This window comes from Rhizophagus irregularis, chromosome 20 (assembly GCF_026210795.1).
Source record: "Rhizophagus irregularis chromosome 20, complete sequence".
In the NCBI taxonomy this organism is placed as follows: domain Eukaryota; kingdom Fungi; phylum Glomeromycota; class Glomeromycetes; order Glomerales; family Glomeraceae; genus Rhizophagus; species Rhizophagus irregularis.
Genome location: NC_089448.1, coordinates 1,697,142 through 1,841,320, shown reverse-complemented (window position 1 = coordinate 1,841,320; position 144,179 = coordinate 1,697,142). Strand labels below are relative to the sequence as shown.

The window sequence follows — 144,179 nt, the reverse complement described above, 5'->3', positions numbered from 1 at the left end:
AAGTTACTTGTTTCTGCGATACTTTGATTATTAAACGAATTCGCAAAATTAATAATATATATTATTAATAATTTATTTATGACACTAGATTTAATTACTAAGCTTGCTTGATTTTTAGTGCATTATTTACTAATTCAAGAGAAAATTTTTTACTTGATTTAGAAAATTTTGAGCTTAATAAATTCTAATTACCTTAAAAACATTAAGCTCTTGAGAATATATATAAAAAGTTTTATTTTGATTTTACATATTGAAAATGGCTTTATATGTTTATATTTTTGATTATCTATATTTAATAATTGGATAAGCTGCAAAAACATCAACAAATGTAAATAATGCTTAATTATTAAATTGTTAATGGACCTACAAAAAAAAAACGAAAACGTTTGATATAAAAAAATATATATAGGGTTTACCACAAAATCTCGACAACCATAAAATCAACAGTCTACAATCTCGACACCAAGATCCCGACATAAAATTTGTCATATAAATAATTTGGTATCCAAATCCCGTTGTCCATTTTTTTTTTTTATAAATATAATTTTTAAAATGCAGTGACGCAGTAACGGGTTAATTTATTGTAAATTTTATTAATACCAATGTACTGTAAATTGTTTGCAAATTTATTAATATTAATGCAAATTAATTAATGTTACTATATTATTAATGAAAATTAAAAGAAAAAAAATTTTTATCTTAGTTAAAAGGATTATATACAGTATATTACTAGTTTACTAAACTATTCCTTTATATCTTCTAAAATTAGAAACAATTGCATTAAAAAATTAACTAGTCTCAAATTCATCTGATCGAATCTCAGCCAGGATTTTGGCCGTCAAGATTTTAGATTCATCGGATTCTGTGATTTTGATGTCGGGATTATTGACTGTCGATATTATGGGTGACAGGATTTTTGTGTGATCCCGTTATGTAGTGCCTTTGTTATCCAATGTGATTGATTGACAATCCAGATAAGATCAGCGTAAAAAACGGGGCAAAATTCCTAATTACTTTTAAAAAAAATTTCATAAATCACTACTCAAGAACCTAAAAAAACAGAAAATTTTAAAAAAACTATTTAGAAATTATTTTAGATTTTTTATCATTGTCGACGCTGGATTTAATTTCAAAGAGTTGGCTTTTTTTCAACAAAAAAAAAAATTGGGGGAAAGAAAAAGGATAAAGAATTCGGTTTAAAAAAAAAGGAAATTTCCGAAAAAAAAGGAATCTGAAAAAAAAATAAATACCAAAAAAATTCTGAAATAATTCGGTCCAAAAAAGAGTAAAAAAAAAATTTTTTTAGAAAAGTAACGATATGGTCTAAAAAAAAAAGATCGAAAAAAAATTAATATAAAAAAAATTGGTCTTAAAAGACCGAAACAATAGGATAATTTTTTCAAAAAAAGATGAAAAATTTAAAAAAAAGGAACCAAAAAAAAGCTAAAAATATTTGAAAAAAAAAATCAGACAAAAAAAATTAAAAAATTCTGATAAGATTTCAATTAACTGAAATTGGATTAGTGAATAGAAAATGAAAAAAATATCATTAGTATACAAATGTAAAGTGATAACTTATGCGATATTTCCGAAGTCTAAAGTTCACACTCACAAAAGACATTCAAAATTAATTTTGTTTCATGACATTAAATTATAACACAAATATTGAAATTTTGAAAATTTCTATAAAATATATACAGTAGGTGATTTTATAATTATATAATAACAAATAGTCTTAATAAGTAACAAAAATAAAATGAAACAAATGAGTATAACCAGCATATTGTATTGTTATTTTTACAGTACTTAATTATTTATTCATTTTTATTGCCAGCTAAATAAGAAACATATTTTAAACATAAATTAAAATTTATTATTTCTAAGGAAAAAAAACTTGAAACAAACATCAATTAAATTATTCATCAAAACTAGGTGATTTTTTGAATGTAGTCATTTTGTTAAATAATAATATTAGGGTAAAGTTATTCCTCACCCCTAAATGTTTATGTTTTTGATTAAGAAAAAAAAAAGCTTAATGAACAATCAAGAGCAAACTTTTTTCTTTTCTTTTATTTCATAAATAAATTACAATCAGTTGTAGGTTTTTAACTTTAACAACAGACTTTATTTCATAAGTATTTAAGAAATACCGATCAAAATCAAGAAATATACATTTTTTTTATAGCAAAGAAGTAATTGATGTTTATTTATTTACTAAATATATAACAAAACAAGTCAAAGACAAGAGCGCTACATACGAGTAACTTTTATTATGCTAGTTTGAATATTTATCATTTATGAAGTAATTGGTATTTTTTTACATGTATTTAAACATTGAAAATAATGTTTGTTTATTTGCTTATTAAAATTGATTTTATTGTAATAAAGTGTTTTTAGATGCGCTTTTATTAAAAGTAATAAATAATTTATTTATATAATATTAATATTTTTTAAGAAAGAAAAATTTTTTTTTGGTAAATGTTACCTGCGAACTAAATCAAATAAATATTTTATGTGGCATATATAAGTGGAGTATCGTAATTATGCGATTTTTCACGTACCTTACGTTAATGCGTTATGCTCACTTATTACCTACCGCTGTAAAAAATATGCACGAGACCCCGAATTAATAAAATTATATCTTGTTATCGATATAAATCTAAAATAAAAATAAGTTTGTTTAGTTAAGTTTGTTTAAATAATTCAAATTTGTATACATCTTACCATTTATCATTATTGCACGATAATTTTTTCATTTTTTCTTCGACTTTTTTTTTTTTTTTACAAAAAATAAATGGATATTATTAAATATGTTTTACTTTTTTATTAGTAATAAAGATTACTTACTATCATTTGAAATCGTAAAGTCATATGGCTTACTATGATATGCTTATAAAAATATATATATTATTGTATGTACAATAATTTATATTTTAAAATTTTTGATTAATTAATAAATTTAATAAACAGTTGTAATTGCTAATTATTACCTTCTTGGCTATCTATTAATTAAAAAAAAAATAATTCAAATAATTATCGTTATAAATAGGCAATATTAATAATTAACTTTAACTACAAATATCAGATATACAGTAAATACTCAATGATTTATTTACCTTCAATAATATTTCTTTGTTCGGAGGATAAATCTTCGAATGTATGAATTTCACTAAATCTTTCAACTGATAAATTGATGGTGCTAGGACTTATATTATTCAATTGTGAATTAATAATAATATCATTGCTATTAGTATTTTCTTCGTAACAAGCTTTATTCATTTTATGTATTTTACTCCAAAGTGTATCAGTGTCAGGCCTCTTTTTTGGATCAACATCCCAACATTGTTCCATTAATTCTTGATATAACAAAGGAGTTCCCGACTTTATCTTTGGTCTCATACCATTAATAATATTCATTGCAAGAGAATAATCTCTTTCTTGATCAGCAAAAGGTAGTTGTCCAGTTGAGATCTCCCACATAAGAATACCTATACTATAAATATCTGATGCACGAGAATATTCTTTTTCGATAATGACTTCAGGAGCTACATAAGGTAGATTTCCATATATACTTTTCAATGATTTATTGACTGGTCCACAAAGTCCAAGATCACTAATATACCAGTGATTAGTTTTTTGTAAATATAGTATGTTTCTTGAATGCAGATCTCTATGAATTACGTTCTCTTTATGGATTCTAATAAGGGCACGTACTATATAGTAAATGATTTGAATCTTAATTTTCCATGTGAGTTTATCATAGTATTGTCGTAAATATTTTTCTAAATTGATGTCTAAACGGTGCATTACAAGCATGTAATTTCCGTCTGATGGATCTTGAGTTACACCGTAGCATTTAACAACTACGAACCACTTATTACTTAAGGTTAAGTGTGATTTTATCTGTATATAATTGAAATATGCTTAAAAAAAGATTGCTGTAACAAAATTTTTTAATTTAAAGTACACATACCTCGTCAAACCAATTAATACTACCAGTAACCTCTAACCTTTTGAGTACAACTTTATGATAAGTACTTTTTACTTTTAGTATTTGTTCTTTAGAATCCCATTTATTATAACTTCCATCAATCCAATCTGCTAAATAAATTTCAGAAAATCCACCACTTGTTAAATATTCAACATTTATTAAATTATTATATGGGATCCATTTAATTACAATATTTGGAGCAATTGTTTCCATTTGACATTTTCGTATCAAATTATCAACATCAATATTTCCAGTTGTCCAATTTGAAAATTCTGCTTTTAAATAATTTCGAATACAATTTTCACAATATAATGTACCCAAACATTCTAATTGACAATTTTCACATTTTCTTTTTGTCCCAATATTATAAATTATTTTATGTTGATCATACTCTTTATTTATTATTCTTATTGCATCTAATTTTTCATCTTCATTAAGAGATTTATCATCAAGAATTATATGTTGTTCAAATTCAATTCTTTTAATTAAGTCATCATAAATGTTAAAATCTACTAATGCTTCAGCTCTTTTTAATGCTACATGAACTAATTCCTTACAAATGGAATTCATAATTCTAAATATTAGTTGTACTCGAAAAAAATGAAGATACGAGTATTCAAATGTAAATTTTCTTTTAGGATGTAAAATGTGTTTATTTTTTTTATTATTTATAATTTTTTTTTTGTTAATTCTTTATTAATAACCACATTGTAACCAATAGTATTTATACATGATGAATAATTCTAGGTATATTACAAAGTCTAACGGCAGCCTATCTATCTATTAACTAACTATCTATAAACTTAACTAATCTAAAAAGAGAAATTTCAAGTAAACATTAAACAGAAAGCTTTAAACAGGTTTGTTTGAATAATTTGATAAGCCTTAAATTTGTAGCAGATGGATAAAAAATTGGGCTGATTGATAATAATGTTCCTTATATGGTTAGAAATGAAGTTACAGAAAAGCCGGGCTGGTAGATCTTACTAATACTATTAAGTAATAGTTGATTTACCTTAAAAATTTATTGCCGAAAAACGCCACCTAGATAAAAAAAAATTATTTGGATGTACCATTTCTTTTTTTGATTAATAAAAATTAATTTAGGAGTGGCTTCTCAGATCTTTTTTTTTTTTATTATTAATTTGATTTTTTTTCTTGGCGTAAAAAAAAACTTGATGTAAGAAAAAAATGTTCTTTTTTTGGCGTAAAGAAAAGTGTTTTTTCCTTTGTGTAAGAAAAAATTTTCTTTCTTGGCTTAGTGATAAATGAAATTAATTTTGTAGGTTTTACGATGTGAAATTTTTTAAGAAAAAAAGATTATTTGCGTTACATAAGTTGATCATGCATATAAATGTTTAAGACAATCACAAAGAACATTTAGAAAATTAATATTTTTTTGAAATCAGCAAATAAATAATATTTTTTTTAAATTTATATCTAATCATTACACTTGGCAAATAAATTCCCATTTTCTTTAATGATTGGAATTAAAAATTGGGGTATTTTACTATTCTAAATCTGTTGCATAATGTGATTTTTTCAGGGCCGATATTTTGATAATTTTGGTCAATATCCAAAAAAAGTAATAGCTTCTACCTGGAATTATCTAAAAAAGGAAAGGTTTTCATTATTCTTTTAGCACGTGCCGATCTTTTTGTGTACTATCACTCGGTGCTGCCAAAAAAGTCAATCTATACAATGAGAAATTATTACAAAATTATTTTTGGTTGGATGGGATCTTACCAAATAAAAACTAGTAATATACAATGATTTTCTATAAGAAAATTCTAAATATGTTGCAAATTTCCTTTATTCTTTCATAATATTCCGTGTCACATTCTCAAATTCTTTTAGAATTTTCTAAACGTTCCACAGAATTTCTTTTTATTCGAAATAACAAACTAAATATACCGTCAAAATTTCGATCTTAAAAATAAAACAATATGGAACTTATAAATAAAAATAATGACTCATTTGATCCAACACCAAGATTAAAAACTAGTCCTGTACCTGCTTTTTTTATTCCTTTTAAGATTAACGAGGAAAAATGTAATTATTGTGAAAATAAGTATTCCGAGACGCTTGAATTCAAACAAAAATATTGTAAAAATTGTTTTTTTCAATATATTAAATGTACAACGGATAATAATACATACTTGGATGTATGTATAAATACAAATAAAACTAATAAATGTATTAAACATGAAGTAATTAGTACAAAAAACATTCAAGAATGGTGTGAATATTGCTCTGAAGTTTTATATTTTAGACAAATAGTTTCAAATGATTTATTATTCAAATTTAATAGAAAAACATATTGTGACTATTGTAACTATTGTAACTTATGTGGAAAATTGATTACAGATTTAATATTAAATTATGTATGTCCAGATTGTTATCTAGTTTCTTATGAACTGGTAGAACCAAATTTGACCATCATATCATCCCAGAATTTTTTGAATATTTCGATTATTCATTTACCATGGTGGGATAATTATGATAAATGTAGAATTTGTTATCTAGAATTAAAATATTTAACAGATTGTCAAAAAATGTGTTTATATTGTCATATAACTTATAATGGATGTAGATATTGTTTAACGACAAATCTCATTTTTACAAACACAGATCAATCTCAATGTAGGAAATGTAAAAGAATATCATTTATTACTATTGATATTACAAATATCAATGAACAAACTAATATATTTTTTAATCATTTGAATAAATATAATGAAATTTCTCATTCTTTAAATATTTATGAATTTATTAGAAAAGAAAGGGTGAGATGGGTTCCATATTCTCAAATTAAAAGTTTAGAAAAAATAGCAGAAGGAGGATTTGGTACTGTATATAAAGCAACTGTTTATCATAGTGAAATTGTTGCTATAAAAAGATTTTTCAATTCACAAAATATCAGTAAATATTTTTTAAATGAGGTAAGTAAATGTAATGTAAGATTTAATTCGTGATCCGCCAGTGAACCATAAAATTTGACTATTAAAAGGCGGTGATAAGTTCATATATATTTTTATCAATAATTTAGAATCTGCGATTCTGGAGAAAAAATATGGGATAACTCGCCTTCTATTGGTCATAAAGACATAAAATCATTACCATTAGATGCGTCTCAATGAGACGAATCCGATAAACCAAATTTTATTTTCATACGACCACTAGATGATGAGTTATCTTTAAAATTTTAAAATACTAAATTTTTCTTTTTTTTCAAATTCAAATTTTCAGCTCTTATGAAAGTGTCTTTTGGTGCTTAAAATTTTTACCGGTCTTTTATTATTAAGATAGCCAAATGGCATATTTTTATGCCTATAATATTAGTTTTCATATAATATTTTAGTAATTTGTACCTTGCATTGGCGGAACTGTAGATTCCGTGCTATTAGTAAATATATATATAACTTTCACCGGAATTTAATAGCCAAGTTTTATGGTTCACTGGCGGATCACGAATTAACTATTAATGTTTTCTAATTATTTTATTCATATTTAGATAAAATCACTTTGTCATACTTCAAAATTTTTCGTTATTGGTTGTCGTGGCATTACACAAGATCCTGTAACAGAAGATTATATGATAATAATGACATATGCAAATGGTGGAAATTTACATGGTTATTTGCAAAAGAACTTCGTTAATATTACATGGCCGAACAAAGTAAAAATATTATTGGATATTTCATTAGGGTATTTATTTTCAATATTAATTTGTTATTATTTATGTTTAAGTTCGCTAATTACCATTTCCTACTATAGACTTCAAAATATTCATGAAAATAACTATATACATCGAGATCTTCATAGTGGAAATATATTATTGTTATATAAACGTTGGAGGATTGGGGACTTGGGATTATCACAACCTGCAGAAAATACATCATTAAATAATGAAATATATGGAGTAATACCTTATATTGCACCAGAAATATTTAAAGGGGGTAAATTTTCAAAAGAATCTGATATATACAGTTTGGGTATGATTATGTGGGAACTTACAACGGGCTGTAAACCTTTTGCTGATGTTGAACATAACATTGATCTTATTTATGAAATTATTGATGGAAAACGACCTGAAATTACGAATGATACTCCTGAATGTTTTGCTAATTTAATGAGACAATGTTGGAATTCTGATCCTTCAAAAAGACCTATTATTAATGAATTTTTGATTCCTATTTTTAAATGGTACAATACTACTTTTGAAATTTCACCTAGTTTTCGTAAAGAATTTACAGAAATATTTGAACAAGCTGAAAAAAAAAGATTAGAATTAATACAATTAAAGAAACTCGGTCCTGAATTTAGTCAAAAATCTCACCCAAAAGCGATTTTTACAAGTAGAGCATTAAATTCTTGGATATCTAAATCTTCAACTATAAATTCATCCACAATAATGCATAGTATTAAACAAGGTACTGTTACGTTATATTACTTAGAGAATTAACCCATTTTTATTTAATTATTTTCGATGGCAGTCCATAATATAATAGTAATTTGAATAACTAAATTCCTTTTGCTTTATTTTAGAACATTATATTACAAAAGAAAATGATTTTGATATAGATATAAATACACAAAGGTAATGTAAAATCATCAAATAAAAAAATCCATAAAATATAGTAAAATATATTGGATTCATTAATTTTTTTAGGTTATCTTCATCAAACATTCAAGAATCTTCGTTGAATAATCAACATTCAAACGCAATTTATACTATTAGCAAGCCGATCTCAACTGTGAATTCTTCAAGGAAACGTAACTTTGAAGAATTAAAAATTGAAACTCAAAATATTGGTAAGTGAACTTGTATTATTTATTAAATTGCTTATTTATCATTAATAACTTTTTTTAATTAAATTAGGAAAACACGTCAAAATCGATAATTGAAATTTATAATTTACAATTACATATTAATCTTGATTTTTAAACTTTATAACATCCTTCTTCTAAACTTTTACAATTAATAAATATATTGGAATAAAATTGAATCATGTTATTACTTAATGCCATGTATGAAATAACACTCGGTACTCCTTACGTCCAATGGTCCGAGTAATTATATAACCAACTTTTGTGTATATAAGTTGAATATTTAAATAACCCAAACTCGTCTTGAGCTTAACTCGAATAATTGGATTAAACTCAAATCTTTTATAAACCGAATGATCGTATGATCATACTTTGCACGTTGACATTGAAATTGTTTTGGTCGTTCAATAAAATTTTCGCATGAAAAAAATGTCAAACATATAACGAAAACGTTTGTACAGTACTATCCCAAGCAATACCGCAATTTATATTCCACAAATTATTTATAGCTAACTTTATTGTTTATTTATACAATTCTTATATTCATATCGTTATAAATATAAAGTACATATTTCATATATTACATAAAATAAAAGTTTAAATAATATAAAAAATATCACAATAAAATTGAAGAAAAAAGCTGGTGAAAAAAAATATGTAAAACAAATCGAAATACATAAAAAATAAATATTATTGTTTTTTTACGATTTTCGTTTGAAATTCGTCGACTTTATCATGAAATGTTTTAAATTGGTAAAAAATGAATGGAATTTCTGAGTCGGTCAACTTAAACATCATCTACATATTTTTTGTACTACGTTCAAGAATTCTTGTGGACCTTTGATAGTTTTTTGAACTTCATTATGTTCACCAATAAATTTCTGAAGTCTTTTTATATTGATAATTTTATGTAACGCCGTACCACCAAATACTCTACTAGAAATAGCACTAGCAAATTTCTGAAATATAAAATTGTTTGTTTGTTTAAATAAATTATTCGAATCTCATTTGTCAAATTGTTACTATACATACCTTCAAATTACCTAAATTAAATGTTGCAATCGCAATAATGGAAGATACATCGCTGGAGAAAAGAAATTTTTAAGAAATTGGCCAATCAATTTTGAATCCATATAATAAAAAATAATCAAATGCCTACCCAATTGCAATATCCGGCGGCTTTAAACGTTTCATTATCTTACTTATTATTTAATTCTTCTAATTGAGTTTCTAATAAATCATGTATTTCCTACAAATATATTACAAAATTTTCTAAGTGACCTTGGAGAAACTCGATGTTAGCTAATCTATAATGTTAATATTGTTTAAACAAAAACATTTTTATTTTTGTTGAAACCCCAAAGAATTTTTTTTTTTTACCAATGAAGTCTTTTGTTGTTTTTTCTTCGAAATTTCACGTAATTGTCCAAGATATGTCTCAAATCTATTTGGAAATTATTATATTCGACTTGTGTATATCGATATGTTTTTTCCAAATAATAAAAAGTACAAAAAAGTCAATAGAGACACTGCGATCGGCCAATATTTAGAAACATAACTCGTAAAAAAAGAAACAATTTGGAATTAGTTAATAGAATGGTAACTTATACAAATGAATTGTTTATCGTACCGGCGATATCACATTCTTTCTGTACTCTATTAAATTGTTGAGCATATTAGTAAGTCCACGAATCCAATTATTATCTATTTTGTCTTCGGTATGCGCACGAAAATGACGAAATTAAATATTAGGATTGCCCTTTATATCAAATTCGCGATAATCCATATCAAAAAATAAGTTGCAACGTATCAAGAATTATTGAAGGTATATTGCTTGCATATTCTGCCAAACATTTCAACGCATCATTGAGAGCCGTGATAAAAGATGTTGCTACCAGTTTTGTATATTTAGATTGACACTTTTCTGAATAAATAAAACTGTCAGGGATATTTAAAGAATGAATACTAATGACAATATTAAAAGTTAGTTATGTTAATTATTAATAATTGTTTTTCTTTTTTTTTTGCAAAGAGATAAATACCGAATATAATTGTTTGACTTTTTTGAATATTGAAATTGACCATCAAACAAGACAAAAAAATCCATTATCCATTGTGAGAAAAAAGAAAAAGAAATACACGTACGATAATTATTAATTTTTTTTAAAAAAATCATTCACTGATATTTTCAGAATTTCGTATGACGATCTTCTGGTTTATATAATTATATAAACAAGAAGTTTATTTATGAATAGGATATGACGCAGTAATTTTAAAAATTTTTTTACTTAGAATTTATTTTTTATCATTCTTTCATTTCAAAAAGTACTTTATTAGTATTTTATATTACAGTATATTATAATTTCATGTTACATTATATCTACGACATAAAAGTACGTAAAAGTTAAACCAGGAACAAAATTTAACCTGCTTATGTCATATGATATAGACAAGATTTGTTGAAAAAAAAATATTATCGTAATAAAAATTATTAAACAAATAAATAAAATAATAAAAAGGAATTTTATAATATCATTTGCACATAATATTATCATGAGTTAACAAAAGACAAATTACAAAGATAAAAGAATCCATTTATTAATGTGCAACCCTGATAGCAATATGTACTCCCTTCATAATCAAGAGTTAAAAGTACAATGAGCAATATATCTATTGCCACAGTGACTTTTTCCTCCCGGAGGGGGAATCTTGAATTATCAAAATTGTCGGTACGCGTGTAATCAATTGCTCCTTGTAGTAATGATTGTATCCGGATTCATCATATCCGGTTAAGCTAAAGGATATCCGATAAAAATGGATATCCCGGATAGATTTTTTTTTAGTTGACGATCCGGATGAGTATCATGAGTATCACGTGACTCCGGTTCACCGTTTACCAATTAAATTTTTTGGATTACATTAATTTAATTCTTACTTATACTCAAACTTTATTAAACTCGTGTTTAAGCCCGTGACTGATTTCTTTTTTGATTTTATTTAACTCTTACAGTCTTACTAAACAGTAATATTAATTACTATGTATTAGCATAATAATAAAATTATTGGATAGTAACGGGAGTTTATTATAAAAATTGCATGAACGGTCCCGTCAAACCGATAATATATAATTAAATTACTTGGATTTAAAATTTATACAATTGATACATGATATTGACGGATTATTTTCAGATATCTGCTAAGAAACCATTAAAAAATCCTTTAGCTATCCGCGAAATTAACGGGTTTATCCGGATGCTATCCGGATGTTATCCGGTTTATTTAAACAGATATCCAGATATGAAAATCCTTAACGGTGACGAATTTTTTTATCCGGATACTTACCGGATACAATCACTACCTTGTAATAAATAATAATATATTAGTAACCAGTATGTGTCCTTATCCAAAATTTGTTATAAATTTCATATTGAAGTAAAAAAAATATTCCAAATCCTTCCCATTAAATAATTACTCGAAGATTAAATTTTTCATAATTACGATTTTAATAGTTGACAATGCAATTTCATGCAGGTCAAGAGAAAAAAAAGTTATACAAAAGAGATATAAATTTTCTTATTTTGTGTGTCTCTATTTTTTGTTGAGGTTTTTATCAGGAAGTAAAAAGATATCGAAAAAAGAAGTGCTACAAAAATAGTTGAAAAAAATTCGACTAAAGTGTCGTACATCAATATAATAGTGTTCTTTTAAAGTTTTTTTTTAACAAAGTAAGAAGACACCCTATAAGAAATATGTATACGGAAAGGATACGTTTTGTATACATTTTTTGTACGTTTCTATAGATTCCGTATACAAATTCCGTATATTTAATAAGCAATTCATTTTTGAACATTTTTTAAAAAAACTAATGTATAAGAAATGTATACAGAAAAAATTAATCATACGGAATGTATACGGAATTTTTAAACTTTAAAATATTTTTAGAAGATAATTTTACAAAAATCCGTATCATAACATATAACCCAACAGCACCCAGAAAAATTCTTAGATCACGTGATCTGTTTTTATTTATCACATCGTCACACCCTGTCCGAGTTTCACTGTTTATATTTATCTGAGGGACTTAGATTTTTCAAGTAGATGAAATTCTATTTGTCACGTTTTATTCATCACATTCTAAATTCTTCGATCACGTGTCAGTGCATAACGCCGGCCGAGTTCGAAGAATTTTCTGGGTGCCGTTGGGGTAGTTGGTGATAATCCATTCGGCACATGACGATGTACAACAATAAAATCTTAAAACCAGATATTTGGGCGTAATATTAATATTACGAAAAATAATTGGCCACAACGTGTCAGGCGTAGATCGTCGTGGAATTCCAGAGGGTTTTCTGCGATTAAACCGGGTCCGGATGATCGCCAATCAGGAATTCGGTCCCGTTTTTCGGCTAACTACACCATTATCGTAATATATATGTTTATTTATTAATGTTGTAAATCATTGATCAAAATGACATAATGTATGTGATAATCCTATGCCCTATGGTACACAGAATAACCCAATTTGGACAAATTGACGGAATTCGATTCCGGTATTTTATTACATAAATGGAAAAAATTTTTTTTTTGATATTTAAAAATTCTTTTACAACTTAAACGCTTTATTTATTTATTTATTTATTTTTGAATAAAAAAATGTCCTTTCTTAATAAAGATGTTCTTTTGCTAATATTTGAAGAATTACAAGATGATTCAAAATCCCTCTTTTCATGCCTAATGGTTAATAGACTTTGGTGTGAAGTTGCAGTTCCAGTTTTATGGAGGAACCCCTGGTCCTATAGTGGTATTAATTATAGAAAAAAAAGTTATCTATACATCATTATTTCTCACTATATATTTGATAATATTAAAAAATTCGTAACAGAACAAAGAATTCAATTACCTCCAGTTTTAGACAAATCACTCTTATTTGATTATTTATCCTTTTGCAGAAGTATCAATGTAAACACTATAAATAGTATAATTTCTATTGGATCATCTTCAACTTATAATCAATTTTTTATACAGCAAGAGTTTTACTATCTTTTTATGAAAAAATGTCCAGAATTGAAGTATTTAGATATGAAATCAATTAAACATCAAATATTTTATTTTCCGGAATCTAAGATTCGCCTTGAATCGCTTTGTGAATTAAGATGTGATACGTCTATTGATTCATCATACTTTTATGGACTATCACAATTCTGTCAATATATACAAAGATTTATCATTGATAATATAGAAACACGACCTAATAATGGAATTGCTAAATTGATTGAAGTTCAGAAAAATTTAAAGCATTTTGAATGGGTAGATGATCTTTATGATGATTATCTTGATGAAGATCCTTATGAAGAAATTCTTCTTGCTCTAGAAAAGAAGGCATACAGTCTCAATTATTTAAGAATATTCATCAAATATGTAGATGATATTGGACACACATTATTACAAGAGATACTTTCAAAATTCTATAAATTAAAAACATTAATAATTGAAGATTTTCTTTATTTTACTCTAGAAAATTTAAAGCAATTGAAAATTCAGGCTTTTCATGAATTAGAAATCCTTAATATAGAATATAATAGTTTAAATATATTTTCTAATATAATTGAAAATGGTGGAGGACGTCTTAAAAAAATTTTATTTAGACCTTATGATTCTATCGAGTGTAATTATCCTGAAAATTCTCTAAATTTTATTCGTGCAATTTATAAAAATTGTCCTTTAATTGAATATTTGTCTATTATTTTTTTGTCATCAAAGGAACATTTCGCTGAATTTGAAGAATTACTAAAAGTTTGTAAAAATTTGAAGTCATTATTAGTAGTTACGTTTGAAACAGAAATTAGTAATGAGAAAATTTTAAAAAATGGAGAAGAATTATTAAAAGTATTAGTTAAATCAGCACCAACTAATTTAAAAGAATTTAGATTTGGTGATGAATTTAGATTTTCTTTAAAAAATTTGGAGGAATTCTTTAAAAAATGGAGATGTAGACCTGCACTTTCTATACTTACTATTGATTCTATTTACATAGGAGAGGATTATACAAGATTGATTGATAAATATAAAAGTAATGGAGTAATTAAAGATTTTAAATATGTACCTAATATAGATCAAATTAACTATTAACTTTATTATATTTGAAATTTAATGTAAGTATTGAAATATTTTTTTGTATACAAATATTTTTAAATATTATTAACATTTAAAGATTATTAATTTCAATCCAATTTCTTTAAATTCTCAGTAAGTTATTAAGAAGTAATAATTATGTTTATAATTTCGACTGAAATTGTCTTTCTGATCGACTAGCACGTGTACTGTAAGTAGCATCGCATATATAATGATAATTTTAAGAAAAGTTGGTTATATAAGGCTTTGAATACCATCACATTTCGCAATACACTGTACTTTTTAAATTATAAATATTTTGTAAACAGCAATGTCGAATTATTAAATATCAATATATAAATAAAACCTAATTATATAAAGGGGAATATCATTTATTTCGTGAGTAGTGATAATTATGACGAGATGATTAATAATTTAACTCTGGATGGAGAGTTGTTATAGTAAATATCGGTATTACAAATATCGCAAGTATCGCAAATATTACATTTAATAAGTTTATAAAATAAGAATATTATCAAATATAAAATAACAATTATCTATGCATAAAAAAAAATATCTTATAAAATCACTCAAAATCTTCAGAAATGCCAATGAAATATTTTTTTTAATTCTTTTGCTTTTATATTGGGCTAAATCTTTTAATAATTGTTGCTTTATTGTCTCGTTACAATAACTTTCGTTGTTTAAACCTAGTAATATAGGTTTCCTTGATTCTCTTGATTCTTCTGATAAATGTAAAAGTATTACATTGAATAATATTTTCATTGACTTATTGAAATTACTAACAGAAGGAGGAAAATTCCTTCATAAATTTGCACCGTAACACACGGAGCGATGCATAATCATTCTTTTATCTATATAATAAAAATGGGGTAGTAAATTTGCAAAACAATATAGTCTTGGATGAAGTTATTTAACAATTCAATAAATGCTCATCCTCATCTTTGATAGTATATTTCTAACAATTATTTATATTACTATAATACGTTTTTTCATCAAAACTCCTCAAGAATAGAAGGAATCATGAATGTACAGATTAGAATCAAAATTAGTATAGTAAATTTTGTTGCTTATTATGATTTAAAACAAGTTGCATCTTTTTTAGAGATACCTTTAAGAATTGTCTGAGCAGGTGAAAAGAGCTTTATCAATTACACTTTATTATTATATATTTGATTCAAGGAACTTTTTGTTAGAATACTAAGTGATTATGAGTAATTCTTTATATAATTACTAAAACTTTTTAAACTTATAATATTTAATACTAATTTCTTACAGAAAACATAATAATATTCAATACATAACAATTTTATGTATAAAAATTTTTTAATTCCAATTAAAATCTTCATTAATATTTATTTTACTATGACCAATGGAATATTTTTTAATTACTCCTCTTACTTTATATTCTTTGACTAAATCTTCTAATTGCTGCTTTATTTCCTTGTCTCTTATATTTAATTTTAATAACATAGGGTTTCTATCTTTCCAATTGTCAAGAAATAATTTTATATATTTCAAATTAACCCAATAAGTAAAAAATTCAAACTTGAACAAAGTAATTGGCGATGATTTAGTCAATAATATAAATAGTTCGTCCATATAAGAATTATCAATTACTAATCCATTTAAAAATTTACAATTAATTAATAAATTTTCCAATTCTGAGATAAGTAATTCAATATTATATGATAATTTAAAATATTTAAGATTTGGACAATTTTGATATATATTGCTTGTATAATTTTTTTAATTCCATAATCATAAATATAATCATTATAAAATAAGCTAATTTCAGAAAGGTGTCCCTTTGTGTTTTCCATTATTTTTGTCATAATATAAGATGAAACTAATCGAAATTTTAAAATTTTTAAAATATATAATGATAAATTTTCTACATATAAACCGTCCCGAAATCTGCTAAACACAATTTCTAACCTTAATAAATCTACAAAATAAGTCTTATGCCCCAAAATAGGTATACGATTAATTTTCAAACATTGAATAGTATCTGCATGCTTAATCAACAGTTTGACAAATAATATCGAATCTTAGCTTCTTAATTGATTTACATATTTTAACTAATTCTTCCAAAATATTATCGATGATAACATTATTACAATGAATGGGTTCAAGTTTTGAAAAGCAACATTCAAATCCTGAAATATGATGTAATTGATATTCTGTATTCTGTAGTTTATAACTTGAATTCTTTAAAATAGTAAGATGAATAAAGCTTATATTTTTATTAACGAATAACTTTAATATCTCGTTTCTCATAATAGATACCTTGGACTTTTAATCCCACTATTATAAATCATATTGTCTATAAATGTTAAATTCAAATATTTCCAGAAATTAACATAATTAAATAAAGGACGCTTATATTTTTCTGTGATAAGATAATTAATATCAATTCCTTGGTTTTTAAAAGTATCTCTTGATTCCTCTAATAAATGTAGTAAAAGTAATATATCAAATAATACTTTCATTGATTTAATAGAATAAAAGATATATAAAACAAAAAGATTAAAATTATAATGAGGATTAGGGTTTCTCCATAAAATTGGTACAGCTGTTACACACCAAGTTCTATTAACAAAAAGGCATGAATAGAGAGAATTTTTATCATCTATTTCTTCAAATATTTGAGAAAGTATATCTTCGTTGAAAACCATTTTTTTTTCCTTTTTTTTTTAAAAAAAAAATTTCATTATTTTATATTTTAGTAATTGTGTAACAATATTACCCTTTATAGGTAAGGCGTAGCAAAAAAATTTACTATTAGCTCTAAGCATCTCTTTCAGGGGCCGGAATTATAATAATGCCAGCCAGTATCTAAAAGTTATACGCACTTTAACATTATCTACACGAGACATGCCCGAGGGTCATAAACTGGTAAATGAGCAAGATAAATTAATCAACTTAACGCCAACATAACCGAAATTATATTTTTAGTTTTTTACTATTATGTCAACTTTACGCAATAATTATTTCTATTAAATGAAATAATATCCAAAAGAAAATGTTGCATTTTCCATTCCTGATCGATGAAATGAATAGTAAGGCTTATGAGATGATTTACGTCAACTTACATCATTTATGCGCATCATGTTCTTTTTATATCTTACAGAAATTTGTTTCACATGTTATTGCACCAATTTAAGCCCAGAAACTGACTGCAAAGACATAATTTAATTAAGATAAGTTACTTGAATATTCTAATAATGCTTTTACTAAGTATGTTTTACCATATCATTTTTTTAATTAAAATACATATATTGATTTTGATCATATTGGTTAATAACTAAGAAATTTTGTATTATAAAATATAAACATATAATAAAAATATCACATGTTGCATCCTATTATTTTTTAAAATAAATCTGTATTAACCTCAAATTTGATAAGTTTATTAATTTATACATGATATTAGGTTTAAACAAGATAAAATTTGGTTAGTAATTCTTAGAGATTTTGGATTCATTTCATTATGAGTAATCAATAGTACTATTATGACTAAAAAATATTAGTGTTTACTAAATTTGTATAACAATTAGAATTATATGCTTAAATGATACAATTTTAGTTGGTTTAAACCTTAATTTTAATAATAATTAATATTGATACAATATTACAATATCTTACACAATTTGCATAAAAGTTTATGCAAGGAAAATACATAAAAAGTATTGATTAAGGCTCAATTTCCCCAATCGATCTACTGATAAAATTTTTAATAAATCATCAGAATCTTTTACCTTTCCTAGCAGCCTTTCCTAGCAGCACAAAATTCAAAATTTGTAATTATGGTTGATATTTCGCTAAAACAACTTTATGATGAAAAATATATCGAACAGGGAAATCTATTGTTATACGATAGATTCCGTTAAGGTGTAAAATTTACATATGAGTGCAAAGTTTGTATTATTTACCACTAGTATTATTGTGAATCATTATGACAAGCTATTCTGAACATAATTTTTTTTTGGGTTAGATTAAAGATATCTATGAAAAGAAGTTCCTTGTCATCCTCACGTCTGCTGAAAATATAGAAATGTCATGTAATAGTTTAACTGACCTCGAGCTGTATATTCTCCAATCGGATATCCACTTTAAAGATTTTATACTGTCTACTGGAAATCTTTATGATTGGTTTCTATCAAAGATAAGGGCATGATTAAAGGAAGCATTACTGAGTTAAGAAACCAGTATGTGAAAGAATATTAAAATATTTGAAATATTAATAAAATAAGAATTATCTTCTCTAACGCATTATGATATATATCAAAAACAATGAAGCAAAAGAACTTGGTGAACGTGAATTCCAACCAATATTAGATCCTCACCGCTCTAAATTGCTTGGCGAGATTAAAGATAAATTTCGGATGCAATTTAAGAAATTTTCTTTTTCATATGTGTGTGAAGCGTTGATAGATGATAAGGAAGCTATAGTTGTCTTCATGGATCAATCAGAAGAGACATCTGTACACTTACCAGCAAAATTTGAAGGCTTCCCTGTATTCATCTCTTATGAAGTTTTTCAACTTGGATAGAATATCGGACTTCAATTTATGACCTACATGATGCTCAACTTTCAATTCTATTGAAATGGTATATTCCTATTTACTTATTCAGATTAATTTCCTTTTTTTAGAACAAATATAGAATATATTCAATATGGATATAATAAACATAATGTAAACACAATAACTTACTTTTCCAACACATGAGTTTAATGGGTTATTTGTTGCCAGATTATCACAAATTTTTCTCAAATGTTCCAGAAACTTTTAAAGACAAGACAAGTATTTTTCAAGAAAAGAAATAGAAAATTTACTTGATTTAAAAGATATCTTTAACAGCTTATAATTATTTACTTTTCTTAGTATTACCATTTTTGTTTTATTCTACATACTTTGAAAATTTTTTAAAATTGAACCATTTTATCTATAAAAGAAATCTTTCGTTTCAGGAATTTTCAAAAAATTAAAATTGATATCTACTCTTAAAATATACAAAAAAATTTGTATGATGTAGGATTAGGGATGCCAAAAGTTCAGTTATAACCGATCATAACCGGTTTTTATTGGTTCGGTTATCGGTTCGGTTTCAGTCCAAGACCGACCGGTTACAGTAACCATCGGTTATATATATAAAAAGAACCGGTCGAAAAGCCGATCGGTTAACTGTAAATTTCATTCTGAAAAAAATGGTTTTCTTTCATCGAGAATACCATTAAAATTTGGGTTTAGTTACTTTAGTATTATTTTTATATAGTATTCTTATTTTGAATTATCTGTTATTGGCAAAACTTTACGCGTTTGATCACGTGATTTTTCGTTTCTCTGAAAAATTGCAAAATTTGCGTTATTATTGTAAAAAATTGCGTAAATTTAAAGGACATTATTCAATAAAACTATAATTTTAACACTTTCTAACTTTATTTTATTGGTTTTGCAGTAGTTTTGCAATCGATTTTGTCAATTTTGCGGTCAGTTCGGTTTTGGTTAAAAACTGCAATTTTAAAACCGAAACCGAATCGAACCAACCGTTGGCATCCCTAGTCATAACCTATGTGAATGTACTTTACTATATGTGAATGTGTGAAAGTATAATTTATTTATTTTAATTATTCATTATAGTGGAGTTTGTCCCACTCTATAATTTACAAGTACAGTTCCCGTCTATTATATGTGTTGAACAATAAATACTAAATAATCTAGGAACTAAAAATACAAAAAGGAAATGTACGCATCATATATACAATAATAATAATAATAGAAAATTTGTGTATTTAAATCAACTTTTGACCAAATTAACATGAGACATTATTGGATCTTACATGGAGGGAGTTGGTTGTAATACTATTCTTCCGTCAAATTTCTCTTGTTCAATCTGATGCTTAGTACGAGTGTAATTACGACTTCTCCAGCTCGTCTAATACAATTTCCTATATGACTCTTATAACCCTTATAAAATGAATTTTGATAATTAAATTCATCAGCTTCACTTTTAAGTTCTTTATATAACCAAAAAGAGGGTTTCCAAAATTTTCCATCAAATTGTCCAGAACGATGCTCACAATTATTGCTTGTTATGCTGTATATTCCTTTTCCATAATTAATGGTCACCGCCTTAGAAATGTCTTCAATTATACTCCGCCACGCTTCCGAATCTGCGTTGCGTTCTTCTGCGTCTGCGTCACGTTTGAAATCAATGCACGCTTCCGCTCCCAAAGCTTTTATAATATTATTAAAAGATTAAAATTAATATAAAAAAGGAAAATTTTAACATAAAGAAATTGTTTATTAGTACCCGCTGAAACAATAGTAAAGACAAAAATCAATAACAAATATTTAAATTGCATGATTGATATTCAAAATATTTAATTTGTTGTTTGTTATTTCGTTTATCAGAAATTTCTCCTCTTCCTCAAGTGTTTGTATAAGAAACTTTTTCTATAGTAGCACGTATTTCAAATTATTTCATGGTTTCATATTATTACTAATATTACAAATGAAAGGCGAAGTAAAGGAGGCGTAGACAAGAGTATTATTGCCACGTTAAAGTGTACAATTTAAGTACAATGCCACGTTAAAGTGTACAATTTAAGTACAATGCCACTTTAAATTAATAATGTAAGAATGCGAGATTTTGATGTCAATAATTATTTTAAGCCACAATCATCTGTAAAATTGTCGTTTTATTAACGAGTTTGCCACGTTTTTTTACATTGCGCCACAATCGAAACAGTGCCACCTTGAGTTAATAATGCGGAAATAGATGTTTTCTTTTTTCTTTAAAAAAAGTTTGTTCTCGAAATGGTAGTATCAAAATCGTTCCACAAGCCCAAGTTTAATCAATCCGACATTTTAGGTTTACATTCTTTAATGTGATAACAAAATTTATCTAATAATATTTAATTATACCTTAATTTTATGTGAGTTAGAGTTCAGATCCGGTGAATGATCCTAATGGCTTATTCAGTGAATATCCTAGGGTTACGGATATATCCTATTGGTCACGGTACGATTTCCCGACAAGACAAATTCCCGACATGATATTTCCTCGACATGACAATTTCCCGAAATCAAATCACGAAAAATGATTTACAAAAATACTAATAAATAAAGTAATGAATTTTGAAAAACTTTTCATGAAATTTATTATAAATTATTTACAGTTTAGGAATATTGTCTAATTTATTTAATTGGAAATATTATAAATGAAATTAACATTAACGAAAACTTAATATTTCTTTTTCTTTTTTAGATTAGTCAAATATTTTTATTACTACTTTTCTTTTTTCATCAACTTAAAATAGGTTAAAATAAAAAAATGATTTTCTTTAAGAATTTTATCAAAAAATTCATAAAATTTAAAAAGGAAAAATGGCTTATTTTTGATTCACTTCGTAAGTAATTAAAAAAAAAATAGAATTTTTTCCTTAATTAATAATTTTTAATTATTCTTTAAACTTTTTTTTTTTAAAAAAAAATAAATAATTTTTTTACGAAAAAGGTAGATCAAAAATAGAAGGTCATTTCCTTTTTTATTTTTGTATTTTCGTTTTTTTTTTGATTAAAATGTAAATCTAATCAAGATATGATTGTTAATGATCTAATGCATTCCAGGATATGATCATCGTTTCGGCCGTTTCAGCACGAAAAAAATCTATCGAATTATTTGATAAATGGGTTAATAATAAAAAACTAATTAAAAATTTAAATATTTGCGATTTATCAGTTATAATGTGTTATTTATTGTTAAATACTATATACTCAACCCAAAGTTACATTTTTAATAATTGATTTTGATTTCGGGAAAATTTCATGTCGGGACAATATCATGTCGAGAACAAATGCTTTTAGGGGAATGTCCACTCAGGAATTTGTCTTGGCATCTGCTGATCATCTCGTAATGTCGCTATTCAAAATATGTAAATCATCACATGAAAGTTCACCAAGGTGAATTTTAAATTTAATGAAATACTCCTGGAATACTGGCTTTGATGAATCCGGTTGTTATGACTGTGAGTAAGTGAGGAATTTGTTTATTTTTATTTTTTTGCTAATTATTAAAAAAAATTCCTAACTAAATATTTCATTTATTGTAGATATGCTGGTTTTGACAAAGCCGGGCAAGTGAGGTTTATTGATTATTTATAAAACGTCTCTAATGAAACATTTCTATTTGTAACCAGATACTTGGAATGTAGGGAGATTTTTTCATTTATCAAAAAAGAAATACTGCAACCCCTCGATTAGGAGGATGTGTGAACTTTTTTGTTTATTACAGAATGATTTATATTAACAGAAAGATAAATCATATGATTTAAATAAACAGAAAGAAAAATGGTAGCTTGCTGCTAACTTTTTTGAATAATTTAACCTAATTTAACCTAGTAGGAAAATCATTATATATAACTTTACCATGGCCACCAAAATTTTGTTTTTTACAGAATCGTTACCGTAAGACAACAAAACAAACAAAACATAACTTCTTGAAATTTAGTACCAATATGAAACTTCAAAGCTTTTACCTTCCTATTGCCATCTTCATCTGTGTCTGCATAGCATTTGTTTCGGTCACTGATGGTAAAGTTTTTATTACATTCAGTATTTTCTCTGTTCTCTTCTAATAATTCGTTTTTTTTGGTTTTATATGTAGCATATACTGCCTCTATAACTAGGGAAATGATAGCAGGTACTAGGTGTAGACTTTGGGTAACAGATCAAAATAATAATCAAATAGCTGGTGATCATCATTACCACGACTGTGATTCAAATACACCAAAAAACATGACTTTTCCTAATACACCTAATTATCGGATTCATGCAAAAGTACAAGGAAGTACCAGGCAAACGAAAGACCGAGGTGATTTTAATGGAGATGTCTGTTATCATATACATGGTGATGTTGGTAATTGGTGGTTTGATCCAAGCTGTTATTGAATTATTTTTCTTAATTATCTCTGTAAGTTGACAATTTGTATGTAGTAAATAACGTAAGCACATGACTTACTTACTCCCTTGCATAACGTAAGTTACTTACTTAGCTAGTATAAATTACATGACTAATAACTAATTAAATTTAGTAATAATAATTTGTAATCATTTATTTTTTATCATTTTATTTTTTTATTAAGAATCTAATAAAATTATTTTTTAAACTATTCTATAAATCAACCAAACTTGGTTTTTTTCTGAACTTTTTATTATAAATGGTAAACCTTAAGAGCAAGTACACCAATTAATGACATCGTAATGTATGAATGATGCAATCAGCAATATTTGTAACATGCGTCCGACAGCGTAGGATTGTACCTTCTTCTGGACCTACAAAAAAAAAATTAAACCGAACGTTAGTTATAATAATATATGGACTGATTTAATTAGCATAATTATTCCGAGTTAATTTTTAATAATTTAACAAATGAACAAATATAAAGTAAATAATTGAGCGCAATACGTTTACTCTTTAATCAAAAAGTTGCTTATTTTTACTTGTTTTCTTTTCTTTTTTTTTAAAAAAATCATTATTCTTATAAAAAAAAAAGAAGCTAACATCAACTTAAATTAAATCACAATTATTATTTGTAAATAATTGTACATAAGAATTTTTAACCAATCGTTATTCTCGTATTGTAATATCAGTCAGATAATCTTCAAATTAAAGAGTAAAGTATATTTAAAGAATATAATGCTGAATGAAGAATTTAAACATACTTGTAAGTAAATTAAAACTACTGTAGGGTAACACTTCGTGTTTTTTAGGTAGTGTTGCGATCCGGATGGATTCGTCATCCGTTTAATCCTGTCCGTAAATAAATGGATGATTTGGATGACCATCCGAATGAATTTTAAACGAATTGGTCCGGATTTATATACAGAAATAGCAGATGACGAATCATTCGTATCTTCTAAATCCGCGGATCGCAACACTATTTTTAGGCTAAATATTCGGTGTATATTAGAAACTTCCGCTACGCGCCTACGCCTGCAGCAAACCGATTGTATATTATCTTCAGAAGAAAATTCTTAAAGATTATTTTCTTTACTTTTAATATTTTTACCATCGACCTTCTAATTTTAAGTTCCAACAAGTTTAAAACTTATTAATGTAAAGAAACTTTGATATATGAAACTTTAATATCAATAAAGTCGATTTGAGCTACGTTTGAGATCATTATTTAAACAAAAGTTTTATCGTTAACTTCAACCAAGAAAGAATTATCGGAAATCTCACCTAGAAGTAAGAAATTTAAGGAAAATTTCATATTGAATTATTTTTCTGTAAAGAGATAAAACGTATAAAACTTGAGAAGGTTTGAGGGTATAAACCGTATATACTCGTAAAAACCTTTTTTTTGTCAACTAATGCATATACATTATTAATAAGCTTAATAATAGTACTGCATTAATGCATTACGTATATACTAATAACCTGAGTAAAAATGTATTTTGAAAAGTAAAATTTTACTGTTATAATAAATTATTAATATTTTGATTTTTTTTTAATTAAAAGATACTTTTATTTTTTAATACATTTGAAAGTAAATATTATTAGCACAAGTATTACCTAATGATTTGGATTATTCAGTTACTAAACTTAATGGGTTAAACTTGGTGGATTATAGCTTGAATATGTTTCATATCACTAATCGTTTTTTTGAGAAGTATTTTTGCTTGAAGTTGATTTCTTATTGAATTTCTATTGAAAAAAATAATCTCTAACTGGTAACAATTGTAGATAAATTAATCAACTTAACGCCAACACGACCGAAATTATAGTGTTGGTCAAGTCAACTTTACGCAATAATTATTTCTATTATGAGAGCTCATGTTCTTTTTATATCTTAGTGCAACTGGGATTTACTACGAAATCCCGACAATCAGAATCCCGCTACAACACAAACCCGACGGCCCCGACGCTCACAATCCCGACAAATAATAATCCAAAAACTTCAGAATCCTGTAACCACATTATTCCCGACATTCATTATCCCGACACTTACTATCCTGATGCGCTATTTTTTTTATTACTTTTTTTATAGACGTAATATTATTGTAATATTTTTGTAATAATATATATTAATAATTAATAATTTTTAAAATATCGCTAAATTATAATTTCTATTGTAACTAGGGTGGCGTCAGGAATCAAGTTGGCACGCCCTTTAATATTTTTTCAGTTAATATGTTATTTATTGTAAGTTGTGTATTTATGATTTTGTTTGTAATAATGTTTAATATATTAAGAAATAATCTGTTTATGGATTTTTTTCGCTTTATTATCAATTCTCTCATCCGCTTTTAAGTATCTACATTTTATCAGCAACTTTTCCCTTTCCAACAAATTCATTGAGAAAATCTTCCTATAAACCTAACTGATGGATTTTTTGGAAAAAAAGAAATTATTTTTAAATCCATTGTTGTATTATCTTCTTCTAATAGTTTCTTTTATAATAAAATTATTACTTCTTGTTCAACAATTGAATGAATTATACAAATTAAAGTGAATTTTGCTGGTATAGTATTTATTTATTTTTTTATTTATTTAATTTAATATGAAATAATTTATTTTATTTATTTTTTTATGTAAGGAATAGATATTTTACTAATATATTTTTCTTAATCGATTTTTTTTTCCTTTTTTTTCTTTTTTTTTTTTTGAAAAAAAAGAGATATTTATTAAATATTTTTTTATATGAGCGTCATTAAATTAAAAACGAAGTCAATATTTCATTTTTCATAAATATAATCTTTTTTTTTTTATGATCAAATATTTTTTGATGTAATTATATTTATATTTTGTAAAAAAAATATTTTTTTATAAATGTGCCAATTCTATATCATTTGTCCGAATATTTTTAACTTTAAATGGGAAAATTTGATTACATGATGATTGACATTTACCGAAATCTTCCATTATTTTTTTTTATTTAACTGATAATGGTAAAAGAATATAACCTTTTTTTTTTTAATTTTAAAAAAAAAGAAAAAAATAATTTATTTTATTTATTTGTGATATTTTATAGTAATAAATTTTTTTTCGATAGCTTCATAGTACTTTTTTTTTTGTATCGTAGTAAATAAATTAGGCCATTCCAAATTAATTTAGTTTAACGTCCTCCCCCCCCTCTATTTTTGAAAATTTTAAAATAAATTAAACACATATTATGTTCACATATGTTTAAAGCCCCCTCTCAAATTTTTCAGCCTTAAACTAATTATTAGTTGGAATGGCCTTTATTAATAAATAATTACGCTTATCATTTTTATTTATGATTACGTACATGATCGTCATTTTTTTGAAAAGAATCACTTTTTTTTTAAAAAAAATTTTCTTAAAAAAAAAATATATATATATTAACCTGCCATCCGTAGAGAAGCTAACTGCGGATCCAATACTTCAAGCTTAATATAAAAATGCTGGAAAAGTTTAAGCTATATTTGGGCATCAAACTAACCATATATTGAATTTCATGGTTATACGATCAAAAAATTTATTAAAATAATGCTACGATTAAAGCTAGACACATTACACAGGCTTTTCGGCATTCTTATCTCCAAGCTAATAAATAATACAAAAAGTTTGATACGTGCTCGCCGATACATGCTGTGTCATATGATAATCGTCCAATAAAAACGAAGCATATATAATAGACTTTGTTTATCATTATATAATCTAACTAAATAAGTGATTAGCATATTTTTTTGAATAAAATCAATAGTAAAGATATACCTCGATCACTTCATATGATAAATACAAAAAAAAGGTCATCACCAATTTCTAAATAAATGCGCTTTATTGGGAATTATTTAAATCATACGTACTAATCATGTGTGAACCGTACAATTATTTATGATCTGTGCAAGAACGTCACACGCATTATTCCTTTATAAGAAAAGATATTTTTGGGAAAGAAATATAAATAATGTACACACAACCATTTGAATTATTAAAATCATGAATAAAACATACTTCATTATTTTACTTGTATTTTTTTTCATTATATATATTAAAAAAATTCATGGTTGTGATCCTGATGGCAGCCCGTGTCATAATCGTTCAGTTTATAGTATGTTAATTTTCTAATTTACTATTGTTCATAATTCTTCTGGTAAAAAAAGTGACAATTTTTTTTTTCAGCATGTGGTGCTCAGGTTATAAGGGCCAATTTGTTACCAAATTCTGTACTTGATATGACAGTTCAATCTCCTGATCTGCATAACAATTTGGGAGTATCAGCAATAGGCCACTTTACTATGCACATTGATAATGGCGGTGGGTATAGATTTCTTCATAAACCTGAATGGGTTAATAATTGTTATTGTGATCGTTGCGAAAATATACCTGTGAATTACACATTCGAAAAGGAATTTGATTTACCAACACCTCCAAGAGGAACTTGGTTCGATATTTGGATTACAATATATTGGTCATGTTTAGACACCGGAATTACTCTTTCTTGTGCTTTTGAAAATGTACACTATCGAGGTTATGTCAAGTAGAAACTAAATGGTACCGATATTTTTGCTTTATTTATTTTATTTTAATTTATTATTTATTTTTGTAATTATTATAATTATTATTATCCCCTGATTGGTACCATTTACACGATTATGCAAATGTAGTTATACAGTACCTACTAGGTAGCAAATTTTATATGTCCGTTTCTAGGAAATTTTGTAGTAAAAATTAACTATTGATTATACTATAATGGAATGATTTGAAAATTGAGTAATTCAGAAAGATTTGCATTTCTTTTAATTTATTTGTAATCTCAATATTATTTTTCAAGTGTAATAGTTCTGAAGCTTTTTAAAATTTAATTGTTTTTTTTATAATCTTTTAAAACGAATAAAATATACTATATTTATACTCACGATATACTATAAAACACTTACTATACTATATTGATCATCTACTAAAACCATTATCTCATTAAATATTTAACAGTAAAAAAAATTTTATAATAACTCTCATTATAAAGCAAAAAAAAAAATCGTGTAGATCAAGCAATCGGACATTAAGCGAATCACTGGACGGACCCAAATTCACATGACTGTGCTAAAAATTGACATGACTGGATTCAGAAAGATCATCAGACCACCGTAAGGCATAACTTTTTTTTGAATTTAATTCTTTTTGTTTTAGGTGACTTTTCTAGACGGAGGGTGAGATTTTTAAGGCGTCGTGAGAGTTGAATTAAATCAAATCAGATTAAAGATGAGTACCAAGAAGCGAAAATCTTAGAACTTCACAATGGAATTATGAAAGATAAATGTGAGTTTCATGAAACTAAATTTAAAAAGATATTTTTATAACATTTTTGTTCATCTCTTTCATAAGACATCAGCCCCACCTTTGTTACCGGAACCCCGGAGATGTGTTTCAGAATACTTTCAAAGACTTTCTTTTTAAAAAACATTTTAATACGTAATAACCTTTATTTATTTAGTTTTTTTATTTATCTTTTTTTTTTAGAGGAATTGCTCCCAATATAGGAATACTAGAATTCTAGTAAGTTTCGAAAATTTTGAAAAAAATGTTATTAGTAGAGTTAAGAAGACATTTAACATTATAGAAAAATTTATTATCTATGTTTAGATTTAGGATAGAACAATTTAATATTTCTAAATAAAGTTTATAATACATCAACTTTAAAATAAATAAACTATAACTTTACTGCAATTTTAATATTTGTTTACTATAACTTAAACATGCATTTAATATAATTTAAATATACAATTACTATATGTTTTCGATTTCAATATTATTTTTGCACGAGCCGGTTAAATCAGGTGACGATTTCCTTAATATGCATCAACTTTATACATACGATCCGCATAAACTTATAAATAAGTATAATCAAGATTTGGTCACGATGTGGTATTAAATCTTATGATAAGTTCTATGATAAAATTTTGATATAGTTACGACATGGTTTCGATTTTAAAAGTTTCTGCAAAGTATATATATGATGGCGTAGTATAAAGTATAATTATATATACTATATAATGCAATTATGTTAATTCAGGTATACCCGTGTTATTTTCTTTTCTAATAACCCGACTAGCCGAGTAACTATATTTCAATTTTGCCGTAATTTTATGTGAGTTAGAGTTTAGATCCGGTGAATGATCCTAATGGCTTATATCCTAGGATTTAATACGGATATATCCTATTCAAATATTTTTATTACTATCTTTTTTTTTCAATTAAAACTTTTTTTACTAGGTTAAAATAAAAAAAATTATTTCCTTTTTAAGATTAATCACTTTTTTTTAAAAAAAAGTTTGAATTATTAATTAAGGAAAAAATTCATTTGATTCTATTTTTTTTAATTAAAAAATCAAATTATTTACAAAGTAAATCAAAAATAAAAGTCATTTTGCCTTTTTAAATTTTATGAATTTTTGATAAAAATTTTGGATATTTATAGATAAAATATATAATTTTTTTACGCAAAGAGAAAAAGGTGGATTAAAAATGGAAAACTATTTCCTTTTTTTATTTTTACTAAGATTTGAAGTCCGAAATCTTTCCTTTAATTTGTCGTAATATGTCACATTTAGAGAATTACTACAAGTACTACAATCTCTCCGGAGTACCAGCACGATCAAAAATGGAAAGTCATTTCCTTTTATTTTTATATTTCTCATTTTTTTTTATCCAAAATGTAAAATCTAATCAAGATATGATTGTCAATGACCTAATTATGGCAAGCCGTCCTTGACAAAAGTCCGGCGATATTGCAGCAGGTATCTGCACAATAAATTATTAATATTTGGATTTTTTTAATTAAAAGATACTTTTATTTTTTAATACATTTGAAAGTAAATATTATTAGCACAAGTATTACCTCATGATTTGGATTATTCAGTTACTAAACTTAATGAGTTAAACTTGGTGGATTATAGCTTGAACATGTTCATATCACTAATCGTTTTTTTGAGAAGTATTTTTGCTTGAAGTTGATTTTTTATTGTAATGAAAAAAAATAATCTCTAATATTAATAAGCAAAAGGATTAAAGGCTAAAATTTACTATTTACTTATTTGTAAAAATCGTAAAAGAATGTAAGACGAGAAATTTCTAAAGTATAATCAATTATAGAGAAGATAAGGAAAATAATTAAAAAAAACTATTTTAACATTGAAAATCATTGTCACGTAATCGAAATTACAAATCAACGACTCAGACATATAAATAAGTTAAAATTTCGATTTTAAAATGGTTGTAATTTTTTAATTTTTTAAAATTATTTAATTGATGTGGATGACTATAACGATATCGCTGGCAACTACCAGTACTACCAGTACTGATTTCGATCTTGTCGTTTCCATTATCTAATGGTTTATAAGTAGTTACTTCCTTAATATTATATATTCCAATCTATATTCTTTTAAAATGTTAAGCGAATGATTTACAAAAAGATGGGATCACCCAAAAATCCTGACACCAGTAATATCGACGGGTTTACCAAAATCCTGACACCATAATATCGACGGGTTTACCAAAATCCCGACACCCATAATATCGACGGATTTACCAAAATCCTGACACCATAATATCGACGGATTTACCAAAATCCTGACTCCACAATATCGACGGATTTACCAAAATCCTGACCCCACAATATCGACGGATTTACCAAAATCCTGACACCCATAATATCGACGGGTTTACCACAAATCCCGACAACCATAAAATCGACAGTCTACAATCCCGACACCAAGATCCTGACAAACCCAAAATCCCGTTGAAATAAAATCCAGATAGTCACAAATTCTGACAGTTAAAAATCTTGATAGTCAAAAATAGTCAAAATCCCAAAGTTTTTTTTTTAAAAAAAAAAATTATATAAATTTTCCATAATTTTAAAAATGCAGTGACGCAGTAACGGGTTAATTTATTCAATATAATTAAAATATGGATAAATCTAATTGTAACAGCCTGTTACGCGTCTTATTTGTAACAACCCCCAATTTTATCCAATTAAAATTTAAGATCAGGCGTAATGTAAACAAAAACAAAAGATCAGTCGTGTAACTAAGACAAAAGAATTTTTTAAAAAATTTCAAGAAACTGCTTATAACTTAAAATTTTGTCTATGAAACTGTCTTAAATACATTAAGTAAAAGTTTTCCAAATTAAATTTTGCATATAAAAATTTTATTTGTGAAACACATATTAAATTTATTATTAAAAAAAAATAAAAAAAGGATGTTACAAATAAGATATGTAACAGGCTGTTACAAATACATTTTTTCTTAAAATATAATTTGTAAATTTTATTAATACAAATGTAAATTTTTTTATTTTACTATATTATTAATGAAAATTAAAGAAAAAATTTTTCATCTTAGTTAAAAGGATTATGTACAGTATATTTATATTTACTAGATTCCTTATCCTCAATCTCAGACAGGATTTTCTGTGACTGTCAGGATTTTGATTCAATCGGGATTTGCATTTATCGGGATTTTGGTGTCAGGATTATAGACTGTCCCCGTCAAAAAGATATACTGTTTCCACTCATTTTTTTAAATATCATAAATTGTCGCTCAAAATTAAAAGGAAAAAACAAAATAATAAGATTGTGCTTCAATTTTATTAATCATATAAAATAAATGTTATAAAATAAATGTTATAAATAAATGTTATAAAAACGTTGATACAAAGTTATACGAAAAAGAAAAGAAAAGAAAAGAAAAGCTAATTCAAGTATATAAATACCTTTTTATAAAAAATTTAAATAAATAAAAAATTCGATGTAAATATTTCGAATATATTTTTAGTATATTTGATGTAATTGATAACTTTTTAGTGCAGAAATCTTCTGATAATTCGCACTATAAACCCTCTAAATGCTCCGAAATTTATTCCGAGCAATCTATGTACAATAAGTTCAAATAGTATAGAACATATAATTTCTTTCACAACACCCGAAATAAAATCTCCTCCTTCCCCGAAAATAAGAAACTCAATAAACTCAGTAACTAAGCAAACTATGGTATGCGAAATAAATCCAATTTCTAATAAAGTACTAGTGATAGCATTTGCAATAACACATTTACCAATGGATTTTAGAATTTCATCATCTTGATCAGCATTATTAACAGATTTAACAGTCTGGAAAGTAACAACCGGTGAAATTAATATGATGAAAGCTATAAAAGCTATTGATAAGAAAGTTGGGAATATTTTCATAATGAATTTCATTTTTTTTATTTTTCTTTTTTTGTTGCGTAAAAAAGAAAATAAGTATTTATGAAAGAAAATAGGGCGTCTATTTATATAAGTTTCAGAATAAGAGAAATAAATAAAGTACAAAACAATTTGTAATCGGAGTTTCTAAGGTATCGATTACGTACATTGATAAATAATGATTATCAAAATCTGCGTAATTGATTGTTTTTATAGTATTAAAAGAGTAATTTCATTTAGCTTTTACGGGAATCAATAAGATAACAAAAGATATAAAGTAACAAAGACATAAGGTAAGGATCGACGAAAAACAAGGTTCCAAACTTCTTGTGAAATAATAAATAATAACAATCAGAAATCAGTATGTCGCACAGAATCACCGCCATCGCAAGTATTATGATGTAGCACTTGAACGATGTAGTGCTCGAGAGATATTGCAAGTAGTCCAATACCACTAGGCACTAGTATGTAAATTGGAATTACGGATTAAAACTTAATCCTAAAAGATGTTTTTTACAATTAATAAATACCAACGAAAAGAATAATTTATCATTCTTCAAAAAACCCAAAGGGTTCATATTTCAAATTTATTTCGAAAAGACAAACCGATAATAATAATAATTACTAATAAAATTTTTTTTTTTTTTTTATGAAAAATAAATTTTTTGATTTTTTTACTTGGATTACATGGCAAGATGCGTTAAAAATTACGGTCTGAAATGTGTGCTAGGTTTATGGCGCAGTGTGACGCAGCGATTTTTCCAAAAAAATTAAATTGCAATTTAAAATAAAACCTTTAAATTCCTGCATTAGGTGTATTTTCGTCCGATCTGCAAATTTACTTAGAGCATATACAGGTAGTTTAGAAGGCCATTTTCGAGTTATTTAACAAAAACTGTTCTTTCGACAAATCCAATTTTGGAAATGATCGGCAAAGACGATAAAATCGGTTGTTATATACTAAAGTCAAAATCTACTTCCAAAAACTCCTTTCATTTATAAGTGAATTTTGTAAAACAGATGAAAATACATCTAATGTGTAAATTTGAAAGCTTTACATTAAAATGAAAATCTTTACTTAAATCTTTTTGGAATTACTGCGCCACACTGCGCCGTCAACCTGGGACATTCCTTGAGATGGATGTATGACATAGCTAAATGTACAAGCCCCTTAGGGTTTACGTGTTACGAAATCTGATAATGGTTAGAGTTTAAATTTTCGATCATTATTTATTACTAAATCGGTCATAAACAAGTTTTTTTTGTTTTTTTTTATAGTATTCGAATAATTAAAGTTAAAATATTTTCTCATGGGAAAAAATTTTTTTTTTTTTCCTGAATTCAACTAATCAATATGATTATGGGATTAAAATTTTCCCTCCAAGTGTTTATTACATTATTCTGCGTAATTTACGTTATTAATGGTATTAATGGATTAGATAATGGACTCGGTCGCACTCCCCCAATGGGATGGAATAGTTGGAATAGGGTAATTTTTATTGCGGAATAAATGTTTGGAAAAAAATCAATATTTTTTTTTTATTAACTTTGGCGTTTTTTTAGTTTCATTGTAATATCAATGAGAATTTAATTAAGCAAACTGCGGATGCTCTTATCAAATATGGATTAGACGAAGTCGGTTATAAATATTTGAATATGGGTAAATTTTATAATTAAATCATTGAAAATAACTTTAATTATATAATTAAAAATTCCTTAATTATAGATGATTGTTGGGAAGGTAAAAGGGATGAACAAGGATACATTCATGCTAGTAACGTCACGTGAGTTTAGTTCAACTTTAATAAACGCCAAAATATTTAATGACTAGTACTTACAAGTTATTGCTTTATTTTTAAAAGTTTCCCGAGCGGTATTAAAGGTAAATTTCTTAATGTTTCTTTTAAAATTAAATATTATTTAGTCTAATAATATATTTGATTTTTATAGCTTTAGCAGATTATGCCCATTCAAAAGGACTTTTATTCGGAATTTATAGCGATGCAGGTTATCTTACATGTGCTAGACGACCAGGAAGTCTCGGTAACTTTCTATTTTCAACATGTTCCTTTCAATAAAGTTCTTTAATAAATGAATTTTTCTTAAAGATTATCACATTTCAATCTTTTTTTTTCGTAGGATTCGAAGAACAAGATGCAAAGACATTTGCATCATGGGAAATTGATTATTTAAAATACGATAATTGTAATAATAATGGTAAACCAGAGGAAGATCGATATAAGGTAAAGAATTTTATTTATAAGAGTTAAATATTAGTTTATATTATTAACTAGTAATTTATCTAGGTTATGCGTGATGCGCTTAATGGTACAAAATTTATTAATTCATTAGTTTATATTATTAATATATCATCAATAATAAATTACTTTTTTTTTAATCAGCTACTGGAAGACCTATATTTTATAGTATTTGTGAATGGGGGTATGAAATTTATTGTCGTAACTGCGATCTTTTAGCTTCCAATTTGATATTTATTATATTATTTCTTTTAGGAGAAGCGCGCCATATCTTTGGGCACCTTCAGTTGGAAATAGGTATCTCATTATCAATTTTTTTCTTTATTTTCCACCCGTTCTTCACATATCTAAATGTACCTCTTTTTTATTAGTTGGAGAACAACAGGGGATATCCATCCAACATGGCCATCAATTTTAGGTATATTACAAAGACAACATAGAATAACAAAATACGCAGGTCCAGGTGGTTGGAATGATCCTGATATGCTACAAGTTGGAAATGGTAAATTAACGGTCGATGAACAGAAAAGTCATTTCTCTTTATGGGCCGCACTAAAATCTCCTCTTTTACTTGGTTTTGATGTAAGTATTTGAATTAATTTCCATCTTTTTCAGTTCATCTTATAATAGTTATAAGTTTATGAATGAAATTTTTTCTTTAATAGATTAGGAATCCATCTCATGATACCTTGGAAATCGTAAAAAATACTGAAATTATTGCTATTAACGTAAGTATTAAATGGAGTTTTAATTATGTAAGATAAAAAAAGTTATTAAAAATTATTTAAATTTTTTATTATAGCAAGATCCGTTGGGAAAATCAGTAAATATCGTGAAAAGTACAAGTTATTTAGATATATGGGTTGGTAAATTATCCGATGGTCATGTAGCTCGTAAGTTTTTTTCATTCTTGTTGCAAATAAAAAAGAATAATTCATATATTTATTTATTTCAAAAATCATTTACTTAAATATTTACTTGAATAAAATTACTTTCTTTCTTAGTATTACTTAACAAAGATGAATCACCTACTACAATTAAATTGGATTTTGCTAAACATGTGAATATACGAGGAGAAATTTTAGTTAGAGATTTATGGGAACACGAAGATAAAGGAATTTACGTTAATAGGTAATTTTATGTACCTTATTTTATTTATCCATTTATTTTTTTTAAAAAAAAATTAATATTAAAAATCCTTTCTATGATTTAGTTATTCGTGTGAAGTACCTAAACATGGTATAGCCGTATTAAAACTTTTTGGTGGAACAAAGATTAATGATTTTACAGTTCAATATTATGATCATAATGATAATTTAATTAATGATTTTTATAATGATGATTTAATTAATGATTTTTATGATAGTGCTTTTGGTAGAAATTGATTAATTGAATTTTCTTTAAAGAAAAAAAAAATGTATTATTTACAAAATCGTTATATTGGTTATAACGATAAGTTAGTAAAATAAAGGTCAATTCTGATTTATTTATTAGAAGAAACTTTTGTATATTTCTGAAACATTGAAGTTATTTTGATAAAAGGGACGTGTTTATTTCATTCAGTCATTAAATATGATTTTTTTTTAGCCACGCATTTTTACTCTAAATTAGCTAAAGATCTAGAAATCAAATGATTCGTAATATCTAGATACGTCTTTTCAGCTAACTAATAACTAACCCAAAAATGAAAAACCTCAAAGAAACACAAAATATGGGTTATATATGTTATAGTACGTGTTGCTACTTCCTTACTTCCTTCGAGGTACTGTATTATCTGGCAACATGTATTTACCACACGCCAGATGTAACGAGGATTCGAGGAATATGTTGAATCAGGAAGAGATAAATACGGTATATACATTATACGGTACCTCAGCCCAAATGGCCAAACCCGGACAAATCCCAAATCTGATGGACAAACTTAATATGGAATCCCCACCCGTAATGCGGGCAAAAAATCACGTGATCGCAAAATTTTGTCGAGGATAATTATTTTAAAATTTCTTACTGTCGCCATAATAATAAAAATATTCCTATATTGTAGTCTTTTAAAAACTATTATTTAGACCATAAGAGTTTATAATCTTTTTGGCCCAGTCTCTTCGGTTTTAAGGTTGAAAAGACCTTTACAATTTACATTAAAGAGTATGTGATTTTACGAATTTTAAGTGCTAATCATCAAATTCAAGACCTAAGTGTTATTATTTAAATATATATTTGTATTTTAAATTGTAAAATTTATTTGAGTTATTAATTTAATCTTAATAGTTTTAAAAGGTGACGTATTAGGCTTTTATATTTATATAATAAATATTAATAAGTAATTTATATAAAATCCTTGAGGATAAAATTTTAAATTATAGAATCCCTCAGGATCTTTAAACAAAGTTAAAAAAGATCTTAAAAATTCAAAGATCTTGGAAGATTCTCTGTCAATTTTAGGATCCTTTAAGGATCCTAATGCAGCAAATTTTAAAATTATAATTTTTTGTAATTATACATGTAAAAAATCCCTCAAGGACTTTTAAAAGATATTAAATTCCAAATTATTCTTAATTGTACGGATTTTTTATGGATTCTTATGAATATTTATGCCGTTCAGATGGATAAAAACAGGAAATATATAACGACACAATTGATAAATGAACAAAGGATACTTGAAAAGAGATAGAAGATCTTTTCATGCCTGAAAAAAATGAATATCTAATATTGAAATTTTTAAAATTTCAATTTCATTATTAAAACAATTTCTGTAAGCTTCAAAAATTCACATTATATCACAATTCCTTTTGAAATAGAAGTATGTTATAAAAGTTCAAGAAATTGAACGCTCAAATTTGCCCAAGCATTTAGCTGACATACCGAAAATTTATTAAAGTGATATTTATGAAAAAATTTGTATACATAAGGAAATTTAATCTGAATAGTTCTAATATTTCTGTGACAAAACACGTAGTATTTTCGGCGTAGATCCACAAAATTCGATGTGAATCCGTGTAGGATATATATGGGAATATATGTAATTCCACATATTTCTGAACTAATCCATAAAATTTCATGTAATTTTAAATTAGTATTATTTATTCATGGGGAGTTGGAAATAATAGGGCTTTTTTCCCGAAGGGAAAAAAAACCCTATTGTTTTCCTTCCCAGGTAATCCCCTGGAGCGTATCACTCATTAAATATTAACTATTTTAACTATTTTAAACTAAAATTAGTAATTTCCCGGCTATCTATATGAGACCGGGAAATAACTAAACGAAGATTCACGGTCATTTATAAACTCAGCTAATCACTCGCAATTTTTATAAATTAGTATGAAGGTGATCATAAGTGACACTTAGTGCGACAGGGGATTACAATTCAAATAGACTGGGTCAGCTGGGTCTTTGGGAGCGGGAGTCTTTTAGAAGTGGAGATTGATGGACCTGGTGTAGCGTCTGAACTTACATAGTGAATTTATTAATCGTGGGGCGCAGTATTATACTTAGTTACACCACTAAAAGATTTGTTGATTAAATTATTATAAAAAAGGAAAAGTCCGAATGTAAGACAATAGAAAATATATTACATAATTAGTAAACAATTAGTAAATCAGTACTAAATATAGAGGATCGGCATCCTAAAAAGGAAACCACTCAGAGACAAAACTTATATATATATAAAATATATATATATATTGCACATTTCGGTCAGTTCAATACATAGCATTTTGACTCACCCCTACCACCCGCCGAGCAAAGGGCATGAGCAAAGGGCATCCATATAGTATTTTTTTTTTTGTAAAAATTATGGGATAGTGATTTTAAACTATCTTTAATAAGTTAGTTAAAAGAAATAACTAAAACAATTGTAATTTATTATTATTATTGTATTTTTTAATAAAATCTATAATTTTTTTCGCCATAAAATTAAGCTAAAATGATCAATTATACCAAAAATAATTAAGAGATTTTTTTTCAATACATCATAATCTTTATTATCCAATTTAACTAAACTAAAAAGATAGTATGAGTTCTTTTTTTAAAAAAATTTGTAATCCGATGCTTATTAATATTATAGAAAAATGATCAGCATAATCATGTATTTTATACGGTTAAAAATAATCCTTTTGCTTATACAGTAAGATCAAATTAATTTTTTCATTAAGAAAAAATCTATCCTATTATACTCTTTAATTATTTTTAAATACTATAAATTTTTTAATAATATTTATTTTTTTCATTTTCTTTGTTAAATATAAGCAAAAGTCATAATTATATAATTGTATGAAATCTTTATATTTTTCATTAGAGTCGTACTAAAATGATCAACATTAGTTAAGATTTTTCAATAATTTAAACTAAACGATTAGAACACAATAAATAAATTATTTCTTTAATAAGATTTTTTTTATTAAAATTATTAATGAATAATTATCTTAATAAAAGGTATAATTAAATTAATTTTAGATCTCATTTTTCGTCAGAAGTCACATGATCAAAATACAGTTACGAAAGATTTTTTTTCAAATAATCTAAATCTATGATAATTAAAAAATTGTCATATTTAGATTACCCTGTATAAATAATTTGAATTGCGTAACATTGAAAAGTGTGATATTCTTGCGTCTCGTATTTATCATACATATCATAATTAACTGACAATAACCAATCTTCATTTCCGGTTAATTAAAATTTTAACTGATTAATACTAACAAAACAAAATATAATTTTCTTAATAATTATATTTTATTTGCAGTCCTGATCTCTTCATTGCAGAACTTTTTACAATCGAAACCATATCGTGACTAAGTCGAAAATTTATTGTAGACCCATAACTAAGATTTGGTCACGATATGGTTTCACATTTTCATGATAAGATTAAGTTGATCGTATGTATAAAGTTGATGTATATTAAGGAGATCATCACCGGGTCTTGTAGAAATCGTAAAGTCATTAAAGTTACAGTTAAGTTATATTAAATGTATATTTAAGTTATAGTCAAATTGTATTAAATGTATATTATAGTTATATTATGTAGATAGTAAATAAATAGTATAATTATATTAAGAAAATTTCTAAGTTTACACGGGGTGTTTGTACACGGGTCATATAAATATAATTTTTAATAGACTAATTTTTTGTTTTTTAATTTGAAATTGAATGCTACCAACATTATACTCTTTTACTTTTTATTCTTATTATATTACAGATAAATATACGTATTTTCACCTGCTCTGCAAGTTTACTTAAGGCATTAAAGGAGGTTTTGAATGCCGTTTTTAATCTACTAATATGACCCGTGTTTAAACACCCCGTGTACAAATAGAAATTGCCTTATATTAAAGTTATAGTAAAATATTATTTTCGAAGTTATGAATAAGTATTAAATGTATATTAAAGTTATATTATGTAGATAGTAAATAAATAGTACAATTATATTAAAGTTATAGTAAAATTTTATTTTCGAAGTTGTAAAATAAGCCATTAAGTAATAATAAAGTTCCTATTCTAAGCTAATTAACCCTAACAATCATAAACCCTAACAACCATACTTCTCATATTCAAAAAGAAGAAATCTGACTGGAACCTGCAAAAATGTCAAGAGAAAGAAAATTAATAAAATGTTTCTTAAATAAAATTACCCCAAATTCATACTTCCCGAAGAATGGTCCAGTCGAAATTAAGTTCAAGTCTGTTCTAAAAAACAAGTCCAATTCTTCCAAATTCACCACACCTAAAGAAAATCCAAGTCCAAGTCTAAAATAAAAAAAATTCAAGTCAGTTCAGTGCTAAATTCGCCACACCTACTAAGGAAAATAAAACCTAAATCCATCTTTAAAAACTTACAAAAAATAAAATTAGCAGTTGAATCAAAGCAACCTATAAAAAGAAAATTCGAATCCAAAGCCATAGTTGAATAAATCCACAAGAAAAAATTCTAAATCCAAATTCTGAGTCTAAATTCAAAGCTAGAGTTTGGAACCGGTTCTATTTTCGAAAACCAAATTTAAAACGGATGCAACCGGTTCGATCCGTTTCAAACTGATTTCGCAAAACCCGATTGAAACCGAATAACCGAATCGTATATATTTGATAATTCCGGCCAGAATTAAATGTGATCGGCATAAATCTGGCCAAGTTATAATTCCGGCCGGAATTACAACCCTTGTGTAACACAATACGAAATTTTGTGGGACACAATTATCTGTAATAAAATTTTGTGTAACATAACTTACCCGGTGGCTAAACTATTTAGCCGTGGTCACGTGATTTTAATTCGTAATTCGGGCCAGCACTATAAAGTTTCAATGTCAAACCGGGTTGGAAATCCGGTTGCACCCGTTTTAAACGTAAACCGGTTTCAGAATATGAATTCGGGTCAAACCGAATTGTCAAAAAATCGGTTGGAACCGATTTTTAAACCGGTTGGTGCAACCGGTTCCAAACTTTATTCAAAGCCAAAGTCAAAGTCAAAGTTTCTAAATGGGCGTCTTGGGCCTACAAGAAAAAAAATGAAATGTTAGCAAAACGTTTCATAAAAAAAAGTAAATTTGAAGGTATATCAATATATATACCTTTAAAATAGGAATCCGGTCATATCTTAGACCTACAAAAGAAAAAAATGAAACCATTAGTAAAAACGTTTCATTAAAAAAAAAAATAACAATAAATTCGAAAGTCTATACCTTTAAAATCTCATATACCAATCCCAGATCCTACAAAAAAAAAAGCAACAAGAAACGTTAGTTAATGTTTCTAAAAGAAAAATAAAAAAAACTTAAGTTTCATTGAACTTCGAAACTTACCCCTAATATATTGCATATTGGATGAACTGAATAAAACGAAAGATGCTGACCAAAAATCGAAGAGACCTACAAAATAGACAAAAGAAGAAATGATTAGTATCTTTAAAACAAAATTAAAAAATAAATTTAAAAAAAGTTTCAAAATGAACCATTTTGAAACTTACTAATCCTATCATCTCAAGATCCAGGAAGATCAATTTACTGATACCTGCAAAAAAAGAAAAAAAATCAAAAAAAAAAAATAAATATAAATTTTAAAAAGTTTTGAAGCAAAGATTTGCTTTGAAACTTATCAATTTATTCCAAGACGCTGATCTATAGCAGGGTACCATCCTTATGGAAAGCCGTCATGGTCAAAAGTACGTAGCAAAACATAGCATGTATACGCTATGTTTTGTAGTGCGTATACGTTATATTTCACGGTAGGTTACCCCTGTTCTGTCTGTTTCAGGGGTAACCTGTTGCAAAAAATAGCGTTTAATACGCTATATTTCATAGCGTTATATACGTTATATGTTATGATGGGTACCCGTTATAAGAAATGGCAGGTACCTGTTATAAGGAACAGCGGGTACCCACTATAAGAAATGGCGGGTACCCGTTATAAGAAATGGCAGGTACCCGCTATAAGAAACGGCGGGTACCTGTTATAAGAAACGGCGGATACCCGTTATAAGAACTGGCAGTCAGCATATTAACTTTTGATAAACATCAATAATGATAATTTATTTAATGAAATTTTATTTGACAAATATTAAAATTTAAGTCACACATTTATGATTTTAAAGAAAAAAATCACCATATTTATTTTTATTGAAGTGTACAAATAAAATTAACAATAACAATAAATAAAAAAGATAAGTAAATTACAATGATCAAGGAGAAAGATGCTAATAAAAAAATGAAATAACAGTGGAGTAATGGAAAGTAATAGAAGATGAAAGGGAGTAAAAAAGAGTAATGAGAAGTGATAGAAAACAAAAAGGAGAAATAGGATATAATGAGAGATGAAAAGGAGTGATGGTAGACAAAGAGGAGTGATGGGAGACGAAAAGGAGTGATGGGAGATGAAAGGAAGTGATGGGAAGATGAAGAGAAGTAAAAATTTATTAAAATTGTAAATTTAATAAAAAATTTTCCAATAAATTTTCAATCAATTTTTTATAAAAAAAAAAGATCTAATGAAATTCTTTATTAAAAAAAATTTTCAAGCCAAAATTCTCGATACACTTATTAAAAAAAACTATTTTCAATAAAATTTTCTATTAAGATTTCTAAACAAAATTCTCCATCAAAAAAATAAAAAAATTTTTCAACAAACAATTCTCTAATGAATTCTCAATCAAAAAATATCCCGATTAAAGAAAAATTCAAAGATTCTTACCACCTATTAAAAAAAATTCTCAAAAGAATTTCTATACCAAAAAAAAACTCCTCTCCTATTAAAAAAAAAAAATCTTTACCGAAATTCTCTATCAAAAAAAATCTCCCTGTTAAAAAAATTTACACTAACGAAATTATCTATCAAAAAAAAATTCTATGATGAAATTTCTATCAAAAAAAAATATTCTCAGCGAAATCTATTTAAGAAAATTCTTTAATGAAATTCTCTATCAAAAACAATTCCCTATTAAAAAAAAATTCTCCAATAAAATTCTCCATCAAAAAATACTTTCACCTATTAAAAAAATTCCCAAAAGAAATTCTTTATTAAGGAAAACTCCTTTAATTAAAAAAAAATTCGTAACAAAATTCTCTATCAAAAAAAATTTCACTTGTTAAAAAATTTTCTAACGAAATTATCTATCAAAAAAAAAAATCTTCTCTATTAAAAAAATTCTTCAAATAATTTTCTACAAAAAAAAAAAATCTCAAATAATTCTCTATCAAAAAAATCTCTCCTGTTAAAAAAAATTGCTCCAACAAATTAAGTATACGTAAAAAAAAAAAATCTTATCAGTTATTAAAAAAAATTCCCCAATGAAATTTCTATCAAATAAAAGTTTTTAACGAAATTATCCATCAAAAAAAAAACTCAGAAATGTCCCTATCAATGAAAAAAATTTTCTAACGAAATTTTTTATCAAAAAAAATCTTCTTATTAAAAAAATTCCCAATGAAATTCTATCAAACAAAGCCTTTGCCTATATTAAAATAAAAATTCTCTACAAAATTTGTTCATAAAAAAAAGCCAAGAAAAAAAAAAATTTTTTTAAAAAAAATTAAATGGCGGGTACCCAATATGTAAAATACCCGATATCCCTATAAAAAATATTTTTGCTAAAATATACTTAAAATAAGCTTAAAATTTTATTTTATACTTAAAATATATTTAAAATTTTATTTTATACTTAAAATATACTGAAATAGGCAAAAATTAAATATCATTTAAGTATAATTTAAGTATATAATAATATACTTAAAATATTCTTATTTTAAATATCCTTAAAATATACTGAAATGGGCAAAATTTAAATATAAATTAAATATATTTTAAGTATATATTAAATACAATTTAATTCAAATTTTGCGAAAATTCAATTTTCAGTATATTTTAAGTATAAAATAAGAAAATTAAGTATATTTTAAAGTAAATTAAATATATTTTAAATATATTTTAAGTAAAATTTTTTTTATAGGGTATGTGAAGCGGCTGGTACCTGATATATGAAGCAGCGGGTATTCAATCCCTTGAAAATTTTAAAATTTGGTCCAAAATAAATTAATAAACTGTTATAATATAAAGCGTATACACGTTAAATTATGTAGCGTATACACGCTATTTTTTATGGCGGGTTACCCCTGAAATTGACAGGTTAATCCAACAGAACAGGGGTAACCACCGTAAAAGATAACGTGTATACGCTATGTTTTGTAGCGTGTACACGTTATGTTTTGCTACGCACTTTTGACCACTACCGCTTGCCATAGTGTCCTACAAAAAAGAACACTGAGACCACAACGTTGAGAAATCCAACATCCAAAGTTCAATGCCAAAAGAACCGGATGCCTACAAAAAAAGATAAAATAAATTAAAAATGTTATTACAGATTAGATAAAGCCAAAAGAACTGATACATACAAAAAAAAAGAGAAATTAAAAAAATAAATTAAAAAAAAAATGGTTTGAATTTTCGAATCAAAACTTACCAGACCCAAGTTCCAAAGCTGAAGAAACTAACATCTACAAAAAAAAAAGAAAAATAAATTAAAAAAGAAAAACTAAACAAATTTTTTAAAAAAAAATTTGAATCTCCATTGAATCCATGCGTTCGAAAATAGCAAGCAGCCTACAAAAAGAAGAAAAAAAATGGAACCTTCATTGATAAAATTATTTACAAAAGTCAAAAACTTCCTTACCAAATTTCTCTTCTTATAGTCCAAGCCAGCGCTCAACAAAGAATACGAAAAGAAAAATTAGTTCATTTTCCATATTTAAAATAAAAAAATCCTTTTCCCCCTTTTCCCATTTCTTACCTTAAAGTCCAGTTTCGTGCATTCTCCTACGCATTCTACAAAAAAAATAACAAAAAAAAAATTAGTTTATTTCTTAAAAAATAAAAAGAAAATAAATCCCCTTTCGTTTCTTACTTTAAAGTCCAGTTTCGTGAGCTGGCTTCCTTCAAAAAAATAACAATGAAAAGAAACATTAGTTTGTTTCTTAAATTAAAAAATAAAGAAAATAGATTTTAAAAAGTTTCAAAGCAAATATTTGCTTCAAAACTTACCAATTCATTCCAATATGTTGATCTACAGCAAGGTACCATCCTACAAAAAAGAACATTGAAGCCAAATGGTGTCCAACGTCAAGAAATCCAACTAAAAAGTCCAATGCTGAAGGAACTGGATACCTGCAAAAAAAAGATAAAATTTAAAAATAAATTTAAAAAAATTATTAGATAAGTTTCAAATAGAAACTTAACATATATATATTGACATATCCAAATCTAAGCTGAAGGAACAAAAAAAAAAAAGATACATATTTTTTTTTTTTAATTTATTTTTTAAAATTTTAAGTTTCGAAATGAAACTTACAGTACTTCCAAGAAAAAAAGGCAGAAAACATTAGTCGAAATAAGGCAAATCAAAAGTAAGGCAAATCAGCCAAATTTCGGCCAAATTTCGGATAAATTTCGGATATGATCGATAATCGGCTGACATTCAGCATAGGCGCATAGCTGATTTGCGGTGCAAAATTCTAATTTTGGATATGATTGATAATTGGCTGCATATCAGATGACATTTGGCATAGCCGATTTGTGGTGCAAAATTCCGATATTTGTTTCAAATTCCGATGTTTGCGCATTATAATATTTCGACATTCCGATAATTATATTATATGTAAATTTGACATTTAATAATTCCGATATTTGTATTGTATTGTTTTGATATTTAATAAATTTCGATATTTGTATTATTTGAAATTTGTATTATTTTGAAATTTAATAAATTCCGATATTTGTATTATTTGAAATTATATGTCATTTCATCAAAATAAAGTTCGAAAAAGATACTAATTTCAGCGAATATGAAATTTTCTATTGACTGGATTTACCGCTAAATAGACATTTGAACTTCTTCTGCCTGAAATTCAGTATTTCGTTGGTATAAATCGGCCAAGAATATGATGAACTGGAATAATACAGTCGCGGGATTCTGGGTAAAACTCGGTACCCCATAATTCAACATTGCATATTTCGTTATCTCTAACTCTGAAATGATACTGAATATTTGATGATTCTGCAGGTTTATACCAGCGAATAAATGCTAGATTATGTTCGGATAACCCATCCGGCAAATTAATGGCATGTGTAAAAAAGTATTGGACTTGTCCAGGATAGCAATCGATATCACCACTTTCTGTCATAAATTTTGCCAAGATAAATGAACTTTTTACATAATGTGATGATATCGAAGAGCCGAATATTTCAGAACCAATTCGGCACCTTCCAAATTGATTCATTTTAACTTGAACTATTATCGAATCTTCTGCACCCTCTCCAAATGGTTTCCAAAATTCCATCATTTCGTAGCTCGCCATGTAGTATTCAACTATTAAGTCAAGCATATCACTTGACATTACAATATCGTTAAATACTGGTCTGAGCATTTTGCCTGGAAATGCTTCTTTTCCTGTGGTGGTCGATTCATGAATGTTTCTTGAAGTCAACCAAAATCGCCTCATTTCATCAGCAGAAAATTGGTCAGCTTCTGATAGAAAGCCAACAGATGGTCTATTACTAATCAAATCTAGGCCCTTTGATTCCACGCCGGAATTAATGATATTACTGATTTGATTATCAAACATCAGGTGGCGCATAATTTCCGGTTCAATTTTCCTTCTGCTATTCGGAAAAGAGCCTAAATTTATTTTAAACAAAAGTTGATAAAAATGCATTATTTTAGAAAGTAACAAGAATATTTAAAATATTATACCTAGCATGCATTCATGCGCTCAAAGGAAAAACACCAGAATGTATATAAAGGTCCATAGTCGAGTGAGCATTCACATAAATAAAGTGATAAATGTAAATTCGGTGTGATTTTATCACGACCGTAATTTTCTTCTATCAACTTCACTAGGTTAATTAGCCTCTGATGCGCCTCTCTCATAAAATCAACTTCTACAATTTGACTTACTGAAATTGAACAAATTCTCACAAAATTCACGAGAATCTTCCAGTCATTCTCAGAAAGATGTTCCCAGAGAGAGACCGTTGCATATATTGTAAAAAATATTCGCCATTGATCCGCAGTAAAATTTGAAAACCCATCTCCACAATCAACTTTCCCGGAATTTGACCCAAGTCAGCTGGAACTTTAAATTCATCCATTTTTTTCTGAACTGTTTTCAAAATATGTGTTGTTAATATGCCATTTTCGATCCAAAGTCTTCTTACAATCCATTTTGCGATGCTCAGAAACAAGCAGTGCATCGGGTTGATTGTAATGAACTGAATTGGATCGAAATATTGTAGATGCAATAATTTGGACCATCTAACTCCAGTTTGCTTTACAAATCATTTTCTTGTTGCGTCCGAATTACAGCGTCTCCATCCTATAGCATGTTGACGATGTTGAGCTGAATCACGGCAAGTAAACCATTCGTCCATTTCATTTATTCCAGCGAAATTATGCTGCCGATTTTCATAATTTGCCTTCTTTTCACATCTATGACACGACACCAAAGCGGAAATATGTTCGCAAATTTTTCTTACAGCCGGTATGTCACATGAAACAAGAATCAGAGCTGCGCAAATTCTTTTCCCTTCTTGACATTCATACGTTTGATTTAATGTCACTCCTTCCCAAAGTGACTTCAACTCATCAATGATTGGTGCCAGATAGTGATTAATCTTATGTAAACTTACTTCATCTGGGCTGGGTAATAAGCCAAGAATCAAGATATTATTGCGCTTGAATCTGACATCCCTCAGAAGGTTACCGATTGCAGCGTATATTACTCCGGTGCTGTGGATTGTGCCGTCGAAGGGTTGAAACCAATCCAAATTCAAAATCAATCCGAGGTGCGAATCAGCAACATCAGATCGGAAAAAATTATTTGAACTTTCATCTGTCATTTCTTTAAAAGTTTTCCAAACTTCACCATAAACGGACAAATATTAAACGAGAGCAAATAATATACAGGATCCCGGATATCTAATATAAAGGTCATAATGGACTTTTGGCCAAAAACACCCCTTTTTGCTGAAACTCAAAAAATCGTTTTTTGTAAATATCTCAGCATCCAGTAATTCAATTTTAATGAACTTTTTTTATTTTGTAGCCCTCATTTAGCTCTACAATTTAAAAAAAAGTTCATCAAAATTGGACTACTGGATGCCGAGATATTTACAAAAAACGATTTTTTGAGCCCTGAAAAATGGGCCAATCTGCCGAAAGTGTGACTTATGACCTGTTTTGGAGATATCCGGGGTCCTTAATATACCAAATGGACAAATGTGAACGTCAAGTACTAAGTACGAACGAACTAATCTCGAATCAGTGTAAATGGATAAATGATTATCCGAAAAGGATAAATATTTAGGAAAAGTAATGATCTACATGATGTAATATTTATCAAATGATTAACAAGGAACCAATAGATTGAGTAGGAAGTCGATCAATTGCGGCTTAGCAACCAGTTTATTGAGTTCAACAATAAGAACAATCAGAAAGAATAATTATAAGCCACAAAAGGTAAATCATATAAAATGAAGGGATAGCGGATTAAAGGAACACACATAATGAAAATACATAAAAACAATAATATAAAAGATAATATGAAAAGATAATATAAAAGATAATATAAAAGATGATACGAAAAGATATAAGCCACAAAAGATGGAATATAATATATTAAAAATAGAAATATGTTGAAAGATAGTGTATTAAAAAGACGGAACGTGAAAGATAATATAGAAACATATTGAAAGATAACATATTAAAGATAGTATATAGATAGCATATATTAGAATAGAAAGTATCATAAAATTTGTATAAATAGAGAGTGGAATTCAAAGTAATTCCACAGTTCTCATCCACAGAACTCAATAAAAATATAAGTTATATTTAATTATTTGTTAGTGAAGTTTAATATTAATTAAAGGTAATAGGTTCGCCCTAAACTTTAATTAATGTTTGCTTAATTAATTTTAATTGAATAAAATAAAAATTTTAAGATGAATTAAATATACATTTTTGAAAAGAAATAATTCGTAGCGAAAGCTATCGAAGTTTGAAATTAAAGGTAAAGTGGATAAAAAAAAAATTAATGAAAATTTAGAGAAGTTAAATTTTATTTTATATCGCTTGATGTTTTATATTACTAACGTTATTTATGTTGTGAACCAAGAATGTTGTCGTTATATGTTGTTGAATGTTGTTCGTTGAATAGGTTGTTTGTTAATTATGCTGTTGATTATTTGCTTGTTCGTTTAATTGTTCGTTCATTTGATTATTCGTTCGTTCGACCATGAGAATGCCCGTTCGATGTGGCAACTCTGTAAATTGATGACAGAGGGAATTGGGGGATCTCATCGTATATATCAGTTAGGATATTATCAAAAGTTGGATGATTTATCCAATGCCTTAGAGAATTTTCAAAGTTAGGTTGACGATACATTGCTTCCAATTGCTGCTTAATACTCACAAACGAAAATAATAATTCAGGTTTGATTGAAATTTGGTTATTTAACAATGTTGTTTTCTGTGCCAAAGGTGTTTGGCACAACCTTAATCTTCGAGTTGTCGAATTAGGAAATTCGACATGGCAACACTTCATGATGGCAGGTTGCTCATTTTGGAGAAAACTTTTTATTTCCTGTTTGTTGTATAATTTGTGGCATTTGGAACACGCCACAAAACTATGAAACCAGTCTTCAAGATTAAGGGCTTTTCTTGCTAGATATAAAGTGTCAGGAAATGTATCAAAATCAGGACTACCGATTTCTGTTAGAACAAGCTTCAAGAATTTTATCAATGATTCTGTAGCTGTTTCTAGTAAGTTAAACCTGGTTCAGAAGCTCATGATCCATAATAATATCCATAAGAACTGATTATTTATTGATTGTTCAGTATCAGAATCTTGAAATGGTTCGAAAGGTGGACATGAATAATCTTCAAAAATTTCATGGTATTCGTCATCATTGGATGGTTCATTATCAGATGATTCATTTCTATCATCGATATTTGCATCTTCCTCCGTAGTATATTCAGAAGATTCAGAAGATTTATCATCTACTATATCTCCTAATTCAGCAATTATAACCGGTCGAACATATTTTCTTGATCGTTGTCTACTAGGCAATTCAGCTTCCAATTCTCTCATTCGTGGTTCATCTGATATTGAGGCACTTTCGTATGGTTCATCACTAGGCAATTCAGCTTCCGATTTTCTCATTTGTAGTTCATCTGATATTGAGGCACTTTCATATGGTTCGTCACTAGGCAATTCAGCTTCATCATTTAGATGTACTTCTGTTCTTTCTGAATCATCATCCTCTGAATCTTGGTTAATTTCATGGATAGTTTTCGTATGAGGATCTACTAATCGTCCATTACATTCAGAACAATTACATGCAACTAACCTTCCAATACGTGATGATGTAGGATAAGATTGATTTGAAGATTCTTCGTCAATTATATTTGACACTGATCTAGTTCTTTGTATACGTGATGAAGGTATGGCATGAGGTCTAGAATCTGATTCTTCATTAAGTATACTTGATAATGATCTTTTTCTCGTCATTTTTGTAAACGTTTTTCGAAATAAAGTTAATTGTTAATAATATATCAATAATATCAATATAATTTGTTTAAAATACTTAAATTAGAATAAAATCATCAACTGCGTCGATGTAATACTAAATTTATTAAAATCATCAATCTACACTTAAATTATAAATATAAATCATTCGATTAATAATATTGATAATAAAATAGACTATTCGATCGATCAGTATGATGGCGAAAGTTTCTTAAAGTTTAATTTTTTAAACAACTTCATTTTTTCTCACCAACCTTTTTCTTTTTAGAGTTTAATCTTTTTAGAGTTTAATTGTCGATATAATACTTAAATTATATTAAATTTATTAAAATCATCAACTATCACTTAAATTATAAATATTACATGATGTCGATTTGCGTTCAAATCGTTCGATTAATAATATTAATAATAAAATAGACTATTCGATCAGTATGATGGCGAAAGTTTCTTAAAGTTTAATTTTTTAAATAAAACTTCATTTTTTCTCACCAACCTTTTCTTTTTAGAGTTTTAACGTCTAATACTCTTCGCAACCAAAAAAAAAATAAAAAAATAATGAGCCAAAATTCGCAACCAAAAAAAATAATGATCCAAAATAGAAAAAATAAAAATACTGAAAAAGGTTTGGCTAGTGATAATCAAAATAAAATGATTACTAACATCAATAAAAGTTCGTCCAATATCCAACAAGCTGTTGAAGGGACTGCCACGCCAATTCATGAGCGAGCTCAAACTACTAACATCAATAAAAGTTTGTTCAATATCCAACAAGCTGTTGAAGGGACTGCCACGCCAATTCATGAGCGAGCTCAAACTACTAACATCAATAAAAATTCATCCAATACTCAACAACTATCTGCTGCGCCAAGTCATGAACGAGCTCAAAGTGTAAAAGAGAGATATAAAAATCTTTGGCTTCCGGATTCGTCCAATACTCAACCACCATCTGCTGCGCCAAGTTATGAACGAGTTCAAAGTGTAAAAGAGAGATATAAAAATCTTTGGCTTCCAGTCAGATATCAAACTAATGAACCTACCCGCGATGATGATGATGCATCAACAGGTCTGTATCGTGTATATATCGTCAGTTAGATTTAGTATTTTTTTTTTGTTGATTTTACATTTTTATAAAGAGAATCGGAGGTTATCTCAAGAAGTATCCGATTTGCGTGCGAAGTGTTTACAGTTAGAATGACGAAATAATGAATTAACCAAACATACAGCTATCGTTGCCACTGAAATAGCTCACTTACGAGAAGATAACAAATTTCTTGCTGGTGTTAACGCAGAATTCGGTTCTGAAAATGACGACTTGAAAGAAGAGGTTAACAGTCATCGGGCTGGATGTAAGAGGTGCAAGCACCACCCACCTCCGGGTCTACGACCTGTCGCAGTACCTATATGGCCCCTACGGGGCTCAGGAATCCCCATATATCCGCCACAATCTGGGACAACATCTGGAACAAATATATATACCAAATAACTAGAAAACAATAGAAAAGGAAGCAATAACGGATATAATGAGAGGGTTGTCCTGGATGTGGCAGATGTGGCAGATGTTTCAGAAAAATTATGAGAGGACATCCCCCCAGAAAAAGTTTTATTTTTACCCCCAGATCCGCCACATCCGGAACATCTGGAACAAGTCAGGATTCCGTCTAATAATCTGTTGGAAGCAGTGAGACAGCAAACCAGGTAAGTTAGCAGGTAAGCCCCTAGAAGGTCTATAAAGCCAGTAAGGCCAACCCCGTCCCGCCCCCGTCAGAAAAAATAAGTAATTGAACAATGGGTATATCAAGACGATTCAGATGATAAAGAATACTTTTAGAAGGCAGTATTAATCTGACTTCCTCTTTTTTGCCTCTTTAAGACATTTATCAATACACTGCTTGCAAGTGTCATCAGCATCTAAAATTTTCTGTCTGAGTTTTTTGCATTGCCGATTGTAAGCCGTCTGCTGTCTCTTAGCAGCGGTTTCTTTCTTTTTCTCCTTAGTCTTCTTCTTGATCACCCAGTCTACTCCAGTAAAAGTATTCTTATGCATACCACAAATTGTGCAATCACCATGCAGCCGGTAACGCCCATTTGTAGTCATATCTTGTATTTCACTAGCTGTCTCAGTTTCCTTCTTGCACTTTAGGCAGTAAAAACGTGTCATCTTAAGATTTGAAGTCTAAAACCATTCCTTTAATTTGTCGTAATAATTCACACTTAGAGAATTACTATAAGTACTACAATCTCTCTGGAGTATCAGCATGAATTCTAAAAGGTGAAGAGCACTACAACCTATACAAAAAGCCCCTAAAGGAAAAGTCAACAGAACGCCCAAAGGTAATTGTATGGAAACCAAATGCAACACATCAGGCAGATCTTGCAGAGATGCCAGTTGACCCCAAAGGATTCCACTATTTTCTCGTAGTGGTGGAAGTTGCAGGAAAGAGAGTTGATGCAGAACCCCTAAAGGATAAGACTGCAAATAGAGTTCTAAACGGGTTTGTCAAAATCTACAGAAGAAATCGTATCAAGCCTCCAATACACTGACTGGAGACAGACTCCGGATCAGAATTCACTAACGACCAGGTACGTGATTTTTTCCTGAACAGCCTAGGGTAATGATGAGGTTTGGAGAGCCAGGAAGGCATAAACAGCAATCTTATGCTGAAAGAGCTATCTAAGCCATTCAAAAACCCCTTCTTAAACGAATGGTAGCACAGGAGTTGAAAACCGGGGTGACATCTGTGGAATGGTCAGAAGATTTCCATAATATAGTGAGTAAAGTAAATGAACTCTGGCAGAGAAATCCCCCAGACATTCCGACAGGGTCACCCAAAGTGTCAAAAAAGACAGACCTCCTCTCTGAAGGAACACGTGTCAGAGTCAAGTTAGATGAACCTATTTCTGTACTTGGTAACAAACTTCACAGAAAATTCCGTACAGAAGACATAAGATGGAACTCAAACATTCGTGTAATCAAAAAAATGATACTCTCACCCGAACAGCCTCCTACATATCTCCTTAATGGACCACATGGTCGATTAGGTGTATCCAGATGTGCATATACCCGAAAGGAATTGCAAGTAGTTCCTATTAATGAAAAGCCTCCACCTGACTCTGTGATAAGAGGACAACCTGAAAGATTTGTTCCTGAGCAGATACTTCGGCATCGCATTAGAAAAGGTCAAGACCAGTATTTGGTTAAGTGGGAGCACTATCCAGACACTGAGGCTACTTGGGAACCTGCTGACCGGTTGAAGGAGGATGTCCCTGACTTAATTCGCAAATTTTGGGAATAAAAAAAAATAGAAGAATTAAAGGGTCTTATTTTTTATCCCTCGATTAGCATCAGGAACTATCGGGATAAAAACATTCTTCCCATCACAGGTAAGGACTATATGTTCATGTGATTCATGGACATCATAATTGTAACGTTTCAGACACATTCGGCTTAACCCAATTTCCCTATGCTTGTAATTACTTAAGACTGCAAGATCCTCAGTGATAGCATAATCAGGGGTAAGTTTGATTGACACTCCCTTTACCATGCCGAATGTCCTACCTGTTCCTGGAGTACCAGATATGTTGTATGTAATACTCTTGTCGATATCCAACCCTAATTCCTCAGCAGCTTCTCTCTGAATAAACGACACATTAGCACAAGTGTCTGCTAAACACTGAATTGCTATCCCATTAACCTCCCCATCCAGTGTTAAAAGATCTTTAGTATTCTCCAAACGAGCTATATCAATATCCATAGGATCGTCTTTCCTGATATCCTCTTCTTGTTCCTCCTTAGCTAAGTCATCTGAAATCTCTGTGACTTTTCTAGCAGACATCATTTCCTCCTGAAGAATCTCACGGAGTAATTTCCTAAAGTCTGCAGACCTTAACAGGCTTAATAAGTCATTCTTAGTAACAGCTTTTGCAGGTGTAGACTTACTACCAGTAACTTTCACAGGAATCTTAACAGGGGTTGCTTTGCCATTCAATGGCACACTAGAAGAGCTAACTGCTGTCTTATTTGGGGACGACTTAAGAAGTTTTGAAATACTCGAACTACTTTTTTTTTTGACCCAACACGAACTATATAGACATCACCATCTTTTTCTCTCAATTCTACTTTTTCACCAAAACTCACAGTATCAATGTCCATAGCATCATCGTTAAGATCAAGGTTTCTCATTGCTCGGGCCAAATCCAGATCATCACGTTTATCTTTAGCCTTCTGAAGTTGTTTTGTAAGTATTTTAGACATCCCACGTTTATATCCCATAATAAGATCAATAGCATTTTGATGATCATCCAAAGTCCACTCAGGAGTATCAGGATCATCACCAACATCAGGTTCTACATAACCATCATCTCAATCAGGATCCTGATGATCCTGAATAACATGTCTCTGTGGTTTTGGTCAAACAGGTTTAATCTGCTGTCTATAGACTGGTGGATTATGAACTGGCCGAGCCTGTAATTGTTTAAATTGCACCTGAAAATTCTTGGTAAGTTCCTCAACTTGAGCCTTAAGTAACTCTTGTAATTGTTCTTGAGTAACCCCAGATGACTTTGATGTCAGTACGACAGGTTCCTGTTTTCCTAATGGAGGTTGAGTTACATCACTGTAATCTGCTTGAAGTCATCGATTTCTATCTTGTAACCCCAAGCGCATTTCAGCCCTTCTCTGTTCTAAATTTCTCAGATGTTTAACCAAGTCATCAGGATTAAGATTACTAAACCTTTCTGCTTCAAAAATATTATCAGCCGAAAGACCTCTAAAGAACTGGTCGATAATAAGATCATCAGTTAGTTTTAGTAATTTTCCAGCCCTCTTTACAGTTCTATAAAATGCATCAACTGGCTCATTTTCCTGATAAAGACTGTTAAAACGGATACGTTTCTTTTCATCTAAAATAGTTGGAAATTGTGTTCTAAGCCAATAAAGCGCCTGGTTAGGTTTAATACCTGGAAAAACTATAGAACGATTATTATTAGCAGCAACACCAGCATCTGCAGTAGCTGGAGCAGCTCTATCTGTCGGACGAGCACCAGCTCTTCCCCAAGCTTTATCTCTACCTATTAAATCATGGGTAGGAATAAATGCTGCTCTAATAGTTACTAATGCATTAGCTGCATCTGTAGCATGAACATGTGCTTCAGACCCATTTACATAGGTACCTGCATTTGGTCCTCCTGCACCTTCTGGTATTACTAATGCTACAAAAGCAGCTAAATTAGCTCCACCTTTTGAAGTAATACCAGAAAGTTCCCAATTTTTTCCTGTAATTTCTCGATCAAACCATTCAGCCGCTTCACCAGCCATGCAGCTTCTAAGTATACCCATAGCTCTTTTCCAAGACTCTGGTGGCCCTCCAGCAGCGTATGGGTTAAGATTAATAGTATCAAGATAACCCATATAAAGCCTAACAAATGTATCAATATCATCAGTAGCTTTACCCTCAAAAATCAGCAATCCTATCGCAGTGGTAGCCATATCGTCTCTAGTGGATTGTATAAAAGAGGTGGTGGTGGGTTCAATTGTCTAATTCGAAACCATTGTACCTGAATTCTAAGAGCAGCTATCTGTTGGAAAAGTCTATTCCTAAGTCTCCCTAATATCTGAATCCCAAAACGCACCCTATTATTAGCATGTGCTAGCTGTGCATTAACCTGTCCAAGTTGCGCATTAACCAATACAAGTTGTCCTCCAGTCCAAGTAGCCCTCAGCCGCCAATGATTTAGAAGGATATTACCACGATTCACAGCATTTTGAGCCTCATTACGATCCCTTACTGCTTGAGTATAATCTGCTTGTAATACATTACGTTCATGTCGTGCCTGATTACGTTTACCTATAGCCCGTTGACGAAGCTCTACCATAGTATCATAATCTCTTTGCAGGTTATGGTTTTCTTATATGAAATTATCATTGGCAGCACGTATAATAACTAATTGACATTCTAAATTAGTAAACGTTTCATCAAATGCATTTATCTTACCTTGTGCAAAAACTAACAAATCTTTTGTAATACCAAGTTCTTCATGTTTTGCTTTACAGAGATACATTAATATATTAATAATATGTTTGATTTGATTATTTGCCTCCTGTATCTCTGAATCAACAGTTAAACGACCCCTGGTAGTCAATAAATTTGCATGAGCCTTAAGTATTCTAACTAATTCATTATCATTTTCTTTATTGGTCAAGTGTGCAGGAGGCGGTCCAGTAGGTTTTGAAGGAGTATAAACTGGAATTGGTGTTGATGTCGACATAGTATTTAAACTAAGTTAGAATAAAATTTAAATGGATCTTTATGTATACAATTTGGACGAGTACACGACCGACTCAAGACAAGGCAATGAGTTTGCTCCATCATGGCCCTTGTAGCAGGTAGCTCAGACTCAGGTAAGACAACTATGATCATTAATTTGTTAATGGGTGACAAGAAAGCAAAGGAGGATGGTAATCGGTATGTACTATGTGATGCAGTACTTTTAGTTGGCAGATATCTTGACGAGCTGAAGTGGGCAGTTGTACATAGTGCTTCGACCCGGATGAAAACCATCATCCGGATTATACAAAAAAAAATCCGGATTATATCTGAATTGACCCGGATTTTGAATCCGGATCAGATAATCCGGATAGAAACCGGAAACTGGATTGGATTTACAAATGATCAGCAATAATTCTGGCCAGAATTCATAACGCCGGCCAGAATTACAAATTGTGTAACATTAAATTTTCATGCCAGCCGATAAAAAATTTTTTGCCCGGTGGCTAAACTATTTTTCCGGTGTCACGTGATGTTAATTTCGGCCAGAATTACAAATTTGGCCAAAATTATCCAAGACCACGAAATTTACATAATTCCAATTTCATTAAATACTTTTATTTAAAACAATTTCATATTATTTCAGCATTGTCTCAGACTATTGTTTAACATTTCTTTGTAAATTAACTAATTATGAAATTTTAAACAAGATATTTTTATATACAGCTAAAGATTACTATAAATAGATGTGTTGGGTTAGTAAGGCAATTTTTTAAGGATTTGTTTCTTCTTTCAAAAATTAAAGAATCATTTGAATCAAATTATATAACACTAGTTTTAATTTTTAAAAAAAGTTGTTATAATTATATAAATTTATAATATTGAACAATTTTTCATTTAAAACAATAATTATTATTTTGTTGTAACAAAAATAATATAAAGTTTTTTTTCTTTTGAATGTTTGAATGTGAAATCTAAAATTATTTGTTATTTGTTAATGTATAAATTTAAATAAACAAATCTGATACAAATTTCAATAAATAAATTATAACTGAAAAATCTTCTTAAACTTACTGTATTAAAAAGTTTAATATAACAAATATGAATTTAATAAATTTTAATAAAAAAATTGGTATTAGGCGCAAAAATAATTAGCCATAATATCATTTAAATATAGATCTTTATGAATCAGCAAAATTATTATTAATAAAAAAAAAATAATAATAATTTCATCCGGATTCCAGGTCAAACCGGATATTTTTCATCCAGTTTATAATCCGGATGAAAACCGTGAAAATCCGGATATCCGAAAAAAAAAAAAATCTGGATCAATCCGGATTGATCCGGATACGGGTTGAGGCACTAGTTGTACATGATTTTTTCGAAGAGGAGAAGATCCCATTCACTGCAGTAACCCATAGTGAGATTCCAGAGATTGACTCCTTTGACCCTACTCAAGTTACTGTAGTAATCTTCGAGGATCTGATGGATGCACCTAAAAAAATCCAGGATCTCATCACTGGTTACTTTACACATGGACGACACAAAAATATTTCATGTATTTATGTAGCCCAAAGATTCTTTGCCATTCCTAAGGCTATTCGAGAAAATGTTAACTACATCTCACTGCATGGAGGTCATGGGAGCCTTACAGATACCAAGAGAATCATCCGCCTATATACAGAAGAATCAGAGTCATTAGCACCAGTAATTGATGATCTTACTCTGCAACATGAATTTGTAGTGTTTGATCTTAGACGGTCCAAGAGTGATCCACTGTCCATTCAAGTAAGATGGGATACTAGTCTCAGTTCAATCACAGAGCAATCTCAGTTCGATCCTAGTTTGATCTCAGTTCAATCTCAGTTTAATCCAAGTTTGAACCCAGTTCGATCTCAGTCTGAATCCAGTTCAATCACAGTTCGATCCAAGTTCAGTCCCTATGGTCAGAAAGCTGTATCTGAAGCAAAAAAAGGTGGACACTTGATTGAATTTGCTCGGGTATTTCCATCCCCTAAAGAATGTAAACATTTACTTGTACCTGGTATCTTAGCCAAGAATACAGATACCTGGATTAAATATGTTTTTCGGGAAGCTTATGGACTCTCTGGTAAGACCCTAGGAGCTGACTTTCAGGACTTCTTAGCAAAAGTACAGGGTAGGACTGCAAAGACTGAAACTCTGAAAACTGAGAATGTGAAGGAGTTATTCTCCCGATATGAAGCCCTGAAGTCTAGTCGCCCTCTGGATAATAAAAAAATAATAGAAGGTATTGAAGTCCTTCTACAGATCTTTTCTAAGAGCCACATGGACCGTCGAGCATTACAAGTAGGGATTAATAGTATCTTGTGAGAATATCAAGTAATTCGTCTGCAGAAGCTCTAAGAATCATAGCACTTTTTTTACGGCCTTCAAAGTCAATCCTTAACATCTTAGCCTTCAACCCTATTGCTCCTGAAGCACGAGAAGCAAAGTTCTTAGTCATTGGATTACTTATATGATTTACATAGTTCTCATAGAATGTAGTGAAAGGCTCGTCGATACCATCTGGATATGTATCCCTTAGAAATTGATATAAAGCAATTTCTCCACTGTCACAACCTATGGCTATAAGCTGTTCGAGAAGCCACTTCCTAATATCTTCATATGGCTCTCCATCCATAATTTTCATATCCAGTCTTTATGTAAACAATTGTGTAAAGTCCACATTACTTTCCTGATGAATGATCTGAACTAACTTATCCCTAGCAATTCCCAAGGTTTGTAGAGGGTCATTCTCATCACTAATCTTCTTTATAATCTGTCTGTATAATACACTGGATAATCCTCTATGTGCTGTTTTTGGAGTGATTACTCCACAGTTTTGGCACTGGTTTATTACGATTGATGTTGACATGGCTATCTTTCTTTATGTAAAAAATAATTATTCAAAATTAAGTAACTATTCGGAGCAGTCCTTGCACAACTTGTCCGTTAAGTCACTTGGGCTTACAGGCATGAGACATTCCCTACACAACTCAATATTAAGCTCTGCAAGTCTCAGGGCATGGTCCTCCAAAGTTCGTGGACGACCGGAAGGACTGATAGTTGTTATATCAGTCATATCCTGCTGTAAGATAAAATCATCATATTCATCTTGGTCAGCCTGAATAGCAGTCCTGATTTGTTGTATATCATTGAAAGTTAACCGCTGCCCATCAAGATTTTCCTCATTATAGCGTGTTTCATTGATGATTTCCTCTATAAGCGCCTCTTCTTCATAATGGACAAGGTAGTAATCCTCAACTACCTCATAGTCACTATCAATCAGTCTATGATATGTTCTAGTACCATGTCGAACATAACGTTGTAAACGGCCAAATATCAAGCACGAAAAGATGATAAAATTCAACCGCCAAATGTAATTATCAAGTATTAAGAACAAACAAATTAATCGTGGATTGGTGTGGATGGATAAATAATTAGCCGAAAAGGATAAACATTTAAGAAGAGTAATGATCTACATGATGTAATATTTATTGAATGATTGACAAAGAACCAATAGGATAAATAGAGTCGATCATTTGCGGCTTAGCGATCTTTAACAATAAGAACGATAAGAAAGAATAATTATAAGCCACAAAAGATAGATTATAAGCAAAACACATAAAGTAGATTAAAAGAACATATAAAATAATGTCGGAAAGATTAAAGAATACAAAATAATATAAAAGATAATATGAAAAGAAAGTATAAAGATGGAATATAAAAGATAACATATTAAAAAGAACATATATAAAGATAACACAGCCACAAAGGATGGGTTATAAATTATTTCTTTACGATGTAATATTTGAATAATAGAAAAGATAATATATAAAATAATATATAAGATAGCATATTAAAAGATAGCGTATTTAAAATATAGATAGTATATTAGAAAGATAGTTCAAAGATAATATGTAAAGAACATAAAAGATAGTATATAGATAGAATAGAAAGTAGCATAAAAATTATATATATAGAGAACGGAATTCAAAGTAATTCCACAGTTCGCATCCACAGAACTCAATAAAATATAAGTTTTATTTTTTAATTATTAATGAAGTTTAATATTAATTAAAAGTAATAGGTTCGCCCTAAACTTTAATTAATGTTTGATTAATTAATTTTAATTAATGAAAATTTAAGATGAATTAAATATATACCTTTGGAAGATAATAATTCGTAGCGAGAGCTATCGCAGTTTGAAATCGAAAGTGGATATAAATTGAGGAAAATTCAGAGAAGTTAATTTTATTTTATACCGTTCAACGTTTTATATTACTAACGCTATTTATTTTGTGAACCAAGAATGTCGTTGTATATTGTTCGCTGATGTTGTTGTTCGTTAATTATGTTTTGATCACGTGTTTGTTCGTTTGGTTGCTCGTTCGTTCGTTTGTTTGTTCGCTCAATCGTTCGTTCGACCATGAGAATGCCCGTTCGATGTGGCAACCTTGTAAATTGATGACAGGGGGAATTGGGGGATCTCATATGGTGCATGCTCCGAGAAAGGAAATGATCATCATCACATGATTATTACTAATATGAAAATTTAATTTCGTTAGTAAGTCACTGATAGGTATTATTAATCAATATTTTATTTTAGAATTTATTTTTAGATTTCAGGTTTTGACGAGTTCAAAAGGAACCAATAAATCAACAAGGATTTAATCGAGTTAAAAACTTGAAAAGGTGAAAGATTGAAGTTTGAAGTTGTGCAAGTAATCATTTAATCGATAGAAAGCACAAGAATATTTCTTTCGGGAATAAAGTACCTGAGAAATTTCATAAGGGGATGTGGAAGTGAAAGATGGATTTTGAAATAAAGATTAATAATGGGAGAACACCAATGTATTATCCGGGGTTCATCTGTGTGGTATGGGTTACCTCTGAGTTTGGATTTTGGATAAATGCTCGAGATTGGAAAATTTTTATTCTTCGATATTAAAGATTATAACGTATGGGTTACGTCAAATCTGGATACCCAGCTCAATAACACGTGAATTGCTTTGGGGACGGGGAATGAAAATTGTAAAGACACCTACTATCAAGAAACATTGGATGGATAAAATGGGACAAACCTGAAAACTGTCGTGCTTTTATTTCAATGTGGGGTATCTCCAGCGGGTAAAAGATAGAGATAAGCTCAGTATAGGTCCACCAATTTAAGAAAGTTGGTTTAGATGAGTTTTATGGATAGCTGATGACTTTTGAAACTGGATTTCGGAAGATTAGATTCACCCGTTAAGAGACGAGTCGGCCAACGAAGGAGGAAAAGACTGATATGTTGTATTGTTACAGGTCCTAGGCTACATTTCAGATGAGGGTTCCTGGTGTAGTGTCCTAGTTCACGCTTTCATTACAATGTTCCGTTAAAAGAAGAAAAAAATAGAAGGATATTTACACATTAACGAGCCGTATAATGAACATTACGTGCAGTATTTAATAATAGAGTAAAATCCGAAAAGAAGGACATTTATTTAAAAGAAGAACATTTATTTGAAAAGGAATATTTATTTGAAAAAGAACATTTATTTGAAAAGAAAGACATTTATCTGAAAAGAACGACATTTTGTGTGTTATAGATTAATTTATATAATATAGAATATATAATAAGAAGGATTTATGTGGACGATAAGAGAGATTGGAAATTCGCAAACCTTAAAACTCCAAAATTTTCATAAAGTTTGTGATATGTGAAATTATGGATCTTGGTGACAAAAAGATGTGACAAAAAGATGTGACAAAAAGAGGTGATAAGTGAAACTATGAATCACAGTGACGAAAAGATGTGACATGTGAAATTATGGAGATCGGTGATAAAAGATAAATTTGATGGCACAGTAAAAACCTCCGCAGCCTGAGGAGATCGTGGACTTAGAAAAATTTTTGAAATTTTAAGGCGCAGTAAAAATTAATAGTAAAATATGGCATAGTAAATATATAGAACCGAAAGATGGAATCGAAAGATTGAAAGAAGTAATCTATTCAAAGATAAAAGAATGTTTAGAAGATCAAAAATAGAAATGATAAGAGCGAAATATATATATATAGAGAGAGGAGTCCGATTGAAATTCTGGATGGATATTCATAGCAATTTAACTAAAGCATACAATGGAATGGTACCATCAATGGGAAAGCGAATATAGAACACATAAAAAGGAACACGAATTAGGAACGGAAGAATTGGACGAATGTTTAAATTGTGAATTATGTTATCCAATAGTAAATGAACCAATAGTATTCAAGAAATTTTGGGACGCATTATTTAAATTTGAAGATGCAATAATAATATATAATGACGTAACGATTAAAGGAGTATTAGATTTATTAAGTATGAATAATTCAGAAAGGGAAGATACAATACACAAAGGGAAATGTAGAGACATAATGGATAGAATAACAGAATCAATAAGATATAGAATACAACCAAAGATGAAAGAAAAAGGATTACGAACAATTATATTAGTAATTGTAAGAGATTGTATTGAAAGAAATCTAGAGAATGAAGTATTTGATAGATTAATTGGAAATCCAGAATTAATAGAACACAAATATATTTTGGAGGATTGGGATGTCGAAAGAAGATTTGAGAAATTTTGGCAATGGTATAGAGTCGCATTAGGAGAAGTTAGAGCTGTAAAAGCAGAAGTAGGAGCAATAGAGAAGTTCAAAGAATTATTATATGAAGAAGAAAAGATAGCGGAAAGTGAAGAAAAAGTGAAGGAATTAAGGAGAAGAATAATATACGAAAATGTAAGAATAGATAATGTTCAAGAACATCATAAGAATATGATACAAAAGATAATAAGGATATTTATAGATACTAGGGGTTTTACAAAAGAACCAGAAGATTCGGAAAGTGAAGATAGTCCAGCAAGTTACGAATTGGAAAATAGTTCTGAGGAAGAATTAGAGATAATAATAGGAGATAAATCATGGAAATTTAGTGAATTAAAAAGAAGGACAAGCTCGATAGACGAAGATCAATTGAGATACATTTGGAAGATAGGAATAAAGTTGATGATAGAAATGGATATATTGGTAACAAAAATATTTATGGATAAAGTTCAAGAGGTAGAGGAAATGGATGAAAGGGAAAAAGAATTGAGGATAAAAGAATGGTTAGAAAAAGAAACAATAATATGTGAAAGATGCGGCAGTAGAAGGTTCGAAATGGACGAAGCGGATAGTGAATGCGGGGAATGTATTAAAGAAATGCGGAAAAATGAACAAGATGAGTTAGCAGAATTAAAAGATGATTTAGAAAAGTTGGGATATGAAATAGATGTGTCGGAAATTCAAAGAATGAAGAGTTTTGGGGTAAATAATCGGATAATAATAACTAAAGAATTTGTGGAAGAATATATGGGAATAATAGAATTAGAAGATAGAGAATTAAGAAAGGAGATTCATAAGTGGTTAAATGAGAATACAACTTGGTGTGAAAGATGCGAAATAAGATGGATGAATGACATGTTTAGATTAGGAGGAACGGTATGCAAAGATTGTGAAGAAGAAAATATCGATGAAATTGATGATCGGGTAAAAAGATTACAGAAGATTTTTGAAGATATTGGAACAATAATAACTGAAGAAGAATTGTTGAGATTAACTAGTATGGGATATACAGATGGAGAAATTTTAGATAAAGAATTCATTGAAATCTTTCAAGAAAATAAAGATGAGTCGGAAAAAGAATTGAAAAAAAAATTAGATAAGTTGTTGAAAGAACAAGCGGGAATAATAGATAGTGAAGAAAGTGGCGAAAGAAGCGATAATGAAGAATCAGAAGAAGATAATACAGATGATTCAGAAAAGATTGGAGAAATACTAAGTCCGGATGAAAGATGGGATGAAGATATTGAAAATTTTAACGAAGAAGAATTTGAAGATGAAGTTGAAAATGTTATAAATAGAGGGGATAGCGACTTAAGTCAAAACTCAGATACGAATAGTTCATTAAATATTAAAAATTCTGACAACGAAAGTGAATTATCTGATTACAATTTACAAGATTTATTTCAAGAGAATATATTGAAGATGGCAACTGAGGGTCAAATAAAAAGAGTGATAGAAAATGCTTTAGGTTTTCCAGCAAATACTTTGAACGCAGCAGTAGGAGCAGGAGGAAGTTTGATAGAAAGGATCGAAAATGCAGGGAACGAAGCAGGAGGAACAATTAGTATACCACTCTTTTATGGAAGAGAAGATGAAGATGTTACTGATTGGGTTAGACAATTCGAGGTAGCATTTGCAGCAGTCGGAAAAGCAGCGGGGGCTAATGGCGTAAGACAAGCGGTATACGCAGCAGCACATTTAAGAGGGGCAGCAGCACAATGGTATAATGAAATGAAAGAAGTAAATGCGGGAAACTTAGTGAATTGGGCAGATGCAGATAATGATAATGATTTAAAGCATAGAATAAAAAGAAGATTTACCAGAGAGGATGTTAGAAGAAAGAAAATGCTAGAATTAAGAAAAACCCGACAAGAAACAAGTGAAAGTGTTGAAGAATATACAAGAAGATTTAGACAAATATTAAGAATAGCAACTAGAGGACATGCCTTAGCAGACGAATATCAAGTAGATTTTTATATTGAAGGATTAGAACCAACAATAGGGTATCAAGTTAGAAGACAGAATCCAGCGAACTTAAATGGGGCGATAGAAATAGCAGTAAGGGAAGAAGGTGCGAAAGACGAATTTTTAAGAAAAGCAATAGGAACGTCAATTAGTACGAAGATAGACATCGGAAAAGACGATAATAGACAAAATATGTTCGCAAAACCATTGAACGAAAATTATGAGGACGAATTAGCTGAAATGTTTAAAGAAAAGGCAAAAATCAGTAAATTAGAAGCACAAATAGCAAGTATGGAGAGAAGATTAAATAACGATAATAAGAATAGGTATCGATCAAATATGGGAAGGAGATTAAATAATGGTAATAGGAATAGTTATCAACCAAATCAGATTAGGGTACCAACATGTTACGGATGTAATAGAGTGGGGCATTATAAGAATAATTGTCCTGAAGGAAGGAATGCAAGATTAAATATGATAGACGAATATGATGATCAAGAAGAATACTATTATGATGAATATGGATACGAGGAACCACAATACGGTGAAATGTATTATACACAAGGCTATTACGATGATTATGAAGATAGAGAATTAAATTATCATAGTGAATTATACGCAAAAGATGACGCAGTAAAAGGAAGAAGACAATCAAGAAGGACGAGTCCAATAGTGGGATATAAAAACAATGATGAAGGAAGAAATTTACAAGAAGAATTAAGAGAAGCAGGAAATAGAATGGATGATAGAGAAATACCAACTGGTACAACAGCACCAAATTATATACCTGAACGAACTGAACAAAATGGGGATAGACCAATGGGACCAAAAGGAATGAGGTGGAGTAATAAAAGGCAAGCTTATTACGACCCAACAGAAGGACTAAGAAAATGGAGAGAAGCAGGAGGACCAACAAAGCCCAGAGAATATGGACCAAGACTAACTGACGGAATACCACCTTATGATATTGTGGAAGATGTGAAAAATTGTAGAGCGAATATAACATATGGACAATTAGTAAACGGGAATCCTAAGTACCATAAACAATTAAGAGAAGGAACATATAGACCAAGAAGTATAAACGAGAAAAATTGACTACACTCGGTGGGAACTATGAAAGATGAAGAGAAAAGAACTACAGCAATGAGAACGGAATTAGAAGTTGAAGATCAATTAGTGAGTGTAATAATAGATACCGGAGCAGCAGTAAGCGTGATAACAGATAAATTAAGAAGAAGATTGAATATACCTATATTTGGAAAAAGTAAATTTAGATGTACAATAGCAAATGGGCAAAAGATAGCAGCATTAGGAAAGGCAAATATAACTTTAAGATACAAAGATGAATTAGAGATATTAAGAGACGTTGAAGTAATCGATTCAGAAGAGGAGGATCTAATTTTGGGAAATGATATATGGAAGCTGTATAATGCAAAAATAAATTTCGAAGATCATACCTTAAGAATAGAAGAACGGGGAGAAATAATAACGATCCCAGTAGGATATGAAAGAGAAGCAATATATGAAAGCGAAGAGAGCGAGGACGATGAAGAATATGAAAGTAACGATGAGGGAGAGGTATTCAAAATGCACCAGAATTTTAAATAGAGAGTCTTGGCTCTGAAGAGAGAGAGACAGAAAAGATGCTTAAACCTAGTGAAAAATTTATGCAGAAATTAAGTATAGGGAAAGTGGAAGAACCAATTTGGGAAAATATGGTAAAATTATTATTAAAATACCAAGATATTTTGGAATATGACAAAGAAATAGAAGGAAGAACAAAAGCGGCGCAACATGAGATAAAAATAAAAGATGGGGTAGAACCAATAAAGCAAAGAAGATACAAAGAAACAGATGAGAAGGCAAAATTTATAAGTGAAGAAGTAGATAAATTATTAAGACAAGGAAGGATAAGAAAATCAAAGAGTCCGTGGAGTTCACCGGTTACATTAGCAGGAAAGAAAACAGGAAAATATAGATTTTGTATTGATTACAGAAAGTTAAACAAGATAACTATAATGGATAGTTTTCCTTTACCAAGGATGGATGAATTGTTAGACAAATATAGAAAAGCAAAATGGTTTTCAAGTATAGATTTAGCGGCGGGATTTAATCAAGTAGAAATGAAAGAAGAAGACAAAGAAAAAACAGCATTTGTATGTTCAAAGGGATTATTTGAGTATAATGTAATGCCATTCGGTTTAACTAATGCACCAGCAACATTTCAAAGATTAATGGATGAAATATTAGAAGAATACATAAACGATTTTGTAGTAGTATATATTGACGATATTATGATATATTCAGAAAATTTAAAAGACCATATGGAACATGTGGAAAAAGTATTAAAGAAGTTACAGGAGAATAATTTAATAATAAAACTAAAGAAATGTAGATTTTTGGAAAGAAATATAGAATTTTTAGGACATATAGTAGGAAATGATGGATTAAGGCCAGACGATAAAAAGATAGAAAAGATAAAAGAAATGAAGGCACCAACAACGGTGAAAGAAGTAAGATCATTTTTAGGACTTTGTTCATATTACAGAAAATTCGTGAAGAATTTTTCAAGGATAGCAAGACCAATAAGTGATTTAAGAAAGAAGGGAATACCTTTCATTTGGGGAAGAGAGCAACAAGAAGCGTTTGAAAAATTAAAAGAAAAGTTAATACAATATCCAATATTGCGACATCCAGATTGGAAGAAAGAATTTCTATTAATAACAGATGCATCAGGAAAAGGATTAGGTGCAGTATTAAGTCAAAAAGATGAAAAAGGAAAAGAAGTAGTAATAGCATATGCAAGTAGAAGTTTATTACCAGCAGAAGAAAATTACCCGATAACAGAATTGGAATGTTTAGGAATAGTTTGGGGAATTCAACATTTTCATAAGTATTTAATCGATAGAAAATTTAAAGTAATAACAGATCACAGTGCATTAAAAGGATTAATGAACGCAAAAATACCGAAAGGAAGAAGAGCAAGATGGGTAATGGAATTACAGCAATATAATTTCGAAGTAGTACATAGGTCGGGAAAAGAAAATACGAACGCCGACGCACTAAGTAGATTATTAAAGATAGTGGAGGAACAACCAGAAATAGTAATAATCAATGGAGTAGACGGATTGGGAAAAACAAGTATAGTACAAAATTTAATTAAAGAATGGGAAGAACAAGGATTAAAAGTAAGATTCAATACTTATAAAAGAAGAAGAAAAGATAAAGATGAATTTCACGAATCAAAGATGGATACAGAATGGAAATTCAGAAAAGAAGTAGTGGAACAAATAAATAGAAGAATGGTAGAGTACGATGAAGATACAGATATAATAATTTTAGACAAATCACCATATTGTGAATATTATTATCAAAAGACGAAAAGTTTTGACAGAGGATTAATTACTCCGCATGGAAATCATGAGATGGAAAAAGAAATATTCAGATTGAAAGAAACAATAGATAAATCAATAGTAATATTTTTAGAAAAAGATGGTGACGTATGTTGGAAAAATTACATTGGAAGAGAAACAAAGAAAACGGAAAAATCATCATATCCAACATTAAAGAAGGATGAATATTTGGACATGGTTAGAATGTTTGAGGAAAATCAGGGTGTGTACAAAGATACTAAAAGATACAGTCGAGTAAAAGTTAAAAATGACAATAGTAGTTGGAGAAAAGTATTTAAAGAGGTGGAGAAATGGAGAAGAGCACAGAACTAAAAATACAGAACACATAACGAAAATAACAAATTTAGAAGCGAAATCAATTAAAGAGGTATTATGGAAGAAAATAATTACAAGAGAATAATTGACAATATCAAAATGGAGAATGGTTAAAGAAATTTTATGATCGAAGGGGATTTACACCAAAAATAGTAATTGAAGGAAAAGAGGTATTCGATAAGACCCGAGTTCGATTCAATTAGAATTATTATGAACGAGACCCGAGTTTGATTCTTTTAAAGTTATTTGTGAGGTCACAAATAGCGAAGAGGGGGATAATGTAAACGGCCAAATATCAAGCACGAAAAGATGATAAAATTCAACCGCCAAATGTAATTATCAAGTATTAAGAACAAACAAATTAATCGTGGATTGGTGTGGATGGATAAATAATTAGCCGAAAAGGATAAACATTTAAGAAGAGTAATGATCTACATGATGTAATATTTATTGAATGATTGACAAAGAACCAATAGGATAAATAGAGTCGATCATTTGCGGCTTAGCGATCTTTAACAATAAGAACGATAAGAAAGAATAATTATAAGCCACAAAAGATAGATTATAAGCAAAACACATAAAGTAGATTAAAAGAACATATAAAATAATGTCGGAAAGATTAAAGAATACAAAATAATATAAAAGATAATATGAAAAGAAAGTATAAAGATGGAATATAAAAGATAACATATTAAAAAGAACATATATAAAGATAACACAGCCACAAAGGATGGGTTATAAATTATTTCTTTACGATGTAATATTTGAATAATAGAAAAGATAATATATAAAATAATATATAAGATAGCATATTAAAAGATAGCGTATTTAAAATATAGATAGTATATTAGAAAGATAGTTCAAAGATAATATGTAAAGAACATAAAAGATAGTATATAGATAGAATAGAAAGTAGCATAAAAATTATATATATAGAGAACGGAATTCAAAGTAATTCCACAGTTCGCATCCACAGAACTCAATAAAATATAAGTTTTATTTTTTAATTATTAATGAAGTTTAATATTAATTAAAGGTAATAGGTTCGCCCTAAACTTTAATTAATGTTTGATTAATTAATTTTAATTAATGAAAATTTAAGATGAATTAAATATATACCTTTGGAAGATAATAATTCGTAGCGAGAGCTATCGCAGTTTGAAATCGAAAGTGGATATAAATTGAGGAAAATTCAGAGAAGTTAATTTTATTTTATACCGTTCAACGTTTTATATTACTAACGCTATTTATTTTGTGAACCAAGAATGTCGTTGTATATTGTTCGCTGATGTTGTTGTTCGTTAATTATGTTTTGATCACGTGTTTGTTCGTTTGGTTGCTCGTTCGTTCGTTTGTTTGTTCGCTCAATCGTTCGTTCGACCATGAGAATGCCCGTTCGATGTGGCAACCTTGTAAATTGATGACAGGGGGAATTGGGGGATCTCAACGTCCTGTATCTGTATTTAAATATACAGGTTGCTCTTCAGGTGGAGGTGCAGTTTGTCTACGGACAAGCCTTCTATTAATATAATCATGGGATTCCATAACTATTCAATTAAAGGTATCTCTACCGATAATAATTGGACGTTCAGTTATAGTGTTAGCTATATAAGGGTAAGACATGTCTTTTTTCTGTATGTATCTACATACCTAATAGTTTTCTTCAATTTATAATAACCAAGTGACATGGTCATCAGTCCTTATCAAGGCAAACATGGCATAGTAGCCTTTATCTTTATTAAATTTATTTAACGAACTTACAAAAATAAAATAAAATTTTCAAAGTACAAAAAAGAAAAATAAAATTAACTAAAAACAAAACTATATAGTCTCCAAAACAGTAATAAAGCTATAAAATTAATTCGAAAAGGAAAAAATCGCATAACACTAAAACTATCCTGATCTCCCGCCTAGATATATTCCAACCTAAGAAGAAGCAACTATGCAAACAAACCAACGAACAATGTGCCCATTATTAAAATTGACACACCACCCTGCTAAAGCTGTTAGTAAGTTGTACCGTTAGACGACCCATAAAACCTGAATAGTGATTATACCAAGGCAAACCATATTTCATCGAGTTCTTTAAATAATCAACGTCGGAGTCACGTGCGGCATCAGAAAGGGTCGGAGGAGGTAAAGTTGAGAAAGGTAAGTACGTGGACTTTGGCAAATTTGAAGGCCGAGAAAGTTTGAGTTTATGAGTAATATTCATCGCGTCTTCCCATTTAGATTTATCATAGGAGCGCGGTAGCCAAATTCTTTTTCTGATCTTTTGGATAAAGTAATTGTGGATGGCAGAGATGACCTTCATCGCTGAGTTACGTGGAACAGAAAGTTCATCGAAAAATTCGACGAAGGATTTTGGAAGGCAGCCACGGACAAGGCTATATGAAGTCCAATTTGAAGAAGAAAAGGACCAACAAGGAAGAGATTTGAATTTGTTAATAATTAAAGAGGGATCTTTCGTAACGAGATCACCAGCTTCTTGAAGTTTGTTGATAAAATGATGTTGGTAGGAGAGAAGAATCTGTTCCATAGCAGTTCGTCTACATTTGCACATAAACAAGTGCATGAAATCTTCCTTAGAGTCAAGGCATGAACGACATGATAAAATGTCGATATACAAGTCCGGGCGAATTCTTTTAAGATGTTCCAAGGTAGGTAAATCTTCCAAAAAGAGTTTGAATTTGAAGGTGCGATGAGAGGAAGCATGAGCACGAGTAAAGGAGGCATCATGCTGAGGTTCAGAATTTAACGAGAACCAAGTAAGATCCCAATCAATCTCAAAATCTGGAAAAGAAGATAAGGTAATAGTAAAATTAAAACGCGATAAACGCGTTAATCTATGCATCCACAACATCTGCGAATATTGCTTGAATAGGCGTCGAGGGTTAGATTCGCATAAAATATCACCATATTTTAATATGAAATCATGAGGAGATACTTGATCCAGATCAGAAAGGAGAATTGCTGAAGAAGAAGTATGCGCAGAGTTGGCCAAAGAGTCCGCGTAGTCATTGTAAAAATTACCAGAGTGACCTTACACTTTAACAGCCGTGACGGATAAAGACTTGGAGGAAATGAGATGTTCAATAATGGCCCAAAGTTCAAAATTGGTGGTCTTGTAATAAAGCCTACTATTGGAATAAGAAGAAGAAGCACATAGACGAAGACCATCTATGGCAGATTGAGAGTCAGTATAAATAGTGACCATTGAAGAAGGAGGAGTGACTGTGAGGGCAGCATGTATAGCAGCGGTTTCAGCTCTTGTAGAGGAAGGCCAATTATGAATAATTCCATGAGCATAAGCAGCGATGGATTGGAAAAAACCAGCGCCATCTAGGACTTGAACCCAAGACCAACCCATTGAAACATCAGGGGTGCCAAGGTTAATTAAGGAACCATCGGTATAAAAACAATAATGGTTGTCAGGAGGAGTCGCTAACGGAGAAGCAGCAAAAGCAAGGGAGGCATCCGAGCCCAAAGGGGAAGGAGTAGGAGAAGGCACAGTATCCACATCTACTTGTGAAAAATTAGGTTGAATGTCCAGATGACCAAAGTATGTTCTTACAGTCTCATCAAGGTCCGTCCAAGTAAAGGGAGAAGTAATATTGGTGGTGTCATGTCTAATACGCTCCTGCGTAGTTGGGAGAATTAAAGATCTAATTGGAGAGAGTTTTGGGATGATACATAAGGGAGTAACATCAGATGGTTGATTTTTAGTATGAGAAACCAGTACATGTTTAGAACAACCGGGACAAGGAGTGAGCGTGATAACATCATTAGGACGAGTCACACAGTCAGAGGTCCAATGGACAATCTTGCAGGAATATTGTTGTTTGCTGAGCTGTTTTCCAAATAAAGGAGAACCATCATCATCCAAAGTCACGATCCATTTCATGGATTTTCGAGATGAGCCAAAAGCTGGAACCAAGTCAACGTTTGAAGAGATAGCTTCGGAGGAGAATTGATCCAAAAGCAGAGAATTGGAATTTGGAATAGTGACGCATTGGTGGATGTCGTTGAACCATTTATGCGGGAGGACTCGATGACCTTTCCTACTTGATAGATTGGATAAATAAACATTCCAAGTGATCATATGGGTTCCTTGAGGCGTGATGAATTGAGATAGGTAATAAAGTTGCAAACTTCTAAGACGTCGGAAGTAAGATATAAAAATCTTTGGAGTCATAACATCAAATAAAGGTGTATGACCATCAGATATAGTAAGGTCAGGCAAAGTTGAAAGTCGAGAACGCAACAACTTGAAAGGAGTGGCGGTCAGGAGAGCAATAGTGCAAGCGATATAATCCTGTTTAAAAGCAAAAAGTTTAGACCATATAGTCCAATCTTTAACTAACAAAGGGGAAACAGGAATCAAAAAAGAAAATTGAATTAAACGCAATCTATATAAAAATAAACTTTTCATAAAAGAAGAAGAAGAATTAGCTTATAAAAATAAATTAGTTAAATGTGTTTGTGATTGATGAAAAAATAAATTAATCAATCCCAAGCCTTGAAATAAAAACAGAATAGAATCTGGGAGTACACGTGAAAAATTGGCCTTATGTTTAACCAAAGAACGGATACTGCTGGCAGCCGAGGCACATTCAGGTTCGGAGAGGTGAGTGACTTGCATGCGATATTCCAATTTTGGAATAAGGACGGTGTTGTGCAGATAAACAACTTGTTTTGCAGATAGTTTGGCAGGGCGAACGATAGCCGCAAAGGAATTGCATTCTCTAGCAACTTGCTTTTTGACAAAATCGCGAGATCCAGCGACATTGAACCAGACGCCCAGGAAGCAGAAAGAGCTATTCATGGAGATGGGCACAATAGAGATGGAAGGAACTTTGTTCAATCCAGATAATTGCAAGTCAAACACGACTGGAGAAGGCGAAGGAGCTGAAGTGGGAGGTAACGAATTAGTAATTAAAACATATTTGTTGTGATTAGCGGAAGTATTATTGATCTGATAAAATTCTTCCGTAATAGAAAGCATCGATTCCATTCCAGATTTAGATGACGAAATTAAAGTGGAATCGTCCATAAAGACCAAGTTGTTGATGCGTAATCCATCTGGACTTGTCTCAGCCAAGGGATTAGATAAAGAAGGAGCATGAAGTGTATATGGATCCATCATTTCATTCTTAAGAACAGTCAATAAAGGGTCTATATATATAACCCAAAGTAAAGGAGAGATGACTTCGCCTTGATCTATACCAATGCGAACACGGTAAGAAGGAGTAATTCCATGAGCAGTAAAAACGCAATTAGAGCGTTTCATAAAAAGGGATAAAATAAACTTAGTAGCAAAAGCAGGAAGTTTAATGCGTTCTAAAGCAAAACGCAACATCTTGAGATCAACCGAGTCGAAAGCCTTCGAAATATCTTGTGAAAGGATCCAAAGCGAAGATTTGTTGACATGAGCATCATGGATAATAGATTCCAGGACGACAATAGGGTCGCGACAAGAACCACCAGGGAGACCGGCGAAGTTTCCTCCTTTGAGAACTTTATTCGAAGCCAAAATGGAAGCGAGACGATTATAAAAGAGTTTGACCAAAGATTTCCTAATTACTTCAAGTAAAGTAATAGGTCTTGTATTCTTGAGTTGACATTTCCATTCGTGAGGTTTAGGGATAGGGAAAACCATAGCTTGACGCCATAAATCATGAATATCTGCAGTGCGAAGACATGATTGGACCAGGATCAAAATCAAAGCTGAAGTTTTAGAACCCAGATGTTTAAGCATTTCATAAGTAATCATAGAAGGACCAGGAGCTTTGTCATTAGGCATAGTAGTGACCGTAGACAACCATTCATCAAGAGTAGGAGGATCCAATAAAGAATTGTAAATAGAGGAATCCACATCGTCCATAGGGCGATAAGCAGAAGACCATCTATCCGGGAGAGCGGAGATGTAATCAGGAGGGGATGATTTTACGGGCACGGAATTCTGGAAATGGTTGATAACAGCGTCATCAATATCAGACGGGTCCGTTAAAAGTTTTGGTTGTGCAGGGTGGTCGATAAAGACACGATCCAGAGTGATACGACATCGAGTCTTGGAGAGAGCAGAATCAATAAATGAGGAAATATCAGTTTCAAATTTGTTGTCCCTATCTTCCAATTTGGCACGAATAGAAGTATCTTGAAAATCTTTTTCTTTAAGAAGAAGGAGGCCGTAGAGGGCACTGGAAATAGTCTTTAAAGATTCTAATAAAAAATTAAAATCGTCTTGCCTACATGTAGGTAAAGAAGTGGGTAGAGTAGGGGGAGAAGGAATAACCTTCTTATAAAGATAAAGAATTTTTTGAAGCCGAATGAAATGAATAGACCAAATACGTTCATATTTAGTATAATATGTGGAAGGATATTTTCGCAATAAACGTATCGAATGCAAAAGACGGCTGAGGAAACGATAGTGTTGAGTTAAAGCTTCCAAATCTTTGGGCACCGTAGGCGTATGTTGATTACCAACCGTGACAGATGGAAGAGAGGCATTAGCAGCTTTCACGATACGGGAATGTAAATATTCACATTGTTGATTGAGGTGCCATGTTGAAAAGGTAGAAGGAGGAACGTCGCATAAGGAGTCAGTGTAAACAGAAAAGGATTCCCATTGTTGAGTAGTGACTGAATCAAATTTGAAAATGCGGCGGGTTCGTCGTTGAAGTTGTTTAGCATGAGCAACCTTGATAGACACGGCCAAGAGTGAGTCATCAAAATACGTGATGATAGGATTGTGGTCAGAAGAGCAGGTATCATGTGCGTCAAATATGTAGGAAGTGAAAGCAAAGCATTTTAACATCGGGCAAGACCAAACATAGTCTATACGAGTAACTTGGTCATCACGGTGAAAGGTGCCTAAAGAAGTAGAAGCATTAACAGGAATGGTTTCTTCATAACCATGAGATAAAAGATGATATAACAAACGATAAGCTCGTTGAGAAGCAATAGCAGGGCGATTAAAGTAAATAGGATAATAAATGTCTAAGTGCATATTAAAATCTCCACAAATAGCGTGATAAAAATTTTGTTGTTTGGTTTGCACCAATAAGTGTAAAAGAAGGTCAATAGTTTCTGATCGTAATTTAGAATCAGAAATAGGAGGAATATATATAACAAAAATGCGTAATTTAACGTTGCCTTTAAAATATAGATCAACAGATAAAATACGTGAAGAGTGTGAAACAAAATCTTGTACATGGGAAGCAAGGGATTTTTCAATAAAAAGGGAAACGCCACCAGTAGATTTAACTTGTTTAGTTTTATCTATATCAGATGAAAAGACAGTATAATTAGGGAGGCGTTTAGATAAGAAATGAATTTGTTTGGGAGATAAGTGGGTATCTACGATACCACCAAAGGAGATATGTTTGAGGTTGAAAAAGTTGGAAATTTGTTCAAATTTAACTTGACTATTATGGCGAAGACCATTAACATTAAAGGATGAAATATTAAAAGAATTAGGGATAGGGGAAGAATTTAGGGTAGTAAATAGAGATTCATTTTCTGAAAAATTATAAGTATCTACGGAGTTGGGTGGGTTACGAACAAATGTATCATAATTAGAATTGTCTAACATTAAAGCACAATGATAATAGGGAACGGAGAAAAGGAATCAAGAAGTCAGTTATTGCGAAGGAGCAGAAGCTCGATCGGAGGGAGAACCACCAAGAGAAGCAATAAAACCTTGAATGGAACCAGTGAGCGATTGTAAAGTATCTTTAATCGCTTTTTGATCTTAAATAACCGAGTTCAATTCGTCTTGCGGGGAAGGGTTAGAGTTGGACACGGAAACAGAGTGCGAAGCATTGGTAAGCGCAGATTTGGGGGGAGTGGATTTCTTAGGACCAGAAGACAAAAGAGCATTAGGATGTGGGATTAAGGTACCAGTAGTTTCGGGAGGGTCTTCTTCCATCCGACCAGGTTCAGAATTGACAACAGGTGCGGAAGGAGGATTGATGCCTAAGTGGGCTTCAATAGCAGACAGCCGTTGATTATTGAGTTCAAGAGATGAGATGCGGGATTCCACTCGTGCGACATCATGTTGAAGAGTTTGCAACACGTTGAGAATTTTAAGGGCAGCTTCAAGGGCATTAGGGGTAGTTGGGTCCGGGAGTGGAACGCGAGCAGAGGCCGAAAAGGAAACAGATCTATCTTTGCCTTTTCGATTATTGGAAGGTGTACGTCCATGAGCAGCTGAGGAGGAGTTATCCGAACCAGAGGAGGAGGGTTTAGTACTGTTATTGTTATTATTATTATTATTTGAACGATTGGAGTTTGAAGTAGAACGCTGAGCAGAGGCAGAACGATCCCGGGATTTAGATCGAGATCGAGACTGAGAATTATTGTGTGGAGTTTTTTGTTGAGCAGGTCTTTGGCCAATGTTGAAACGTTCTTTAAGGGTAGCAACAGGGTCACGTGTGCGTGAGCGACCATGACGTTGATTGAGTGGGCAGGAGGTAGGAGCACAACCGAGTTTGCCACATCTGTGGCAAAGGGCTTTAGAATCATTGGATGTACCCCATCGTAGAATACGACCTTGGAATCCAATTGTTTGTTCCATAGCGGCGTCCATCGTCGCTTGCGAGTTAAAAGTAACATAAGCCCAAGGCTTGGGTTTATATGAATTTAGGGAAAGAGGAATGTTAATGGCTTTAGCTCCATGTTCTTTAACCAATGGAGCGAGATGAATATCTTTAGTATTAGCAGGGAGGCCAGAGAGAATTGCGACGAATTCACGACGAGCAGCTTTTAGTTCCACTGAATAATGGCAGGGAGTGACGCGTAAACAGGTGGAAAAACAATAAACTGCCCATTGAGTGGTAAAACGGGAGATAGCATCGGCATGATCGTAAACGATGCGTGCTTGTTGCATTTTGGCACCTTTCCTTGAATAGAGATGGAGGGATAGCAAATTGCCAAATTTCTTGAAGTAGGATTGGAGTTGAGGTTTGGTGATGAAGAACGGTATGTCAGTAACTTGAATGGCGCGGAGATCTTCATCAGATCGGAGTTGTTTTGGGTCATACAGGTGGAATTGGAGGTCCGGAAATTCAGAGTGCGTACTACCAACACACAAGTCACGAGCCTCCGCAGTGTGGAAGTGGATGATGAGACGTTTAGCGTCCCCTGAACCAGTCATACGAGCCCGACCGGTATATGATTCATATGTTTCTAAAAACAAATTATTAACGGCATCAATGATTGCCTTATTAGTTTTAAGTTTCTCTAGAGTTTGGGGAGCAGAGTTGGGCGCAGCCGCAGCCAGGAAATCTTGACGATTAATGGTAATGGTAGGGGAGGGATCGACAGCCTGATCGGGTGATGTACCATCATTCACGTCCATATTAGGGGACGCGTTAGGGGATGAGTTATTTTCTTTGTTTCGAGGTGCATGAATAGACGCGTTAGCTCCAGAGGACGCGTCTTGGCCAGGCGCAGTAGGCGCAGCTGAATTATTCGGGGTAGAAGCTTGAGTATTTTCTTGGGCGGTGCTGCGGGAATTATTTTGTTGAGGAATAGCAGTCGAAGTTGAACCAACTAAACCACCGTCAGCCGGCGCGTCGGCAATGAAATCTTCATAGTCTTCATCCATGGAGTCTTTTGTAAGTATACGGGAACGTTTTTGGGAATTATTATCACTATCAGAGCCAGAGTTGTCAGAGAGTTGTTTTTTATTATTTTTCTTTTCTTGATGAGCAGCCTTATTACTATTAGGATTATAGCTGCCGCCACCTCTTCTAGCAAGGTTTCTAGACATGTTAGAAGGTATGAGTTGGGTAAAATATAAGAGTTGTTAGTACGAAGATATAAAATTTTCTTTCCGAAAATTTTTTTGGTCAATAGATCGGCGGTAAGAGATCTATCAGTCCTTGTCAAAAAATGCATCAGTCCTTATCAAAAAATGCAAGAATACCTGATGATGAGGTTACATGGTCATCAATCCTTGTCGAAAAATACAAGAATACCTGATGACGAGATTACATGGTCATCAATCCTTATCAAGGTAAACATAGCATGAGCTTGAATTTTATTAATTAATGCCGAAGTAACTTTAGAGAAACACAGAGTGATCTAAAAAGTACCGCAACAAGTGCAGAACTAATAGAAAAACAAAGAACAAATAATCTTCTGAAATTACAAATAAGAAAAGCTAAGATTAAAAACCCCACCCTCTCTATATAAATAACTACGGCTACTCCCCCCAAATATATCTCAAAATGAGTAAAGTCGACTATGCTATACGTAACCCATCCAGCGCCGTACCCACTCCTAGAATCGGTAAAGAACCTCCGAGCTACCATTAGCACTATCAAAAATGCCTAAAATTCAATTTCCCCTATTTGACTACATACTATGGATAACAAACCTATTTTACAAATACCTCCGGGAACTTTTTAGTGTCATGCAGTCCAGCCGATGGGGAACTTTTTAGTGTCGTGCAATCCCCAAAGGGACACTCACCTCATTTCGAACGATCCCAAACGGAGGACACCCACCTCATTGCGAACAATCCATCGACCTAAGATCTACCTGGATAAGTCAATCCAATGATAGTCCATCATGTGACCACCTTGATCGGCATACTACAAAAACTGCGGTACCCAACCTGTCACCCCCCTTATCACCCCAATGATGATCGATTTTGAAAATTGTAACACCAAGCCACCATGACGATCAAATTTTCCAGTATCCCCCCACCCCCCAAAGAAAATAAGGTTACACCGAAAAAAGTGACCAAGAAAAACGAAAAGCAAAAAATAAAGACATAAACCTCAGGAAAACTCGAAGTGCAATGAGAAAAACCTGAGTAAAATTCACCAAACATACACCTCAACTCCGTCTCCTTATTTTAGAAGACTAACTCCCCAGTTAACAACATCAACTAGCAAGAAATACGTTGGTCAGGAGCTCCTTCCAAGAAATACCGGTCCGGCCTGCGAACCACTTGGCCAGTTAGACTTTAAAGGCGTAGGAACCAAGACGTACTACTTTTCAACCTTTCAGAAAGCCCAGGGGAACGTTCGTATGGAACTGCCATCTTACAGTATTATTGGTAACTCCAAGACTCATGATAACGGTCCTAACTCAATATAAGCCATAAGGAGTTCAGGCGAAACTAAAGACCTCGGTAATAACTTCATATAACGTCGAAAAGTCCTTTTACTATCACTCAAGGCAAAAAATCCTCATATTTTTCATCCATAACTTCATGGGAAAAAATGGGCAGAGCCCAACGGGGGAGAAAGTACGATCATCAATCCTTATCAAAAAATACAAGAATACCTGATGACGAGGTTACATGGTCATCAGTCCTTGTCGAGAAATATGAGGATACCCGATAAATAAGCTACTCCTGTTGAGTCTATTCATTTCACTCCCAGTCCCCAAGGATCGCCTTCCCATCTTTGTTCACTTAATGCATACTCTATGGTTTCCCTCTTTTGGGGTCCACGACCATCCCATTCCTAAGCATTTTCTCCATAATATAAAGCTGATCCTCGGTAAGGCGGTCTATCCATCTTTTATAGAAGTCATTTACATCTTCAAATGTTATCCAGTCAATATTCCCTTTTTCAAACGGCTTTCCAAGAGCTTGGACATGCCCAATTGTAGTAGCGTAATTTTTCCACCTCTTATATGCTTCTTGACGAACCTCCTGCCACCACACACTATCTACTTTACTTGCTGCAATAAGGTCAGTATCCGGGATCTTTGTGACAATGCGTTCAACTTTTTCTACTGGTAATCGGTCCAACATGATGTTATGTTACTTATACTATAGCTATCTTCAATTACTGTATGCCCATTACACATGGATAAAAAATATAAACTAAATTCATACAGGAGCCGTTTATGCAAGAAGTTCTGCTAAGGTTTTTTCAGCCTCATTCATAGTGACAGCTCGCTTTGGGGGACCTGTTGATGAGTCCTTAGTCACATTATAATACAACTCGAAGAGGGCCTCAAGTTTGTCTAGAAGAGCTTGTTTATTCTTGTATGATTCATGAATCTTTGCTATCTTAGCAGTATATGCTGCATTATCTGGGAAGAGTTTTCTGGCCACAAACTTCACATATAATATAGGAGACTTTGCCGTCTAGATTCTCTTGATATACTTCACATGATCCTGGACAAGGTAGCTGGTTTTGCTAAACCCAGATACTAATGCGACTACTATAGTGTATTTCAATGCACGGATAATCTTGAGGACAGTTTCATCAGAGACAATAATAAACTGATTGCATGATGCATCATAAATAACTTCATCACTAATACTGTCAGTGCTGTTAATAATGCTTGCTAATTCGGTATATGTTAACATGATTCCTTATACTTTTTTGTACTTTGTAATAAATAGGAATCTTCAAATTGACTTTACATTCAAGCAAGAAAAAATATATATACCTACTGTAAACCCAACCGCATTCTTGGCAATCATGTCCAGATAACCTTGTTTGCATTTTTCACATGGCAGTATCCTGCGTTTTCAAACTTGAGAGCTTTCAATGCTTTGGATGCATTTTCTGGACAAGTGATAAATGTAGGACTACTCGGCTGTTTCTCTAGAATAAATCCATCTGTATGGATGCGTCGTACTTTATCCTTATATGGTTCTAATAACTCTGAAGTCATCTTCCGTCCATGTGCTAATAAGAATGGAGCGATCCTAGGATACTTACCCTTGAAGGGACTACCTGGGTTTGTGAACTGGAATCGCCACTGGTCAGATCCTACTGGTACGATAGAGTCAAGTGTGTGGCCTTCCGGAAACTTGAATGGATCTGTTTGATCTGTGGTGAGTGTCTTGTAATTGCGTTTCCTTTGGCAGAGTGCTCCCCATAATGTATTGAGAACTCTCTTTGCAACACAACTAGCCATGCCACCCTGGTTCTTTATATTGAAGAGAAAGTAGACATACTCACCAAATATTACAGTCCCAGGAATTCTTGCTTCTCTGTCATATATCAAGGCATTTGGCTTTCCATCCTGGATTAACTGTATATCGAGACCAAGTTTCTTTGCTCGTTGTAAGTCAATGAATGTATAGACTCCCTCTTATTCTGTCGGAAGAGAATGTCATTACCACTTACCTTAGTACGAAATAATCCATACAAGGCATAACTTCTGTGGTCTACAAAGTCTTTGAGTATTTGAAACTTACCTTGTCGGATTGGAAAGTTTGCATTTGATTGCTGAATACTTGGATACAAACTTGTCACGTCGTATTGCCTTCCATAGCCCTTCCATTCATTGTCTGCCCAGATAAGACCTCCTATCATAGCATCATTTATCCACTCTGCTTCTATAGGGTCAAGAGGATCATTGGCTGGAACCCCTACACTAAACCGTTCAAAAAGCCAGAGAGCAGTTCTCTTGTACGACCAGTTGTGGTAAGATAAGTTGATTCCTAGACCAAACTTCTTTGTAGCCTGTAGGAAGGAATCCCGCTCTTCATGGATCCTCTGGTATGTTTTCTCAAGTGTTTCATATATTCCAGTTTTACAATTCTTCTCGATAGGGATGAAGGAGTAACTATCAGAGTTCTTACCTTTCTGAAACTGTCCAACTGTAAGAGACTTAACTGTCTTATCATTGTATATTATTACTACATTATTAACCCCATCTTCACGATAAACAAAGGGAGACTTTTGTTTTCTATCTAATTTGCTAGGGTGGAGTCTTCCGGGATTCAGTGCAAGAGAGTAGTGGCCTTCAGACAAAATAAGGGTTGCACGTCTGTCAGATTTGCTCTTGGAAATTCAAGTGGAATCCCCTACAATATTAAGTGCAAGGCTTCCTGCAAGTTGTTCAACCTTATCCATATATGAGACTGGAACTGGAGCATCACGATTGAGACCTAATGCCTTTTTGATATACTCAGGCTTTTTTATAGTCTTGGGTATTTTAGAGAATATACCATAGATATGCTTCAGGCATTCATACAGGCAATCATTTAGCTCCCCATTGCATCCCCCTGCAACCGGTGGAGCATCTCTCACATAAATTATGAATCGTTCAAAGTAATCAGGATCTGCATTATCCGGTAGTTGTGCTTCATCATAGTGGTCCAAGAGTGAGAAGAAGCTGGCTGGTTGGTTTCCTGATGTCCATCCACCAGGTTTCCAGTTTTCATAGGGAAGCAGGATCTGAAATTTATGAGTTGGATACCGGGATTGGAGTTGCTGTCCAAGTCTTGCTATTGCTCCTCTAGAAAATCTTGCGCCTGAATACTGTAGTTTTTTGATATCTGGTCTTGTAGGTAAAGCACGTGCCATTTTTGAATAGGCCATTTGATATAACTATGAATTGTATTCAATTGTAATATAGGTTTTTTATATAAAAAATATAAGATAACTAAGAGGCGCTTATCTTATTAAAAGGAGTCAATCATATCACAGGCCTCATCAATATCCAGCTCGTTTACAAATCCATTAGCGGCCTTCCACTGGTGTTCCATCTCGGTCTTTGGACGCTCCTCTGGTATTTCTCGTGCTTTACTCTTATTCATCTTTATAGTTTCATAACCGGAGGTGGTAGGAATAATCTCGGCATTATGATCCTCCTTATATGCTCTTATTAGATCTGCAAGCTCTTTATGACTGGATGTTTTAGGTAAGTCCCATTATATTCTATCCAGTCCTTGAAGTGGTCTACTACCTCCCTAAATTAGTACTGGTACTTGTCCTCAATACGCGTTGTGGGTCATTCCTCTACTTCAAATACAAGCATGTCCCAATCATATTCGTCTGATGTGTCTTGGTATTTGGCCCATAATTCCTTACCTGTATTATAGAGATCATTAAAGACCTGGTCCTTTGAATTTTTGACCTATGGCTTACGATCCCATTGGTGTCTTTTATGCTAAGCCCAGTGTGCTTGAGTACCTTCCTTTGGTTCAGGGTCCCGGTCAACTTCTAGTTCTGTGTCAGGTTCTGGGATAGGTTGCTCTTTGAGAGTCAGTTCTACTACAGGTTCTGTAGAAGATTTGAAATCTGCAACAGATTCGGATTTTGCAGAAGATTCTGCAGGAGACTTGGGTTGTTGCTCAGGAGTTGGGTTTACAGTTGTAAGATTTGAGTCAGATAGCAAGTCATCTAAAACGTCGTAGTCATCATCAGCTTTAAATGCAGGTTCCTTAGCAGGCGGCTCATTTTCTTGATCAGGTTCCTCATCAGATAGATAACAGTCTGAGAAACTGTCTATAATTTCATCAGTATCTGACTCTATGGGAGCTGGAGATTCTTCAGGAATAGGATCCTCATTGATGACAGGTGCGGGTTTTACCTTCAAGGAATCGGGTTTGGGTGGTACTGGTGGTAAAGTCTTTTTGGGAACTACAAGTGCAGATTTCTCTTCAGTAGGCTTTTTCTCGACAGGAGCGGGTTTTTCCTCAGCAGGTTTCTCTTGTACGTCTTATGGATTATTAGCAGGAATGCTATATATATTTGCCAAGAACTTCTCTAAGGCTTTGGGATCAGATGCAGGCTTCTCAGGAATATCTATATCAATTCCTTCTATATCGATTTCATCTGTTTCATGTATCCAGTTTTTGCTGAGAAACTTCTTGTAAAGGTCCTCCCTGGATATGCTGTAAACTCATGGTGTTGCCTTACCTACATGTATTTTTCTGCTATTTATACCAACTCATTTGATAGGATTCTAGAAGCGTTTATCTTTGATAGGGGTGTAATGCAATGAGTTTCACAGTATGAAGTATATACCCTATAAAATTCTTGAACAGGTAGGTCGGTTATATGATTTTTTACTATGAGGTAAGTGTCCTTTATGAATTGAAATAGGGGTGGGAGAGTTGATATGATGTGATCCTGCTTAGATGTTGTCATAGGTGGTGGATTCCCATTGAAGTCTGGCGGGTAAGCGTCTGCAATGGCTTTCAAGTAAGCATAGAATGCCTCACTGGCGCCTGGGTATTTCATAGCGTCACTGAGTTTCTTAAAGTAGTTGAGGTCTCCCTTGCGGGATGGTGACATATCCAAGAATACTGTGCGCCTATCATCATTCTCCACTCTGAGAGCATTTTCATTGGTGAGTACAATGGTGGATATAAAGTTTTTGTAATGTATTGGCGTCTTGTATTTTTCATGGATTTCCATTATGTCGCCTGTTACTTTATCCTTCAATGATCGATACAGATTATTCCACTGGCTTTTTTCTGTAGGCATTTCCTCAAGGAGGAGAAGAACCTTACCCTGTAATTGCCCATTGAAACTTCCAAGAATCGTTTGAGGATCGCTGGTCTTATAAACAAGTTGAGTACCTAAAACACTACGTTGAATGAAATCTGTTATAATACTCTTACCCCAACCCTGTCCAGATTTCAGATAGAGAATCGAATACATTTTCCTTCCAGCTGCCACACCGGCCAACCACTTTATGATATACTCAGTAAGATTCCAATCGCCTGAATACCAGATATCCTGAATGTGGGAGAAGATAAATTTAACCGTGAGGTGGGTTGTAGATTCAAAAGTGGATATCGGACGTAGGATATGGAGGAATCCTGGGAAGATATTGAGATAAAGTTGGCCACCTAGTTTAAAGATACGGGATTTTTGAGGGTCACGGGTAGCTAGCTACACATACAGTACTATATTCGATTATAAACCATTTGTTGATATTAAATTCAACCTTTTGTGAAGGACCCTGTTCAGATTGTGTGTAAAAGACTTTGGTAATTGGACGGATAAGTTTATTAATATTTTTATCAGGGATGTGCTCGAGGTTTTTGATTTCTGACCGCCACATGAAGACTCCATGCGGGTTGGAGCAGGGATAAAGTAACTGCAAAGATAACCTTTAGCTTGATTGAGATCCCTCATATTCTTTGCAGCGTTAATGAGCCATTTAAGCTCATCAATACTAAAAGCCTTCTTCTGTTCACTGAACTTGGGGATAATTTGAACTTGAGTGCTAGTTTGGGCAGTCATTTTTTGTTCTATCAAATCGAGTACTAATTTATAGTTACCTAATCTTCAATTGCCGAATATTTTTTCCAAAGATCTGCACTCCTACCAGGTTACCCTCCTGTAGTCCTGTGGTCCTGCGGTTCTGCAGTCCTCCGGTTATATCTGGTTATCTTCTAGGGGTAAAAAAAAACTATAAACCACGAACCTTTATGACTACTCTAAATCTTCCCTTCCCCTTTTTCAATCCATATATATCTAGTGAAATCCACACCGCTCAACAGTCCACTTTACCATACAATGCTCTTTTCTAGCTTCCGATAACTCTTTACAAGCCTTTTGATATGCCTTCCAATTAAGCTCATGAAGTTCATGATTTCCAATACCCTCCTCCTCAAATGATTGACCAAGATCATCTCCCGCTTTTTCCTTCTTTTCTACTGCCCTGTCGTATGCCTTCTCGGCTTTCTCACGCCGCTTTCACAACTCGGCTTTACAACAGTTGTACCAGAGTCTATTTATCTTGAGATGCTTTCCGAATTCTTTGACCGGAAGGTTTCTGACCATCTCTCATACTATGTCCGGGTCGTTGAGGGGCGATGCCCACATTTGGATCCATTTATGGATTCCATAGATGTCTATAAGATCAATACCAAGATCTTCGGCAAGAGAAGTGGCTGCGTGTAAGTTCATCATTGTATATTACTTATGGTATACCCATTGTTCAATTACTTATTTTTTCTGACGGGGGCAGGACAGGGTTGGTCTTACTGGCTTTATAGACCTTCTAGGGGCTTACCTGCTAACTTACCTGGTTTGCTGTCTCACTGCTTCCAACAGATTATTAGATGGAATCCTGACTTGTTCCAGATGTTCTGGATGTGGCGGATCTGGGGGGTAAAAATAAAACTTTTTCTGGGGGATGTCCTCTCATAATTTTTCTGAAACATCTGCCACATCTGCCACATCCGGAACAACCCTCTCATTATATCCGTTATTGCTTCCTTTTCTATTGTTTTCTAGTTATTTGGTATATATATTTGTTTCAGATGTTGTCCCAGATTGTGGCGGATATATGGGGATTCCTGAGCCCCGTAGGGGCCATATAGGTACTGCGATGGGTCGTAGACCCGGAGGTGGGTGGTGCTTGCACCTCCCACATCCAGCCCGACGACAAATGAATTAAAAACAAAACTCGAACAATACCAGATACGATCATCATCTGAAAGCCTTGATGTTATTGATGTTCCAGAAGAACGGTTAGCAAAATGGTTCAAATTGGATGGGTCAAAAAAGTAAAGAAAATGGTACACTACGCCAAAAATCAACCAAAAGAAGAACAAGAAGAACAACGTGAAAAGGAGGCGAGGGTTTGTAATTTTGTAATTTTAGGCAGAATTGTACAGTCTTCATACTTTTATACTAATTGTTCCAATTTAAAGATTGAAATGAAAATGATCCTCAAAACTATTAAACCTAATGACAATTTGGATGATAACGAAATGTTTAATAGTCCAAAAAATGTTGAAATTCGCAGTAGATTAATTCCCGAACTTCGAAGGGCGATGTTTCCGAATTATAAACCTTCAGTAGCACAATTGATGAACTGGTTAAGCGCCCTCTATAAGTCACGAAGATCACAAACACAACTGAAAAAAAGTGGAAAAGTAACGAGGACAGTCACAAAGTTCACAACAACAGTCGCGTACAAAATGTAAAATTGTCAAATTTTTTCCTTTATCATCATATTAATGATTTATGCTAATTTTCTTATATATTTATCATTTAAGAAAAAATTGCGTCGAATTAAGGCTGCAAAGGATCTTTATAGGAAAAGTGATGAAAGAATAATTGGTTATGAAAAACACCAATTATTAAAAATGTTGGCAAATCGATCTTACCACTCGCTGGAAATCAGTGAGTCAGATGAAGAGAATCCAGATAAGACGATCATATGTGTCTATGATTATTCTTGACGATCACAAGAGGTTTATACTTCGATATTTATTATACTTCGATATTTATACTTTGATATTTATACATACTTTGATATTTATACTTCGATATATCACTCTCATTCCTTTCTTTATTTTGTATTTATTTTATTTATATTGTCTTTTTTAGCTAAAAAATTTACTTTGAAACGTCATCAACTCACATTCGGCAGATATTCAAATGGCAAAATTACAACGACCTCGCCAGTATGATGATGAAGTTCAACACTTTGACCGAATACACCCTGAAGATGCTCCACAATGGTCATATGTCAAGCAAGAGGATTTTATATATGATACAGAAATCGATAGAAGTGGTTTCGACGAAGATGAAGACTATGGTGAAGAAACGGAAGAGGTGTTAATCGATAGTCAAAAAAGTGCAGCCAGTGATGATTTAGCTGAATGAAGCTGGACTATCGATTACAGTACATTTATTTTAAATTTTTTTTTTCATGTATTAATTAATATATAACGATAATAAATTTAAATCGAATTTTCTATATATAATAATTTTCTGAATTTAGTATGATTTAGTTCTGATTTATGTCCGATTTAAGTTTCAAAGTACATCTGATTGACTGTCCGAATTTAGTATGATTTAGTTCTGATTTATGTCTGATTTAAGTTTCGAAGTACATCTGATTGACTGTTCGAATTTAGTATAATTTAGTTCTGATTTATGTCCAATTTAAGTTTTGAAGTACATCTGATTGGCAGTCAATTGGATAACAATCGGAATATATTTTTTTTGTAAAAATCGGACATATTTCAGCCGTAATTTGACCTAAAATCAGATATCCGATTTTTAGCCGATTTGCCTTATTTCGACTAGTAAAAAAGGTGTGAAAAAAAGGTAAAAAAGGAAGGGAGAACGAAAGGGAAAGGAAAAAATGAAAGGGAAGGGAAGTACGAAAGGAAAGGGTTAAAAAAGTGTAAAAAAGGCAAAAAAAAGGTGTGAGAAAAAGGTAGAAAAAGAAGGGGAGAATGAAAGGGAAAGGAAAAATGAAAGGGAAGGAAGGGGAAGTACGAAAGGGAAGGGGTTAAAAGAGTGTAAAAAAGGCGAAAAAAAGGTGTGAGAAAAGGGTAGAAAAGGAAGGGGAAAACGAAAGGGAAAGGGAAGAACGAAAGGGAAGAGGATAAAAAAATCTAAAAAAAGGCAGAAAAAAGGTATGAGAAAAAGGTAGAAAAGGAAGGGGAGAGTGAAAGGGAAGGGAAGTACGAAAGGGAAGGGATAAAAGAGTTCTAAAAAAAGGTAAAAAAAAGTTTAAATTTGCCATTGTTCAAAAACGTAATGATTCACATGAAAATTTTTACCAAGATCGAAATAGTAGATCATTACTAATTTAGGTCAAATAATTAATTTTGGCCAAATATAGGCCAAATTTTTATAAAGGTTAAATTGATTATATAAAAAAAAAAAATTAAAATTGAGATTCATCGTCAAGTAATATTTAATGCATCGAAAAATTATCTTGAATTGATTTTTTCAGCTAAATTTTGATGACAATTACCATCTATTCACCATCTATTCACCACCTATTTAATAGAATTTTACAACTTTGTAAAAATATTTTATCGATAATTTCACAAGATCGTTTGATACCACGTCATCACATGTTGGTTAATAGATCATTGTGATTTGATGGCGATTTCTTAACTGCATGGTAACAAATCACAGGTTTCTGCAAAGTAACTATACATTGTATTAAGAAATGTCAAATTGTGTATTTATAAAATAGTGAAATCATATAGTTTGCCAAACCATTGATAAATCCACCATCTAATCCTTTTGATTTGACATAATACAGATACTGCTGATGACATTTTTTTTTCTTAAAAAAAAATAATTCTAAAGCAGAATGAATTGTATTGTTTTTTTTAATTACTAGCAGTCACCTGTTGCTTCATACTAGGACCAATGAGTTTGTTTAAATAGAAAGTATTATAATGTAATTAAGGTTGCTTGTCTAAACCTCTTCAAAATCCTACGATTAGTTTCGTCAAAATTTTACTATAGATTTATTATAGTTTCGGCAGAGTTTCAGCAGTTTTGGCATTTATAATAAGTTTCGGCAGTTTCGTCTTTCTCCAAAGTTTTGCCAGTTTTTTAATATAACTTTAATATAGTTTTGGCAGAATTTCGCTTTTCGGCGAAACGCCATCTTGCCTAAACCCCTAGGTTTCAGCAAGCAACCTTAAATGTAATAGAGATTGGCGTCTCTAGTGTAATGGCCTAAGGCGTCTACACTATTGATCTGACCAATCAATAGGACGCAGGTTCAGATCGTCCAGCCATCGATCCTTGCTATGAATATTACTGTGTGCACAGCCACCAACTGCATTGAAGATCCCGTACTCTAATTAGGGGGAGCTGAAATGATGCCAACCGATGGTGAGGTGCATCAGTAATTTTTTTAGGGTACGGATCCTCAAAGATTCTGAAAATCTCATAATTAATGAGGATCCTTAAGAAATCTTCCCCACCCACGAGGATTCCATAATGAAAATAATTTTAGAAAACCTTAAGGGTTTTATAATTACCAATAAAGAATTCTTAAGGACTTATTTTATATTATATTTTAATGATTTATTTTAATGTATCATTTATTATAAATTTAATTACATTATCATTTAAAATCTACATAATATTAATGCTATAGCTTATAATTAATTGAACTCTTCTAATTTTATTATCCAAATATCTAATTAAAGCTAGTTTCTAAAGAATTGTTATCAATTCGTTGATATTTATGATTTTGATTGTCAATATTATTAATTTCATGACTCCTTTTTTGGTTTTCATTTATCATATCATCGTTATCTTCATTAGAATTGTCTGAATCTTCATTATTATCCAAATTATCACCTGAACTTTCGTTACTATCTGATTCTTCAGAAGTATTAAGATAATTTTCTCCTAACTCTTCTTGTCTAATGGATTTAGTTGTACTTGAAGTTATTTCTTCCAAATTACAAATACAGCTCTATTATTTGATATTTAAGTAAATAATAATTAAAAAAATTCAAAAATAAAAAATTAAACCCACCCAATATATATTAAAACGATTATGAAGAGCATTGTCACTAACAGAAATTTTTGGGTGTTTTGGATTAAGTACAATTTCACAAACGGCCAAAGTGAAAGCAGTATCTTTTTTTGTTGTATTCTTTTTTCCCCAGGCCTTTTTCTTAATTGCCTCAACGTATGGAAGGTTATTATCATCATCAGCTTTAAATAAACATTTAAATGCTTGCTTTGTCTTTTTAGAATTTTTAAATGCGCGAATATCATCAACCCCCGCTGAAGTGTTAATACGTGTTAAATTCTTTTCGCCAAATATATCAAACATCGCAGATCTAACGTCCTTAGCCTTATCACATCGACGAGCTTTAATTACTTCATGACACTAATAAAACATATATTAGTAAATAATATAATAATTAAATAACAATAAATAAAAATAAACAAAGAAACTTATAACTTACTAAAGGTCCAATACGCCCAGAATAGATATGTATCCATTGAGGTCCATGTCGTTCAACGTATCCTGGCTTTTCTTGTTCAAGTGTTCCTTCAACACACTTTTTAAACTCTATGTCATCAGGGAATAACCCAAGAAGAGGCAGCTGAATCTTACATATTCTTGATGCTAAATTCTACAATAAAGTAATAACATAAATAATTTCATATAAATAAATTCACATAACGATAATAATTAATAAACTTACCTTCCAATAAGAATCATTAGGAATCATAAGTTGATCGATTTTTTCTGAAATATCATCTATTTTTTTCTGAACTTCTTTTTGAAACGACTCATGCATCACTTTAGTCTCGTGAATTGCTTTAAATATCTCCTTGTTTTGTTCTAAAGATCTTTTCAATCCATCAATCAGCTGTTGGTAAAATATGATGTTTGCTGTAATGATAATATATTAATTTCATGAGGTAAGGTTACAATAAATACAAATATTTTTATACCATCTGATGCATCCGATGATCGTATAACGGATGTATCTGATGCAGCATTGGAAAGAGCTGTAAATGCAGCTTTATCAGAATTATCGATTGAGTCATGTTGATCTTGTGTATCACATATCTCAAGAGTATTATTTGGTTCAATAATAATCACTTCTTGTGTTTGATGATCGGTCTTCTTATTTTTTTGTCTTGATCGTCTTGGTTGTTTTAACGAAGCCTTTGTAGATTTTGCTATATAATGAAAAAATTAATTTATTAAGTGTTTAAATTATATATATATAAATAATATTAATATATAGATTTACCAGCAGATAATTTTGCTGCAATTTTATCTGCTTCGCTTACTACTATTTCAGTATTAGCCACATTCTTAGGTTCTTGAGAATTTTGGCTTTGCTTGGTAGTTAAAGCTTTTCGTCTTACTATATAATTACGAATAGAATTTTTTATAAGAAAAAAAGGCTTCCCACGTTTCCCCTCTTATTCTCTTATTTTAAAATCACTTAAAATCCTCAGGCGTCAGATGGGCTGGAATCATTTTAGTTATTTAAAAAAGTGGCAAGAGAAGGGTCCCTTGTGTACCCTCTACAGTTGGTCACGGAGTTTGCCCTTTGGCAAGTAGGAATCATTCTCTTTGGCATGGCGGAAAACAATACCAACCTTTATCTTTAGCCATAAAGAAATTATTGCGTGGGTAAGTTTTTTTTCGGTTAAAATTTTTTCCGGATTAAAATTTTTTTTTTTGGAAAATAGTATAATTATGATATACTATTTATAATGACGTCTTACATATGAATTTTTTTATACTATTTTATCATAGTGACGTCTTACATTTTAAATTGTAATAATATTGTATTACATTTTTAATTGTAATAATATCGTATTACATTTTTAATTGTAATAATATCGTATTACATTTTTAATTGTAATAATTATCGTATCCCGTCTAATATCTAATCAAACCTCGTATTGATTTCTAATTAAAAATGAATCAATGTAGTCTTTGTGAGAGACGTTTTTCACGAAAAGCTGACCTAGCACAACATTATAATCAGCTTCATCCATACCTTAAACATTCATATACATCGAATTGGATCCAAAACCAACAACAGTTGAACTCTGTACCGCAAACACCACAATTTTCTATTAGTAATAATATTTGGAATGAAATCGGGGATTTGGGTGATTTTTTACAAGCTAAGGTAGGTATTATTTTTTATGATTATTAACGAATTCGACAACTTCTAATTACTATTTTTTATTTAAGATAAACCGAGATTATGATAAAAGAGAAGTTGATGATAATAGCGATAAATCAGAAGGGATGTGTGATGACAGATCAAAAAGAATGGATGATAGATCGAACGAAAACAATGATGATGGATCAGACGAAAAAAAACGTTGATGGCAGATCGAACGAAAACGTTGATGGTGGATCGAATGAAAACGTTGATAATGAAACTGACAGTGGAACCGATACTAATGTTGAAAATAATGGAAATAATAGAATTAATAAAAGTATGAAAGGTAATGAAGTTGATAGTGATGATGATGAGAGATTCAAATGGATAAATAATAATGAAAATGAAGATTTTTATAGAGTGGGTTTAAACGATGCATATGAAGACTTATGTAATAATAAAATTGATGTAATCGAGACATTATGGCCGAGCGAAGTATATAAAGAGTTCATGACAGCTGTCACACAACATCGTCTTTCAGATGCAGCTGCTGATTCTATGTTACGCATAATTCGAAAATATTGTACCGAACCTCTTCCTGGCTCCACTCGAAAAGGTAGAATGTATATGGATCAAATGGATATTAAAGATTTTAATATAAAAATGAAAGATATGGTTGAGTTTGAAGGAAAAATTTACAAACTTCAATATCGACCAATTATTGATGCTATTAAAAGTCTTGTATCTAATCCCGACTTAAGTAAAAATTTCCTTTTTGATTATAAAGAACAGTGGGAACATGATGATGTAAGTAGAAATTATAAAAAACCAATAATACAATAAATTATAATCCTATTTACTAATATTTGTATTTTATTTAAGAATGGAAATTTAGTTCGTGTTTACTCTGAGCAGAATAGTGCAAATTGGTGGCGTGAAAGACAGAATCCATTTAGTAAGATTTTAGCGATCATGATCTATATTGATGGCACAACACTTGATTCTTTAGGAAGACAATCGGAATATCCAATCTTTTTAACTCTGGGTAATATTCCAAACTGGCGTCGGAATTCTCCTGATGCCAAAGTTTTAGTTGGTTTTCTTCCACATTTAATTACTCGTGATAATAAATTAAAAGGGTCCACAATATTTAGACAGATGCAACGAAAGCTAGAACAGCGTTCTTTTGAATATTTATTAAGTCCACTACTTCAAAAAAATGGCATCTACTTAGCAATAAATGGAAGAATTGAACATTTTACTCTGCACTTATCTGCTATACTTGCAGATATGTCAGAAGCACAAAATATTTGTTGTACGTATAAATCATATCGTACACAATGTCTTTGCTATAAATGTCTTACACCTGGTGATCAATTAAATAATATGAATATTGAACAAAACTCCATTGTTTTACGTGATAATAATAATATGCGTGAAGCTATTCTTTCAAATAATGCTACTGAATGTTCTATTCATGAATATAATAATTTTTTTTGGAAATTTCAGACAAATATTTATGATGCGACAGCTATGGATCGTATGCATCTTCAGGAAATAGGTTTATTTCCATATATGCTTGATTATACAAGAAATATCATCAGGAAATTTGTTTTGGCGTAATTTAGTGTAATATTTCGAAGGTGGTGTAAAATTTTGAAATATTACACTAAAAACGTAATATTACAAAAGTTTACGCTCTTAAATTTGAATAATTATAGTAATTTAAGAATATCTCGCTATCTACTGATCCAATCAAGACGATCTATAGCTCATTGGAATCAGCTCATCAAGACGGATCGAATGGTAGTAAAATCGCATTTCTACAGTTGATAGAACGCTCTATAGTATGCAGTAAAGTTTTAAATTAATAGAAAGTCATCTATCAAACGTAAAGATACGATTTTACTACCATTCGATTCGTCTTGATGAGCTGATTCCAATGAGCTATAGATCGTCTTGATTGGATCAGTAGATAGCGAGATATTCTTAAATTACTATAATTATTCAAATTTAAGAGCGTAAACTTTTGTAATATTACGTTTTTAGTGTAATATTTCAAAATTTTACACCACCTTCGAAATATTACACTAAATTACGCCTAAACAAATTTCCTGATGATGATTGCGCAACAATGCGGAAATCAATTCCTTACTAAAATGGATAATCGTTTAGGAACTATTACGCCATATAATAATTTAAGAATATTATCAAAAGGATATCAACAAGGGGTAAAATTTACAGGGGCTGAAATGCGAGATGTAATGAAGATTATCGTATTTGTATTTGATGAACTTTACGCAATAGATAATGGTACATCATGTATAAAACTTATTAAATGTTATATTAAGTTTATTAAAATGTATAAAACATCAAAAAAAGAAAAATTTAATGAAAGTGAATTGAAAAGTTTTGAGGTAATTAATTAATTTCAATTTAAGTATTAATAATGATAATTTTTTCTTATTGATTTTATAATTAATTTTGCAGTATGAAATAATTGATTGGACACAAGATTTTGTAAAATTGTTTAAAAACTTCTCTCCTAGCAATCTTCAATTACCAAAACTTCACATGTGGCGGTATCACACTATTCATACAATCAAACGTTATGGATCACTTAATGGGTTAGCTACTGATACTTATGAGACGTTACATAAAAATTGGGTTAAAAATCCATATAGAATGACCAATAAAAAAAATGTACTTGATCAAATGTTAAAAACAGTAAGTTTTAACTAGTTTAAATTTTGTTTTATAATTAAAAAAAATATTTTTACTTATTATATTTTAATTTAGATTCGCCGACAAGAAATAATAACTAATGTAAAAAAAACACACGTTTCAAAATTAGAAACTATGAAATCATTATTATGGAAATTGCCGATTAGTGATCTACAAGCTCTTAAGGAAAAACTTGAACATGAAAATAGTGTAGATGAACTATGTATTGAAGGAATGCATCACCTAATTAATTGTTTAGATGCTTATTTGGATGATAAATCCAATGTTACTGAATGTGAAGATATTTATTTAAAAATTTATGCTACAGGAGTATTGTCAAATAATGAAATTATTTATGCTACTAGTAAATTTCACAATAATGCAAAATTTAGTGATATCGCAATAGCAATGGATAATGTTGATTATTTAACTGATGATGGATTGTGTTATGGCAAAGTAAGTTTATTTAATATTGCTTTAATATTAAAAATAATCTTTAATTTTAATGATTTAACATTTTTTAATTATTTAGATATTAATGATAGCTGAAATTTTATTTCTTCCTAATTATTATCCTATTTTTCCTATTGTATTAGTGCATTGGTATGATTATTATTCAAAACGACATCCATTAAAATATGGATGTCCTCATATGAAATTAGTAAATCAATATGATATAATACCTTTTAATTCTATTGCAGGTTTAATACATATGGTAAAGAGATTTGATCATAAAAATGAATTTTTTGTAAACAAATTTCAATTTTAAAATAAATATATTAATTGTAAAATAATAATATAATAAATTTAAAGATAAAATTTATATAAAATTTTTAAAATTAAAATTCAAGGAATACTTAAGGATTTTTTATATAGGAATCCTTAAGGATCTATAAATTTATAGAATCCTTAAGGATATTTTACAAGTCAATAAGGATTTTTAAAGAATACTTAAAATCACAGATCCTTAGGGATTCTGAAGCAATCTATGGAATCCTTAAGGATCCACGCCCTAAAAAATTTACTGATGTGGTTGATGTGATCATTGGTAGACTGATATGGCGAGTCCTAGGACTGGTCACTAACTCGACCGAACGTCTGGAGCTGGTAGATGCTACCACTCTGCACAGCCTGTTTGTCTCATTGGGAGCTGTAAATTCAGGATATTCGGATTGCCATAAGGTTCATATAGCTCTTGTTAAAACATCTTGGTATCCAAAAAAAGGCCCTTAGGGGATATAATAGGTAGGGGTGAGACTAGAGGTAGGCTTCGGTGAAAAACGTAAATCCGGTCATCCAGTTAAATCACGTGATTTATACAGATCATTTCCTTTTTAGGTCAAATGTCACACTAATTTCCAAAATTGGTAAGATCGATTTTTAGAAAAAATATTTTTTTGTGAACAGTATTACCTAAAAAGGAAATAATCTGCATACCTGTGATCGACATCACGTGATCAGATGAAATAACGGATTGAACGGATGACTGGACCCTACCTCTAGGTGGGACTACCAACCACTTAGTGGTCAACTAATTTGAAGAGCTGTGAACACTTTGCGGTCAACTCTAACCTGAGGTAGTGTAGACTGGGAGCATAGACGACCAATGCATTACCCCTTACACAGGTCGAACAGATGTCATTGTCGCAAAATTTGCCTGGAATTTTTCTGGCAAATTGAGAATTATCCCGGTAAATTGGGGTAAATTGTGTTACAATTTTGGGATAATGGAGGTCTTACAATTTGGCAAATTTTGTCAAAATGGCGGAATTCCTACAGAATTCCTAATTCAAATGTTGAGAAATTTTTCAGTAAATTATCATTAAATTGTGGGAAATTTTAGGCAAATCTTTAGTAATGATATGCAAACGAAGTGCAAATTGTGGTGAATTTAGTTAAATTTTTAGTAATGTTATGTAAACGAAGTGCAAATTGTGGTGAATTTAGTTAAATTTTTAGTAATGTTATGTAAACGAAGTGCAAATTGTGGTGAATTTAGTTAAATTTTTAGTAATGTTATGTAAACGAAGTGCAAATTGTGGTGAATTTAGTTAAATTTTTAGTAATATTATGTAAACGAAGTGCAAATTGTGGTGAATTTAGTTAAATTTTTAGTAATGTTATGTAAACGAAGTGCAAATTGTGGTGAATTTAGTAAAATTTTTAGTAATATTATGTAAACGAAGTGCAAATTGTGGTGAATTTAGTTAAATTTTTAGTAATGTTATGTAAACGAAGTGCAAATTGTGGTGAATTTAGTAAAATTTTTAGTAATGTTATGTAAACGAAGTGCAAATTGTGGTGAATTTAGTTAAATTTTTAGTAATGTTATGTAAATGAAGTGCAAATTGTGGTGAATTTTGTTAAATTTTTAGTAATATTATGTAAACGAAGTGCAAATTGTGGTGAATTTTGTTAAATTTTTAGTAATATTATGTAAACGTAATGCAAATTGTGGTGAATTTAGGTAATACTATGCAAACGAAATGCAAATTGTGGTGAATTTTGTTAAATTTTTAGTAATTTTATGCAAACGTAATGCAAATTGTGGTGAATTTAGGTAATACTATGCAAACGAAGTGCAAATTGTGGTGAATTTTAGGCAAATTTTTAGTAATTTTATGCAAACGTAATGCAAATTGTGGTGAATTTAGGTAAATTTTTAGTAATGACGCCAAATTTACCAAATTTGAAATAAAAATTGTCAAAAATATTACATATATTTTGATATTTATTATATAATCCATTAATATCCCTACATATTCTTCCTACACCCTTACTGTTCTTTTTCTTTTTCTTTTGAGGTTCTCTTAGGAACATTATCATGAATATGTTCCTGTTCTTGGGACGATAGTTTGGATGATGATTTTTTATTTGTTTTTTTCGATTGATCACGCATGTTGTCAATAACTTCCTGCAATTCATCAAGTGCTTCGTTGTTTTTGTTTGTGGATTTTTTATTTTTTGAAATTCTTTTTGATGATCGTGTTTGTTGAGAAGTTTTCCGTGATGATGGGGGTTTTTGCAGTGATAATGGTGGGGTTTTGGAGGATTGTTTAGATCGTTTGTTTGATCATCGTCCCGATGTCTGTGATAATGACGTTTCCTCTTGCTCCAGCTCGTTTACCTCATCCTCACCCTCTTCTTCTTCATCAAATTCAGCATTTATATCTAATTTATCGACGTTGAGACCTTAAAAGAAAAATTTAAAAAATTTTCTAAAAATTCCGTTCCATAAAAAAAAAAAAGAGAACGGTAATACTCAATTACCATAACTTCATTGACTTTGTTGACTTTGTTGACTTTGTTGACTTTGTTCCTCCTCTTCACTCTCCGATTCCGACTCATCATCTGATTCTTCGTCAATAGATTTATGGACTGAGGGAGATTCTCGCTTTCCGTCTTTAAGTGTCCACCAAATTAAATTTGGTGGTGCTTTCTTATTTTTCCAAAATTCATCTTTAAGGATACGAGGATGTACTCTCTTATTTTCTGGAAAATATTTTTCCACGTACTCGTCAATTGAATGTAGAAGGTTCGTTAACTAAAAATAAACATGTATTAGAAATAGATAAACTTCTGTTGTTTTTGAGGTTTGGCATTTTTCCAAAATTCGAAAGCATGCAAGAAAATTGATATCACACGTCAAATGACCAAAAATAGGCAAAAAAAATGGCGCAAATCGCATAAACTATTCGCAAATTTGTATAAACTATTTACAAATAGTATAGGTTAATTCGTAAATAGCCAAAAACAGCCAAGAATAGCCAAGAATAGCCAAGAATAGCCACTGCTTTTCGCGCCATTTTTTTTGCCGATTTTTAGCATTTCGACCTGTGTATGTCGAGATTTGGCGAAACCAGAAGCACCAATCACGTATTGATAAAGACATTTTAGTGTCACTGCGCATAAACAAAATGAATTGTCTGACTTATTTCATCAGATCTCCATGATAATTTGTAAACAAAAAGGTTTTTGCGGTCTGTGGATACGTTTGGATCATTCTCCGGATCACTCTCTTCAGGAGAGTGGTATTCGTTCTTGTTTAATATTTCATTAATATCCTTGATCCCGCGTTTTTTAAAAGATTTTCGATAATTGGGGTGATTCTTCATGGCTAATGCGCCCTTCATCCTTCGTTCCCGTTTCTGAAATTAAAATAACTATTATTAATTTTCAATATTACCTAAAAATTTGGAACTTGATTAACTTACTTCTGATAAACGGTTGATTATATGGCTCATTATTTTTTTTGTTTTATTTCTGCCTCGTTAAGCTGGCTTTCTTTCCATTTACGTCAGCTATTAATTTTTATGCAAATTCGAGAACACATCCCGAACTATACTTAATATTGCACGAATACCATATTGTTCAAGAAGTGATTGGATACGGGGGATCAGATCCTTTTCCAATTGTGGTGCAATCTCGCCGAACTTCTTCGTATAATCGATGGGAATTTCATCGATTTTTGCGCTACGAATTAGAATTTTAATTTCGTTCTATAAAATGAAAATTGATAAAATTAATGAGTTTAAACGTCACATAAATAATAAAAATATACCAAAACAAACTTTTATTTCTTTTCGATGCTTCTTATTATATTGTTTTTGTGCTGTCTCTTGCAACGAATGTAGATCTTTTTCAGGGATATATTCCTCATTGTCTTGTTTATCAAGTTCATCTTCGTCATCGTCATCATCAACCTGAATATATTCTATTTGTCGATTTTGTCGTGAACGTTCTTGTGAGTTCAGAGAACGCTCCAGAATTCTCGTTATTTGCCCGAACCCAGTGGACATTTGTTCTTGAATTGACGACATTCCCCGTTCAAGTCGTGAAATACGTTCTTAATGTACAAAAAAATAGTAATTTTTAAATTAAGTTTGCTATTTAATCAAAATTTCGAATGATCTGCCAAATTATCCGCCAAAACGTAAATTATACCTTCAGTATCCAGACTTGATGACCTATTTAATCGATTACGATTGTGTATTTGGTCGATGGATTTGGCTGAATTTAAGTGTGATAAAGAGCGAACTGTCCGAATGCCCTGTCCATCATGAGAAGCGTCGATGGATAAAGGAGAATGTAGTGTACGAGTACGACGTGTTAACAAACTTCTTTTTTTGGTCATTATCAGAAAAGAAATGAAGTAAAAGCTAGAAATGTGGAAGGAACGAACGTAAAATTGAAGAAACGTAAAGTAAAAAAAGAGTTGAGTAAAAAAAAAATTAGAAAGGAACAAAAATAAAATAATTTGAAAATTGTAAAGACGATTTTAATGTAAAGGAACAAAAATTGCAAAATCGACATTTGTATTGTAAAAAAAAAAATCACTCTTTATATATTTATTCCAATTAAATGTTTTCTTCGCGTAATTGTTTGAAATAATTAAATAATTTTTGAATTGTTCTATTTTGGTCATCACTGATTTTGGAAAATAGTTAAATAGTTAAATGATTTGAATTGTTCTATTTTGGTCATCGCTAATTTTGGTATAATTAAGAATAATTTGGAATTTAATATATAAATTTAGTCAAACAAGGTTATGAGGAGTATACTGAAAGTTAAATTTATTGTTATCGCTGATATATTTAAGTATATAATTAAGAATAATTTGGCTATAAAAAGTTAAACAAGGAGTATACTGAAAGTTAAATTTTATTGTAGATCTGTTAAAATGTAACATATTCACTTTCGATTATGTATTGATCTACAATTGATGTATTGATGTTCGAAAAAAATATACAATTGATGTATTGAAGCTCGAAAAAAAATAAAAATGTATATACAATTGATGTATTGATGTTCGAAAAAAATAAAAATGTATCATCTGATTATTTATTACAGCGAAATGCTGGTATTTTGGTTAAATTCACATTTTGTAAAATTAAATCAAAATTTGAAAAAATGATGAATGTTAATGAAAGACGCGTTAAAACAAGAACTAAAGAAAAATGTTATTGTAATAAATGCAACGGAAAGTATGTTGATCCAAGAACCAAACAAAAACATTCAATGAGTCTAAATCTTGATGATGCAACTACTTCAAATGACCCAATGAGTATTGGATCGTCATTCGTTAATGAAGAAATCTCTATCGACCCTCAAGAAAGCACATCATCATCAGAAAATTTGTCAACATTTTCTTCGAAAAGGAGAAAACGAAGCAGGTATAATACTTATTTGGAGCGTGACACTCAAATGCAAAATATAAATAACAGTGATGATAACAATGACAGTAACGAAGAAACTGATAATTATGGCGATAGCGATGATAGGGATGATAGCGATGATAACGATGATGGGGATGATAGCGATGATAACGATGATGGGGATGATGGAGATGATAACGATGATGGGGATGATGGGGATGATAACGATGATGGGGATGATGGGGATGATGGGGATGATAATGGCGAAGAAACCAACATTTTTGAAGATTACTCTCCACCGAATTATGATTTTCCAAACAATATTAATGAAAATCTGCAAAATATTGAAGATTGGATAATTGTGTTTGTTTTGAGGTATCAAACTAGGTTTCGACTAGCAGATACCGCAATCGATACATTAATTAAATTCATCAAACATATTTTAACAAATTTTAATTATGATCGTTTTAAAGATTTTCCTACTTCGTTGTATACTGCAAGAAAGAAATTAGGATTGAAGCATCAATTTGTCAAATTTTCTGTATGTCCTTCATGTCACAAATTACATAATATAGATGATGTTAAACAACACACAATCCAACAACACAAAGCAATAAAAAAATGTGGTCATGTACAATTTCCAAATCATCGTTCACTTCGACAATGCAATGCTCCATTATCAGAACAAAAAGAACTAGACGATGGTAAAGTCGTTAATGCGCCATTATTAATTTATCTGATGCCCAGTATAAAAGAGCAACTTTTACAAATGTATCAAAGGCCAAACTTTGAAAAAAATCTTAAATTATGGGCCGATAGAAGCGTTAACGACCGAGTCTTATGTGATGTATATGATGGTGAAATTTGGAAGAATTTCTCAAATAGTGGAATAATAGTGGATGATGAATCTGACGAACAAAGATTTTTTAATAAAGAACATGCGGATGATCATTTGGGTATTATGATTAACGTCGATTGGTTTCAGCCATTTGAAAGGACAATTCATAGTTCTGGTGCTATATATGGAGCTATTTGCAATCTCCCAAGAGAATTGCGCTTTAAACCCGAAAATATGCTCATTTTAGGATTAATGCCAGGCCCTAATGAACCAAGCCTACATCAGATAAATCATTACTTGGCGCCAATTGTTGATCAATTTCAAACTTTTTGGGAAGGAGTGGGATTAGACAGAACTTCTGAACATTTATCCAGAAGATTGATAAAATGCGCAGTAATTGCTTGTTGCTGCGATATACCAGCTGCTAGAAAATTATGTGGCCATTATTCAGCCAATGTAAGCTGTCACAGATGCTTAAAGGTTGCAAGAAATAGAAATTTTAGTGGCATGGATGATATTGACGAATGGTTTGTTGCTAAAAGCGCGAATAGTCATCGAGAAATGGCTTTGAAATGGAGAAAATGTAAAAGCAACGAAGCTAGAAAAAGACATGCGAAGCAATATCACGCGAGATGGTCAGAAATGCTCCGTTTGTCTTATTTTGATCTGATACGATTTTTACCTGTGGACCCGATGCATAATTTATTTATAGGAATTGCATCATTTATCGTAAAACAGCTTTGGTTAGGACATGGTAAAATAAATATGGATGATCTGACGAAAATTCAAAAAAACATGAACAATATTCATCCACCATCAGAAATCGGTCGAATTCCTCATAAAATAGATATTGGGGAAGGATTTTCCAATTTAACAGCTAACGAATGGAAAAATTTTTTCCTGATTTATGCCAGAGTCGTTCTTTGGGATTTTTTGGACCAAGAAGATCAGAAAATCTTAGTACATTTCAGCCAAGCTTGTTCTATATTAGTCCGAAGGATTGTTACAATCAAAAATTTAGATGACGCACATGAACATTTAATTGAAATTTTGAAACTTATCGAAACGAATTACGGAGAAGTTTCAATAACACCAAATTTACATCTTTCATTACACTTGAACAAATGTTGTAAAGATTACGGTCCTCTTTACTCATTTTGGTGTTTCTCCTTTGAAAGGATGAATGGAATTCTTGGTTGGTATTTACAATAATATTATTCAAATTATTCAGAATTATTACTTACGATTTTACAATTATACAGGGAGTTTACCTAATAGTAGACAAAAAATTGAACCGGAAATTATGCGATTTATGATGCAGAGTTCTCAAATTGAACGAAGATTCAATACATTGGCTCTAAATCATCAGGCCATTTTTCAAATACTTGATTTAAATGATGATACAACTGACGATAACGAAAATGAATCTCTCGAAAGTGAGGAATTACAGGCATTTTTAGACATATCCGAAAAGCTGGTTTCTGGCAGGGCAACAGGAACGGAGGAATATCCTGGAGAACTTTTAAGTCCGATAAAATTGAATGTCATATTACCGGATGATATTTTGGATTTACTAGTTGATTACTACAATCGCGCTTATGAAGAATATAATTTTAGCCGACCACGGTTAGATCCTTCTTCATCAACCGAAAATTACATTGCTGTAACTGGAAATATCACACAATGTGGCAGATTGCGCATCGGTGCAGAATATTTTGGGTTAATATTATCCAAAAGGTATATTAGAAGCTCTTATATTTTAGCACGTTTTATAGAACAACGTGAAAATGATATAGACACATATCCCGGCCAGGTACAATTCTATTTCAAACATACAGTTCATCTTCCGAATGGTCCGACGGAACATTATTTGGCTTTTGTGAATTGGTATAAACCCGCTGCGACCGCAAACATCAGATTTTTTTTTTCCAGCGAAGATTCTGATGATTTTACGAATGATCCAGAACTTTGGAAAAAGGAGTTTTTTAATTCTTCAGTTGATAGTATAATTCCGGTTCATCACATATTAGGTAGATTTGTTCCAGCAAAATTTAAATACAAACATACTGAATACTTGGCCATTTTACCATTAAATAGAAGATTTTACATTTAAATTTACCATAATAAATAATTTTTTTTTTTTGCGAAATTATCCGATTATTATATCAAATTATTCAATATTCAGTAAATAATGTCGCATTTTTTTAGTAAATGATCTAATTTTTCGATAAAATGTTACATCTTTCTAGAAAATGTCAACAAATGTACATTTTGCAAAAAAAGTGTCGAAAAAAAATAACATTCTAACGAAAAATGTAACATTTGACCAAAAAAACATGAAATTTGCATGAAATTTGCTAAAAAATGCGGAATTTTCATAAAAAATGTACCATTTGGCAGAAAATTGGAATATTTGACAAAAAAAAAGCAAAATTAGATTTTAATTGACAATGTTATAACAATGTTATGAAATGTTGTTACAATGATATTACATTGGTGGCAAAATGTGGAATTTTCATAAAAATGTACCATTTGGCAGAAAATCGGAATATTTGACCAAAAAAAAGCAAAATTAGATTTTAATTGACAATGTTATAACAATGTTATGAAATGTTGTTACAATGATATTACATTGGTGGCAAAATGTGGAATTTTCATAAAAAATGTACCATTTGGCAGAAAATCGGAATATTTGACAAAAAAAAAGCAAAATTTGATTTAATTGACAATGTTATAACAATGTTACGAAATGTTACATTTGAGGTGTAATGTAGCATTTTCCCAAAATTTCATAAGATTTGCTAAATCGGACAATGTTGTAACAATGCTATTCCAAAAAATTGCTCAGCGTAATGTAGCATTTTCCACAATTTCCCACCATTTTCCAGAAAAATGGGGAATTTGCATTTTTTGAATTTTGGACAATGGTGCCCCTTCAACCTGTGTTAGGGAAGGGTTAGAGGTGTAGATATAGGGTGGTCCTAACTATGTTGGGCCACCCTATATCTCTGATCAGAAGTCGTCACGCTTAGGGGTGGCTTGACGTATAGTGATAGAATTACTTTAGACTCATTTGTATGTTGTCTGTGTAATTGATACTACCGTTTGGTTCTTTCTGTTGCATAAAAATAAAAATAAAAATAAAAAAAGTATTATAATGTAATACTAAGTAAATTAAAGATGGTTATACTTTGCAGAAACCTGTGATTTGTTACCATGCAGTTAAGAAATTGCCATCAAATCACAACGATCTATTAACCAACATGTGATGATGTGGTATCAAACGATCTCGTGAAATTGTCGATAAAATATCTTTATGAAGTTGTAAAATTCTATTAAATAGGTGGTGAATAGATGGTGAATAGATGGTAATTGTCATCAAAATTTAGCTGAAAAAATCAATTCAAGATAATTTTTCGATGCATTAAATATTACTTGACGATGAATCTCAATTTTAATTTTTTTTTTTTTATATAATCAATTTAACCTTTATAAAAATTCGGCCTATATTTGGCCAAAATTAATTATTTGACCTAAATTAGTAATGATCTACTATTTCGATCTTAGTAAAAATTTTGCCGATTGATCATGTGAATCATCACATTTTTGAACAATGGCAAATTTAAACTTTTTTTTACCTTTTTTTAGAACTCTTTCATCTCTTCCCTTTCGTACTTTTCCTTCCCTTTCGCTCTCCCCTTCCTTTTCTACCTTTTTCTCATACCTTTTTTCCACCTTTTTTTAGATTCTTTCATCCTCTTCCCTTTCGTTCTTCCCTTTCCCTTTCGTTCTCTCCTTCCTTTTCTACCTTTTTCTCACACCTTTTTTTCGCCTTTTTTACACTCTTTCAACCCCTTTCCTTTCGTACTTCCCCTTCCTTCCCTTTCATTTTTCCTTTCCCTTTTGTTTTCCCTTCTTTTTCTACCTTTTTCTTACACCTTTTTTTCGCCTTTTTTTACACTTTTTTAACCCCTTCCCTTTCGTACTTTCCCTTCCCTTTCGTTTTTTCCTTTCCCTTTCGTTCTCCCTTTCCTTTTTTACCTTTTTCTCACACCTTTTTTCTGCCTTTTTTTCTTGGAAGTACTTAGAGCTCCGAACGAGTCGAGTTGAGTCAAGTTATATGTAAACTCGATTCGACTCAAGTTAAATCGAGTCGAGTCGAGTCGAGTTAAAATTATAAAAATATAAACTCGACTCAATTCGAGTCGAGTTGGCCCGTCAAACCGAATCGAGTCGAGTCAAATTAAATCACGTGATTTTATTCGGCTATGCTGATCATTTCCTTTTTTGGCGATAGCCGTTCCACAAAATTCCATTTTTGTAATTTTCAAAAATTTTTCGTCTCGGATTTTGTGTAACATAATTTCCAAAAAAGGAAATTCCATAAATTTGGCCGGAATTATGTTTAATTCAGCTTAACTCGACTCGACTCGATTTTATTAAATTATTAACTCGACTCGAATCGAATCGATTTGATTGTAATTTTCAACTCGACTTGACTCGACTCAACTCGACCAACTCGTGAGTCAACTCGACGTGTTTCAGAGCACTAGAAGTACTGTAAGTTTCATTTCGAAACTTAAAATTTTAAAAAATAAATTAAAAAAAAAATATGTATCTTTTTTTTTTTGTTCCTTCAGCTTAGATTCGGATATGTCAATATGTTAAGTTTCTATTTGAAACTTATCTAATAATTTTTTTAAATTTATTTTTAAATTTTATCTTTTTTTTGCAGGTATCTGGTTCCTTCAGCATTGGACTTTTTAGTTGGATTTCTTGACGTTGGACGCCATTTGGCTTCAATGTTCTTTTTTGTAGGATGGTACCTTGCTGTAGATCAACATATTGGAATGAATTGGTAAGTTTTGAAGCAAATATTTGCTTTGAAACTTTTTAAAATCTATTTTCTTTATTTTTTAATTTAAGAAACAAACTAATGTTTCTTTTCATTGTTATTTTTTTGAAGGAAGCCAGCTCACTAAACCGGACTTTTAAGTAAGAAACGGAAGGGGATTTATTTTCTTTTTATTTTTTAAGAAATAAACTAATTTTTTTTTGTTATTTTTTTTGTAGAACGCGTAGGAGAATGCACGAAACTGGACTTTAAGGTAAGAAATGGGGAAAGGGGGAAGAGGATTTTTTTATTTTAAATATGGAAAATGAACTAATTTTTCTTTTCGTATTCTTTGTTGAGCGCTGGCTTGGATTATAAGAAGAGAAATTTGGTAAGGAAGTTTTTGACTTTTTGTAAATAATTCTATCAATGAAGGTTCCATTTTTTTTCTTTTTTTTGTAGGCTGCTTGCTATCTTCGAATGCATGGACTCAATGGAGGTTCAAATTTTTTTTTAAAAAATTTGTTTAGTTTTTCTTTTTTAATTTATTTTTCTTTTTTTTTTGTAGATATTAGTTTCTTCAGCTTTGGGACTTGGGTCTGGTAAGTTTCAATTCGAAAATTCAAACCATTTTTTTTTTAATTTATTTTTTTAATTTCTCTTTTTTTTGTATGTATCAGTTCTTTTGGCTTTATCTAATCTGTAATAACATTTTTAATTTATTTTATCTTTTTTTGTAGGCATCCGGTTCTTTTGGCATTGAACTTTGGATGTTGGATTTCTCAACATTGTGGTCTCAGTGTTCTTTTTTGTAGGACGGTACCCTGCTATAGATTGGCGTCTTGGAATAAATTGATAAGTTTCAAAGCAAATCTTTGCTTCAAAACTTTTTAAAATTTATATTTATTTTTTTTTTTGATTTTTTTTTCTTTTTTTGCAGGTATCAGTAAAATTGAGCTTCCTGGATCTTGAGATGATAGGATTAGTAAGTTTCAAAATGGTTCATTTCAAAACTTTTTTTAAGTTTATTTTTTAATTTTGTTTTAAAGATACTAATCATTTCTTCTTTTGTCTATTTTGTAGGTCTCTTCAATTTTTGGTCAGCATCTTTCGTTTTATTCAGTTCATCTGATATGCAATATATTAGGGGTAAGTTTTGAAGTTCAATGAAACTTAAGTTTTTTTTATTTTTCTTTTAGAAACATTAACTAACGTTTCTTGTTACTTTTTTTTTGTAGGATCTGGGATTGGTATATGAGATTTTAAAGGTATAGACTTTCGAATTTATTGTTATTTTTTTTTTAATGAAACGTTTTTACTAACGGTTTCATTTTTTTCTTTTGTAGGTCTAAGATGTGACCGGATTCCTATTTTAAAGGTATATATATCGATATACCTTCAAATTTACTTTTTTTTACAAAACGTTTTGCTAACATTTCATTTTTTTTCTTGTAGGCCCAAGACGCCCATTTAGAAACTTTGACTTTGACTTTGGCTTTGAATTCAGACTTAGAATTTGGATTTAGAATTTTTTCTTGTGGATTTATTCAACTATGGCTTTGGATTCAAATTTTCTTTTAATAGGTTGCTTTGATTCAACTGCTAATTTTATTTTTTGTAAGTTTTTAAAGATGGATTTAGGTTTTATTTTCCTTAGTAGGTGTGGCGAATTCAGCACTGAACTGACTTGAATTTTTTTTATTTTAGACTTGAACTTGGATTTTCTTTAGGTGTGGTGAATTTGGAAGAATTGGACTTGTTTTTTAGAACAGACTTGAACTTAATTTTGACTGGACCATTCTTCGGGAAGTGTGAATTTGGGGTAATTTTATTTAAGAAACATTTTATTAATTTTCTTTCTCTTGACATTTTTGCAGGTTCCAGTCAGATTTCTTCTTTTTGAATATGAGAAGTATGGTTGTTAGGGTTTATGATTGTTAGGGTTAATTAGCTTAGAATAGGAACTTTATTATTACTTAATGGCTTATTTTACAACTTCGAAAATAAAATTTTACTATAACTTTAATATAATTGTACTATTTATTTACTATCTACATAATATAACTTTAATATAATTATACTATTTATTTACTATCTACATAATATAACTATAATATACATTTAATACAATTTGACTATAACTTAAATATACATTTAATATAACTTAACTGTAACTTTAATATGACCTTACGATTTCTACAAGACCCAGTGATGATCTCTTTAATATACATCAACTTTATACATACTATCAACTTAATCTTATCATGACGATATGAAACCATATCGTGACCAAATCTTAGTTATGGGTCTACAATAAATTTTCGACTTAGTCACAATATGGTTTCGATTGTAAAAAGTTCTGCAATGTTTTTATTAGTATTATTCATTTTAAGTTATTGCTTCACATTAAACAGTTTAGAAACGCCCTGTCAGAAACTAAGGCAACTTGTTTAAGTGTATAAAATATTTTTATTTACTGCGGTCCGGAATGACCTTAAACTATCATCAAATGGGTACTATTAAGGGATTAATTATGGTCTGCGATGACGGTAAACTAAGATAGAATTTTATTGGTGATTTGTATTGAGAATCATTAATGGTAATTTTGACGATAGGGGTGTAGTTGATCATTTACTATCCTATATTTCATAGAAGGATTGGTTCGATACTTTATTTTAGAAATTATTATTATTTTGATTGGTATTTAATGGAAGTAGTCTTTATTTAGAATTTAGAGCGATGTTAAAAGGTATAAATATACCTTAGGTTGTTTAGTTTTTTTGGACAAGAAATTAATTAGATTATTATACTACTATTTTAATTATTCGACCCTTTTTGCCTTTTTCTTATGATGAAAAAGAGCCACATTAATTATTATAATTAATGATTTATTGGGGTTATTAATAGGGAAAATTATCGCAGTTTAATTTTAGGACTTAAAATATAAGGGAATAGTTTTAGAGTAGCATTATTTTGAAATTTATTATTTCCATTATTTTATTTTGTTATGAAACTCAGAATATATTAATATTTTATTGTATTTAATAAAGGATTATTTTTTAGCTTGTGGTGGCAACGTCATGATGACGGGCACAAGTACTACACTGGGACCCCGCCTTCCTACAGTCAGCCCAGTTGAGTCAGCTGGTGTCACCTGGTGTGTCACATGTCAAAAAGTGAAAAATCAGACACCAATCGGTCACCAATCAGATAGCTGATTGGTGACTGATTGGTGACTGATTGGTGCCTGATTGGCATTTTCGCCAAATACCGTCACCAATATGGCAGTTTACTTGATCCAGTGATCAGAAAAGGATGAAATATAGCTCATTGGAATCGTCTCAACAAGACGAATCTAATGGTAGTAAAATCGCATCTCTAGGATTGATAGTTAATAAAAAATTAAATAAAATATAAATGATATATTTTCATTTTTATATTTTACTTAAGTTCCCATCAAGTATTAATCCTAGAGATGCGATTTTACTACCATTAGATTCGTCTTGTTGAGACGATTCCAATGAGCTATATTTCATCTTTTTCTGATCACTGGATCAAAAGTTAGCAAACTGCCTGATTGGTGACGGTATTTGGTGAAAATGCCAATCGGTCACCAATCAGTCACCAATCAGGTACCTGATTGGTGACTGATTGGTGACTGATTGATGCCTGATTTTTCACTTTTCGACCTGTGTGTGATAATAAAAAAAATTGCAATATCAGAAAATACTTACGTTAAATTAACTGAATAAACTTTGTATTTTTACCAAACATAAAAAATTTGGTATTGAAAACAATAAAGTTAAAGTCTAGCCATCTAGGTAATTGTCCAGAGTGAAGCGAAGGACTATATATGTTTATGAACCTTAATGACATATTGGATCACGTGGCGATGTCTGTTTGTCCACACGCGTCATTTCTGATTGGTCTGCACAGATTGTGTCATTGAAATTTTGTGCTACTTCAAAAATAAACAAGTGTAATAATAATCATAATAAGTTTATGATAAACATGATTACCTGATAATCTCTTTTTTTGTTTGGTTTCGGCTAGTGAGTATATATTTTTTTAATTGACTTCAAAGGAATGTTTTTGATTTATTTCTTATTCTTTTTCTAGGGTTTCTGGATTTCTTGTATATACTGGACTGGTAAGTTGTCTTTTTATTTGTTTTGCTTTAAAGAAACGTTTCTAACGTTTCATTTATTATTATTTCTAGGGACGCGGGTTTTTTGTATATGCTGGACTTTTAAAGGTAAATTGTGAAGAGGGGTTTTTCTTATTTGTTTGACTTTAAAGAAACGTTTCTAACGTTTCATTTTTTATTTTTTTTAGGGACGCCAGATTTTTTGTACAAATTGAATTTTTAAAGATATTTGGATTTTTGTACAAAATCTTTCGCTCCGGATTTACAACAGTTTCTGTTTCCTAGTTGTTTAATATTACTATATTGGATGTGGTCTCACTTATTATTATTATATACCTATTCGACATATTTGACATGTCACGCAAATATGAAAATTTGTGGTTTCTCCGGTTCTCCAAGTAATTGTCAGCCGATGAAATCGCAAATTTTGTTTTTTTTTGTTCCTGCAATGTCTGTAATAGTGGTTTCTGTCTTCTATAAAGTATGACAAAAATAAAATTCAATCCTGAATTCTATAGTATAAATTTTTTTTACGGGGTATGAAACTACTATATTTGTTACACTGATGTTATATGCATATTTGTATACGGCCAAATTTTCTTTTTTTCGTTGATCATCACATGAGTCATATGTTAAACAACTGTTAAACATCGGGAGCAACATCCACCTACTAAGGGATATATTACAATGAATAACTGTAAATAGATTACGTGTCATATTTCTATTTACTATTAATTTGAATTTCTATATTTGTATGTATTTTTATTTTCTAAGAACAAGAAACAATAAGCGGAGAAACAACTGAATACTATTGAAAAAAATGAACTTTAAGATATATTCTCGAAGCACATAAATATATCAATTATATAACGGATAGCTTAAATTTTTATACGTTTTATTTTTCGCTTTATTAATTTAATAATACCTAGTTACTAACTAAATCAGTGTTGGCCATTGGCCGTTTGGCCAGGCTTGGCCATTGCCAAATGGCCAAGTTTTAAATTTTGGCTGGCCAAAAAATGGCCAAAAATTTATATATATAAATATTAAAAAAAAGTAACTACTTAAAATTTGTAACATTTAAATTCAATTATTTAATTCATTTTTATTATAAATTTAGTTAATTTGAAGTATTTTCATTAACAAAAAATGGGGCATCTAAATTATCAATAAAAATGTCTCTTATATTCCATTTAGCTTCATTATCTAATGCAGGATGTGTTCTATTTAATAAAAATTCATCAATATCTATATCATCATCACAATGTAAATCAGTTACAGCACTCAACTCTGCTTCTTTTTCCTGTAATAATAATAATTGCCCCCATGTATTAATTAGATTATTCCAATTTAATGAAACCTGGAATTCATTATTTTCACCTTCTTCATCTGAATCATCATCTTGAGTGTTAGAATTTTCTTTTTGGATTTCTAAGTTAATAGGATTTTTTTCTTGATTCTCTAAATTTGTATTATCATTACTATTAATAATTATAGGAACTATTGGTTTAGCAATATTTTCTTTCATTTTTTGTTGTTGAATAGTTTTCACTTCATTAACCCTATGTTTATATGAAATTGCAGCACGTAATTTGCTCATTTTAAGTGTTTTTTCATACTATTTAAAAAATAAATTATTTATTATTACATTAAATTATAATTTTTTTAAAGATTTAAAATAATATTATTTTACTTACATTTAATCTATTGCGCCTTTTGGTATGTAGAAATCCCATATTTGACCAAAGCCTTTCTACTGATGCTGCATTAATACAAATTCCAAAAATTCGTTGTGCGACATATCCAAGTTCTTTTGCTAATGGAACAACAAATCCCCAATATTTTAAAATATCATCTTCAAATTGATTACTTGTTTGTTCATCAAAAGAATATATACCTCTTCTAAAATTTTCATATTCATGTAAAATTGATTTTGAAATTGTTTTCGTCCAAGCTTCGTAATAATAAATTAGCCACTTACTAAGATATACATGATTTAAATTTGGGATATTATCTTTAAATTTTGACATCTTGTATTTAGGATGTAAGAGCCATGATAAAAGTAAAAGTGGCTGTTCCTAACTTTGCCATCTTGTTTGAAGTCGATCAAGTATTTTCTCACTAAGTTCTATATCATCATAATCTTTCCAAAATTTTATAAAATATCCAAATCCATGCAGTACTTCATGCAGTCGTGCTTTATCATATTGTAGAATATCCAAAATTATACAGTATGGTTTAAGTATTTTTACAAGTTTTGAAAGTGATTGCCACCAGGTTTTGTCAAGTAGAATAGAAGAAATATTATTAGGTAGATATAATATATTATCAGAACTTTGATGAGATGTTGATTGCTCGGAAGATTCAAATTTTGAACCTAAAGTCTTTAGAAAAATAGAAATAAATTATTTTCAAATGTTATATAAAAATAAATAAAAATACATTATAATACCCGTAATGCTCCTTTTGATTTAATTAAAGTGCGAAAACATTCATAATGGCTATTCCATCTTGTATCATTTCCAATAGCGATTTGAACATATTTTCCATATGATTCTTTTTGTAAAGTTCGAAGCTGTCCAATAAAATATTTATGAAGTGATAATTTAAAGTAAAGTGCAATTTTTATTGCCTTTATTGATGCTTGCTTAAATTTTTCAGATTCTTTAAAGATTTTGCCTACAAAAAGATTCATCTGATGTGCAAAACATGGAAGAAACGTAATATGCACATATTTAAGTTGAAGCCTACGTCTGTTAAAATATAAAATATAATTAATATTTACATAAAATATTAAATAAATATTTTAATAACTTAATTTTTAAAAAAATATACAAATATACCGTGCAGCAGCATAACTTGGAGCACTATCAGTTACAACAGAAATAAGATTAACTCCCATTTTATTAATTTCCTTAAACATTGTTTCAGTTTTTTCAATAACTTCTTTTCATCTTTCTAATTCACTGCTTACATCTACTGCTTTCCAAATTATTACTTCCCCTTCTGATGTAATAAAAACAGAGCCAAGAATATTCTGATTTAACACATTAGTCCAACCATCAAAGGCTAAAGTAACACCAACAGAATCATTCATTAATTTCTTAGTCATTTCAATTTCAAGAATTTTTGATTCATCATTTAATATACGTCCTCCTAAAGTTTTACGTCCTGGTAAAATTAATGCTGGATTTAAAAAATGAAAAAGTTCTTGAACTTTTTTATTTTCCACCCATCTTAAAGGGAAACCTGCAGAAACTGTTGCTTGAATCATTAATTTTTCAAATATAGCTTGTTCACCTTTGTAAATGATCGAGTTGCAAGTGGTCTAGTAATGAAAGAATCAAGTGTACCAACTGATGAATTATTGCTGCCTATATAAAAAAATATTAATAATAGTTTTAATATAAAATTATCAAGTATTATTATTAATAAATAAAATAAAAGATAAATACTTCTCAATGATATAGAAGTTATAATACTATGAACTGAACCAGTTGATTCTCTACGCAATCTTTTTGAACTTACAATATTTTCGTCAAATTCATTAATTTCCATTCTTTCTGTTTCTGATGCAAATAATTCAAAAAATATTTCAGGATATTTATTTTTAAAATGTTGACATTTTTTCAAGTGATTTCTAACTCGTTCAGTTTTAAATGGAAATTTTTGAAGCAATGCATTCCACAGGTCGAAAAGTGAAAAATCAGGCATCAATCAGTTACAAAATGGTCACCAATCAGGTACCTGATTGGTGACCGATTGGTGACTGATTGGCATTTTTGCCAAATACCGTCACTAGAGCTCCGCACGGGTCGGGTCAGGTCGGGTAATTTGTCTGACCCGAACCGAAAAATTTTTATCAGGTCGGGTCGGGTCGGGTAACCCGACCTGACCCGTCTGACCTGAAAGTATTCAGGTCATTTTTCTATAAAATAATATGAAAAAACGCCGTTTTGGCGATTTTTTTCATAAAAGAAGTGGAAAAAAATGCCGTTTCGGCATTTTTCCATTAAATAATATGAAAAAACGCCGCTTTGGTGATTTTTTTCATAAAAGAAGTGAAAAAAAATGCCGTTTTGGCATTTTTACATAAAATAATATGAAAAAACGCCGTTTTGGCAATTTTTTTCATAAAAGAAGTGAAAAAAAATGCCAAAACGGCATTTTTCCATAAGATAAATGAAAAAATGCCGCTTTGGCGATGTTTTCATAAAAGAAGTGAAAAAAATGCCGCTTTGGCAATTTTTTTCATAAAAGAAGTGGAAAAAAATGCCGTTTCGGCATTTTTCCATTAAATAATATGAAAAAACGCTGCTTTGGCGATTTTTTTCATAAAAGAAGTGTGAAAAAATGCCGTTTCGGCATTTTTCCATTAAATAATATGAAAAAACGCCGTTTTGGCGATTTTTTTCATAAAAGAAGTGGGAAAAAATGCCGTTTTGGCATTTTTCCATAAAATAATATGAAAAAACGCCATTTTGGCGATTTTTTTTCATAAAAGAAGTGAAAAAAAATGCCGAAACGGCGTTTTTCTATAAAATAATATGAAAAAACGCCGTTTTGGCGATTTTTTTTCATAAAAGAAGTGAAAAAAATGCCGAAACGGCATTTTTCCATAAAATAAAATGAAAAACGCCATTTTGGCGTATTTGTTTATAAAAAACAATGCCGAAACGGCATTTTTTTCATAAGGTAACATGAAAAAATGCCGTTTCAGAGTATAAACATTTTTTTTGAGCTAAAGTATTCGGGTTAACAGGTCAATCGGGTCGGGTCAAACCTGTAACCCGACCTGATACCGGGTCACGAATTTGACAACCTGACCTGAATATTTTGGGTCAACCCGACGGGTCACCCGAATTGACCCTTACCTGTGCGGAGCTTTAATCGTCACCAATCAGGCAGTTTGTTAACTTTTGATCCAGTGATCAGAAAAGAATGAAATATAGCTCATTGGAATCGTCTCAACATGACGAATCTAATGGTAGTAAAATCACATTTCTAGGATTAATAGTTAATAAAAAATTAAATAAAATATAAATGATACATTTTTATTTTTATATTTTACTTAATTTCTCATCAAGTATTAATTCTAGAAATGCGATTTTACTACCATTAGATTCGTCATGTTGAGACGATTCCAATTAGCTATATTTCATCCTTTTCTGATCACTGGATCAAAAGTTAGCAAACTGCCTGATTGGTGACGGTATTTAGCGAAAATGCCAATCAGGCACCAATCAGTCACCAATCAGTCACCAATCAGCTACCTGATTGGTGACCGATTGGTGCCTGATTTTCACTTTTCGACCTGTGTTCAGACGGCCATTAACATCTCTACACGCAGTACAAATACAATAATTTCGCCAATTATCAGATTTTCTGATAATATTTCCACAAAGGTTTTAAAATTAGCAGCCATTTTATTTATATTTTATTTGTTTTATTTTAGTTAGTGAGTTAGTCAGTTTTGAACACAAAAATCAAATTATAAATACCGGAAAAAAAGATGATAAAAAAAAAAGATTGCCGATCTTGGCCGAAATTTGCTATTGGCCGCGGCCAATTTCCAATGAGGTTTTGGCCACCAATTTTGGCCGCTACCTTTGGCCGATCAGGCAAATCGGCCAAATCAGGCAAGCTAGTCCTTGGCCGTATCCAAATGCCAACACTGAACTAAATACTGTAGTTAATAATAATAACCAATTAAAAACATTTGTTTATAAAATATAGAAAACTACAATAGAAGCCCAATCCATAAAGGGTAGTCCGCTCTAGAGAAATCACACATGTTACTAACTTATTTCATGCACTTTCATTATTAGTTTTCCAAATTGCAAATTTGCAATTATTGTCATGTTACACAAGCAAACAATAATTTCAAATTCGGTGAAACCTAAGCTATAACGTTACAGTCGTTACATTAATATTTCATGCATTATTATGCATGAACTGTACATACAACAAAGTTATAAATAAAATTTTTATTCAAAAAAAAAAATCTATTGAGCTTTTGAAAAATGTCTGAAAATAAAGAGATATATTTAAAAAGCGAATTTATAAATTGGAACAGCGGGAATGAAAGAATTGATTCTTTCATTCAAGAAATGCAATTAAGAACCAAATACGGGTCTGAGAAAGTAGTAGAATGGATACCATACAGTCAGTTTAATGAAATTAAAGAGATGGGCAAAAATAATGCTATAACAGTATATTCAGCAATATGGAAGAATGGTCCATTACGTTATAACTATTGGATTAATGAATATACAAGGGATTCATATAAAAACGTTGCTTTAAAGTGTTTGCATAACTTACAAGGTCCCATTGAATTTGTAATAAATAAGGTAAAAATTTCTATAAATTAATACTATTATAGTTTACTTTAATTAAATATTACTAATTTCTATCAATAATTATACTTAGGCTAAAGAGTATTCAACAAAAAATAATAATTTACATGTATTGTATGGAATATCTCAAAATCCAGATACAAATGATTATATTTTAGTTTTTAACTGGACAAGTGGAAATGAAAAAATAGATGATTACATCTATGAAAGACAGTTAAAAATTAAAAGCCATAATGATGTAGTATTTGAATGGATACCATACAATCAGTTTGATGAAATTGAAAAAACAGGAGAAAATGGTTCTATAACAGTATATTCAGCAATGTGGAAAAATGGTCCATTGTGCAAGAAGCATATTACAAGTAAAAATCATACAAGAGAATCAAATAAAGAAGTTGCTTTGAAATGTTTACAAAACTTACAAGGTCCCATTGAATTTGTAATAAATGAGGTAAAAAATTTCTATAAATTAATACTATTATTTATTTATTTTAATTAAATATCCTTATTTCTATCTACTATTATATTTAGGCTAAAAAATATTCAACAAAAAATGATAATTTTCTTGTATTGTATGGAATATCTCAAAATCCAGATACAAATGATTATATTTTAGTCCAAAATCATATTATTTGGATAAGTGAAAATGAAAAAATTGATTCTTTCATTTATGAAAGACAACTAAAAATTAAGGACCATAATGATGTAGTATTTGAATGGATACCATACAATCAGTTTAATGAAATTGAAAAAACAGGAGAAAATGGTTCTATAACAGTATATTCAGCAATGTGGAAAAATGGTCCATTATACAAGCAATATATTACAAGTCAAAATTATACAAGGGATTCATATAAAAACGTTGCTTTAAAGTGTTTGCATAACTTACAAAGTCCCATTGAATTTGTAATAAATGAGGTAATTTACTATAAACTAACAATATTATTTATTTATTTTAATTAAATATATTTATTTCTATCTACTATTATATTTAGGCTAAAAAATATTCAACAAAAAATGATAATTTACTTGTATTGTATGGAATATCTCAAAATCCAGATACAAATGATTATATTTTAGTTCAAAATCATATTATTTGGATAAGTGAAAATGAAAAAATTGATTCTTTCATTTATGAAAGACAACTAAAAATTAAGGACCATAATGATGTAGTATTTGAATGGATACCATACAGTCAATTTAATGAAATTGAAAAAACAGGAGAAAATGGTTCTATAACAGTATATTCAGCAATGTGGAAAAATGGTCCATTATACAAGCAATATATTACAAGTAAAAATTATACAAGGGATTCATATAAAAATGTTGCTTTAAAGTGTTTGCATAACTTACAAAGTCACATTGAATTTGTAATAAATGAGGTAATTTACTATAAACTAACAATGTTATTTATTTATTTTAATTAAATATACTTATTTCTATCTACTTATATTTAGGCTAAAAAATATTCAACAAGAAATGATAATTTTCTTGTATTGTATGGAATATCTCAAAATCCAGATACAAATAATTATATTTTAGTTCAACATAATTCCATAAATTTAGTAAATTGGAGTGGAAATGAAAAAATAGATGATTACATTTATGAAAGACAGTTAAAAATTAAGGATCTTAATGATGTAGTATTTGAATGGATACCATACAATCAGTTTAATGAAATTGAAAAAACAGGTACAAATGGTTCTATAACAGTATATACAGCAATGTGGAAAAATGGTCCATTGTGCAAGAAGCATATTACAAGTGAAAATTATACAAGAGATTCAAATAAAGAAGTTGCTTTAAAATTTTTGCATAATTTACAAAGTTGCATTGAATTTGTAATAAATGAGGTAATTTACTATAAACTAACAATATTATTTATTTATTTTAATTAAATATACTTATTTCTATCTACTATTATATTTAGGCTAAAAAATATTCAACAAAAAATGATAATTTTCTTTTATTGTATGGAATATCTCAAAATCCAGATACAAATGATTATATTTTAGTTTTTAACTGGACAAGTGGAAATGAAAAAATAGATGATTACATCTATGAAAGGCAGTTAAAAATTAAAAGCCATAATGATGTAGCATTTGAATGGATACCATACAATCAATTTAATGAAATTGAAAAAACAGGAGAAATTGGTTCTATAACAGTATATTCAGCAATATGGAAAAATGGTCCCTTATACAAAAAGTATGGTTCAAGTGAAAATTATACAAGGGATTCATATAAAAACGTTGCTTTAAAGTGTTTGCATAACTTACAGGATCCCATTGAATTTGTAATAAATAAGGTAAAAATTTCTATAAATTAACACTATTATATTAAATATACTTATTCTATCTACTATTATATTTAGGCTAAAAAATATTCAACAAGAAATAATAATTTTCTTGTATTGTATGGAATATCTCAAAATCCAGATACAAATAATTATATTTTAGTTCAAAGTAATTCCATAAATTTAGTAAATTGGAGTGGAAATGAAAAAATAGATGATTACATTTATGAAAGACAGTTAAAAATTAAGGATCTTAATGATGTAGTATTTGAATGGATACCACACAATCAGTTTAATGAAATTGAAAAAATAGGTACAAATGGTTCTATAACAGTATATACAGCAATGTGGAAAAATGGTCCATTACATAAGAAATATAGATGGAGTGATTATACAAGAGATTCAAGTAATGAAGTTGCTTTAAAATGTTTGCATAACTTACAAAGTCCCATTGAATTTGTAATAAATGAGGTAATTTACTATAAACTAATAATATTATTTATTTATTTTAATTAAATATACTTATTTCTATCTACTATTATATTTAGGCTAAAAAATATTCAACAAAAAATAATAATTTTCTTGTATTGTATGGAATATCTCAAAATCCAGATACAAATGATTATATTTTAGTTTTTAACTGGACAAGTGGAAATGAAAAAATAGATGATTACATTTATGAAAGACAGTTAAAAATTAAGGATCATAATGATGTAGTATTTGAATGGATACCATACAATCAGTTTAATGAAATTGAAAAAACAGGTATAAATGGTTCTATAACAGTATGTACAGCAATATGGAAAAATGGTCCTTTATACAACAACTATAGTTCAAGTGAATATTATACAAGAGATTCAAATAAAGAAGTTGCTTTAAAATGTTTGCATAACTTACAAAGTCCCATTGAATTTGTAATAAATGAGGTAATTTACTATAAACTAACAATATTATTTATTTATTTCAATTAAATATATTCATTTTTATCTACTATTATATTTAGGTTAAAAAATATTCAACAAGAAATCATAATTTTCTTGTATTGTATGGAATATCTCAAAATCCAGATACAAATAATTATATTTTAGTTCAAAATAATTCCATAAATTTAGTGAATTTGAGTGGAAATGAAAAAATAGATGATTACATTTATGAAAGACAGTTAAAAATTAAGGATCTTAATGATGTAGTATTTGAATGGATACCATACAATCAGTTTAATGAAATTGAAAAAACAGGTAAAAATGGTTCTATAACAGTATATACAGCAATGTGGAAAAATGGTCCATTGTGCAAGAAGCATATTACAAGTGAAAATTATACAAGAGATTCAAATAAAGAAGTTGCTTTAAAATGTTTGCATAACTTACAAAATTCCATAGAATTTGTAATAAATGAGGTAATGTACTATAAACTAACAATATTATTTATTTATTTTAATTAAATATACTTATTTCTATCTACTATTATATTTAGGCTAAAAAATATTCAACAAAAAATGATAATTTTCTTGTATTGTATGGAATATCTCAAAATCCAGATACAAATGATTATATTTTAGTTTTTAACTGGACAAGTGGAAATGAAAAAATAGATGATTATATCTATGAAAGGCAGTTAAAAATTAAAAGCCATAATGATGTAGTATTTGAATGGATACCATACAATCAATTTAATGAAATTGAAAAAACAGGAGAAATTGGTTCTATAACAGTATATTCAGCAATATGGAAAAATGGTCCTCTATACAAAAAGTATGGTTCAAGTGAAAATTATACCAGAGATTCATATAAAAACGTTGCTTTAAAGTGTTTGCATAACTTACAAGGTCCCATTGAATTTGTAATAAATGAGGTAAAAAATTTCTATAAATTAACACTATTATTTATTTATTTTTAATTAAATATACTTATTTCTATCTACTATTATATTTAGGCTAAAAAATATTCAACAAAAAATGATAATTTACTTGTATTGTATGGAATATCTCAAAATCCAAATACAAATGATTATATTTTAGTTTTTAACTGGACAAGTGAAAATGAAAAAATTGATTCTTTCATTTATGAAAGACAACTAAAAATTAAGGACCATAATGATGTAGTATTTGAATGGATACCATACAGTCAATTTAATGAAATTGAAAAAACAGGAGAAAATGGTTCTATAACAGTATATTCAGCAAAGTGGAAAAATGGTCCACTATACAAGCAATATATTGCAAGTGAAAATTATACAAGGGATTCATATAAAAACGTTGCTTTAAAGTGTTTGCATAACTTACAAAGTCCCATTGAATTTGTAATAAATAAGGTAATTTACTATAAACTAACAATATTATTTATTTATTTTAATTAAATATATTTATTTCTATCTACTATTATATTTAGGCTAAAAAATATTCAACAAAAAATGATAATTTTCTTGTATTGTTTGGAATATCTCAAAATCCAGATACAAATGATTATATTTTAGTTCAAAATAATTCCATAAATTTAGTAATTTGGAGTGGAAATGAAAAAATAGATGATTACATTTATGAAAGACAGTTAAGAATTAAGGATCTTAATGATGTAGTATTTGAATGGATACCATACAATCAGTTTAATGAAATTGAAAAAGCAGGTATAAATGGTTCTATAACAGTATATACAGCAATGTGGAAAAATGGTCCATTGTGCAAGAAGCATATTACAAGTAAAAATTATACAAGAGATTCAAATAAAAAAGTTGCTTTAAAATGTTTGCATAACTTACAAAGTCCCATTGAATTTATAATAAATGAGGTAATTTACTATAAACTGACAATATTATTTATTTATTTTAATTAAATATATTTATTTCTATCTACTATTATATTTAGGCTAAAAAATATTCAACAAAAAATGATGATTTTCTTGTATTGTATGGAATATCTCAAAATCCAGATACAAATGATTATATTTTAGTTTTTAACTGGACAAGTGGAAATGAAAAAATAGATGATTACATCTATGAAAGGCAGTTAAAAATTAAAAGCCATAATGATGTAGTATTTGAATGGATACCATACAATCAATTTAATGAAATTGAAAAAACAGGAGAAATTGGTTCTATAACAGTATATTCAGCAATATGGAAAAATGGTCCTTTATACAAAAAGTATGGTTCAAGTGAAAATTATACAAGGGATTCATATAAAAACGTTGCTTTAAAGTGTTTGCATAACTTACAAGGTCCTATTGAATTTGTAATAAATGAGGTAAAAAATTTCTATAAATTAACACTATTATTTATTTATTTTTAATTAAATATACTTATTTCTATCTACTATTATATTTAGGCTAAAAAATATTCAACAAGAAATGATAATTTTCTTGTATTGTATGGAATATCTCAAAATCCAGATACAAATAATTATATTTTAGTTCAAAATAATTCCATAAATTTAGTAAATTGGAGTGGAAATGAAAAAATAGATGATTACATTTATGAAAGACAGTTAAAAATTAAAGATCATAATGATGTAGTATTTGAATGGATACCATACAATCAGTTTAATAAAATTGAAAAAACAGGTATAAATAATTCTATAACAGTATATACAGCAATGTGGAAAAATGGACCATTATGCAAAAAGTATGGTTTAAGTAAAGATTATACAAGAGATTCAAATAAAGAATTTGCTTTAAAATGTTTGCATAACTTACTAAGTCCCATTGAATTTGTAATAAATGAGGTAATTTACTATAAACTAACAATATTATTTATTTATTTTTAATTAAATATACTTATTTCTATCTACTATTATATTTAGGCTAAAAAATATTCAACAAAAAATGACAATTTTCTTGTATTGTATGGAATATCTCAAGATCCAGATACAAATGATTATATTTTAGTTTTTAACTGGACAAGTGGAAATGAAAAAATAGATGATTACATTTATGAAAGACAGTTAAAAATTAAGGATCATAATGATGTAGTATTTGAATGGATACCATACAATCAGTTTAATGAAATTGAAAAAACAGGTATAAATGGTTCTATAACAGTATATACAGCAATGTGGAAAAATGGTCCTTTATACAACAAGTATAGTTCAAGTGCTTATTATACAAGAGATTCAAATAAAGAATTTGCTTTAAAATGTTTGCATAACTTACAAAGTTCCATTGAATTTGTAATAAATGAGGTAATTTACTATAAACTAACAATATTATTTATTTATTTTAATTAAATATGTTTATTTCTATCTACTATTATATTTAGGCTAAAAAATATTCAACAAAAAATGATAATTTTCTTGTATTGTATGGAATATCTCAAAATCCAGATACAAATAATTATATTTTAGTTCAAAATAATTCCATAAATTTAGTAAATTGGAGTGGAAATGAAAAAATAGATGATTACATTTATGAAAGACAGTTAAAAGTTAAGGATCATAATGATGTAGTATTTGAATGGATACCATACAATCAATTTAATGAAATTGAAAAAAGAGGAGAAAATGATTCTATAACAGTATATTCGGCAATGTGGAAAAATGGACCATTATACAAGAAATATAGTTCAAGTGAAGATTATACAAGAGATTCAAATAAAGAAGTTACTTTAAAATGTTTACATAACTTACAAGATCCCATTGAATTTGTAATAAATGAGGTAAAAAATTTCTATAAATTAATGCTATTATAGTTTACTTTTAATTGAATATACTTATTTCTATCAATAATTATACCTTATAGGCTAAAAAATATTCAACAAAAAATAATAATTTTCTTGTATTGTATGGAATATCTCAAAATCCAGATACAAATGATTATATTTTAGTTCAAAATCATATTATTTGGATAAGTGGAAATGAAAAAATTGATTCTTTCATTCATGAAAGACAACCAAAAATTAAGGACCATAATGATGTAGTATTTGAATGGATACCATACAATCAATTTAATGAAGTTGAGAAAACAGACGAAAGTGATTCTATAACAGTATATTCAGCAATGTGGAAAAGTGGACCATTACGCAAGAAGTATAGTTTAAGTGAAGATTATACAAGGGATTCAAATAAAGAAGTTACTTTAAAATGTTTACATAACTTACAAGATCCCATTGAATTTGTTATAAATGAGGTATAAATTAACACTATTATTGTTTATTTTACTTAAATATACTTATTTCTATCTACTATTATATTTAGGCTAAAAAATATCTGACAAAAAATGATAATTTTCTTGTATTGTATGGAATATCTCATAATCCAGATACAAATGATTATATTTTAGTTCAAAATTATATTATTTGGATAAGTGGAAATGAAAAAATAGATAATTACATCTATGAAAGACAGTTAAAAATTAAAGGCCATAATGATGTAGTATTTGAATGGATACCATACAATCAGTTTAATGAAATTGAAAAAACAGGAGAAAATAGTTCTATAACAGTATATTCAGCAATGTGGAAAAATGGTCCTTTATGCAAAAAGTATAGTTCAAGTGAAAATTATACAAGAGATTTAAACAAAGAAGTAGCTTTAAAATGCTTACATAACTTACAAGATCCCATTAATATAATAAATGAGGTATGTAGTTCTATGAATTAATACCATTATAGTTTACTTTTAATTAAATATACTTTATTTTTATTAATTATTATATTTAGGTTAAAAAATATTCAACAAAAAATGATAATTTTCTTGTATTTTTTGGAATATCTCAAAATCCAGATACAAATGATTATATTTTAGTTTTTAACTGGACAAGTGGAAATGAAAAAATAGATAATTACATCTATGAAAGACAGTTAAAAATTAGAAGCCATAATGATGTAGTATTTGAATGGATACCATACAATCAGTTTAATGAAATCGAAAAAACAGGAGAAAATGGTTCTATAACAGTATATTCAGCAATATGGAAAATTGGTCCTTTATGCAAAAAGTATAGTTCAAGTGAAAATTATACAAGAGATTTAAACAAAGAAGTAGCTTTAAAATGCTTACATAACTTACAAAATTCCATTGAATTTGTAATAAATGAGGTAATTTACTATAAACTAACAATATTATTTATTTATTTTGATTAAATATACTTATTTCTATCTACTATTATATTTAGGCTAAAAAATATTCAACAAGAAATGATAATTTTCTTGTATTGTATGGAATATCTCAAAATCCAGTTACAAATAATTATATTTTAGTTCAAAATAATTCCATAAATTTAGTAAATTGGAGTGGAAACGAAAAAATAGATGATTACATTTATGAAAGACAGTTAAAAATTAAAAGCCATAATGATGTAGTATTTGAATGGATACCATACAATCAGTTTAATGAAATTGAAAAAACAGGAGAAAATGGTTCTATAACAGTATATTCAGCAATATGGAAAAATGGTCCTTTATGTAAAAAGTATAGTTCAAGTGAAGATTATACAAGAGATTTAAACAAAGAAGTAGCTCTAAAATTCTTATATAACTTACAAGATCCCATTGATATAATAAATGAGGTATGTATTTCTATGAATTAATACCATTATAGTTTACTTATAATTAAATATACTTTATTTCTATTAATTATTATATTTAGGTTAAAAAATATTCAACAAAAAATGATAATTTTCTTGTATTGTTTGGAATATCTCAAAATTCAGATACAAATGATTATATTTTAGTTTTTAACTGGACAAGTGGAAATGAAAAAATAGATGATTATATTTATGAAAGACAGTTAAAAATTAAGGATCATAATGATGTAGTATTTGAATGGATACTATACAATCAATTTAATGAAGTTGAAAAAACAGACGAAAGTGGTTCTATAACAGTATATTCAGCAATGTGGAAAAATGGTCCTTTATGCAAAAAGTATAGTTCAAGTGAAAATTATACAAGAGATTTAAACAAAGAAGTAGCTTTAAAATGCTTACATAACTTACAAGATCCCATTGATATAATAAATGAGGTATATATTTCTATGAATTAGTACCATTATAGTTTACTTTTAATTAAATATACTTTATTTTTATTTATTATTACATTTAGGTTAAAAAATATTCAACAAAAAATGATAATTTTCTTGTATTGTTTGGAATATCTCAAAATCCAGATACAAATGATTATATTTTAGTTTTTAACTGGACAAGTGGAAATGAAAAAATAGATAATTACATCTATGAAAGACAGTTAAAAATTAGAAGCCATAATGATGTAGTATTTGAATGGATACCATACAACCAGTTTAATGAAATTGAAAAAACAGGAGAAGATGGTTCTATAATAACAGTATATTCAGCAATGTGGAAAAATGGTCCTTTATGCAAAAAGTATAGTTCAAGTGAAAATTATACAAGAGATTTAAACAAAGAAGTAGCTTTAAAATGTTTACATAACTTACAAAATCCCGTTGATATAATAAATGAGGTATGTATTTCTATGAATTATTACTATTATAGTTTACTTTTAATTAAATATACTTTGTTTCTATTAATTATTATATTTAGGTTAAAAAATATTCAACAAAAAATGATAATTTTCTTGTATTGTTTGGAATATCTCAAAATCCAGATACAAATGATTATATTTTAGTTTTTAACTGGACAAGTGGAAATGAAAAAATAGATGATTACATCTATGAAAGACAGTTAAAAATTAAAAGCCATAATGATGTAGTATTTGAATGGATACCATACAATCAGTTTGATGAAATTGAAAAAACAGGAGAAAATGGTTCTATAACAGTACATTCAGCAATGTGGACAAATGGTCCTTTAAGCAAAAAGTATAGTTCAAGTGAAAATTATACAAGAGATTTAAACAAAGAAGTAGCTTTAAAATGCTTACATAACTTACAAGATCCCATTGATATAATAAATGAGGTATGTATTTCTATGAATTAATACCATTATAGTTTACTTATAATTAAATATACTTTATTTCTATTAATTATTATATTTAGGTTAAAAAATATTCAACAAAAAATGATAATTTTCTTGTATTGTTTGGAATATCTCAAAATCCAGATACAAATGATTATATTTTAGTTTTTAACTGGACAAGTGGAAATGAAAAAATAGATAATTACATCTATGAAAGACAGTTAAAAATTAAAAGCAATAATGATGTAGTATTTGAATGGATACCATACAATCAGTTAGATGAAATTGAAAAAACAGGAGAAAATGGTTCTATAACAGTATATTCAGCAATGTGGACAAATGGTTCTTTAAGCAAAAAGTATAGTTCAAGTGAAAATTATACAAGAGATTTAAACAAAGAAGTAGCTTTAAAATGCTTACATAACTTACAAGATCCCATTGATATAATAAATGAGGTATGTATTTCTATGAATTAATACCATTATAGTTTACTTATAATTAAATATACTTTATTTCTATTAATTATTATATTTAGGTTAAAAAATATTCAACAAAAAATGATAATTTTCTTGTATTGTTTGGAATATCTCAAAATCCAGATACAAATGATTATATTTTAGTTTTTAACTGGACAAGTGGAAATGAAAAAATAGATGATTACATCTATGAAAGACAGTTAAAAATTAAAAGCCATAATGATGTAGTATTTGAATGGATACCATACAATCAGTTTGATGAAATTGAAAAAACAGGAGAAAATGTTTCTATAACAGTATATTTAGCGACATGGAAAAATGGACCATTATACAAGATGCATAGTTTCAGTAAATATTATACACGAGATTCAAATAAAAAAGTTACTTTAAAATGTTTGCATAACTTACAAGGTCCCATTGAATTTGTAATAAATGAGGTATAAAATTTCTATAAATTAATACTATTATTTATTTATTTTAATTAAATATCCTTATTTCTATCTACTATTATATTTAGGCTGAAAAATATTCAACAAAAAATGATAATTTTTATGTATTGTATGGAATATCTCAAAATCCAGATACAAATGATTATATATTAGTTCAAAACAATTCCATAAGTGGAAACGAAAAAATAGATGATTATATTCATGAAAGACAGTTAAAAATTAAAGATCATAATGATGCAATATTTGAATGGATACCATACGATCAATTTAATAAAATTAGAAAAACAGGCAAAAATAATTCTATAACAGTATATTCAGCAAACTGGAAAGACGGTCCTTTATGCAAGATGTATGGCTCAAGAGAAAATTATACAAGAGATTCAAACAAAGAAGTTGCTTTAAAATCTTTACATAACTTACAAAATCCCATTAAATTTGCAATAAATGAGGTAAAAAATTTCTATAAATTAATACTATTATAGTTTGCTTTTAATTAAATATACTTATTTCTATCAATCATTATACTTCTTAGGCTAAAAAATATCCAACAAAAAATGATAATTTTCTTGTATTGTATGGAATATCTCAAAATCCAGATACAAATGATTATATTTTAGTTCAAAATTATATTACTCGGATAAGTGGAAGCGAAAAAATAGATGATTATATTCATGAAAGACAGTTAAAAATAAAAAACCATCACGATGTAGTATTTGAATGGATACCATATAATCAGTTTAATAAAATTAAAAAATCGGGAGAAAATGGTTCTATAACAGTATATTCAGCAATGTGGAATAATGGACCATTATACAAGAAGTATAGTTCAAGTGAAGATTATGCAAGAGATTCAAATAAAGAAGTTACTTTAAAATGTTTATATAACTTACAAGATCCCATTGAATTTGTAATAAATGAGGTAAAAAATTTCTATAAATTAATGCTATTATAGTTTACTTTTAATTGAATATATTTATTTCTATCAATAATTATATCTTATAGGCTAAAAAATATTCAACAAAAAATAATAATTTTCTTGTATTGTATGGAATATCTCAAAATCCAGATACAAATGATTATATTTTAGTTCAAAATCATATTATTTGGATAAGTGGAAATGAAAAAATTGATTCTTTCATTCATGAAAGACAACCAAAAATTAAGGACCATAATGATGTAGTATTTGAATGGATACCATACAATCAATTTAATGAAGTTGAAAAAACAGACGAAAGTGGTTCTATAACAGTATATTCAGCAATGTGGAAAAGTGGGCCATTATGCAAGAAGTATAGTTTAAGTGAAGATTATACAAGAGATTTAAATAAAGAAGTAGCTTTAAAATGCTTACATAACTTACAAGATCCCATTGAATTTGTAATAAATGAGGTATAAATTAACACTATTATTGTTTATTTTACTTAAATATACTTATTTCTATCTACTATTATATTTAGACTAAAAAATATCTGACAAAAAATGATAATTTTCTCGTATTGTATGGAATATCTCAAAATCCAGATACAAATGATTATATTTTAGTTCAAAATCATATTATTTGGGCAAGTGGAAATGAAAAAATAGATGATTACATCTATGAAAGACAGTTAAAAATTAAAAGCCATAATGATGTAGTATTTGAATGGATACCATACAATCAGTTTGATGAAATTGAAAAAACAGGAGAAAATAGTTCTATAACTGTATATTCAGCAATGTGGACAAATGGTCCTTTAAGCAAAAAGTATAGTTCAAGTGAAAATTATACAAGAGATTTAAACAAAGAAGTAGCTTTAAAATGCTTACATAACTTACAAAATTCCATTGTTATAATAAATGAGGTATGTATTTCTATGAATTAATACCATTATAGTTTACTTTTAATTAAATATACTTTATTTCTATTAATTATTATATTTAGGTTAAAAAATATTCAACAAAAAATGATAATTTTCTTGTATTGTTTGGAATATCTCAAAATCCAGATACAAATGATTATATTTTAGTTTTGAACTGGACAAGTGGAAATGAAAAAATAGATGATTACATTTATGGAAGACAGTTAGAAATTAAAGATTGCAATGACATAGTATTTGAATGGATATCATACAGTCAGTTCAATGAAATTAAAGAAATAGATAAAATTAGTTCTATTACAGTATATTCAGCAATATGGAAGAATAGTCCATTAAATAAAAAAGTTGCACTAAAATTATTGCATAAGTCATACAACTCTATAGAATTTGTAATAAAAGAGGTATAAGATTTTATAAATTTACATTATAATAGTATTTCATAATATGACACTAATTCTCATTAATGTGTTTTAGGCCAAAAAATACTCAATACTAACAGAAAATTTAGCTCTTAAATTATATGGAATATCCCAAAATCCAGATACAAATGATTACATTTTGGTTTTTAACTGGACAAGTGGAAATAAAAAAATTGATTATTTTATTCAAGAAATGCAATTAAGTATTAAAAACTACCAAGATGTAGTAACTGAATGGATACCATACAATCAGTTTAACAAAATTGAAAAAACAGGCAAATATGGTTCCATGATAGTATATTCAGCAATATGGAAAAATGGTCCATTATATTTACAGCATGATAAGTATACAAGATATCCAAATAAAGTAGTTTCATTAAAACTTTTGCACAATACACAAGATTCCATACAATTTGTAATAAATGAGGTATAAAATTTTTATAAAGTCATTTATACCTCTTTTTAACATATTATATTTATCTTTTTTGTTTATTTTAGACTAAAAAATATTCAACAAAAAATAATGGATTTTTTGTATTATATGGAATAACTCAACACCCAGTTACAAATGATTATATTTTAGTTCAAAATAATTCCATGAATTTAGTAAATTGGAGTGGAGACGAAAAAATTAATAATTTCATTCAAGAAAAGCAATTAGAAATTAAAGACCATAACGATTTGGTATTTGAATGGATACCATACAATCAGTTTAATGAAATTGAAAAAACAGGTACAAATGGTTCTATAACAGTATATTCAGCAATATGGAAAAATGGTCCATTATATTTACAACATGATAAGTATACAAGAGTTTCAAATAAAAAAGTTGCATTAAAACTTTTACAAAATATACAAGATTCCATACAATTTGTAATAAATGAGGTATAAATTTTTATAAAGTCGTTTATACTCTTTTTTAACATAACATATTTATCTTTTTTGTTTATATTTAGGCTAAAAAATATTCAACAAAATGTAATGGGTTTCTTGTATTATATGGAATATCTCAAAATCCAGATACAAATGATTATATTTTAGTTTTTAACTGGACAAGTGGAAATGAAAAAATAGATGATTTCATTTATGAAAGACAACCAAAAATTAAAGACCATAATGATGTAGTATTTGAATGGATACCATACAATCAGTTTAATAAAATTGAAAAAACAGGCAAATATGGTTCCATGATAGTATATTCAGCAATATGGAAAAATGGTCCATTATATTTACAACATGATAAGTATACAAGAGGTTCAAATAAAGAAGTTGTATTAAAATGTTTACATTACTTACAAGATCCCATTGAATTTTTAATAAATGAGGTATAAATTTTTATAAAGTCTTTATACTCCTTTTTAACATAATATATTTATCTTTTTTGTTTATATTTAGGCTAAAAAATATTCAACAAAAAATAATGGGTTTCTTGTATTATATGGAATATCTCAAAATCCAGATACAAATGATTATATTTTGGTTCATAATAATTTCATAAATTTAGTAAATTGGAGTGGAAATGAAAAGATTGATGATTTCATTCGAGAAAAGCAATTAGAAATTAAAGACCATAATGATGTAGTATTTGAATGGATACCATACAATCAGTTTGATAAAATTGATAAAACAAGCAAATATGATTCTATTACAGTATATTCAGCAATATGGAAAAATGGTCCATTATACTATCAGAATGATAATTATACAAGAAATTCAAATAAAGAGGTTACTTTAAAATGTTTACATACCTCTAATCCCATAGATTTCATAATAAATAAGGTATGAAATAATAATATCTTTTTTTTAAATTTTTTAATAATATTTTTAATAATAATATTAATCTCTTGAATATGGTTTAGGCTAAAGAATGTTTAACTAAACTCAAACTTTTTGTATTATATGGAATATCTCAAAATCCAAACACTAATGACTATATTTTAGTTCTATTTTCTGAAGAGTATTGTGTCATATGTGATGAAGTATATACTGATGTCCAGTACAAATGGTGTAAACTATGTAAATTTATGAGTTGGAGAAGTGGAAATGATAAGATTGATGATTTAATTCGATTAAAAATTAATGAACCAAGTGATATGAGATTTGAATGGATACCATATAATCAATTTGATAAAATTACGAAAAAAGGCAAAGGCAATTTTATTACAGTATATTCAGCAATATGGGAATATGAAATTGCTTTATTATGTTTCAATGATTCACAAAAATTTCTAGATAAGGTACGAAATAGTACTAATTTAGTTTCTTTTTTATTTAATAATACAATATATTCTTATAATTTAACAGGTTAAGGAATATGACAATAGCTTCAAAATATATGGATTATCTCAAAATCCAGTTAAAAAAGATTACATTTTAGTTCTTCAAAATGAATATTGTAAAGAATATGGTAAAACTTATTGTAAAAATTGTGGTGGAAAATCAATTGGTATAAAATTCATGTGCTGTAAACTATGTCAAATAAATAAACATACAATATGGACAGATGGGAATGAAAAATTTGATAATTTAATTCAAGAAATGCAATGTAGAATAAATTCTTATTTAAATATTGTATTTGAATGGATACCATATGATCAATTTAATTACAATGAAGATAAGAAAGTAGGTCAAGGTGGATTTGCTACAGTATATTCAGCAATATGGAAAGATGGTCCATTAAAGTATAATGTTTATAAGAAGATGTATACACGAGATATAAATAAAAAAGTTGCTTTAAAATCTCTGAATAATTCAAATTTAACTGATAAATTCTTAAATGAGGTATGAGAATTTTTCATAAATTTTATTGTGATTAACTGAAATTTTTTATAATTAGTAATATATATATTTTTAAATAGGTTAAAGAATATTCTATTGATAAAAAGAGCGATGTTCTTAATGTATATGGAATATCCCAAAATCCGAAAACAAAAGAACTTATTATAGTTCTTGAGTATGCAGAAGGTGGAAGTTATAATGATTGGATAAAGAATAATTATAAAGATTTTAATTGGTATAATAAAATACGAACACTATTATATATCATTGCAGGCCTTAAAGGGATACATCAAGATCAGAAGGTTCATCATGATTTACATCCAGGAAACATATTATTTTCAACAAAAGATTTAAATACTTTTAATAAAAAATCAATATTTATATCAGATATGGGATTATGTGAAGATGTGAATAATACGAGTGAAGAAAAAAATATTTATGGAGTTATGCCTTATATGGCACCCGAATGTTTAAGAAATGAACCTTATACTCAAGCAGCAGATATATATAGCTTTGGCATGATTATGTATTTCACAGCAACTGGAAAACAACCATTTAACAATCGTGCACATGATTATGATCTAACATTAGAGATATGCGAAGGAATTAGACCTGAAATAAATGAGCGGGAAGCACCAAAATGTTATATTGATTTAATGAAAAGGTGTTGGAATTCAAATCCAGATAATAGACCAAATGCTATTGAAATACATGAATTGATTGTGTCATTTTATAATTTATATAATTCATATAATTCATCTCAGAAAGGTGGATCAAATGTAACTGAAAATAGAAAGCAATTTAAAGAAGCAGAAATTTACAGAAAATTATCCTCCTCTTTCAAGAAAAACAAACAACATTCACAAGCTATTTATACATCTCGATTACTTAATTTTATCACAAGAAACGTTTATAAATCGGAATGTCTTGATTGTGCAATCTAAGATTAATAATTTACTTTAGCTTGAATATATATATATGTATACGATATAAACATTTGTAATTAATATATTATTTGCTCAACACTGATTATAAAAATAGAATATTTAAATATTTAAATGTAATTTATCACATTTAACATAAGTAAAATCAGTTTGTAATTGAGCAAATTAATTTAAAATCTTATATCATTTTCGACTCTAAGTTTGCGTCAAAGAAATCGATTAAATTATGTTAGCTGAAATAACTAATTGTTTATACAAATTTTTAAGATTAATAATCTACAGTAAATAAAACAAGTTAACTTAGTCATAACAGGGAGTTTTAAGTACTTTTCAATTATTCAAATCATTTGAAAAAATATATCTAGATAACATATTTTCTTAAATAAAAATGAATTTTGGAACACTAATAAAAATATTATTTATTTTCTAAACATAATATGTAATAGATACTGTAGTTTTTTATCAATTTTAATCTTTTCATTTTCTTTAGTTAAAACACGGTATCAGGAGGGTACGACGGAAACATGTCATGTATAGAGGCCTATGTATGTCTGTATAGTGATCAACGTACGGTATGTATGGTCATTTTTACCATACTGTAGGGTGGGTGATGTATACTGTAGGGTGATGTATACCGGACGTTGCCATACATTGACCACTATACATAGCTCACCGTACGCTACATGTTTTCTATATAATCTATCAGGACATTCCGCCGAGATATTTCGCTGAACAGACGTTTCATCGAATGGACATTTCACCGAAAGTATCAGAAAATTCCATTTCGCCGAAGCTCATTTTACCGAATGGACATTTCGCCGAATGGATATTTTGCCATGAAGATTTCGCAGAAAATTATTTATTCCTTATCGTTTTTATATTAATTAGTACATTTCTAAAAGAATTTTTGAATTAGCTAGATGATTTTTATTAAATTTATCTCGTTGTTTATAATACATTGATCTTTTTTTCTACTTACTTTAACGTGAATAAGTATTTCCAGGAAAATATTTATTGCTTAACAATTAATATCAGTTATTTGAATATTAAAGTGATAATATCCTGGAAAAAAAAGATCTTTAAAAATAATTTTCATTGTGCGATGAATATTTTAAAAGTTTTTTGTTATCTTATCGCAAATATAAATTTAAACTTTTATCATTTTAACCGAAATCTGCCATTTCTTTAACTTTTATTTCTTGCAATAGTGCTAGAAAATCTGAAAAAAAGAACATCAATTATATGACAGATAACATTCTTAAACGAAATGGATCCCATGACAAAAATAATAAAATTACAATATAGATCGTGATTTCAAACTTAAATCTGTTTCGAAAAGCCCTCAAGATGCTTATGTTTTCTAATAATCGGTCTTTGGCTTTATCTTTATCTATTGTAATCACTTCTTTAACTCCTAAATATCTATTTCGTAGCCCGACCGAACTCACTTTACTTCAAGCCTCCCAAGAGTCAGAAGATATATTTAAATTTATAATAACATCGTAAGGTATCTATTAACGATTTTTGTTAATTTAAATATGCTGTGAGATCTGATATAATTACTTCTAGATTAATGATTAATTTAGATATGCATCAAAAATTTCAAAATTTTAGATTTAAAAAATCGCTTTATTAAACCTTTAATAGGGTATAAATAATCCAAATATGTTCATTCTTTATTAAATTATGTCTACTGATTAATGTCAGTAATTGTTATCTAATTTATTTATTAATGCAATTATTTAATTAAAGTTAAATTCGTTAAATTCTCAGATTTAAAAAAAGGATGATAATTTTTATTTTGAAATATATTTATTATAAAATGAATAAGCATTGTTTGTTAATAATGCTTGACTATACCTTGATAGTATTTTTTTTTTGACTAGATCGATTAGTTTTGATGTATTTCATATGCGATATAAATTCCAGATGAAAATACTGTAACTGTATAAATAAAATTGAATTTGTATAAATGGCGTAATATTTATTAAAATTTACCCCTTTCGATCATCGAGAATCTTAAAATCTTTGATAAACATTACCAAATATATATTGTTGATCACACCTAATTTTATTGTGCAACATTAATTTATATAAATCTGATGAAATTTCAAATTTATCCGATCTTTTTCTATTTTAAAGAATTTGAGAAAAAAAGGGGAATAGGTATGTAATTATATATGAAAATTCATTATTACCGTATTATCAATTTTGATATTTTTTGATATTTTTACTGATTAATTCAAATCATTACAGTTAATAAAGTTTCCCGTCAAGTAACTATAGATAGGAGTAATGTTAGAATCACACTTCAGATGGAAAGAATTTTTAAAAACTACAATCGGTGATTTATGCATAACAAATGAGTTTATTCTAAAATTGGGTTTCATATTTTTTTTTTAAATATGGGTTATTAACAATTTGATTACAAGTGATGATGATACCTTTTTTAAATCAAATTTACACGCGTAAAATGAGGCTTTATCATTGTAATCGCGTTCACATAAAATTTATTTTCTTTTTACCTTTTTTTCATACCTTCAAAATACTTGTACAAAAACTTTCTTTCGATAAAAAAAAATGGAGATCATTGAGATTTTAGATGAGGAAATATACGATGTAAATAAGGATGCTCAAATTATTCAGGTAAATTTTAAAAAAAGTTTTGTTAAAATTATAGTTTAAACTAATCAAATTTTATCATATAGATGTTATGGTGATTCTAGTAGTGATAATGAAAGTATAAAAGAGGCAGGAATGGCATATTTTACGAAAAATCTTGGTGTATCAACCATTATTTATTCGACCGTACCTATGATAGAATATCCTACAACATCTCCTGATGGTGTTGCAACAGTTTTTAGTATACAAGGATGGAAAAAATCATATGGATGCTTCTAATGATGTAAGTTGATACTTAAACCAGCTTATTTCTTTTTATTAATTAATTAATTAAAATGAATTTACTCTTTAGATACAGTATTCTATTGGTAGCGGTCTCCTATTCAGAAGTGTCCTTTTTTTGATAACATTTTTGTTACAAAATATGTAAGAGAATGCCAAGGAATCAAACATCGTTCCTTTGCTGATTCTGATCGAACATTGCGAAGTAGACTTTGAATCTGATATTTACAAACAAATTAATAAAATAATAATGAACATAATAATGAAAATTATACATATATGTTAGTAATTTTTAATTTAATTTTAATTAATTAAACATAATTAATTGATTTCTTATTTAATTATAGTACATTTCTGATAAATTTAAGCAAAATAGTATCACTTGTTATGGACGACCTAAACTTACACGATTATTTACAAATATCGTTGGATTATTGGATGTATTAACTATAAGCCATAAGAGAAATGGCACAGATATATAGAGATCGATACTCAAAAAATTGATATTGATTTATTACGTAAATTATTCAATGGAAAGGCTATTGTAAGTATTACATTTGATTGGATTTAATTTTTATTATTTAATTGATTTTTTTATTTTATTTAAAGACGGAAATAAATGCGAACCAATGTTCTACTATTATTTCAAAAGGTTCTAGAACTAAAAATGTGGTATGTTATTTGGTTAATTATATATTAATAATTAATTAATTATTACATATTATTTGCTTATATTCACCATTGTGATGGTAGTGTTATGCAAGATAAAATTGTAAATAAGCCATATAACGTTAAAATGTTCGAATTTATTCCTCAAGAATGTCCATTTATTGCGCTTATATGTGTTAGTGTACATATCACCCACCACCACTCCGAAAGAACTTCAAAGATAATTTGCAAGTGATGATTAAAGAAGCAACTGAAAAAGATGATGTAGTAACATCTCAAGGTATTATTAAAAATAATGAATTATAATTAAATTACTTATTTTTAATATATTATCGCAAATGGTTAATCAAAAATTATAATTATTTTTAGGAAATATACTAAAAGCATATTTAATAAAGAAACTCTTCAAGAAATCCATATGTCATTAAACAATATTGATAAATTACGTTATTTAGTTGCAAAAACTTACAAGAATCTTTATCCTTTTGGACAACATATCTAGGAGTTTTCAAAGCGTATATAGTAAACAATTTGACCTTCACAATTATGTTCATAAAATTGGTAAGCTTTGATTTATTTGATTTAATTACTTTAGTTGTTATAATGGTTTAATTAATAATTGATTTTCTCTAGATTTTTTTGGGAATAGACTTGCTTTTATTGTATGCATGCTTGAAAAACAAGCACAATTATTACAACGTCTTGAATATTTTCAGATCGATTTGTCTTTTTAACGTGTTAAAGGGGATATTAAGTAAATTCATATGACGATTATCGCAATTTAAGTAAGTAAACATCAAATATTTAATTTTTTTTTCAAAAAAAAACAATAATAAAATTTATTAATATTATGTATTTCTGTTTAGTTTTGTCTTATTATAATATATAAATGTGAATTCCTCAGATGGATATTGCTACTTATTTATAACTTTATTTGATATTATCAAACAATTAACTGGAAAGCCCATTCAAGTTAAGCATATTCATGGTAATGGTCTAATGGATTGAGTTGTATTTTAGGAGATCTTGATATGGAATAGATGAAAGGTTTGGGATTGGCACTACATAGTTTAGATACAATACGCGAATAGGAGGTTCACATTATGAATAACTTTAAGTCATGTCGTGTACATTTTCAAAAGTAAAAATTTCAAAAATCATAATTATTATTTTGTTTTTATTTAATTTTCAATTTTTTTGTAAACGTTTTAGTGATCCGATGCAGAAAGCAAAGCGGAATTGAATCCATTTTTTTCAGATACTGAAAATCTGATGAAGATGGCGTGAAAGGTATATTACTAAAATTTTTTTTTTTTAAAAAAAAAAATCTAATTATAATAATTATAACTTATTGTTTTAATTAGATTTGATTGACTATTATCAAAGATCATATTTTAGCAACGATTCACAGGCCATAGTACCCCTTATGTATAGTACCTCCCTTTTTTCTGAAAAAAATATCCATTTTCTTTTGATTATTACTATTTAAACAATCTAATTTACCAAGCGACACATTTAAAAATATACTACAAGTTTTTAAAACCCTTCATTTATAATAAACAATTTCGTACATCCCCGGTACAGCGTCAACCAACCCAAAATTTACAAGATACCCGGGTACTATGGCCTGTGATATATGGTAATTCTTTAGCAGCATCATTAATGGATGTTGAAATATGGAATCGGTATGGAAAAAATACCAACACAGCAGAAGCTGCGCACTCACTAGTTAATAGAACTGGAACACAGCTCAGTTTGTATTTAATATATTTTATTTTATATTATAGAGGTAAAAATTTAATTTAATTATTAAATATTTTTTAAAATTAGAGGTCAAAAATTAGATGAACGTCATTTAAAAATAATCGAAATTCAAGACTTTTTTGATACAAAACAAGATAAAAGCAAAGTTAAAAGGCACTGCTTGCAATAAATCGAAAAGGTAAACTTAGTTTGAAATTTAATATTTAAGTTAAAAAACTAATATAATTTAATTTACAGAAAAACGAAATCAAAAGAATAAAGAAGATAAAAATTCATTAAAAAGGAAATATGGTCAATCCAAAATCCAATCTATAGATGAAAATATTTATGAATTTGAAAGTGATAATTCACAATCAAAAAAGGTTGATATTGAAGAAATACGCTTGCGTTTAGAGCTTGAAATAGAAGATCGAAAAATGAATTTAAAAGAAACGTGATATAGCTTTGAGAAAAGCAGTGGCTGAAGTAGAGGCTATTGAAATTGCTAATGAAAAAGCAAAATTAGCCTTAAAAAATGATTAGATATATTATGTATCGATAATGAAATAAATAGACTAGTTGTAATTAGTAAATACTTTGATTTAAATAAATAATTTTCGTTTAATCATTAAAAGTTATTACAGGAAGTAATTTTCGATAATGGTATATAATGACAATCAATCGTTAAGTTAATCGTTACGACGTGGTAGGGACACAATAATTATCAAAATTAATTATCACTTTGTCGGTAATTATTATTTTTATTACTAAAAATTTAAAAAGGAGCCTCGTCAGTCGTCACTTTTTTATTAAAAAAAATTCTGGATTCTTTTTTTTTATTCCAAATTAATATATAATTAAGGATTGCAACATCATTCTTAATAATTTTATTAAATTAATGAATTGTTCGATATTTTGCTTTTAAATAATCGAAGTACACTATAACTTTGATAGAAACTTTAACTAATAATGTTTCCAGATTTCCAGGATTACTAAATGGTAAAATTTCGAAAATTTTTAACACCAATGTATCTATTTTTTCTACTTTTATTATAGGTAATAAATTTAGTATTATTTAATTATTACTTTTTTTTTGATATCGATACTTAAAAATACATAAATAAATAATAAATACGGTTATTTTGTTGTAACTGAAATTGAAATCTAGCTGATCTTTAAATTCAGATATCTGAAATCGAAATTTCAATTTCATTTAATTGATCGTCAAATTTTAATTTCATATATCTGAATTTAAAGATCAGCTAGATTTCAATTTCAGTTACAACAATTTTATTGGATAATGGAATATACAGTCTATCGAATAGTCTAATGATAACTTCATAGGAAATATAGCCGATGTGATATTTATAAAAATGAAATAGGACATGATACAAGATGTAAACCGCACCGCAGTTTAATCAATCATTGAAATCAAAAAATTTCTTTAACAAAATCATAAAAATTATAAATATAAATGGAGCAACTATATTAAAAAATAATAATCCACGATGATGATCCCAAATTTCTCCATGTTCTTCGTATTCGTCCAAAGTACTTCTAATCCAATCAATATCATGATCTGCAAATGTTTCAATAGTTGAATAATCATCATCATCATTCGAGAAAGTAGAAGTACTAGTTGATGTATCATAACCACTACTCGTAGTTTCACTAGAAATAGATTCATCACTTTCACCATCTTTCTCATAATAATTTTTATCTAAATTAATACATAAAAATGTCTGTTCTTTATTATTTAAAAAATAATATTTATTTTTTAATTTAGTATAAAAAATATCTTGTAACGCTTGTGAATTATTAATATATTCAATATCTTCCAAAGAAGGAGAATATAATGTTCGAGCGTAAGATTCGGTGATATTAGATGATAGCTCTTTAGATAATTGAATACGAGCCAATCTATAACAACGATCAATCTCAAATTTTGATATTGTAACATATCGATTTTTTTGTGTTTTATTTCTAGTTAAGATCGTCATTATAATATATTTAAGGAATGTAAAATAAAGTTTATTTTATTATTATTCGCGAGTTTGACGCGAAATAACAAATATTTTTATCTAAGAAAATTTAATAAATAAAATTATGAAAAAAACCCTATATTCTTGTTCTATATATAATAACCAAAGAACAATTGTCGTTCTAATCACGTGTACCATGATCCATTAATATTTTTACATTGCATAAATTAATGTGCAATTTGATTTAGTTTGACATAAAATAAATTTGATTTAGCTAGTGTCCCTCCCAATGGAAGCCACTTAGCATTTTATTTTCTCTACTTTGGTGTTCCTGTGTTGGCGTATCAGATTTTATATTGTACTGCTTGTTTCCTGACCCGATAAGGTGTATTCTAATGTGGTCGCTCCTGATCCCTGTTCATCTCGAAAATAATTAAAATATGCAATTTGATTCACCAAATCTAATTGTCACGCCAATGCATAATAAATATACTTGCTGCATTGGTATGCTGTAGAATTTTATAAATGGAAATGAAGGCGACAAAAAAA

General features: G+C 29.4%; 30 protein-coding genes across 30 annotated transcripts; 16 read left to right on the top strand and 14 right to left on the bottom strand.

Annotated features, from left to right (window-relative positions):
* Positions 1 to 5,937: 5,937 nt before the first annotated feature.
* On the top strand, positions 5,938 to 8,899 carry OCT59_013011 (uncharacterized protein; the record flags this gene model as incomplete). Its single annotated transcript, XM_066140540.1, has 6 exons — positions 5,938 to 6,933; positions 7,506 to 7,699; positions 8,159 to 8,424; positions 8,540 to 8,591; positions 8,664 to 8,806; positions 8,874 to 8,899. The coding sequence occupies 6 exons, from the start codon at positions 5,938 to 5,940 to the stop codon at positions 8,897 to 8,899; spliced, it is 1,677 nt and encodes a 558-aa protein (XP_066001418.1).
* Positions 8,900 to 9,615: 716 nt separating this feature from the next.
* On the bottom strand, positions 9,616 to 10,015 carry OCT59_013010 (uncharacterized protein; the record flags this gene model as incomplete). Its single annotated transcript, XM_066140539.1, has 3 exons — positions 9,616 to 9,780; positions 9,854 to 9,905; positions 9,981 to 10,015. 3 exons carry the CDS (start codon positions 10,013 to 10,015, stop codon positions 9,616 to 9,618), a joined length of 252 nt encoding a protein of 83 aa, XP_066001417.1.
* Positions 10,016 to 13,474: 3,459 nt separating this feature from the next.
* Positions 13,475 to 14,950, top strand: OCT59_013009 (uncharacterized protein; the record flags this gene model as incomplete). Its single annotated transcript, XM_066140538.1, has 1 exon — positions 13,475 to 14,950. The coding sequence occupies one exon, from the start codon at positions 13,475 to 13,477 to the stop codon at positions 14,948 to 14,950; it is 1,476 nt and encodes a 491-aa protein (XP_066001416.1).
* Positions 14,951 to 16,972: 2,022 nt separating this feature from the next.
* On the bottom strand, positions 16,973 to 17,631 carry OCT59_013008 (uncharacterized protein; the record flags this gene model as incomplete). Its single annotated transcript, XM_025326671.2, has 2 exons — positions 16,973 to 17,156; positions 17,243 to 17,631. 2 exons carry the CDS (start codon positions 17,629 to 17,631, stop codon positions 16,973 to 16,975), a joined length of 573 nt encoding a protein of 190 aa, XP_025174991.2.
* A 1,599-nt stretch (positions 17,632 to 19,230) lies between these two features.
* On the top strand, positions 19,231 to 19,509 carry OCT59_013007 (uncharacterized protein; the record flags this gene model as incomplete). Its single annotated transcript, XM_025326672.2, has 1 exon — positions 19,231 to 19,509. One exon carries the CDS (start codon positions 19,231 to 19,233, stop codon positions 19,507 to 19,509), a length of 279 nt encoding a protein of 92 aa, XP_025174992.2.
* Positions 19,510 to 20,545: 1,036 nt separating this feature from the next.
* OCT59_013006 (uncharacterized protein) lies at positions 20,546 to 21,433 on the bottom strand. The gene is made up of 2 exons (XM_066140537.1): positions 21,272 to 21,433; positions 20,546 to 21,194 (listed from the first exon to the last, which is right to left on the bottom strand). Exons 1-2 carry the CDS (start codon positions 21,321 to 21,323, stop codon positions 20,821 to 20,823), a joined length of 426 nt encoding a protein of 141 aa, XP_066001415.1. The 5' UTR covers positions 21,324 to 21,433; the 3' UTR covers positions 20,546 to 20,820.
* A 2,044-nt stretch (positions 21,434 to 23,477) lies between these two features.
* OCT59_013005 (uncharacterized protein) lies at positions 23,478 to 23,910 on the top strand (the record flags this gene model as incomplete). The annotated part of the gene is made up of 2 exons (XM_025333148.2): positions 23,478 to 23,553; positions 23,627 to 23,910. The coding sequence occupies 2 exons, from the start codon at positions 23,478 to 23,480 to the stop codon at positions 23,908 to 23,910; spliced, it is 360 nt and encodes a 119-aa protein (XP_025174994.1).
* Positions 23,911 to 28,164: 4,254 nt separating this feature from the next.
* On the top strand, positions 28,165 to 28,473 carry OCT59_013004 (uncharacterized protein; the record flags this gene model as incomplete). The annotated part of the gene is made up of 1 exon (XM_025326673.2): positions 28,165 to 28,473. One exon carries the CDS (start codon positions 28,165 to 28,167, stop codon positions 28,471 to 28,473), a length of 309 nt encoding a protein of 102 aa, XP_025174995.2.
* A 4,318-nt stretch (positions 28,474 to 32,791) lies between these two features.
* OCT59_013003 (uncharacterized protein) lies at positions 32,792 to 33,190 on the bottom strand (the record flags this gene model as incomplete). Its single annotated transcript, XM_025318939.2, has 1 exon — positions 32,792 to 33,190. One exon carries the CDS (start codon positions 33,188 to 33,190, stop codon positions 32,792 to 32,794), a length of 399 nt encoding a protein of 132 aa, XP_025174996.1.
* Positions 33,191 to 34,529: 1,339 nt separating this feature from the next.
* OCT59_013002 (uncharacterized protein) lies at positions 34,530 to 36,818 on the top strand (the record flags this gene model as incomplete). Its single annotated transcript, XM_025318940.2, has 14 exons — positions 34,530 to 34,664; positions 34,739 to 34,835; positions 34,902 to 34,959; positions 35,038 to 35,057; positions 35,126 to 35,218; positions 35,315 to 35,418; positions 35,482 to 35,503; positions 35,578 to 35,617; positions 35,689 to 35,730; positions 35,805 to 36,015; positions 36,099 to 36,161; positions 36,236 to 36,326; positions 36,438 to 36,564; positions 36,647 to 36,818. The coding sequence occupies 14 exons, from the start codon at positions 34,530 to 34,532 to the stop codon at positions 36,816 to 36,818; spliced, it is 1,275 nt and encodes a 424-aa protein (XP_025174997.1).
* Positions 36,819 to 52,076: 15,258 nt separating this feature from the next.
* Positions 52,077 to 52,974, top strand: OCT59_013001 (uncharacterized protein; the record flags this gene model as incomplete). Its single annotated transcript, XM_066140536.1, has 2 exons — positions 52,077 to 52,554; positions 52,715 to 52,974. The coding sequence occupies 2 exons, from the start codon at positions 52,077 to 52,079 to the stop codon at positions 52,972 to 52,974; spliced, it is 738 nt and encodes a 245-aa protein (XP_066001414.1).
* Positions 52,975 to 81,535: 28,561 nt separating this feature from the next.
* On the bottom strand, positions 81,536 to 81,868 carry OCT59_013000 (uncharacterized protein; the record flags this gene model as incomplete). The annotated part of the gene is made up of 1 exon (XM_066140535.1): positions 81,536 to 81,868. The coding sequence occupies one exon, from the start codon at positions 81,866 to 81,868 to the stop codon at positions 81,536 to 81,538; it is 333 nt and encodes a 110-aa protein (XP_066001413.1).
* Positions 81,869 to 81,961: 93 nt separating this feature from the next.
* Positions 81,962 to 82,432, bottom strand: OCT59_012999 (uncharacterized protein; the record flags this gene model as incomplete). Its single annotated transcript, XM_066140534.1, has 2 exons — positions 81,962 to 82,166; positions 82,227 to 82,432. 2 exons carry the CDS (start codon positions 82,430 to 82,432, stop codon positions 81,962 to 81,964), a joined length of 411 nt encoding a protein of 136 aa, XP_066001412.1.
* Positions 82,433 to 82,545: 113 nt separating this feature from the next.
* OCT59_012998 (uncharacterized protein) lies at positions 82,546 to 84,386 on the bottom strand (the record flags this gene model as incomplete). The annotated part of the gene is made up of 3 exons (XM_066140533.1): positions 82,546 to 83,106; positions 83,202 to 83,861; positions 83,925 to 84,386. The coding sequence occupies 3 exons, from the start codon at positions 84,384 to 84,386 to the stop codon at positions 82,546 to 82,548; spliced, it is 1,683 nt and encodes a 560-aa protein (XP_066001411.1).
* Positions 84,387 to 87,293: 2,907 nt separating this feature from the next.
* Positions 87,294 to 87,731, bottom strand: OCT59_012997 (uncharacterized protein; the record flags this gene model as incomplete). Its single annotated transcript, XM_066140532.1, has 2 exons — positions 87,294 to 87,512; positions 87,612 to 87,731. The coding sequence occupies 2 exons, from the start codon at positions 87,729 to 87,731 to the stop codon at positions 87,294 to 87,296; spliced, it is 339 nt and encodes a 112-aa protein (XP_066001410.1).
* Positions 87,732 to 88,303: 572 nt separating this feature from the next.
* On the top strand, positions 88,304 to 88,753 carry OCT59_012996 (uncharacterized protein; the record flags this gene model as incomplete). Its single annotated transcript, XM_066140531.1, has 2 exons — positions 88,304 to 88,405; positions 88,478 to 88,753. The coding sequence occupies 2 exons, from the start codon at positions 88,304 to 88,306 to the stop codon at positions 88,751 to 88,753; spliced, it is 378 nt and encodes a 125-aa protein (XP_066001409.1).
* A 457-nt stretch (positions 88,754 to 89,210) lies between these two features.
* On the top strand, positions 89,211 to 89,438 carry OCT59_012995 (uncharacterized protein; the record flags this gene model as incomplete). Its single annotated transcript, XM_066140530.1, has 1 exon — positions 89,211 to 89,438. One exon carries the CDS (start codon positions 89,211 to 89,213, stop codon positions 89,436 to 89,438), a length of 228 nt encoding a protein of 75 aa, XP_066001408.1.
* A 2,296-nt stretch (positions 89,439 to 91,734) lies between these two features.
* Positions 91,735 to 93,690, bottom strand: OCT59_012994 (uncharacterized protein; the record flags this gene model as incomplete). Its single annotated transcript, XM_025312177.1, has 7 exons — positions 91,735 to 92,016; positions 92,080 to 92,439; positions 92,519 to 92,689; positions 92,762 to 92,952; positions 93,015 to 93,245; positions 93,320 to 93,436; positions 93,675 to 93,690. 7 exons carry the CDS (start codon positions 93,688 to 93,690, stop codon positions 91,735 to 91,737), a joined length of 1,368 nt encoding a protein of 455 aa, XP_025164496.1.
* Positions 93,691 to 96,354: 2,664 nt separating this feature from the next.
* OCT59_012993 (uncharacterized protein) lies at positions 96,355 to 98,152 on the top strand (the record flags this gene model as incomplete). The annotated part of the gene is made up of 5 exons (XM_066140529.1): positions 96,355 to 96,612; positions 96,686 to 96,922; positions 96,995 to 97,375; positions 97,452 to 97,634; positions 97,883 to 98,152. 5 exons carry the CDS (start codon positions 96,355 to 96,357, stop codon positions 98,150 to 98,152), a joined length of 1,329 nt encoding a protein of 442 aa, XP_066001407.1.
* Positions 98,153 to 99,992: 1,840 nt separating this feature from the next.
* Positions 99,993 to 101,163, bottom strand: OCT59_012992 (uncharacterized protein; the record flags this gene model as incomplete). Its single annotated transcript, XM_066140528.1, has 4 exons — positions 99,993 to 100,111; positions 100,205 to 100,463; positions 100,912 to 101,067; positions 101,134 to 101,163. The coding sequence occupies 4 exons, from the start codon at positions 101,161 to 101,163 to the stop codon at positions 99,993 to 99,995; spliced, it is 564 nt and encodes a 187-aa protein (XP_066001406.1).
* Positions 101,164 to 101,223: 60 nt separating this feature from the next.
* OCT59_012991 (uncharacterized protein) lies at positions 101,224 to 102,053 on the bottom strand (the record flags this gene model as incomplete). The annotated part of the gene is made up of 3 exons (XM_066140527.1): positions 101,224 to 101,418; positions 101,491 to 101,765; positions 101,864 to 102,053. The coding sequence occupies 3 exons, from the start codon at positions 102,051 to 102,053 to the stop codon at positions 101,224 to 101,226; spliced, it is 660 nt and encodes a 219-aa protein (XP_066001405.1).
* A 779-nt stretch (positions 102,054 to 102,832) lies between these two features.
* On the top strand, positions 102,833 to 103,653 carry OCT59_012990 (uncharacterized protein; the record flags this gene model as incomplete). The annotated part of the gene is made up of 2 exons (XM_066140526.1): positions 102,833 to 103,449; positions 103,650 to 103,653. 2 exons carry the CDS (start codon positions 102,833 to 102,835, stop codon positions 103,651 to 103,653), a joined length of 621 nt encoding a protein of 206 aa, XP_066001404.1.
* Positions 103,654 to 105,215: 1,562 nt separating this feature from the next.
* Positions 105,216 to 105,658, top strand: OCT59_012989 (uncharacterized protein; the record flags this gene model as incomplete). The annotated part of the gene is made up of 2 exons (XM_066140524.1): positions 105,216 to 105,575; positions 105,650 to 105,658. 2 exons carry the CDS (start codon positions 105,216 to 105,218, stop codon positions 105,656 to 105,658), a joined length of 369 nt encoding a protein of 122 aa, XP_066001403.1.
* A 3,073-nt stretch (positions 105,659 to 108,731) lies between these two features.
* OCT59_012988 (uncharacterized protein) lies at positions 108,732 to 110,327 on the top strand (the record flags this gene model as incomplete). The annotated part of the gene is made up of 9 exons (XM_066140523.1): positions 108,732 to 108,770; positions 109,209 to 109,245; positions 109,315 to 109,348; positions 109,487 to 109,565; positions 109,687 to 109,731; positions 109,796 to 109,895; positions 109,985 to 109,996; positions 110,093 to 110,124; positions 110,202 to 110,327. The coding sequence occupies 9 exons, from the start codon at positions 108,732 to 108,734 to the stop codon at positions 110,325 to 110,327; spliced, it is 504 nt and encodes a 167-aa protein (XP_066001402.1).
* Positions 110,328 to 114,013: 3,686 nt separating this feature from the next.
* OCT59_012987 (uncharacterized protein) lies at positions 114,014 to 114,493 on the bottom strand (the record flags this gene model as incomplete). The annotated part of the gene is made up of 1 exon (XM_066140522.1): positions 114,014 to 114,493. One exon carries the CDS (start codon positions 114,491 to 114,493, stop codon positions 114,014 to 114,016), a length of 480 nt encoding a protein of 159 aa, XP_066001401.1.
* Positions 114,494 to 116,166: 1,673 nt separating this feature from the next.
* On the bottom strand, positions 116,167 to 116,451 carry OCT59_012986 (uncharacterized protein; the record flags this gene model as incomplete). Its single annotated transcript, XM_066140521.1, has 2 exons — positions 116,167 to 116,267; positions 116,349 to 116,451. The coding sequence occupies 2 exons, from the start codon at positions 116,449 to 116,451 to the stop codon at positions 116,167 to 116,169; spliced, it is 204 nt and encodes a 67-aa protein (XP_066001400.1).
* A 2,465-nt stretch (positions 116,452 to 118,916) lies between these two features.
* OCT59_012985 (uncharacterized protein) lies at positions 118,917 to 136,332 on the top strand (the record flags this gene model as incomplete). The annotated part of the gene is made up of 39 exons (XM_066140520.1): positions 118,917 to 119,243; positions 119,323 to 119,700; positions 119,781 to 120,167; positions 120,245 to 120,631; positions 120,707 to 121,102; positions 121,180 to 121,557; positions 121,624 to 122,016; positions 122,094 to 122,471; positions 122,549 to 122,944; positions 123,022 to 123,399; positions 123,481 to 123,858; positions 123,936 to 124,331; positions 124,409 to 124,786; positions 124,868 to 125,263; positions 125,342 to 125,719; positions 125,797 to 126,192; positions 126,276 to 126,662; positions 126,731 to 127,114; positions 127,195 to 127,572; positions 127,650 to 128,042; positions 128,123 to 128,497; positions 128,578 to 128,955; positions 129,036 to 129,410; positions 129,491 to 129,865; positions 129,946 to 130,323; positions 130,404 to 130,784; positions 130,868 to 131,254; positions 131,338 to 131,724; positions 131,793 to 132,176; positions 132,257 to 132,592; positions 132,666 to 132,752; positions 132,948 to 133,037; positions 133,109 to 133,495; positions 133,567 to 133,935; positions 134,006 to 134,389; positions 134,470 to 134,847; positions 134,915 to 135,056; positions 135,225 to 135,391; positions 135,469 to 136,332. 39 exons carry the CDS (start codon positions 118,917 to 118,919, stop codon positions 136,330 to 136,332), a joined length of 14,286 nt encoding a protein of 4,761 aa, XP_066001399.1.
* Positions 136,333 to 138,961: 2,629 nt separating this feature from the next.
* Positions 138,962 to 140,004, top strand: OCT59_012984 (uncharacterized protein; the record flags this gene model as incomplete). Its single annotated transcript, XM_066140519.1, has 7 exons — positions 138,962 to 138,978; positions 139,041 to 139,114; positions 139,197 to 139,237; positions 139,307 to 139,380; positions 139,711 to 139,780; positions 139,846 to 139,908; positions 139,990 to 140,004. The coding sequence occupies 7 exons, from the start codon at positions 138,962 to 138,964 to the stop codon at positions 140,002 to 140,004; spliced, it is 354 nt and encodes a 117-aa protein (XP_066001398.1).
* Positions 140,005 to 140,451: 447 nt separating this feature from the next.
* OCT59_012983 (uncharacterized protein) lies at positions 140,452 to 141,749 on the top strand (the record flags this gene model as incomplete). The annotated part of the gene is made up of 7 exons (XM_066140518.1): positions 140,452 to 140,466; positions 140,539 to 140,659; positions 140,810 to 140,893; positions 141,184 to 141,195; positions 141,270 to 141,322; positions 141,490 to 141,658; positions 141,736 to 141,749. 7 exons carry the CDS (start codon positions 140,452 to 140,454, stop codon positions 141,747 to 141,749), a joined length of 468 nt encoding a protein of 155 aa, XP_066001397.1.
* A 1,317-nt stretch (positions 141,750 to 143,066) lies between these two features.
* On the bottom strand, positions 143,067 to 143,648 carry OCT59_012982 (uncharacterized protein; the record flags this gene model as incomplete). The annotated part of the gene is made up of 1 exon (XM_025326985.1): positions 143,067 to 143,648. One exon carries the CDS (start codon positions 143,646 to 143,648, stop codon positions 143,067 to 143,069), a length of 582 nt encoding a protein of 193 aa, XP_025173490.1.
* Between the last annotated feature and the right edge of the window lie 531 nt (positions 143,649 to 144,179).

Excerpts from the sequence above, each read along its gene's own strand:
- OCT59_013006 (XM_066140537.1), bottom strand. The coding sequence starts at position 21,323 with ATGCAATTTAAATATTTGTTATTGATTTTTGTCTTTACTATTGTTTCA. Across the intron at positions 21,195-21,271 it reads CTTTACTATTGTTTCAGCGG|CTTTGGGAGCGGAAGCGTGC; the intron begins GTACTAATAAAC and ends ATATTATAAAAG.